This window comes from Sturnira hondurensis, unplaced genomic scaffold, assembly GCF_014824575.4.
Source record: "Sturnira hondurensis isolate 20B ecotype Veracruz unplaced genomic scaffold, ASM1482457v3 Scaffold0018525, whole genome shotgun sequence".
Taxonomy (NCBI): Eukaryota; Metazoa; Chordata; class Mammalia; order Chiroptera; family Phyllostomidae; genus Sturnira; species Sturnira hondurensis.
In genome coordinates this window covers 880,664-1,003,584 of record NW_028091156.1, presented here as the reverse complement: position 1 = coordinate 1,003,584, position 122,921 = coordinate 880,664, and the positions used below count along the sequence as shown (strand labels likewise).

General features: G+C 44.4%; 3 protein-coding genes across 3 annotated transcripts; 1 reads left to right on the top strand and 2 right to left on the bottom strand.

Annotated features, from left to right (window-relative positions):
• Nucleotides 1–3,341: 3,341 nt before the first annotated feature.
• Nucleotides 3,342–56,418, bottom strand: CATSPERE (catsper channel auxiliary subunit epsilon). The gene is made up of 22 exons (XM_037069555.1): nucleotides 56,157–56,418; nucleotides 53,964–54,012; nucleotides 53,342–53,415; nucleotides 52,937–53,006; nucleotides 51,231–51,301; nucleotides 49,826–49,850; nucleotides 48,719–48,796; nucleotides 43,647–43,753; nucleotides 40,623–41,115; nucleotides 36,325–36,802; nucleotides 32,343–32,785; nucleotides 30,487–30,545; nucleotides 28,353–28,428; nucleotides 24,553–24,605; nucleotides 22,310–22,357; nucleotides 21,881–21,914; nucleotides 21,731–21,810; nucleotides 17,178–17,277; nucleotides 12,498–12,584; nucleotides 9,559–9,716; nucleotides 4,860–4,913; nucleotides 3,342–3,727 (listed from the first exon to the last, which is right to left on the bottom strand). Exons 1-22 carry the CDS (start codon nucleotides 56,219–56,221, stop codon nucleotides 3,574–3,576), a joined length of 2,856 nt encoding a protein of 951 aa, XP_036925450.1. The 5' UTR covers nucleotides 56,222–56,418; the 3' UTR covers nucleotides 3,342–3,573.
• A 1,941-nt stretch (nucleotides 56,419–58,359) lies between these two features.
• On the top strand, nucleotides 58,360–99,028 carry ADSS2 (adenylosuccinate synthase 2). The gene is made up of 13 exons (XM_037069554.1): nucleotides 58,360–58,634; nucleotides 72,009–72,111; nucleotides 72,899–72,967; nucleotides 74,722–74,772; nucleotides 84,592–84,658; nucleotides 84,901–85,008; nucleotides 86,054–86,135; nucleotides 88,020–88,146; nucleotides 89,975–90,129; nucleotides 91,286–91,410; nucleotides 92,864–92,961; nucleotides 96,446–96,595; nucleotides 97,922–99,028. The coding sequence occupies exons 1-13, from the start codon at nucleotides 58,452–58,454 to the stop codon at nucleotides 97,972–97,974; spliced, it is 1,371 nt and encodes a 456-aa protein (XP_036925449.1). The 5' UTR covers nucleotides 58,360–58,451; the 3' UTR covers nucleotides 97,975–99,028.
• Nucleotides 99,029–101,290: 2,262 nt separating this feature from the next.
• SPMIP3 (sperm microtubule inner protein 3) lies at nucleotides 101,291–117,529 on the bottom strand. Its single transcript, XM_037069404.1, has 4 exons — nucleotides 117,466–117,529; nucleotides 111,699–111,794; nucleotides 108,100–108,272; nucleotides 101,291–101,481 (listed from the first exon to the last, which is right to left on the bottom strand). The coding sequence occupies exons 1-4, from the start codon at nucleotides 117,519–117,521 to the stop codon at nucleotides 101,309–101,311; spliced, it is 498 nt and encodes a 165-aa protein (XP_036925299.1). The 5' UTR covers nucleotides 117,522–117,529; the 3' UTR covers nucleotides 101,291–101,308.
• Between the last annotated feature and the right edge of the window lie 5,392 nt (nucleotides 117,530–122,921).

Below are 122,921 nucleotides of genomic sequence, written 5' to 3'. Positions count from 1 at the left end.
CCCTTGGCTTTGTAAAGGCTCTGATCTTCGACCCGTCTTCACTGGTGCTGCTATTACTTTCTGTGTGGCCTTGAGCCCGATGCAGCCAACGAAATGTGGCAAAGGACCATGATAATAACCTGTTTTCCAAATCTCTTCTCACTTTTCTTTTTGCAGGGGGCGGGGGCGAAGAAATAGAGGAAGGTGGGTTACTGGTGGTGTAACAGGCATCCAGTTAAACCTCAGTATGAAATTTCACATTTTAAGAAACTGCCCTGTTCAGATGGGAGAAGTACAGTACTCACAGATTAACATAACCCTAGCACACACAGTGGTGCTTTTGCATGCATTCAACAAATATTTGTGTGTCTGCTATGCACCAGGCAGTGTCGTAGGCCCTGGGGAACACGGTAATACACAGAAGGGAGGACAAAATATTGGCGCTATGTGCTTTGCAGAGGATAGAACAGGTTGAACTGATTGACAGTGATCTTAGAGCAGCTGCAGCATAAAGGTTTGTTGACAAGGCGAGGTTTAAGCCGAGGACTGAATGGCAAAAAGCCAGCCTTACAAGTATCAGGGGACAAGTATTCCATTGAAAAGAAACCTCAGAGCTAATTGATTCAGCTAATTAGGAAGCCACTCCACAAGTGTACACCAAAAGGTAGCTTAGATATTGGGGGTATTGGGGGACACAAAAATTAGAGATCTTTGGAATACTTTGGAATTAGAGGCTGCAAGATTTGCTACTGGGTTGTGTTGAGTTTGTTAGGGGGAGAGAACATTCAAGGATCACTTCCAGATTTGCAGCTTGGGAAATTGTGAGGATGGTGGTGCCATTTATAGGATGGGAAGATTAGGAAGAACAGGTTGGAAGGTGGGGAGTGAAGAGTTATGGTTTGGTCATGTTAAGTTGAAGACACCTTTTAGATGTTGACATCAAGTAGGCATTTGGATAAACTGCGAGCCATGGGATGGATTGGATTATCTGGGGAAAAGTGTAGATTAAACAAAAAAAAAAAAAGAGAGAGAGAGAGAGAAAATGAGACTGGAAAGGCAGGGGTTTGTGCTATCACTACCAGAACCAGTAAGTAGAGACAAGCAAGGATTGACTCTTTTGGGGCACTTTATTCTGATAGCCAGCCATCTGCAAAGGGAGCGTGTTAAACACCCTAAAAGCCTGTTTTATATCTCATCTCAAGCCGACCTTTTTTATAAGGAGAAGTGGTAGGTAAGGGGTTTCAAATTCAGGGAAAAGGATAATCAGATAAAAGTTGCAGACTGGCAATTTTCCTGGCAGCCTTTCATCAGCTGACTGGTGATTCGTGATCTGCGTCCCGATCTGCAGATGACGTTCCCTCCCTGAAGCACAATGGCTCAGAAACCATCCTGATCACTTACACCGAGGTCAAATTACTTGCGGGTCTTCTGGAGTCAGGGTAGATCTGGTCATAAATTCCAGATCCTGGAACAAGAGTTTTCTACCTGCTCTTTCTACCTCTCATTAATCACTAAGCCTATTAACTATAACTAAAGCTTAAAATGTCTAACTCTTGAGTTCCCCCATCAAAAGGGGCCAAAGATAAAGCTCTTGGACCCTTCGTTTAGAGGTCAAGTAGAGGAGGAAGAGGGACCATGTGGTAGATCATGGTAACACAGTAGCCACAGGGCTATCAGACTCAGCAACACGGTGGTTACTGGTAGCCTTGATACAAGCAGTCTCGGGGGAGGAGTGGAATCCAAAGAACACTGGAATGGTTTGGGGAGCGAATGTAAGGGGGAAAAAATGGAGACTATGACAGCGTAGGGCAACGAAGGGATAGGCCTGTGTGGTCAGTGGAGGACATTTTGAAGATGACAGTATTAAGGCGTATGTGTATGTAAAGAGGAAAAATTGGGGGCGGGGGAGAAATTGATGATGTAGGAGAGAGGGTGAGATTCCCAAGGTAAGAAGGGGAAGAGGTCCAGTGTACAAGTGGAGCGGTTGGCCGCTAGGAGGAGGGAGGCTTTGTCCATGGTGATAGCACATGAGGTAGAGGCAGGTGAATGGTGATGGCGTAACATATAAAGATAAATGAAAGCAGGTTAGAAATTTGGGGGTGGGGGGATGAGGGTGTTCTACTCTGATTTGCTTCGATTTTCTCAACGAAAGAGAGACAACACGGTCATCGGAAAGTCAGGGTAGAGGAGTGGAAGGGATGTGGAGAGAGAAGAAGGTGTGAGGTTGGGAAAACTCTGCTGAGTGACGGTGAGTGCTGTGTGTGTGATTGTTAATTGTCCTCAGACAGGTTGTGGGCAACGTGTTCAAGTTTATTTTAGGTGGACCCTGCTCTGTTTCCTGTCCCCGCGGTGGCCTTCCTTTCCACCTGACACAACTGAACAAATGACAGGTGTGGGGGAAGTCACCGTTCATTAACACCCCACCTAGTTCTAGCCACGCTGCTTGGCTCCAACCACTGGCTCACTCACCTCTCACTCTACAGTCTCCCTTTGCCCTTTCTGATCTCGGCTACCCTCTCAGCTAAAACTATCGGTGTCTGCTGACGAGTCTGATCCCCGCATCTCCAACTCCCTCTTCTCCTGACCACTAGGCCAGTGCAACCTGTAACCTATTGGACTTCTCTGCCAGATGGATTAGTGTCTTCTTGCTGCTGTAACAAATGACCCCACACTTAGTAGTTTCAAAACTATAAAAGACAAGTTATCACACAATTCTGGAAGTCAGAAGTCCAGAATGGGTCTAAGGGTCTCCTTAGGCTAAAAACCAAGGGCTGTGTTCCTTCTAGGTTCCTTCCAGAGGCTCTAGGCTAGAAACTCCTCCCTTTGCAGATTCTAGAGGCGGCTCTCATTCCTGGGCTCAGGGCCACCCGGCCCAGACCTCGGTTTCCAACATCTTATCTTCTCTGCTCTCCGCCTCCCTTTTAAGTGAAAGGACCCTTGTGATTACACTGGGCCCACCTGGATAATCCAGGGTGATGTCCTCTTAGGCTCCTTCACTAATCACATCTGCACAGCCTCTTTTTCCCCATGTAGGATACAATAAGGTAATATACCTACAGGTTCAGGGAATCGGACGTGGACATCTCTGAGGAGCTGATGTTGTGCCCACCACACAGCTGTCCCATGGCCACTTCAAGTTCATCAGGCACAGAATGGAATTCACTGTCTGATGATGCAATAAATTGTATCACTCATATAATTTAGGTATTCATCATTCATTCACTGGGCAAGTATTAAATGATGCTTTTATGTATCAGCCGCGTATCATTAGTACGTCATGGTAAAACAGACATGACTCCTGGCCTTGTGATGCTTACAGACCAGTGGGAGATAGGAAAAAAATGTATGTATTTATTCATTAATTTATCGTTTAAATGGAAGGAGGCAAGGGGGAGTTGAACATAACAGCAGGGCTTTTTTAGGGTGATCATCAGCAGACAGAAACCACACTAGTAAGGTTGACAAAGCAAATCTAATACAAAGAATTGTAACTTGGGTATAAAAGGCCTAAAAAGACAAAAAAGAGAACACATCACGTGAACATATCTACTCCTGCGCAGGTATATCCGTGGTGAACACCCTTCCATTGTTTCCCTAACTATTCTTTTGTTTTCTTTCCATTTTGTATTCTGGTTCATAAATAGAATGTTTATAAATTCTCATATAGTGGAAGTAGCTCAGGACCAGAATACTGAAGAACAGGAGCATCAGGAAAAAGAGGAAAGAAGCAACCAGGTAGCCGCTTGGACTGAAATTGAAAAAAACAAAGCGATTAGAGCCCTGGCTGGTGTAGCTCAGTGGATTGAGCGCGGACCTGTGAACCACACGATCACAGTTCGATTCCCAGTCGGGGCACATGCCTGCGTTGCTGGCCAGTTCCCAGCAGGGGACTCCCGAGAAGCAACCGTACATTGATACTTCTCTCCTTCTCTCCTTCCCTTCCCCTCTAAAGATAAATAAATAAAATCTTTTAAAAAAAGTGATTAGAAATTATTGTTCACTTTGGTTGTTACTTTATTTAGTCAAAGGCCTTCTGTATGGCTAGCTACTATTTCACTGGCAGAGAACAAAGATTAATAAGACATATTGTCTAACCTCAAAATGTTTACCTTTTTTAATGTCTGAGGCTGACCAGGCAGGAAAATAGACAGTGTGATCAATGCAACAAGCGAAGTTGCTGCAAAAAGGCTACACCAGTTTTCCAAGTTACTTAGAAACAACACGTGGCTTATCTCATTTGCAGATTAGTCACACCATTAACCTCCATTAGCACAACAAATTGAGGAGGCAGTAATATTTAAAGTAGGGCCATAAATAATGGTTTGTCTTACATGTTTGGTTAACATATTACCAAAAAAAAAAAAAAAAAAAAAAAAACAACCCCAGTCTCAGAACAGAGAAGCAAAGTCACTTGCGGTCCCAACTTTAAGATCAAGTTAAGACTTTAACAGCTCTCCGAAGGAACTGATATGCCGGGCAGGGAAATGATTTTACAGTCAGTCTCCTGGATGTCTTGGGGTCTGGGGCTCACCCAGGGTCAGTGCGGGCACAGCCACTGTCCCCTCCAGTCCCACTGCCACAGTCTACCGTCCGCCCCCTCGGGTGGAGTTGAAAGACATGTTTTGTGGAAAGACGGTAGCTGCTGGGGGGCGGGGAGGGGGGCAGCGAGAGAATGAAAGGGGACCCTGGCTGCAGCCACAGTGCTCAGGAATTCCCTCCCGCCGTGTCCTTGGTAAGACAGATACACACAAGTTTAGGACATCACATACAGGGCGGAGATACTAGGGTCCCGGGAAAAGGGGAGGGGCTTTTCCTTCTTAGCTGCTACCCGAGTCTCTTACAGCCTCCATCTTTAAAGGCCGATGAGACACAATTATTACCTGGGAATCACGCCATAGACCTCGATTGCAAATACAGCTGTGAGGTTACAGAAACTGCAAATTAGAAAAAAATAATATTAAAGATTACATTAAATGCCATATAGTGAGGCTGCCTCTGTATCCCTATGGTGATATCAAATCATATATAATCTTAGTCAAGGTGTCATTGACTAAGGGAGAGAATAAATCCATTTACACAACCGTGGTGAGGATTTTTCCGTATGTGTGACTTAAGCTGCTCGCTACAAAATTCCGAGCGCTGGGCACTGCAACCTCACTGCTCCTGGCAGCTTTACACCAGTTGGATAATGGTTCCCGAGACAACGGCAACAAGGATATTAATAATAATTAACCATAAGTATTGACAAAAATAATATGCAGGTAACATTTCTCACCATTAATATCACTGAAAATAATACTAATTGAACACCTGCTGTGTACCAGGCAGTGTACCAAGTGCCCTGTACAGATTAGCTTGGTGAATCCTCACAGCACTCTTTCTTTTAGATGAGGAAACGCAGATGTCCGCATGTAAACATGAGTGCTTCATTTTTCACTTCCTTCCATTTCCTTCACTGAAAGATTTCCTTTCAGTCGCTGCAGGGCTGGGACTGAAATTCAGGGTTTTCTGATCGAAGTGCGTGTGACGTTCACCTGATGTAGGCTGACTCCTTCAGGAGGCAGAGAATGTTAGAAAGTCTATATATGAAGCTACTGTTATTTCTTCAGCGACTAAGTATCTCTTACAACTGAGCCTGTTGCTTGGAATGAAGCGGGATATAGCTAAGTAAACATTAATGATACCATTCCACCGGCCTTCACGTGGAAGGAAGAGAGAAGAAGGAACTTTGTTTTTTTTTTTTTGAGTATTTGCAAAATACCTAGCTAAGTTGGGGATTTTTACTCAAGAACTTAGTTTCATCCTCTGAGTACTATAAGATAGGTGTTATTGACTTGTTTTTTTAAAAAAAAAAAAGCTCCAAGAGACAAAGCAATTTGCTTAAGACTGCATAGCTACTCTTGGCAAAATTAAGATTAAAAGCAAAGGAGACTTTCTGACGAAGCCAATGCCCTCAAGGTCCATCCATACCATGGAATTGGAAAGATTTTTCTTCTTTCTCAGGACTGGTACATATGTGTATATATTTACATCTTATTTGTAGGTTTACTGCTGGACACTCGGGCTGCTTCCATGTCCCGGCTGCATGGGGGTGCAGGTACCTTTCCGAGAGGCGTTTTGTGGGGGTCTTCTGTTAATGCTGACCCTGGACACTATGACATTTCCTGGGAAGCCCACCTTGTGGGTGTCTGTCATGCTTATGAGAGGACAAGGCCATTTTTTAAGGAGTATTTTTTTTTAAATTCGTTCTTTGGAGGCTTGAGCTGAGTTCGGCAGCGTTCATTAAGCCGCCCCCAGCCCCTGTCATGTACTGCTCCAGCGTTCAGTGCCGACCACGTCCATTTCGGCTTTTTTCTGAGTCGCTTTAATAGTGTTCATCGTCCAAATTCTTCCTCTCTCTCTTCTCGGAGGTGTTTTGCTGCTGATGAAGACTGAGCCCTGCAGTTTTTTATGACTCTCACCACTGGCGTGAGGCTCCGTCAAACCCATAGAGCTGTTGACGGGCTTGGCTGGCGTCAGGTTTTCCCTGCGAAGGAAGCTGTGTTTAATTCGTGTGCTGTTCTTTATCAGTTGTCCTCATCACGTGGAGTAATTCCTGGCACTCGGGGAAGTCCTTACGGTTCACACTGCCACTGGGTGTCGCCGTGTTGGACCAGTATTTTTATTTAGTCTTCCTGCTAGGAATTTTCTTTCCTCCTGACTTAGTGGTGTCGGCATGACTTGGTGTGATCATTTATTGGACTTTGCAGAGTGAAATAGAAATTTTATTCTACCTTATCATTATTCCTTTAAACAAATTCTCTGTGGAATTGTTCTTTCCTGCCCCTGGATAAAATACTGGGCAGAATATATCCAGGTAATAAAGAAGCTAGTCCAAATACTTACACAGCTTCAGTCTCTCAAAACATTAAGAAACTTTCCTTCCCCACACTTGGGCCTGAATCGTGTTTGAGAGGTAGCGTTGATGAAAAGGGCATCATTATTCATTATCTTTTCCTCACTCAGCTTTTCCACTTGCTAGCTGCTGTTCCAGAATCTTCCAGAGTCGGGCACATGTACGAGAAGAAGATCAAAATTTTATGTAGCTCAGCCCTGGCTGGTGTAGCTCGGTGGATTGAGCACTGGCCTGCGAACTAAAGGGTTACTGGTTCGGTTCTTGTTTAGGGCACAGGCCGGGATTGTGCACCGGGTCCCCAGTGGGGGGTGTGCGAGAGGCGACCACACATTGATGTATCTCTCCTTCTCTTTCTCCTTCCCTTCCCCTCTCTCAAAAATAAATAAATAAAATCTTAAAGTTTTTTTTTTTTTTGGGGCCAAGACTTCCTGTATCGGATGCCCAAACATTAGCTTTTTCTCTGAAAGGAGGAGAGCATTCCAACATCCAGCACACAGAATGGGTTCTTCATACACTCCCACTTAAAAAGGAAATTTCCTTTTTATCTATTTATCTGTCTATATATCTATATATCCATATATGTATCTATGTATTTATATATCTGTCTATATATCTATCCATCTATCCATCCATCTCTGGGAGGGAGGGGCAGAGAGAGAAAGAGAGAGAGAGAGGGAGAGAAACATTGATTTGTTATTCCACTTATTTATGCATTCATTGGTTGTTGCCTGTATGTGCACTGACTGAAGATCCAACCCACAACCTTGGCCTATCACAACCTTGGCATTCTAACCAACTGCGCTACCCAGCCAGGGCCCATCCGCTCCCATCTTGCAGCTGGGAAGTTTCACCTGATATCCCAGGACTTAGGTAGTACTTTCTCTGTCCGGCCGTTGACCAACCACCCACAGCCCCTGTCTTCCCATGGTCTTCCCCGCACATTTTTCCTCTTTGGAGTCACCTTACCCCTGAGGCGAGCAGGGGTGGTCCCCTTCATGATGAACAAGTTCTGTTTCCTTTCATGGGGTCCATGTATGAACCCAAAGTCCACACATGCCCCCCCACGGGTGAAAGCCTCATTTCCATCCAGTAGCTCACTCTCCAGCCTTCCGCACGCCAGTGCGCCTGCGGGCAGCTTCTTGCCTTCACGCGACGCGGATGCGCATTAGGAACAGCCTGTTCCTACAGCCCCCGCCCCGGGAGGCCCGTGTGAGTTTCCCCGCATGGTTCTCGGACGCTCTTTTGTTCTCTCTCTATGTGAGTCAGTCGGCTGACGTGTGTTCATGGAATCCCTGTAGAGGAGACGAGGAGACCCCCGTGTGTATTTCCCACTCTTTATAATAAGCTATTCCCCCCAACGCAAGGCCCAAGTTAGAATTTTTAACTGTCTGTAGGACATCTTCACTCACATATTGCATTGTCCCCTCAAATGCGAAGTCAGGACTCTTACCTTAATCCTTCCTCCCTCCCCAGAGAAAAACCACCCCATTAGCTCTTTTGGTCAAAGAATAGACCATGATTTTTAAACCGCCTAGTCTAGAAAACTGGAAGCCATATCCATTCCTTCTTTTCCTTCATTTGTCACATTCGATCAATATAATCCCTCATATGTCTGGACATATGTTTATGAGACCATTTCCTGTCTATTCTTACTGCCACTGGGCTTTTTTTTAGCTCTTGCCATTCAACTTTAGTCTTGCCATGCATCTGTGTACAGTTGACTTACACAGATACCATTCTTCGTACTCTTCCCAGGTTAGTGTGGCAGGAACGACACGGTCATCACAACACTTGCCATGTAAAGAGGCTACAGGAGGCCAAGGACATGGCTTGAACTTGACTTGAACGTTGTGCCTTAGATGACTCTGCCTCCTTTGCTCCCCACCTTCCTTACCCAAGGCTCGGCCCACCTTCCTTCACAACTCCATGAGCCACAGGCACTTCACGACTAGTGTGATTTCTGTCATCGGAAGGGTGTACTCTAATCCTCTGGCAATGCCAGTTCCACCAGCGTCCTTGATTCTCCAGGACACTGGAGACTAAGGAAGTTTCTTCCGATGCCCCAGACAGCACTGACCTTTCCCATCCGTATTCTGCCCACCAATAATACGAGTGATTATCCCGGAGGAAGCTCCCAGTGTTTGCTCTGAGCTGACCTCCCTCGGTTTCCGTGTGCATCCCCACTGCTCCCTCCCCAACCTGTTCATTGATAGGCACCTCGAAGGCTGAGATTGTGCTCATGCTATATTTGCATCTATCACAGCCGAGGACCCTAGTCATTGTGAATTGATTCATTGATGGTTAGCATGAAATTTGACCTCCCACCCTATCGCATGTTTAATGGGATTGCTACAACAATGAAAAGGCAACTACGTGAACAATCACAGACATTGAATCGCTGGGTGACATCACATGAAATTAACACAGACGACAGCGGGAGGGAAGGACCGGGGGAGGTAGAAGAGTTATTGGGGGGATTAATGGTGATGGAAGGGGACCTGACTCGGGGTAGTGAACATCCAGTACAGTGTACGGATGACACATTATAGAATTGCACACCTGAAACCGCTATAATTTCATCAACCAGTGTCACCCCAATACATTCAATGAAAAATTAAGTTCAAATAAAAACTGAATTTTGAGGAAGTATGCTAAAACTATTCTAATAAAACACTTATATTTACCTATAGTTTGGATCCAGGACCTTCACTTGAAACACGTACATCCCAGTGTGGTACATGGGCCACACTAAGTGGTTATAGTTAGACTTGTTGATAATCTCATATGGCTGATTCAAGTCTCCTGGTCTTCCGATAGCATAAGAAAAGCAGTGCCTATAGTTCTAAACAGGAAAGGAAGACAAAAGCCCACTTAATCAAGCTATCTAGTCTCTGAGAAAGCAAATCTTCCCTAGCCTCATGAATCACACTGCACTTCTGGCCAAGGACCTCCCCAAATAGTGTGTCAGCCACGCCCAGACACTTGAATTCAGTCCTGAGTTGGGTGTGTAGAGCCAACCATTTGGCACCCGCGTTCTCCCTCTCCTGAACGTGGAAGAGCCTGTGAAAATGTCACTCTTCCTTCCGAGTGTTTCAGTGTTTCTCCTGGGGATTTACAGTCCCTAGAGTCACCTCTCAGCTCTTTTATGCAGGTCGTTCATACCTGAGGCATCGACAACAGGCTGCGATCAGTGCAGCCCCAAGAACTGGAATGCTGCCTCATTCCAGGCTACGCTTCGGGGAGAGAGCGCCTCCGACTGCCTGGTTTAGTTAACACACAGTTCGGTTACTGTTCAGCTAGCACACCCTTGGGTCAGGGTAGCTTCACTCCCCAGGACATAACTGGTCTTTGCAGGTACCTGCCTTCCATTGTCTTCAGGCTCCAGACCGAATTCTCCCTTTTAATGGAGAGCTTTGTGTCTTCACACAGCAGAATGGAACGTTTAGGGCCTGCTGTGGGCGCTCCTGATCTTTCTGCGTTGCATGCCGCTATTTCAGTGGTTCTTAAATGTGGTCCCCAGAGTGGTGGTATCGGCATCACGTGAGCACTTGTTAGAAATGCAAATTTGGCCCCCCCCCCCATCTGTCGAATCAGAAGCGCTGCAGGTCTGTTTTAGCGTGTGCTCCAGGTGATTCTGCTGCACGCTGAAACATGAGACCCACTGCACGGTATCCTGCTAACTGAGGCAAGTTTCATGACTGATAATTGTCAGGCGGCCCATTGTTGTGAGGGGTGTGTTATTTTGGCAAAGTCCTAGAACATCTGGGCGGCCTTTGTGTGATTTTGGCCAACAGAGCAGCACCTTGGTCCTGGACCCCAGACCCTCCAACAAAAAGTCAGGAGGGTAAGTTTCATTTTCGACTGATTCTATTCCTAGTGTAACTCCTTGTGATTTCTTAATAGTGGAATTAATACTCATTTAACCTAGACCTAATTAATCAATTAGTTCCACAAACATTTATTGAGCCCTTTCCCTGGGTTAGACCTTGGGGACAGAGCATCGAACAAAACACACCAACGCCCTCGTCTTACGGAGCTTGCATTCTAGTTGGGGAGCCAGGTAACACGTCGGATAAATAAGCGGACACGTAATGTGTCAGTGAGTTATAAATGCTAATGACACTGAAGAAGCTAGGGAAGGGAGACAGGGACTGTCATGGGGTGAGGGCCACCTTTTTCTAGAGAGTTCCGGGGAAGTCTTCACTGACCAGTTGATGTTTGATAAAGACCTGACGGAGGCTGGCTTTCCTCCGGCTTCTCGGATTCTTCCTTTTTCACCCGCTTTGTCCCTCCTCATCTCCCCAACCTCTAAATAGTGGAATGACCCAAGGTTTAGCGTTCCTCTGTTTATATCAGGGGTTCCTAAGCTCATAGTGTGTGTGTGTGTGTACAAATTCTTTTTTTATCTGTGTCCTTTCGTCAATACGGTCAAGCCTGTGGATTACCAAGGATACCTTCTTAGGACAATGTTTAACAGGATATAACACCGGATTTAGTAATTACCATATTTTTTTTGGTGACATAGGAAGCGAGTTCATTAGGTAAGAATTAGGATGGGTGTAGGGGTGTTGGAAACACTGGGGGAGAGGAGGAAGAGCACGCCAGCTGTTTATGAGAGGGGGGAGGGATTGGACAAGAGAGCCGCAGTTCTGTTCAGTGAGCAGTGAGCAGTGTCATGGGCCCTTTTCAATCACGGAGTCAAAATGAAACAAGTCAGCATGAGTGTGTTTTCCTCCGGTCACGGTCAGCGGCTGAGGTGGACAGCGGACTCTAACCAGGGTTAGGAACTAGTCACACGACCATGAAGAAGGAAGAGGGGGCCGAGGATCGGAGGGTGCATGTTAATGGGGTGGAATAATTGTTGCCTGTGGAATTTAAGCCAGCTGAAGAGGGAAAAGGTAGCCTGGGAGTGGGGTGAGGGTGGTGGGGTCCACAGACTGCAGGCTACGCTGGGGCTGAAGGGCTGCTCACAGGGCTGTGAGACGAAAGCTCCTGGAGCTACGTGGCTGGGAGGATGGGCAGTGGGGGGGAGGGAGTGGAGGGTTCGGTTGGAACACAGAGGGCGACGCGCAGCAGTTGCGCACGTCTCTGGCTTCATCTGCATGGATTCTGGTGCAGAGGCAGAGTGATTGTGGGGTGAACGTTTTACAGGCTGAGGTAGCTTATATGTCCCTTTTTATTCGTGAGATACAATCTGATTCTCCAAATAACATGCATCAATCTCAATTTAATAAATTCAATGGCAAAACACTGAAAGCAGTATAGGATTGATAATTGGCGTTAAGGAATGATCTTTTCGTTGAGACAAAAATGGAAACCTCAGGCACCCTTTAGAAAGATTCGCTCTTGGTGTTTTAACATGTGTGTCGGGCATTTAATAATCTGTAAACACAGATTTCCAGCAGATCAAATGATGCGAACCTGTCAGTGAGAGGTCCAACGGAAGATCGAACAGAAACAAAGATGAAGCATTTTTGACATCACCGTATAATCCAACAGAAAAACCAGATTTGATTCACAAAAACAAACTGAAGCCCAAAGTGTTTCCTTCAGGCTTGATGAACACTGCAATGGCAAATTACTTATTCGAAATAAGCAATTTGCAAGGGGACGTTTTGCTTACCTCAGGTCCCCAGACTTTGTCTAATGGGAGGTCCCGGTTAAGCTCTATCATCGACTTCCACGTCTGGGCTTCATGTAAACAACCAGTCTGTCCAAAGATAAAGGTGGTGTATCAGTTTATTCGCAAGTACTGCGTATACTCCAGTGCCAGTGAACATCATGTATTGAAAAACATTTCGTTATTTAAACATTTGCTGACATACAGAGAAACCTTGACTGGTACACTGACCTTGTACAGAGAGAGCTTCCTAAACCCTTTGATTACTGTGGACTGTGTCACGCGAACAGTGCTGTTACCTGTGGATAGGACAGCTTTATTTCTTCCTTCCCAACCTGTATACTTTTCACGTGTTTGCATTGCCTATCGTTTGCCTCAACACAAAGATCAGGAACAGTGTTGGCCGGAAGCCGTGGGAACTAACCCTCTTATTTCGTATTCCTGATTTCAGAGTTTCCAGTTTTCTCCTTACATGCATGTTTCTATAGCTTTTATTTCATACCTGCATTGCATTAGGTTAAGGAAGTTACCATCTATTTATAATTTTCTAAGATTTATTTTAAAAATAAATATATGCATGACACTTTTTTAACCAAAGGATGTTTTATCAACTATTATAATAGTCGTATATTTTTCCTCTTTGCTGTTAATATGGTGGATTACTTTGATTTTCAAATGCTATGCCAACTCTTTGTGAAATAAACAAAAACTTTGTCTGGATATATGATTTTTAAAATATATTGATGTGTTTTATTTGCTACTGTTTGTTTCCGTGCTTTGTGTCAATGGTCATGAGCGAAATTGTCTCAAAATTCTATTTTAAGTTCTTCCTCGAGTCACCAAATGAATTGGAATGTGCTCCCCTTACTCTGATAATCTGGATGAGTTTTTATGGGCTGAAGGAAAAAACGTTTACAGACTTCAGTCTATTTTTTTTCTCGCAATACAAGAAACTGTTAAATTATGTTTTTAAAGGCATTTGTTCATTTTATCCTTCTGTCCAATGTCAAATTGGGTGAGATAATAATCTCTATTATTTAAGTTATAAAATGATAATATTCAAATGCTTTTTTTTTCATTTGTGAACTGGAGTAATTTTATAAAGAGGTGCTTCCTCTCACCTACTATTCGGTTACACACGGTACAGTTTGTTTGAGGAAGATAGGATAAACATTTGCCTGTTTTCAAAATAAGAAATTGGTTTCCTGCCCTGGCTGGTGTGGCTCAGTGGATTGAGCTCGGGCCTGCGAACCAAAAGGTTGCGGTTCAATTCCCAGTCGGGGCACCTGCCTGGGTGACAGGCCAGTTCCCAGCAGGGGACTCATGAGAGGCAACCATACATTGATACTTCTCTCCTTCCTTTCCCCTCTAAAGATAAATTTAAAAAAAAGAAAGAAATTGGTTTCCTGTCATTCACCAAAGGTAAACTTAAACGAAATCATTACGAGAGCAGAGATTTAACATAGTTAATGAGTTTAACACATTGCAGTGACTATTCTAATGTAGCTCAACCTGTCCCGTCTTTGGCCCATAGGAAGGTCTTCGTGTTGACTGCTGATTACCGTTGACATGACCTGCCAGCCTTTGATGCCTCCTTGCTATTGGGCATGTCAAACTCCTCCAAGTTCATCCCGTACACTTCCTCCTTCAGGCTTGGAATCAGCCATTTATCTAAGAATTCCCAGTAACTTTTAGTGGGAAGTGCTATTTCAACACGACCATCTGGGTACTGAGGATACTTAACTGCTACTGCTAAGTTATGTTTCCAGGGAACTTAATAGGCAGAGCAGGAAAAATTTATCTATTTCTTTCTCTGTCGGGCTATATACACATTATATTCATATATTGTATATCCAGACCAATATCTGTTATAATACCTCATGAGTTTATATTGAGTTCTATACAAATTCAGGATTTTTGTCTAACTTCTTCTATCTTACATATTTATCTCCTTGCTTTTACAAAACAAAAACAAAACACTTGGCAGAGAATGGTGGTGTTGGAATGTCCCATCATTACTCACTGGCTTTATCTCACCTTACACAACCTCACAGCTTCAGAGTAATACAGATACTACCATTACTATCATGAGATAGTAATCGAAAAAGTTAGCTTTTTTCCTTCACATGTGCTATTCGCATTCATCTACTGTTTTTAGAATTTTCTCTTTTTTAGGATTCTAGTTCTTAGATCTTAGCCTCACATCTCCATTATGGTTTTTTCTCTCTTTTATTTATTTATATATATAGAAAGAGGAGAAGGGAAGGAGAAAGAGAGGGAGAGAAACAACAATCCATTGCCTGCTACACACCCCCCACTGGGGACCTGGCCTGCAACCCAGGCATGTGCTCTGACTGGGAATCGAACCAGCGACCTTTTGGTTCACAGGCCAGCACCCAGTCCACTGAGCCGCACCAGCCAGCGCCTTTTCTCTATTTTAAATCAGTTCCCCTCTCTATGCATAATTCTGTGTATTTCTTTTCTACCTCTCTTCCAGTTGACTAATTCTTTTTTTCAGCTATCACTCCCCCTAGCTGAGTGCCTGATTCTAGTTATTCAAATTTTATTTTATTTTTTCTCGAAATGATCAGCAGCTCAGATACAGGCACGGATAAGGCAGGAAGACTGGTGTCTAGAGTTGTGGACAGGAACCACACTGGGGGAAGTGACAGAGATATTGGCAAAACCAAAACTGACCGGAGAGCTGACCTATGTCAAGGCAGAGAGGAAAATAAAAGAAGGCAAGTGGAAGGAGCGGGGAGGGGGAAGGCAGAGGCTTCAGTGAATGGATATTAAACGGCATGAGAAAAAAGCAGGCGGAGGGGCAGCGGGAGTGACAACGAGGGAACTGAAGAATTGGGGGCTGAGACCAGACTGGGCTGTTCGAATCTGAATGTGCTTTTCCCAGGGCCGGTTGGATTAGCTGAGCTCGTCTGTGTTTGCTGTGACAGTGAACCCCAGGCCTCCAAGGTTTACCCGTCAACAGCTAATTCTCGATCACACAGAATTCAGTGCAGATCTCCCTGGGCGGCTGTTCTTACGGACGACTCTCCTCAAAAACCTGAATGAGGAGCTCGGGGTCTTGCTGTCTGGTGGCTCTTTGAAGTCCCTCTCCTGGCCCTGGCCCCCACCACTCTCTATTCTGTCTTTCGTTGTTGCTGTCACATACTGACATGTGGAGGAAGACAGGAAGCGGGGGGACCACATGGAGGTTCATGCGGTCGCCCCCCCTAAAGCGCTTCTTCCTGAAAACGGCACATAGGACTGCTGCTCCAGCTCCAGGGTCAGAACCAGTCACGTGGCCCCAGCGAGATACAGCTGGGGCCAGAAAACGCAGTCCCCGTGCCGAGACTGTCCCCAGCAATGACCCTCCAGGACGGCTGGCAGAAGGCTGGAGACAGCTGCAGTCGTTCACAGGGCAGGAGGAGAAATCATTCAGTTCTGAGCCTATGACAGTGGCAGGTAGGGACGGGTTAAACGGTAGCTGGGTGACAAATGGCAGTTTACTGAGGGTAATGAGATAATGATCTGGCAATAACAGTGTGGGTTAGAGAGAACCTCAATTCCACAGCTCAGCCTCGAGGGAGAGAAGAATAGAATTTGGTACAAAAACAGGGAAAATGACATTCTCTGAGGAACGCTTATTGAGGAGGGACGAAGAGCACTGAGCCCCAGGACACACTGGGAAGGTCTGAGAAGGCGGAGAGTAATGGGAGAGTGGGCCCAGGTGTGGAGCGATGCAGACGTGTAGGGATCAGACTGCGGGAGTGGGCCGGGCGGACTTACACACCGAGTGTCCAACGAGTGTAAGAGGAGAGTGTGGTGGGAGGGATTGGTCTGGTGGCACAACTGGAGGACAGTTAGTTCCTGCATTTCTCCGGAGGGGACAGCAGGTAGGGCTCGGGCCACTCAGCTGCTTTCTGGTCGGGTTGCCCTTGGAGAACTAAGGTCTCTGGTGGATGAGAAAGTTACTCTGGAAGGAACAGGTTACCTCGGTTTTGTCTGAGCAGGAGCTCTCTGGGGAATCTCAGGAATCAGCCCTGGTAACTTCCAGAGAAGCTCCATCCTGAAGACCCCTCAAGGGCCAAAAGCCCCAGGTCGGGGTGGCTGGGAAAGGAGTTGGCGGGGGTCGGGTGCGGTGGGGGGGTGGGGCAGGCCTTTGTGCTGCGGCCTGCAGTGTCGCAGGGCAGAATAAGGGGGATTCGCTTGTAGGCCAAGCTTGACCAGTCACGGAAGACGGAGGGAGACCGGGAGAGAGGGGGGCCTGGAAAGGCAAGGTCAGCAGGTCACATGATGTGAAGAAGTCACGTGAAGCGGAGCCCGGAGAGTGTCTGTCTGAATCAACACAGGTGTGACCGACTCCTGAAGGCCAGAGGCAGGCGGGGCAACCGTAAAAATCCAGCATCCAACACAGTGTGGAGAGAAAAACATGTGTCTACAATCCCATCAGGCTACACTAAATAGTCTCTTACTCTTCTCCAACCCCTTTAAGTCTGTCTTATAGGATGATGACTTCTTTTTTCATAAGTTAATTTCCGTAGTCATAGGGTCTAGAGGTAGCCTATATTTTTTCCTACCCACAGTGCACTGGTTTTATTGCCCTTAGATAATTTACGTATCCACCTAAAATGGAAAGCCCCGTGGAACTGCATGCCGAGTTCTGTTTCATCGTGGGTGCCGTACCGTCTTCATCGTGGTGTTGAAGCTGTAGTCGTTCCTGCCGTGAATTTCCCACACGATGAAGTTGACTTTGACATCCTCCACAAAGCCCTCGTCGCTGTGTCTGAAAGATACACACAAAAAGGCAAACACAAAAAAGAATGGCCTCAGCCTCCTATAAATATCGTGTTTCTTTTCTGGCCCCTTTAAATCCATTCCACATGACAATAGCTTCTTTTTCATAAATTGAGTGGTCACAGGCTGTACGGGCAACGTGTTTTATTCTCTACCCACAGTGGACTGGTTTTATTTTCCAGGAGAATAGAGGGATCGACCCCAGCTTTCAAGTCAGATGGGCTTAGGGTTAAATCCTGTCTTTATCACTCAGTGGCTTTGTGGCCCTGGGGAAGTTATTAAACCCTTTACACCTTGGTATCCCTATTTGTAAAATTGGCACAGTACCCGCTGTCCAGGTTCCTGTCAGCTCTCAGAATAAACCTAGTACTAACGAAGCAGGCGTGTGTTTTAAATAGTTGGAGCCCTAGCTTCTCTTCGCTCTGATGTGAACCATATATTGATCATGGTTCAATCATGGTTCAACAGGAGGGTGGCCAAGGCCCCACTGCCACGGCTGGTCACCAGGGGAGAGACGGGAATGAGTGATGAATGGAGGGAGGTCAAAGCAAGGATCTGGCGTCGTTTAGCCAACAGAGATCCAGTGGGGGCCTAGTCACGGCAGAGCATTAAACCGCAGAGAGACTATGACGACAACGGAGAGGCTGCTGGTCTCCCTGGAGGAGGTGATGGGCGATGTGGCTGCATCTCAGAGGATCAGCGGCCCCTGGGAGAACTGAGGTGGGCGGAGAAGCAGAAGTCCTCAGAAGCCCCTGGGGCAATGGCCACACACGGCCCGTGACCACGTGAGGACTGGTGGCAGCAGCGAACGCCAGCACACGGCCCAGCATGGACAGGATGCCCACTCCCCTGACCCAGGCCCTGGACCCCCAAGCCCCACTGGGTATAGAGTAGTTACCGCAAACCCAGTGAGTTTAAGAGAGACATGTTACTTCACATTAAGATGATTTATTTCCTGCGATCACAAGACAGAAGCCTACAGTTCAGGTAGTGACATGGGCATGCATTTGCTAACCAGGACTTGTGGTTTGTGAATGGTTACCTGTCTCTCTTCTCCATCAGTTATTGCCCTTTTTCTCTAAAAATGGAATTGTCCACCGTACCCCTTGGGTGGAAATATCACCTAGGAACCTTGGTCGCAGGCAGCTTGCCTCAGCATCTGGTGTGTTTGCTGCTGGGTCTATTCCTAACAACCCACAGATCCTTGACGGCGCCTCCTTATTCTCTGCCCAGAGAATCACTGCTGGGCCTTGCAGCTACTCTCTGGCTCCCCAGGCCAGCGACAAATTGCCACTCTCTGCTCCTGATTACGAAAAAACAGTTACCATCCCATTCTCACAAATGGGGCAGAAAAAATGACAAGTGTCAGAAAGTGGTCTGGGAGAAGCTATTTCACTTCCATCCTAATTAGGTTTCGGAAATCACAAAGAGAGGAAGTCAGGCGTGAGGAACTAGGGCCTGGAGTAGCGGATGCTGACTGCTTTCTTGGCGGGGGTGGGGGTGGGGGGGGTGGAGGGGGGGGGCGGCGCTCCGGACCCTGCCCACGGGGTGATGCACCAGGGTGTGGGAGCCCACATTATTTTGTAGTTGGAGAGATCTGGGTCAGGCTTTTTAGCAAAGTTCTCACTCTAGGAACTTCAGAAGGTCCAGCATGTTTGACTGCATCTTCTACGAGCCATCAGAATTTTGAATGACTAAGACTAGTGGCAAAACCCTATGTTTGCTTTAAATAAAAAAGATCTTCAACTTGGAGCTGCCCTCATTGGACACTTACCAAAAGCAATAAGCTGCAGTGCCATCTAGTGGCAATAAGGATAAATTGCATGACCCCTACTTTGTGGGTTTATAACGATCTTTGATAACATTTTATTTATTTCATTGAGATGATGGGATCACAATACTTTCCAGGATGAGCATGGCTTATTTTCACTAGGTTCACTGATGTAAGATATAATGTTAATTGCACCTGAGGAATTTAGAAACGCCACTAGTTGGCAACTAACTTCCCTACAAATTGCAACTTCACTACTGCAGTTCCACTTTGGGGAAGGAGGGACCTCCCTGGCGATCCCTGGGGCACTTGGTTTCAATCCTGTGTGACCTCCAGGACACCCCATTGTTTGTGGTGCTCTAACCCCTGGGGTCTTGCTGAGGGGCTGACCCTCCCAGGGTTCATTAATCTGTAGAGACAGCAAATCATCGGCCTTTCGTATGCAAACCAACCAGTCCAGAGGCCCCAGCCCGGCCACCTCCTTGGGCTCCCCTACTCTGGGCTCTCCAACTGCCCTAACTGCGCAAGGCCAGGCACCAGACAAGTAGGGACAACACCCAGGCCCAGCGCCTGCTCACGTTTTCCAGAAGAGCCAATCCTCAGCCTGCTTTACCCTGCCTTCTCCCTTCCTTCCCACAGGAAACGCAGTCAGAGCTCTTGCTCCCCTTTTCCCCTTCCTCCCTCTGCTTCCTGGCTGACCCCGTGCTTCCCCATGGAAGCCTTAGACATGGCCTGTGCGTTTGCATGATGAGCCAGCAGAGAGGGTAAAGGTGATGGTGCAGGAGGAAGAGGGGACGCTCTCCGGGGCGATGCTCTTAACTAGGGAAGGCGTGGGGACACAGTTCACACGTGGAGGGACAGATCTGAGATTCGCAGGCCGTTCAGCTACGGTGATAGGAAGACAGTTATTGATACAGGTGCTTGGAGACAGTGGAGGTGCTGGTAGAAGCGGGTGGCAGAGCTCCTCTGACCGATGTCACCTGAAGGACGACATGGGGCCCGGCGGCTCTACTGAAGGGGCAGAGAGGAAGCCTTCCACCGGCCCCTCCCCCTGCCTCTTCTCTGACCCTTCTCCTCTCTCTCCGTGCCCCTTCAACTTTTGGCTGAAAATGCTCAGGGAATTCACCGCCTTCCTCCCTTCTTCCCTCCCTGGCCTTCAGCTCAGTGTTCATTACCCTTGCAGGCTCAGTGACTCAGCTCATAGGCATGGTGTCTGGCAGCGTCTCCCAGAGCCCCTCTTCCTTCTGGAGCTGGGTATTGAAACTTCTGAGTTGCAACACCAACCACCCACACCGTTGCCTGCGATCACCACCCTGGGCTTATCATCAGCTCCTGTGTTTATCTATTTCATCAGACTCTGGAGCCCTGGAGCTTAGAAATCCTGTCGTATTTGTCTTCGAATTCCCAGTGCCTAGCATGGTAATTAGTGCACAGTAGCTGTTTAATAATGATGGATGGGAGTGGAGAGCGCACTTCCGTGGGAGAGGACGTTAAGATGTTTTCCCCGTGGGGGATGAGGCACTATATAAAACAGAGATAACTAGGCCTCAGTGAGAGGGAGGAGTGCTGGTGGCGGGGGGGGGGGGCAGGAAAAGCAGTGGCATGATTAGATGTATGGGAAATCAAAGCTAGACAAGATAGCCCACCAGCCTGCCTGCTCACAGAACCCCCGACCGACCGACTGAGGGGTTGGAGGAGGAGGGTGTTCAGAAGGGGGAAAGAGCGTGGGGTCTTAGAACTGTGAAGTGGGGGCAAGAGTGTGCTGGCAGAGGCCTGTGGGTTCCTCACAGGGGAAGCTCTGAGGGCAAAAGTGAACCGGAGCTCCTGGTTCATTATCGCCCCCCCACCCTGGGGGCTTGGGAGCCCAGGGGGTCCCGAATGCTGAATGCCCAGGCTGGAGTTTTGATGTTTTACACTTAGGAACTTTGCTTCCAGTAATTTATCCTAATCGCATACCTAGACTGGTGTCCAAACATGTCCATCAATGGATATTCACTACGATTTTATTTATACTAGCAAAAAAATTAGAAATATAGGTCATTTATCTTTGCATATTTTAAAATTTGTAGCAAGCTGTGTCACTTCTGTAATTATAAATCAAAAGCGAGGTTAGAGAAGCTAACAGATGAATACAAAATTACTGGGAAAAGCCTTCCCAAGAGCATTTTTATTCACATGTTTATTACGAAATGCCGTTCGTAAGAATTAAAAGTTAGAGGTAATAGTTTTGAAATCTCCCCAGTCCCTTATCAGTGCACATGGTTTTCTCCTTGCAAGCTTTCGGTTATTATTGGCCCATGGAAAGAAAAGTCACATGTCTCCTGAGGACTTAGTTCCTATCAAAGTACCTTCAGTTTGGTAAGGGTACTGGTAGGAGCTTGGGGAGAGATGGAGAGAGGGTGAAACAAGGGTTAGGGGGACTCTGCCTGCACCCCCGAAAAGGGCCTCAGCCGTCTGACCCATGTAGGTGTCAGCTGCCAGACTGTTACCTCCCTCAACATGCCGGGACCACGGGCTGTCCCCTTCAGTTAACCTGCACTGAGAACCCGGTGTCCCACGTATTGGGAGTTCAAAACTATTTATTATTAAGTGCATGATTAATGAGCCTTCTTTTCTTCTTTTATTTTGAAACTTTCAAAGTAAGTTCAAGTTTTAGTGAGACTATACTTACAATTCAATCAAAGGGTGGAATTTTTCTCTAAAATCGAGTCTCAGTGGGCAGCCATATTTTTGCCAACTATATTGTACTCTCTAGAAAAGAAAAAAATGCTTTGGTTATTTTTGTATTAGGCCAATTGATAAAATTATATATTTTCCTTACCAAGTTGTTAGGCGGGTGATTTCTCAGATAGGATCTGTAAAAAAGACATTTTTCATTACTTATCTTTCCTCTTTTCAAACTTAAACATTAACACCATTACTGTGGGTAGGGAGGTATCACAGAAGTCAAATAGATAACCATAATTACAAAATATTCCCCAAATGTGTGGAAATTAAACAGCATACTTCTAAGTACCACATGAGTAAAAAAATAAATCTTAAAAGAGATTTTAAAATATTCCCAACTAAATGAAAATGAAAACCCAACTTTTCAAAATGTTACGTGCAGCAAAAGCAGTGCCTAGAGGTAAATTTATAGCAAGGAATGCATACATTATAAAAGCCTGATTCTAATAGGAATAAATACTGACTCTAAATTATTGGTACTACATTAATAAAAACTCAGTGCTTATGTTAAAATATTTCTTACTTTTCGATAATGTAATAGAAATCATGCGGAGTGCATCTTTTATTAAATCTACAAGAGTAAAACACAATGAAGTTGTAATACCATCATTTCTTACATACTTGCACAAGCATTTAATCATTTAACTCAGTAATTCTCAAACTTCATAGTATCACAGGATCACCACCTACTGAATTATATATAATCTCTGGGGTTAGTGGGCTGCCCTAACATTTCTATTTTTAAAAATCAGTTTTGCAAATGTTTCTGAAGACATCAGAATTTGAGATCTACTATTTACTCCTTATATTTGATACATGAGAAAAACTGATAGAAGAATCTATCAAAATGAAGACAAACTTCCATGGATGTTTTATTCCTCATACATCTTTTTCTAAACACAGATTTCTAATTTTTACTAGAGACTCAGTTGCACAGGGAAGGAGCTACTTAAAGGATTCGCATAATTTCCAGCTCGGGTTCATGCAGACATGGGCTATCAGTGTATGTAACAATAGCATCTTTAGTAAGTTAAATTACTCATTGGACCATTTTTTGTTGGTTGCAATTTGTAAGGCACCTTAATCACCTCTGTGTTTAGGTAGATATTGGAAGTTTGGACCATCTCCCACCCCAAACTCAAATTAGATGCCAAGAGATACTCTCCTTCATTGACAAGTCTCCCATCAGAACAGGGAATAAGAAGCATAAACGGTAGGTACAAAATAGACAAGGGGGGGTCAAGAATAGTATAGGAAATGGAGAAGCTGAAGAACTTCTATGTGTGTCCGATGGACATGAACTAAGGGGGGAGAATGCCGGAGGGAGTTGGGGTGTAGGGCAAAGGGGGATAATAGGGAGAAAAAAATGGGACAACTGCAATAGCATAATTGATAAAATAGACTTTAACAAATTCCATGTATAATGTGCACAAAAACTGGGTATGCGCTATACATGGCAAAATCCGTTAATGGATCAGTAACGACAGTATCACATTCCTTCCATTAAGAAAAAGCACTAGGCCTGGCTGGTGTAGCTCAGTGGATTGAGCGCGGGCCTGCGAACCACATGATTGCGGTTCGATTCCCAGTCAGGCCACATGCCTGGGTTGCAGGCCAGTTCCCAGCAGGGGACTCACGAGAAGCAACCATACATTGATATTTCTCTCCTTCTCTCCTTTCCTTCCTCTCTAAAGACAAATAGCTAAAATCTTTTAAAAAGAAAAAGCACTAGAATACCTTGGACTTTATGTGTCTTCTTTGGTAACTATGAAACCATGGGCCCCAACAACCACAACCCAAATCCCAGATATTAGGGCTGTTTTTTGGGTTCCAGAGCAATGCGTCATTGACTGAGAGGCCCCGCTCTTACTCCTGAGACTGTGTTTTGGAAACAGGCTCTCCAGGTGATTGTGCTGAGTCACCCAGCTCTCCAGACCCTCCCGGAAGGGGAGTTGGAAGTCCTTGATTTGGGCTGCTGGGCATCTCACTGAAACAGGAAATCTGCATCCTGGGAATTGACTTGGGGAAGTTACTGCCTAGTGCAGCCATTCTCAAATGCTACTGCCCCTACTAATCTTCTGGGAATTTCTTAAAAATAGAGATTCTGACTTAGCCAAAGTGGAGTTCTATTAAATTCCCAGGGGATGCCTGGTCCAGAGGCCACCCTCTAATGAGCAAGGGTGTATGTAGACTGTTCGAGAAAGAGGAGGCTATGGGTTGTGCACTTCAATTAGCCTTTGTGTTTCCTGGAAAATGCAAATTCCTTGCTGAATGAGATGAGAATGCTTAAGTATCAATCCAGCAGCTGATTATTACAATTCAATTTTCAAAAGATTATTAGAATGACAGATAAGCGGACCTTTGTTTTGGATGAGAGCAAATCATTTCATACATAGACTCACCCCCACTTCTAGCCACAGGAAAGGAATCACCACACGTGGCTATCTGCATTGTACATTTAACCCCGGTTAAACAGACTTCTGTATGTTGACCTTGATTTTCCCATGTAGTAGAAAGAGAGCTGTGGCAAGTGCACCACTGCGAACCAGAAAGAAGGGAATTCTTTTTCCCTTTTAGGAATGATCAAATGGAACACTTGACAAAAAGTCCGAACAGACTTGGTGTGGACAAATTGTCAATTCAATTTTGGATTTCATTATGACCATGTCGGTCATTAGGCCAAAGTTATCACTAATAATTACCACCTCGTCCACCACTGGTTTTGAAACAAAAGGAGTAAGACAGGCCAAGTGCAAATATACTTGCCCTTTCACAGCGATGTATTTACTAGCATCACAGCCAACAGCTATTTGGAACACCTAGAACGAAGCGATTCAGGTGGTGAGGTCAGTGGTTCTGGGGGACAGGGTCTAAAATATTTCTGTAGCTAAAAGCAATCGCATTTTATAGATCAACATTAATAACCTTTTAAATGTGCTGCTTTCTCACTTCTTTGATCACTTGTTTCCTCTTTCTTTGCTTCATTTCTTCCTTATTGCTCACGAGGCCCAAAGGTTGGCTCTCTGCTTTCTTATGTCAGCATCTCCGGGAACTGACCCAACATCACCTTCCACCCGCACCTCTCCTCCAGTTTCCCCTGCACCTCTGGTGTGCGCCCTGACCCAGCTGGCAAGCTCTTAAAGATTTATTTAGAGAGAGGGGGAGCAAGAATGAGAAGGAAACATCGATGTGTGAGAGACAGAGTGATGGGTTGCCTCTCACATGTCCCCTCCTGGGGGCCTGGCAGGCAACCTGGACACATGCCCTGACTGGGAATTGAGCCAGTGACCTTTCGGTTCACAGGGCTGGCACTCAATCCACTGAGCCACACCAGCCAGGGCTTAACTTGACTTCTTTTTAACCAGAGTCCTGGTGCTTCCTTGACTGCGATGACTCCTATGTATTTCTACCTGGCTCCAGGACACCTGACTCACTGCTGTCTACCCTGACCCCACCCCCACTCCCCAGACTTGCTAGGCTGACCTAGACACTTACATTCTGTCTTAAACACGTCCTCTCTGTTGCATATTTCCACAAGGCAAATCTGAAAACCGCCTAATACTTCCCACCCCGAAGAGGAACTTGGGGATTACGAGGGTGGGGACAGAGAAGATGCCCCGCCTAGCTTGATGGGCACACTGCTAAACCCAGACCTTTGGGTGCCACCCGAAAGGCCTGAACGACGGCAGGACCTCAAGGATTTTGTTTTCTGAACCACCTGGCCTCACCTACAGGACCTAATTTGTTCTCTCAACACCTGTCCCCGCAGTCCTTGCTGTCCATCATCATTAAGTCTTTGTTCTCCTCTCAAAGGCCCTCAGGAGCACGGGCCTGTGGTTTACCGTGACTAACGTAACACAGGACTAATGTGTCCACGTGGCGTGCGTGGCTGACTGAAGCCCTCTAGTCTTTCATAGTCGGGACCCGCCATCACCCGATGGTCTTACATGTGCCACCCCGCTTCTTCTGAGGCCCAGTTTACACATCCGTGACTCAGCAGTGACCTGCAGGTGGGTCTTGAGTGGAAGTGTGGGTACAGAGTGCGGAAAGCACGAGTAAGCACTGCCGTAGCCTGACACGTGTTCCCCAGGACTGGACACCTAGTCAGAGGAGTTCTGACAAGCCAAGTGAGAACAGGGAGTGCGTCGGTCTCACTATTATTCTCTTAGGGGCAGAGACGGGCCGGACGGCTCCTGCTGTAGCTGAATCAGACAGCACACTTCCTAGAGCCGGGCAGAGGGCTGAACCGAGGCAGGCATTCCAAAGGCCCTCCACCCAGAAACGTGGGTAGAGGATGCGTTAGACGGAGTGCAGTCCTCTCTCCCTGGGAAAGCTCATCCTGGGAGCGGGCCTGCTTTACACAGATGGCCTCGCTGCATTCCGACCTTGGTGCATGGTCAAAGGCAGATGCAGCCCTGTGGGAGCTGCTGTTTCTGCTCGCTGCCCTGCTGCCGGATCTGAAGACTAAGTGATAAGACAGCAGGCTTCTGTTCAAGTGGCTCGGTCCACGGTCTGTTCGGTCCAGCAGATTCAGCCAGGGCCTAACTCAGTCCACCTGGCGAAGTCAGTGGGCCATGCTTCCGCGTACACACAGAGCTGGGCCCTGGGTCCCTGTAATACTTAACTGCGAGGCTGATGACTCGCTCACTGGCCAGTGTAGCAGCACCAAGGACGGTCCTGTGGTTGAAGGTGTCCCTTGCAGTTGCTCGTGGGTTTTGGTTTTCTTGGCTAGCTGGAGGACCTACCGCTACCAGGCCATGTTTTCTGCTGCATAAAGGACTACTGCATATTTCTTCCTTCTGGTTCAGTGAGTGGGGCACGGAGGGTGGCTTGGTTTGAACTGTTCCTGTCTCAGGGTGTGCCAAGGAGGAAAGCAGCATTAGAACATTCCCCTGTCATGGGCACTTTTCTAGGCACTTCACACAAATGATCTTATTTAATACACTGAGCACAGCAGGTGATTACTCTGAGACAGAGGTTTCATCTCCCTTGTCACAGATGAGACCGCTGAGCCCAAACCAGGAACAGGTAGGACTTAGATCTGAGCTCAGGTGAGATGCGCCTGTTTGTAATGTCTAGGCTGGGCAGGATGGGGTGAATAGGGATCCCTAAGGCACCTACTGAGTAGATGAGGAGGGGGATGGAGGAAACCAAGGTGCTTTGGGAAGGTGTCTTGTATGGACTGGGGCGGGGCTGTCCGGCAGAGACCGAGGCTGGGGCAAGAACTGGAGAGGTCACTGTTCTGTTTCCTCCACAGGTTGAGCTGGGTAGGTAGCACGGCGGGCCGGTGGGAATGGTTGGTGTGCCCCTGCAGGCGAGTTCCCGAGGAAGCAGTGTACGTCTGCAGTGCTCCGGGACGGGCCTGTGTCCCTCTGTCCAGGGCTGCCTCTGAGCTCACGGACCCTCTCCCTGGTGGGAACCATGTCCTTGTGCTGGGGTCTTGCGGGGCAGGGATGATGTCTCATGGAGCTTTGCATCCTTCATGTAGGTATTCCTCGTTCTTGCACGCCAGGGACATAGTGGGTGCTCCACATACATTTATTGACTATTAGGCTGAGAAGGAATGAAGAGAGGAGGCGTCCCTCCATGCGGGGCAGACCCGAGTCGGCGGTGGTGGGAAGGACGTGTGTAACTGTAGGACACTCGCGGCACCTGTGGCGAAGGCCCATTGCCGTGCTTTCCCATCTGCCGCTCCCTGGAGTTCACGGCCATCTTCCTGCTCCACCTTCCCTACAGGCGTTTCGCGCATCGCCTGTGCACTCTTTCATCGGGGCTGCTTGGTAGCTGTGCCCCACGTTCATCCGCGCTGGCTCACGTTTGCCCGCGGGGAAGGTGCTGCCTTTTCGCCTTTGTAACTCCCTACCGAGCACCCAGACTGAAGCCCAGAAACACAGGAGGCGAGCGACACATTCTTTTGAGTAAAGAAGTGGTTACATTTTTGAAGAAACCAATGCAGGAAGGCAGCCTTCTCTGACAAACGATATCCCACATTCATTGTTCCCACTAATTTCTGTTTTCCTTCACACGGCTTTATTTATTTGAAAAAAATGAATGACTTCACATTTTTTGTATATGTTTATACATCTCCCGCTCCTAGATGGTAAACTGATAGAAGGCAGAAATCTGATTTTTTTTTTTTGTTTCCAAAGTAAACTGATGCTATCTCAACAGCAAAACATTCCAAAACATTGTTAAGTATTGGGGGTGGTGGTGGTATCATATGCAGGTTATATGTCTTATTTTGTTTACTTGCTCTGCATTATTTTTTAAATGTATTTTTCAATTACAGTTGCCATCCGGTACTATATTAGTTTCAGGGGTACAACAAAGTGATTAGACATTTGTATACCTTGTGAAGTGCTCCCCCAAGTAAGTCTATTCCCCCTCTGACACCATGCATAGTTACTACAATATTATTGCCTCTATTCCTTACATTATACTTTATATCCCCAGAACTGTAACTAGAAATTTGTACCTATGCCTTATTGAAGGAGGTTGCTGTCCTTTACATCCCCGCAGCTATTTTTATAACCGGAAATGTGTGTTTATGCGTTAGATACACTCACCTTTGGGGATATTGGGCACGTTTTTGAATATTCGCTAGGCCTAGCCTGAACCAGCATAAGACCCGTGTTCCGGTTTCTAGGAGAAATGACACGTACAGGCGATTAGACTCACGAGGGAGGTAGAAATAACCCCACCTTTCTGCAGAGCAGCTGAAGAGTCCCAGGCACCCCATGCGACCCAACCTCTCCCGAGGCATGCTGGAGACCCGGAAGGGGTGCTGGTGACTGTGCCCGGGTTCTGCTAAAGCAGCTGTGCCTGTGGTCAGACCCGAAGGTCACTGTCATCTCACTGTGTCCCACATTTGGCCAATGTAGGATTGGTACAGTGGGAAATCGAAATAAGCATCCACCTACACGTCAAACCCCTGTGTCACGGATGCCCGCAGAGCCTGGAGGGCGGAGGTGGCTGCCGCCGACCTCCCGTCCTGCTTCCTGATGGTATCATTACAAGGCCAGAGCCCTGCGGCCGTCTCCTCTCTGGCTTCTACACATTTGCCCTCCTGTGGATTAGCACCTTCGGAACAATAAAGAGGAAGCTATAAAATAGTTTTCTGAACCCTAATCTGCTGCTACTATTGTCCAATTGGCATGAAAAGGGAGAGCAGCTATAACGCCCTTCTAGCCTATGAAGATCACGTAAGTCATTTTGTGCGCAGGCAAAACAACTCAAAAATCACAGGAGAGATTTAGAGAGCTTTATTCACAACCCTTCCTTCTGCTAAGGAAAAAACTGGGGAGAAACAAATACAAACAGGCTAACCACAAACAAATGGCCCTTTTCTTCCAATATTTATTACATTTTAATATTTATTCAGTTCTTTATTGAATATTTATATTTATTATAATGTATAATAAGTAAACCAGGGTACAAATAGCTCATTTTCATGTTTTTAAATCACTGGGCCACATTTCATTAATTCTAAGATACATATTTTTTTCTCACTTAACACCTCTGGAATTAGGAAGCATCTTATAACTATGCCAATTGTGGCTTTTTTCAGTCTGATAGCATATTTGGTTTGGTACACTCAGAACATAGCACAGATCTGTAAAGAACATGAAAGGAAAGAGTTCGCCTTCAATTCTGCACACAGTTTCCCCAATAGCACCTTTTTTTTCTACCGTGGCTGATTTCAAAGCTTTTGGTATTTCTTCTAAAGCATCACATGGGTTGGACAACTTGATGTGTATTCTGCAGTGACAGAATTCTGAGTGAACACCCACCAAACCAGAACACACAGACATTCTAAACCAAGACATGGGAAGAATGAGAAACACCAGTGGGTGGAGGGGAGAGGGGGCCCTCATGTGGCCAACATAGCATTTCCTCCCTACCCTTCCCGGCCACGTTCTCCCACTTCATGGTTCCATTTTCTCCATAGCACTTAGCATTATTCGGCATCATCTCATTTATTTATTCGATCACTTGCCGGATTCCTCCTGCCACTAGGGATCTGCCCCAGGACAGCAGCGCTTTCCCCCTTCTGGTGCATCGGGTGTTCTGAACACCTACTATGTGCTTAGTGTGGAATGGGCACGCCACTCACTCAGAGTAGCAGCAGACTGAAGAAAAATGAACTTTGCCTTCAAAAACAGTGCTATTTTTCCAGGAACTATGTTGAGCCAGACCATGATAACCAGATAAATGCCTTAGGACCCAATTCCAGGTTGGTTGCCTTCCGCCGGACGCTACCTTATTCCAAGAGTCAAAGAGGGTGTTTTTGACCTGATTCCACTCATAGTTAAAGACTTTCAGGGATAGTAGAGTTCTAGTTTTTGCTTCAGGATAGTATGTAAGTAAATGGCTTTGGGAATAAATGGTAAAATGTGCTGGAAATTTATTGAATCAAGAAATAGACCCCCCCCTTTCTTTTTGGCATCTTCAATTGGACAAGCAAGAACCTTCAGCTAGGTCATGCTTCCATTCAATCACATGGGCTACGTTTTTATACCCAATCCTAATTTCTACATTTTTATACCCAATCCTAATTTCACATCTATCCAGACACTTTAAGGAATTCCAAATCTAGACATTTAAAAGGATACGAGGCCATTTAAATACAAGGATAGTCACAGATCAAAAACCCGAATAGCATGTTTTGCATGAGTAGGTTCTTTTAAAAGTCATACTTACTGCAACGTGAAGTAATCATTTACCGCCTCATAATTTACATGCTGAGAAAATGTTATGGCCTGAGAAAGAAAATAAAAAGGTTTATGCAAAACAGGAAAGTTGGGAATGGCGTAAATTGATACTTTCAAGGCAGATTTAAATCTTTTTTATGTAAGAGAAAGAATATATTTAACATTTTTAAAATTTATTTTCCATTTCAGAAACTCCAATTATGTACACATTAGATTTGCTTTGTTACATTTTCCTTTTAATTTTATGTGAGAGTTCTTTTATTTCTATTGCTTTCCTCTCCCTTCTCATTTGACTTTTGTCATTACAATATTCTTATTTTTACTTTTCATTTATCATCTGAGCACAGCAGATTTTTCACTTCTGTTTTCTAATAACCTTGGCTTTGGACCTTTTTGTTTCTTTTTTGAGGGTTTTAAATGATTACCGATATCATACACTCTGCAAGGAGCTCCAGTAAGTGGACTTGTTTCAAAGGAAAGTCTGCAGTCCTCTGTTAAAAATGGACTAATGAATGTGTATATATATTTAAGTTAAAGTAAAATGTTTTGCATGTGTCAGTTTCATTTTTTTTTAATGATTTTTCGCTTTAGCCGACTTTGGTATTAACTGAACTCTTTCCCTCCATCCTGTTGTAGAAGCTTGAGGAAGCTGGGAATAGAAGAGGGAGTGGGGAATGGAATACACAATACTTGGGAAGATAGTGAAGTGGTATGTAAGATGCTTATGCAATCATATTCATTGGAAAAGTAGTGTACAAAACAGTGTATCTAGGATATCCCCACCCACTGTGATAGAATGTTGGCAAAGATGGCTGCAATAATTCCTCTCGCTCATGTATGCATATCCTTTACAGTATGTACATTTTAAAAGATTTTACTTATTTTTAGAAAGAGGGGAAGAGAAAGAGAAAGATAGGGAGAGAGATATAGATGTAAGATGGAAACATTGGTTACTGCCTCTTGTATTCACCCCAACTCAACCGAACTTGCATCCCGGGCATGTGCCCTGACTGGGAATCAAACTTGAGACCTTTTGCTCTGTGGGAAGATGCCCAACAGACTGAGCCAAGCCAATCAGAGCTACAATATACTTTTGCTGTTCTATTGACAGACAGAGTCTATTTCCGCATCCTATTAATCAGGGCTGACTTTGTGAATTCCCTTGATGAACAGAATGAGGCCAAACCTAGGCTTCAAGAGGCTTTGTACCTGCCACTTGCACCATCCTGGAACACTGCCCTGTGTCTGCCGTGCACAGAAGCCAGACGAGTGTGGAGGACAGAAGCCACATGGGGCAGAGACAAGTGCTCAGCTGGAGCCCCTTGCGGTAACAAGCCAGTGCCTATGCCAACCACTTGACGTGTGAATGAGGCCGTCTTAGACCGCCCTATCCCAGACAAGCCACCAGACAGCCAGAGTTCCGTGAATGAACCCAGACGAAACCAGCTGAAGTGCCCAGAAACTCATGACCTACACTGCTCATGCATAGAATTGGTTGTTCGCAGTCGTTAGATTTTGGGGTAGTGTTACGCTACAACAGATAGTAGAAAGAACTCTACAGAAAAATCAGGTGCTAAAAAAGTAAACAAAAGGAAGCAAACAATACAACTGATGATACTTCTGCAGGAATGTATTTTAAGTAGGCAAGAGGCCTTAGATATTGAAAGTGAAAATCGTAGCTCACGAATGAATGATTTATTATATTATTGTATTATTTATTAAAAACATGTATATTTCTCAATATTTTCCAAGCTAAACCTAGAAGGGAGATCCATTTAAAAACTATTAACATTATACTTTTACATTTATTACAGTTAAATAAAGAAAATTTAAAAAATCACTTACCATGGTTTTTGTGCAGTATCCTGAGACAATTTCATAGTGAACCTGTTTTTTGATTCTTAATATTTTGGGGCCATATGATTCTATAATAATATACAGACCAATATTTTCTGGGTAGACTATTTGAGCCCAAACTGTCAGGTTCTGTCCCTTGTCCAAAATGTAAAAAACATAAAGAATATTAGTACTAAATGCCACAAAAGGGCATTTTTCTTTCATCTTTAAAGCTACACTCTGTGCTTCTAGATTTATGGGAAATTCATGTGGGGATATTGTGCCATTTTCAGAAACATACACGAGATATCCTTGAGCAGATGAATTCATGAAAATGAGTGATTTTGTTGTGTTATTTATCCATAGGTGTAGCTTTACTGCATCTTTAACATTAATCTTGAAAAAAAACATGATATTATTTTCCATTTTTACCACAATATTTCCATAGTAATCTGGAAAAAAAAGAGAAAAGTTTGAGTTATTCTAAGTAGCCAGAAATCCATGCCATTTGTGCCCTGGCTGGCATAGCTCAGTGGATTGAATGCGGGCTGTGAACCAAAGTGTCGCTGGTTCGATTCCCAGTCAGGACACATGCTTGGGTTGCAGGCCAAGTCCCCACTTGGGGGCACACGAGAGGCAACCACACATTGAGGTTTCTCTCCCTCCCTTCCTCTCTCTCTAAATATAAATAAAAATAAAATCTTAAAAAAAAAGAAATTCATGTCATTTGCTATAAGTGGACTTTTAACCAAAACAATTTCTTTCCCATTGACTATCTGTGTACCCTGAGAAAACGAGCAGGTGTAGGCACACACCTGCACCTGGATGCGGACTGGGCAACTTCTCTCCCACTTCACAGTGAAGCACAGCTACCCCCGGCCACCTCTCTCCTTGCCTTCATTATATCACTTACGTGTCGTATCTTTTACAGAGAAGAAAGGAGCCAGAGTTAGCGCATTAAATAAAAGTGAGGATGGGCACGACAGGAGTGGCATTATTAGGGAGCACTGTGTCATGGAGGAAAATGTGTCGCCGCCCCCCTCACCCCCCACTGCCAATGCCTACGTTCAAGTCCTAAGCCCTATTGTGACTGTGTTTGGAGATAGTCTTTAAAGAGGTAATTCAGATTAAATGAAGTCATACAGGTGGGGCCCTGAACCAACTGGACTGGCGTCCTCACAAGAGGAGGAAAAGGCACCAGATCTCTCTCTCCCTGTGCCCTCCCCCTCTCTCTTTCTTGGCTTGCACACAGAGGAGGGGCCATGTGAGGACACAAGAAGCCGGCTGCCGTCTCCGAGCTAGGAAGAGAGTCCTCATCAAAAGCCAACCTTGGTGACACCTTGATCTTGGACTTCCAGCCTCCAGAACCATGAGAAAATACCCTGCTGTTGTTTAAGCCCCCTAGTCTGTGGGGTTTTGTTACGGCAGGTCCTAGCAGAAGAATACAACTGCGATGAAGGAATGGACGTAAGCCTGGTACCCCTTCAGGTTGGCTCTGTAATAAGAGTAAATACTCTTCCCTTAACAGAGTATTATGTTTACGTCATAGAGGTTCACAGACAGTAAGTCTCTCAAGCCCTTTGGTTCTAGAGCCGCATCTGTAAAGTGAATAGTTAGTTGCTTTCCTGGCTTTCTTTTCAGATACAGCGTTCTCTGGGGACCACTTCTTGGGGTATCTTTTCTGTAATTTTCATAAAGGAATACTTAGGCAGGTCTGGCTGAAAAGAGGAAGGTGGGTTCAGAGTTGGGGAGTTTAGAGGCTGTTCTGCATCTGACATTTGGAGTCTGAATAAATAAGTGACCTTCTCACAAATTACCATCAATTATACTCTAATTAAACTCCTAACTCAGAAATGTCACTTTTTTTAGGATCGGAATAGTTGACTACCAGTGCCCACATACACTTCATGATGAAATGACACTCCCACATTGTTGTAACATTGTCAGCAGGGATTCAACAAGGTGACAACATCCCTGAAATCGTCACACTGACAGGCGGGGCTAATATGAAGCCAGAGTAACGTTCAGAGTGTTCCGGCAAAGCTGCCAGGGTCACGTGTCCTTAACGCTGAGCCAGCAACACAGGGATCAGACACCAGTGCTTTCACGGTCCTGCCACCGCGTGCGGGGCGAGGTGAGGGTCTGGGGTTGGGGCTAGTATGCTGCCTCCGTGATTGGGGCGACAACAGCGACCAGGTAACTTTCCTCAAATAACGTAGATTTCCTTGCACAGTTAATTCTGTTTTGTTTGCTTTGGGCAATGAATCCATCCGGCCTTACCAAATTGTTGGCCTGCTGTGCTTTGTGTGTGTTGCTAGAAATTTCACAAGGTGGAAGGGGAGGAAGACATGGGTGATGACATGAAATATATCTCTGTTGAATGACAAAAGTCATTGCAGGACATACGGTACGATGATATATAAATGTAGAACCTCACTCAAATGTATTGTTCGTGGATTTTATATAACAGTCGTGGGGATGTAAAATATGGCATAAGACAGTCCATGAAATTGTAAGAAGTATGTATGGCACCGGGGCTCACTGGGATGATAACTTTGTCAGATACAAATGTCTATCACCGTGTTGTATCCCTCAAACTACTATAACCTTGTGTGCCATGTACAATGGGTAAAACTCATTTGCACTGTGCTGTACTTACACAGGCATGCAATAGTATCATGTCTACAAACTTACATACTTTAACTCACACACACTTTATTGCTAAAAAATGTTTCCCATCATCTGAACCTTCATCAATCTGTGGCTTTTGCTGGTGGAGGGTTTTACTTTCAATGTTTCAAAAGCAAAATATTGTGAGGCTTAAAAAGAGAGGGGCATTAAGACATGGTACCCTCGTACTAGTCCTTGAAGGTTTATCGCCTGCCAAGTACCATCCTAGACATTTTGTATACAGTCCCTTTTCTACTTATAATGGCAGTCTCATATTCTAGATCAGAAAACTGAGGCTTGGAAAACTTAAATGACTTGTTTATGGATTTAAATTAAACTCTGTTTAACTCTACAATACCTGTTATTTTTTTTAAAGGTTAAAATTTTTTTAGAAAATATTTTATTTACTTAGAGAGAGTGGAAGGGAGAAACACCAATGTGTGGTTGCCTCTCATGTGCTGGCCCCCACCCCCCGCCCCAAGGGACCTGTCCTGCAACTCAGGCATGAGCCCTGACTGGGAATTGAACCAGCCACCCTTTCGTTCACAGGCCAGTGCTCAGTCCACTGAGCCACATCAACCAGGGCTGTGATACCTATTATAGGTTGAACTGTGTCCCCTTCCCACCCCCACCCCCAAAAAAAGAAATGTTGAAATTCTAACTCTTGATACTACTTCAGAATGTGACCCTTTTTTTTGGAAATAGGATCATCAGAAAAGTGATTTGTTAAGATAAGGTCATATTGGAGTAGTGTGGGCCCTGTTGCCATTATAACAAGATGGCATTATAACACAGGGAGAATGCTATGTGATGACGAAGGCAGAGTTTGGAACCAGGGGGCTGAAGCCAAGGCATGCCAAGGTTTGCCAGAAGCACCAGAAGCTAGGAAGAGGAAGGAAAGATTCCTCTTCCGGTTTCAGAGGGAGCATGGCCCTGCCCACACCCTGAATGCAGACTTCTAGCCTCCGGAACTGGGAAGCAACACATTTCCCTTGCATTCAACCACCTGGTTAGGTACTTCATCATGGGAGTCCTAGGAAACCAAAACAACACATCACCTCCTACACTAAAACGTGTGAGCTGCTGAGTTAGTATCTAATGATGGACCAAAATGAACCTGTGAGAAAGAGAACTCCAGTTTGCCATTTTTCTATGTGAGATCATAGTTAATGTTGGTAGAACCCATTTTTAGGTGGTACAAAGTACACCTTTGCCTATCAAAAGCATCATATATTAGTGCATTTAAAATTGCCACCTCTCCATCAAGAAAGGTGTCTGTTATGAAGTCTAGGATACTTCTTGCGAAATGAGAATGCCTCACCTATAAAAACATCATGAATAATACTGCCATCTGATAATTGTGATAGATTTCCAGATGTTGAAGATGTTTGTACAACTCCAGTATTAGTGAAATTGTTGTAACAATAGTAGATCCTGTGTTTGTCCCACAGTATTAATTCTGGTAATGCTGAATACAGAAAATACAGCGTTAGAAAACTGTCAGCCATGACATTCAATGCAAAGTCTCGGAGGACCCACTGTTCTGAATCTTCATTGTATGTCACGAGATGAATCTTTTTGGTGACATTACATGTTGTGCAGTAATTCAGTAACAAGCCAAGTTCCAAAGGGTGTCCTGTGTAGCCCGCATTGTGTATAGTCAAAGTACCAGCTGGGGGGATGTTTGTAATTTTCCCCAGTTTTTCAGTAGTCATTATTTTGACGAATTGAAGTGAAAAATATCCAAGGTAAATTTCATTTTTCGTCCAGACTACCATGATACTTCTTCTTTTACTGGCCTGTGACAAGATTGAAAATAATGCGAAAATCTTCCATTTTAGGCATAGTCTTAACAAAGTAAAGTAAAGCATAGTCACTAGTAAGGTTTCATTTTTAGTATGTTTCTGAAAAATACTTCAAGCATAGAAATATGTCATTGTACATCACCATAAAAATAAATTATGCCAGTAACTTTATTCTTTTATGCATTGTTTTATCAATAGGAAGAATTAATCTTAATTCTCCTTTACATATTCAAAGAGCATCAATCTTCTCTTATGTATTTATGTACTCTGGCCAGGAGTGCCCCTTTGACCTTGATATTCACTAAGGTCAAGCTATAAGGACACCTCAAACATTAAATTATTCTCAGAATTCCAGCTTCACTAGATATCAGATAAAGAAAAAAGAGAATTTAAAAGTTTAAGCAAATCAATACTACCCTTTTCAGGATATTGTCTGTTAGAGAAAATGGCCATTCAGAGATGGCTGTGTTTGAAATTCAGTGGGCCTAACTTCATCTAGAGGACCAAGTTCCCCCTTCTCTCGCTGTTTCTAATTCTTAGACATTTTTATTCAAAATTTAACTTTTATGCCTCTGACCACCAAAAGAAGTCTTTGGGGCACACCTTGTTTCTCTTACTTTAATTAATGTACAACTATTTAGTGTATAATCAAAGAAGATGTAGGCAGATACCAAACTGGTAACCAAGGAAAGAGACTGTTTGGTGTAAAAAGTATTTTTACCAAATGAAGGTTCAACGTCAAGTCTAGAGCTTAGGTGGCTGGAGTGGAGTGTGAAACAATCCTCAAAGAGGAAAGGGGTCCTCAATCCTAAATGATGAGCCCTTCACAGCAAAGACTCAAAGTCATTCTCAGTTTTGGCCAAGGGATGGGAAGGAGAATGTGCCGCAAATGTGATAGAGGGGATTCCAAGGAGCCCCAGAGGTCGAATGGGTTTTCACTCACCCGCAGACTCTTTCCCATAGTTCTTTCCTTAGTGCTTGGGCGTAGTAAACCAAGGATCTTGGGGCAAGGATCTTGGAGCTGGGAGACCCCCTGAGGCACTCGGGGCTTCTTGCAGCTGTAGTGTGTGCACCTCTGAAGACAGGGAGGGGCAGGCAGCAAGGAGTAAAGCGGAGAGAGATCCATCTGCATTCTGGGTCCTCAGGTGTCCCAGGCTGGGAGTGGGATGAGAGAGCTGAGAGAAACTTCCCTCTGAGACGTGCTTGGCCTTTCCCCAAAGTGTGAAGCAGTCTTCCTTCCAAGACTGGGGATGGGGAAGCAGGAGAGAAAGAGAGGTCTGCCAAGGCACAAAAATCCAAGGGCAGAGGAGTGAGAAAAGAGAGTTCCTCCGCGATAAAAAGGCTGACTGCTAGGCTGCAAGGCAGAGGCAGTGCCCTCACAGTTTGGACTGCTTGCCACTCAGCTGCGAGGTAGGAGGAGGTCTGTGGAATCTTGTCAGGGCTGAGACCTCAAACATGGTGAAAGGGAAAATAACTATGACAGAAACGCTGGAGGATCCAGAGAGGAAGACAGGCAACATGAGTGCAGAGATGGGGGGTCAGCTGAGACATGTACATGGTGGGAATGAAGAAAATGGAAATGTGAGAAATAAACAAATATATTGGGAATAAAGATATTAGATAGACATTATTAGATACACATTATTAGATAGACATTATTAGATACATTTAAGAATGAATTGGGAACAGCAGGAGAAAGGAGCAGCGAACTTGAAGACAGTTAACAGCATGTATACAAACCGAAGGGCAGAGGGAAAAGCAAAGTGAAGAAAACACCAACAGGTGGTCTGAGATCTGTGGGATAATACTAAATGGCGTCACCTGTGATTTGGGAACCCTAGAAGGAGAGGAACAAAGAACGGCGCAAAAGAAATATTTGAAGAGATAATGTCCAAGAATATCCTCAAATTAATGAAAGACATGATCCCAGAAATCCAAGCAGCTCTGTTGAGCCTTAACAGGATAAATACAGGCTGAGGCAAAAGTAGGTTTACCATTGTGAGAATGAGAAATACAGAATTTATTCTTGTGCTATTATTCATTAATTAGTGTGTTTTCCATACGAACAACTGTAAACCTACGTTTGCCCCACCCTGTATAAAGGAAACCACACCTAGTCACATAATAAAAGTGCTGAAAACCAAAGATAAAGAGCAAGTTCTAATAAAAGCAGCTATGGGTAAAAAGAAAAGATACATTTTATATATATATATATGAGAATCATAATGTGAATAATGGCTGCCTTCCTACCCCGAAATGATGGAGGCCAGCAAATAATGGAATGATGTCTTTGTAAATTGCTGACAACAAAAACAACAACAGCAAACCACCTGCCATTGTGTAATTCTCTATTCAGTGGATGCCCTTCAGACACGAGGGCAAAATAAAAACATAAATAAAGGCACTTTTATACAGACGGATGCGGAGAGAACTTGCCACACAAGAAAACTCAAAGACATGCTCCAGGCTGAAGAGAAACGCAACCAGGAGGAACTCTAGGGGTGCTGACGGACACGGAGCACAACCTGGAAGTTACATGTGAAAGGCTGATTTTGCTATTGGTCTGCACTTGTATCTCTTTATGAAACTGGACTTTAAAAGCAGAAATATTACCACATTTTCGGGATTGATAGCTTCCTGAGCAGTCAAATGGGGGACAGGAGTGCAAAGGGTCGGCTATATGTGCAACTGCGCCGTGATGAGGTCTGCACGCTGTTGGGAAGTATACCTAGTATTTGGAGTTGGACTCTGGTCAATCGAAGAGGTTGACTGTAAAGTCAAGTGCAATCATAACAACAGTTTTGAGTCAAAAAATTCATACAGGAGGCAACATGCAAACACTGCAAAGTACACATTTTACCCAGAAGAAGATAAGAAAGGAGAAACAAAGGAAATAAGAATAATCAGGATTAGTGGAAAACGAACACCAAGTTGGTGGACTTCAACTCAGCCATAGCGGTCAGTCCATGAAACCCATGTGGACCAATCGCTACAACTTGAAGGCAGAGATTGTCACGCTGGGGAAAAAGCAAGACCCTAGTTTGAAGTTCGGTTGTAAGTGTACACACATTTAGAATTTTTATGTCTTCTTGATGCACTGACACTTTTATCATTATATAATGTCTTTCTATATCCCTGACTGTTTTCCTAGTTTGTCTGACATGAATAAAGTCACTCCTGGTTTCTTTTAATAAGTGCTTATGTGGTATCTTCTTCTCCAATATATTACTTTGAATCCAACTACATCCTATATTTAAAGTAGGCTTCTTATAGGAAAACATACAATTTTGTCTTTTTCAGAATGTCCAATTTGACAATCTTTGCTTTTTATGTCTCTGGATTACTTCTACAGGTCTCTCTACCTTTCCTCTTAGAATTTTCCTTACTTCCATATAAGTCCAGCTACGTGCTTAAAAGAAGGTTTAAAATTGTTATGCAGCGTTTTAGATGTTTTGTAATGCTATAGCTTAAGGATATTTTATTTACTATATTGTCAGAAATTAAAGAGTTCATTCATTTCTGAGAGCAGATGGCATTTTTATTTGGGGGAAAAACATTTCTGACTTTTTGCCCGAGTCAGGGTAAAACAAAACAGCCCTAATATGATTGAATGATTCTGCATAATAATATACATGATTCATTTTATTCTATGTTGTCAGAGGTGCTTGGGCCAGGCTCTTTACAATCATAAATGAAATAATTCTGCAAAATTACTGCATAGAATAGTCTCTAATATATCACTGAATTCAAAGGCATGGTAAATATACCTCAATGTGTAAGTGTACTATATACATATATGTACTATTTTACTGACCTTCATTAAATATTTGGTCCAACACCATTTTCTTGTCGCAATGCCAACAATTCCACTTTCAGGAAGGTTTTCTTTGCTTCCCAGTCTTCTGAATGCAGAAGCAGTTTTTACATAGATGACACCATTTATTAAAAAAAAAATTCTATTGTAGGAAATGGCCACAGCAGACACACCGCGTCTCTCGCTGTCAGTGAGGCTGCTTGGCGGCACTCTGATTCTGGTCCACGTGCGAAACGAATCGTTGGTTTGAAAGGTCTCGGTGTCGGCTACCACCACCACAGATGAAGGAACGCAAGCTTCCCAGGTCGACATTAATGGTCTCCCGCGTGGTACAGTGATGGGTAAAAAGCCAGGGAACTCAGGTATGGTCAGGAAAGAAAAACTCAGCTGGAAAAAATAATTTGCAACAAAGCAATCTTGAAAAGACACCTGGTTTCCCTTAATCTCTTTTAGTGTGTCATCCTTCTCCATGGGTAGATAGACGCTCCAGGCCCTAAGAAGAGGAAAATGGAAAATATGAGGATAAAACGGTCTCTTTCTTGTCTCTCAACCGTCTTGCGACAATGCTGGTATTTATCACCTTTTAACCATTTTTGTGTTTTCGTTAACATAAATCTGGGTAAAATAAGTCAAATAGTATTAAAATGCTACCCTTTTCTCCTCATTCTTCACCCTTGTCTCCAAAGGAAAACAACCTTGACTCATACATAATGCTCTTCTGCAATGTGTCTTCATAGTCTCCATAAATATTCTTATACTGCTCTTACTATAGAAGTTTTATACGTTATCTGTTGGCCTCTTATATGACAGATGAAGATGGTTCTCAGAGGATATACCCACCATTACAACTTCTTTTTCCTCAAACTAATGTCATGATGTTTACCTAAGTGTATAGTGTTTGTATTGTTATTGTATAGATAACAATATAATGTATAGATCATATACATTACATTGCTATATACATTCTATATAGCAATCTATAATGTATAGATTGCTTCCTACTGAGCCAGTGACTGTGCTGTGATTGTAACCTTTTATAAATATACTTATTTCCAATATTTTCCCTAGAGTTAATAATTATGTACTTTAAAACTTGGTTTAGTTTTCTAACTTTTCCAATAGATAGCTGACATGGTACTATATGATGTTTTCCATGCGGTCAATGCGGAGCAATCTTGCATTTGATTCCTGAGACTGCCTTCATTACTCTCCGGGTCCAGGCCACCATGGACCGGATCCAGTCCGTTGATCTTTCTTGTTTCGCTAAAGCACATTCTTCAGCAAGTACCTCTTTGCCAATGGGCTTGTGAATATAAGTTTTTTGAGGTCCTGAAATCCAAAAATATCTTTTACACACTTCCTTGAGAATTTGGCTCAGTAGCAACTTCAGAACTTTGACAGCATGCTCTGCAGCTTCTTTGTATTTAGGTTTCCTAATGAGAGTGACACATTGATTCTCATCATTGAAATGGGTCGCCTTCCCATAAGCTTTTAGGATCTCCTCTTTACCCTTCGCATATGAAACTTGGATGGGGCTGGGTCTTATCTTTTGTAGTGGGCATGCATGGCGGAATCTGTGAAAACAAGCACTCTGGCATACATCTTAGAAGCTAGGGAAAGTTCAATGGGGCCTTTCTCCACAGGCCCGTCCAGGGGACCACAGGCGGTGGGAACACTTCCTAACTTACTCTATGAGGCCAGTATTATCCTAATACCAACATTAGATAAACGTGTTACAGGTACGGCTACAGACCTTTTGAATCCAACAACATTTACAAATAATTACGTATCGCGGCCAAATGGGACTTTCCCCAGTTACGCACATACGGTTCAACATTTAAAAATCAACTAATGTAACCCTTCACATCAACAGGTCAAGGAAGAAAATGCATCTAATCATATCAATAAATGCCTAAAAAGCACTCGACAAAATCCAACACTCATTCATGAAAAAAACTCTCAGCAAACTAGCAACAGAGGGGAACTTCAACTTGATAATGAAGCATCTATACAAAAAAAAAAAAAANACTTACTCTATGAGGCCAGTATTATCCTAATACCAACATTAGATAAACGTGTTACAGGTACGGCTACAGACCTTTTGAATCCAACAACATTTACAAATAATTACGTATCGTGGCCAAATGGGACTTTCCCCAGTTACGCACATACGGTTCAACATTTAAAAATCAACTAATGTAACCCTTCACATCAACAGGTTAAGGAAGAAAATGCATCTAATCATATCAATAAATGCCTAAAAAGCACTTGACAAAATCCAACACTCATTCATGAAAAAAACTCTCAGCAAACTAGCAACAGAGGGGAACTTCAACTTGATAATGAAGCATCTATACAAAAAAAAAAAAAAAAACATAATGAGGAGAAACTAAATCCTTTCCTCCTCAGAACAAGGAACAAGGCAAAACGCCTTTTCTTACCACTCCTATTCAACATCACATTGGAAACACACATTGTATGTTTTAGTACACATAGGTTCAATAAGCATGTTGACCTGTGCCTGGGTGTTCAATAGGTTAAGGCTGTCTGAACCCCATGATAACTTACCAGCATGATGGTAAAAGACTTTACTTCTCAGGTGGGATTTGGGATGTGTGGTTTGTGTGTGTATGTGCCTGTGCCCCAAGACGTGGTGACCACTGTGACATCAGCCCAGCACTGTGTCTCATTTTTATGAACCAGCAAGAAACATTTCAACATATTGCCCGGATTTGCCACCATGCTGAAGGAGGCTCTTGGGTTGAGGTACAGCTATTAATGGAAGTTGTGAAACTAGAACCCAGGACTCTGACTAGCATTTTCTGAGCTGGTAACTAGTTCTCACTCTCACAAGTAAACTTTTGTGTTTTTTTTGTATCATAAAAGAATTTACGTGGAAATTACACATGAGGTATTCCATGAAATTCCACGAGGGCTTTAAAATCTCTCTCGCTTTAAGTCTCTGAGGTTTTTTTACTGAATTTTAAAGATAAATTTTATATTTGAAAATTAAAAATTAAATACCCATTCTCCAATTTTTCATGTGGAAAATAAACTTTTCTCTTCAGAAACGTATAGACAACGGGCTCTTGTCCCAAAGTGGTCAACTGCTTGCTAAGCATAATGGAATTCTGTAAAAAATCAAAAACAAATTACTTTTTTTTTCCTAGACAAATTTATTTGGAAATTACATTGTTATATTAAATTTATTATTTTAGCTAAGACATTGTTTACATTTATAATTTACCACATTTTCCATATTTGGGTTTGGTTTTTTCCTACCACGTGGCTTCCTCCCCATTAGAATTTTATGAATTATAATTAAGTCATAATACAGTTCCCAATATGTTGAAAATACTATGCACAATCAGAATCCCAGATGAACGGATTTTATACTCTTAAATAAAATACCCTTAGTTATAATATGAAATACATAATGGAGCTTCTAAAACTAATCTGTCAGAATTATTTCTATATGAACATGCCTTCGAAGCAACATAACTCTTTCAAGGCAGGTTTCAAATTGTTACTGAACCCAACCAGTGGTGGGGGAGGGGAGGGTCCTACCGCTAACAGCCTACCAGGCAAATCTCCAAAGACAGAGTTCCGGGGAAAAGAAAGGAATCTTTTACTTAATGGCAAATTTCTGCCTAAAATATCTGGGTAACAAAAGTAAGGGGAAAGGAAAGGTCAGAGCATGACATCAAAAATAGCTACTTAAATATTTGTTATTACAAGCCCTGGCTGGTGTAGCTCAGTGGATTGAGCGTGGGCCTGCGAACCACATGATCGCAGTTCGATTCCCAGTCAGGGCACATGCCTGGGTTGCAGACCAATTCCCAGCAGGGGACTCACGAGAAGCAACCATACATTGATATTTCTCTCCTTCTCTCCTTCCTTTCCCCTCTAAAGATACATAAATAAAATCTTTAAAAAAATTTGTCATTACATCTACTGCATAGGTTCAAGAACTGAAAATAACATAAGAGCAAAAACCTGTTCACACTGCTGACTGTTATCCCCAAGGTCTTTGGAAATAACGGCAAGTTTCTGCCTCCGATGCCCATACCCTCTAAGACACTTAAAGGAAAATCACCCTGTCACCCTCGGCCAGCTCAGTTCAAGGTTGCGCCAGGAATCTCTTTTCCCACCCAAAGGATCATAAAAGTAGGTCGCTTAGCTGGTCTCCAGTCACTGTGTAGGTCCAGGCATCTTTCGGTGTCTGTGACCCCAGGTATCTGCTCACAGGTCTGCACCAGCCACCCTTGGCAAGCCCCACCCCAGGGGAAAAGCAAACTAACTTTTGCTGTCTGGTGGGCTCTGTTTTCAAAAGTCCTCTCCCAGAAGCGCATGACGGCCAGAACCTAGTGGGAGTGTCCAGCCTTGCAGCCAATGAGGGTCCGGCTGTGTTTGCCTTTGCCCCTCTTCCCTCCACTCCCCACTTCCCGCCACATTTAGCAAGGTGGCCAGGTCTCCAGTCAGCTCAGGCTCCTCCCCCATTTCCAGGTAGGTTGTGTCCCGCCCCCCCTTGCAAAATGATACCTGGAGGCTTTAACAAAAGTTCTCTTAGTGTATAGACAGATATGACATGCTCCCTCTTTTTCGCATGAGATTTAAGGAGAAGTTGAATTGACTGGAATCATCCCAAATAAGGCTTTTTTAGAATAGAGGCAATAGTTTTATTATGGGTATTGTGGGAATCCCTAGAATTAAAAAGTCAGATAATGAGGGTCAGTCTAGAATTCTGTAGCTCCCCTCTGCCCTAATCTTCTATTAATGCTCCCATTTAATTTCCTAGAACTAGGTCAACCACCTACAGAGGAGCCTTTGAGATGCCACGGTCGGTGAGGTCGGTGAGCATCGGCAAGGGTGTGTGGCTGGGCCTGGGTGTGTCAACAGCAAGGGTGTGTGGCTGGGCCTAGGTGTGTCCAACAGCAAGGGTGTGTGGCTGGGCCTGGGTGTGTCCAACAGCAAGGCTGTGTGGCTAGGCCCAATGTGTCCAACAGCAAGGATGTGGGGCTGGGCCCAATGTGTCCAACAGCAAGGCTGTGTGGCTAGGCCCAATGTGTCCAACAGCAAGGATGTGGGGCTGGGCCCAATGTGTCCAACAGCAAGGCTGTGTGGCTGGGCCTGGGAGTGTCCAACAGCAAGGCCGTGTGGCTGGGCCTGGGAGTGTCCAACAGCAAGGCTGTGTGGCTGGGCCTGGGTGTGTCCAACAGGAGAACTTAATCTGTTTTGGAGAGCAGGCGTGGTGGTCAGAAAAGGCCTCCCTGAGGGATACACATTTAATGATTTTGAAAGGGAAATAGGAGTTTGTCTGGTAAATAATGAATAATATGTAGCTTTATTTTGTTTCTGAAAATCTTACCCACTATTCAGAGTTTTAAAAACAACTATCTTTCATATAACTATAAAGGAAAAGGGTAAATGAAATACTCTTAATGGNGCCCAATGTGTCCAACAGCAAGGCTGTGTGGCTGGGCCCAATGTGTCCAACAGCAAGGCTGTGTGGCTGGGCCTGGGAGTGTCCAACAGCAAGGGTGTGTGGCTGGGCCTGGGAGTATCCAACAGCAAGGCTGTGTGGCTGGGCCTGGGTGTGTCCAACAGCAAGGGTGTAGCTGGGCCTGGGTGTGTCAACAGCAAGGGTGTGGGGCTGGGCCCAATGTGTCCAACAGGAGAATTTAACCTGTTTTGGAGAGCAGGCATGGTGGTCAGCAAAGGCCTCCCTGAGGGATACACATTTAATGATTTTGAAAGGGAAATAGGAGTTTGTCTGGTAAATAATTAATAATATGTAGCTTTATTTTGTTTCTGAAAATCTTACCCACTATTCAGAGTTTTAAAAACAACTATCTTTCATATAACTATAAAGGAAAAGGGTAAATGAAATACTCTTAATGGCTTGGATAAGATGGAAATAAAACATAATAAGCAAGATGTTCAACAAGATGATAGAAAAAAGGACAAGCCAAGAAAATGTTAAGAAAATCTTTAACTCTCATATAGCAGATATCAACAAACTTAAAACTTTGTTTTTTTCATGAAAAGGGTGATTTATAGCATTAAAGAGAATTTTATAAATATAGGAAAAATTACCACATAGAAGTTATCAAAAATAAAAACACTTTAGTATATTTTCTTAGGATTTACCAAAAGTAGGGTACTATTATATATATTCAAGTTGTGTAAACAGAAGTCTATATAAATGATAGTGTTGCATTTACCAACCGCGAGAACAAATGTCGGAGACTTTTGGGGTTCCAAAGATGTTACTTTATTGGCCAAGTTTAACCTGTGCAGGGGCGAACTCTCCAAAGTGTCCGGAGACACGGTGCCCGCAAGGGCTGCAAATGAGAGTCTCGCCCAACGCTTACAGGCTTAGGGTTTTAAGGAGGCGCGCAAGCAAGCTGGATACAGAAGCAGATGTGGCGGTTAGCGGTTGGCTCAGGGGCACAATAGGGTCACTGATTATTGGTGAGTTAACTCGTGCACTGGCTCGTGCTCCTTTACTTGACTGGTCAGTTGAGCTCGTGCACAGGGGCAAAATTTCCCTCCCTAGTAACTGTCCAGATGGCTATCTGCCCGACTCACCTTGTTGCTCTTACACCACATCCTGGAACACACCCTGCTCTTCGGATGTGTCCTGGAGCCTCTTTGCGTTACTTAGTAAAACACCTTTTACTTCCTTACAGCTATGTTCTGGCTAGTTCCCCTTTGCCCTCAACAATAACACAATATTCCATCCAGCAAATTATCATCATTGACTTAATCCCCTACTGGACATGTAGGTAGTTTTATTTTTTCACTATTTTTAATATTATAGCCACAGACACCATCAGATATACAGTCTTTTCCACAGTTAGGACTATTTTTCTTTTGATTAGATTCTTGGAAGTGTGATTACTAGGTCAAAAGTTATGAATATTTTTAAAATTCTTTTTTAAAAAATATTTTATTTATTTATCTTTAGAGGGGAAGGGGAGAAAGAGAGAAATATCAATGTATGGTTGCCTCTCGTGAGTCCCCTGCTGAGAACTGCAACCCAGGCATGTGCCCTGACTGGGAATCGAACCGCGATCGTGTGGTTCGCAGGCCCGCGCTCAATCCACTGAGCTACACAAGCCAGGATGAATATTTTTTTAAATTCTTGATACATAATACCAAAGGATTTCTAAAGGACTATGACAATGAACATTATCACTAGTGACCAATGGGAGCCATGGACTCCACTGACCAATGAGTCCATGCTGTTTCTAATAGAGCGCCATGGAAAGATTTTAAGGAAATGACATGGTCATGAATAAACACGAACGTTAAAAAGAGCAAAAGAGCAAATTATTAGGTATGCATGGGTCAAATAATGTTAAAATGTGCATATTTTCATTTGAGAAGATTAGAAACGAAGTAGCAGCAATGCTCTAAGTATTCAATCACCATTCGTTTATTTTATTCTCTCTAAAGTTGATTGCGAAATCAAACAATTGATTAGTTGTCATTCTGATTTATCACTCTACCGCTTGTGAATTTGATTACCATACATCATAATAACACTATGGAAAATCAGACAGATCTTGGATTGTTAACACACATTAATGAGAAACTAAAACTGCTCATTTTATATTTCTCTTCAATACAGTGTATTGCAGTTGAAGACAGAAAATTCTTGAAAGAGGTGAATTTGCAACAAATAAGAAAAGGCTTGTTTATTCGCCACGTTGCACCTTTAGGAAATTCATTAGTCTGTAAGCAACAGAAGGACCCATAAGGGGCCGGACACAGTTTTGAAAGGTGACTTCGAAACAGATGCTTGAGGAACAGCTATAAAGCACTTTGTAAAGGTCAGCATCCTCATAAATGATGCAATTGGTAGAAAATGCAACAAGTGCTCAGAAAACAATTCTAAAGAAAAATTTACAACTGCAGCGATCAAGCACAAATTCAAAATCACTTGAATGACTACACTCAACTTACTGGATAAATAAAAATGCATTTAGTTAGTTCTGGGTACCTTAAAATAAAATAGTCACAATATTCACAGCCCTTACAAAAGAAGTGTAGCCTACAATTTCAGGGATGATAATAATGTTTCCACTTACTGGTGACGGCGATTCTGCTTTCCATACGAGCTCACTGGGGTCGGCATTTTCTGGGTCGTATACCCATATAATGACATTCTACAAAATAAAATGTTTGCATTGCTTTCAATTTGGGACACATTTCATGTTTAGTTGCGGCCCAACATAACTACAAAACTGCACTTACAAAATTTGGATGATCCCATTTAAAAAACAAAACAACGTGTTGTTTTTAACAAGTGAAACAACCCGAAGACATATGGAGGAAGAGCTGATAATATTCCTCTGCACGCCCGAGGGAACTGCTAGCCTTTCACAAGGATGCTCGTACACCTTTCTCTGCATTCACAAGTGGACGCAGCACCCGGCCCACTCACACGCTCACACACATTTAACAAAAAGGAAACCACACTACACAGGTTATTTGTAACTTGCTTTTATCACTGGATACACCAGGGCCATTTCATTAGCTGTAGATAGAATTCTTTTCTTTGTTATTTGTTTTTTCTTGAATAGACAATTTATTCACACAATTAAAACAAATGATATAAAAAATACAGTGAAAACTGTCCCCCGCCCGCACTGTACGTCGACACTCATTTCCGTAAGTTCACGACACCCCACAAATAACTACTCTTAGTAAGTTCTTGTTCCTAGCTCTATCAAATTAATGTGCATAACCAATAAAGATATTTTTTCTCCACAGAGAGGAGGTTGGGAAAGGGTAGACCTCGTGGACCTCCTGAAAAGGTGGTGGACCCCTGAGGGTCCTCACACCTTGAGCACTGTGGGTCTAAGCAACTTTTGTTGAAAAATTAGTTTGAAGAATTTGTCTTCCATAAATATGGAATATAATCTGGAAATATTATAGTAGTCATAAAAGAAGAATATACATGCCCTGGCTGGTGTAGCTCAGTGGTTTGAGCATAGGCCTGCGAACCAGAGGATTGCAGTTCGATTCCGAGTCAGGGCACATGCCTGGGTTGCAGGCCAGTTCCCAGCAGGGGACACATGAGAGGCAACCGTACATTGATATTTCTCTCCTTCTCCTCTTCCCTTCCCCTCTAAAGATAAATAAATAAAATCTTTAAAAAAATGAAGGATATACAAAGTTAAAAAATATTTTACCTGAATTAAAACCTCAGGGAAATTTCTGTTGAGAAAAAGGAATCATTTTAATAAATGATATATTTTAATACGTGATATATTAAGTAAATGTATATTTAATAAATGTATACATTTATTTAAATGATATACATTTTAATAAATGTATATTTTAATAAACAGTATGCTAAATATTAGTTTGAATATTCTACTTTCAATATACCTATCTCTAAATCTTGGAATCTTCTCTTTATGTTCCGTTATAGATGCATCATTACATGCAAAATGTACAAAAAAGCTACATGTGTCTATAATTAAACATAATCAGGATTCTCAAGTGTCATCACAGAAGGCTGAGAGGCCTGAATCTGCATGCTTCCTTAACAACAGTGCAAGTTCACAGAGCAAAGACGTATGAGTAGTCTTTAAAAATCTGACTCTATCTTTCCAGGTCCACAGCAATGGAAAAGCTGGACAGAGCCACACGGTGGTTCCCTGAAGAGACTGATAAAATAAATAGGGAAGAACCCCTTGGAAGAAGAACAAGGCAACAGAAGGGAGACAGATAAAAATGTTAGAAATGTCAAGACACAAAACTATAGCTACGTCAGAGATGGAACAAGAATAAGAGGACATTACAGGCAACTTGACGACACTGAACTTTTTACTAACATTGCTAACTGAAGATGGAAAATTCCCAGAGAAAATCCTACTGATGAAAATGGATTGTACGAGAATGAGAATTCCAAACTCGCACAATAACCATTAAGTCAATTAATAGTTAGGAAATCATTCTGCTCCTAACCCCACCAGATACTAAAAGATATTCTGATTCACTGATTTTTTTTTTATCTAATTGAATGATTTGATAATGCAGTTAGTTATTCTTCCTTGTACCAGTTTCCCTTTCTTAGTTGTATTCATTCACTCTCATGTTACAGTGGGTTTGAAGAGCTACCTAGAACAGAGAGGTTTTCTGGAATATAACGTAGCTAATCGAAATAAATGAGCCTCGTTTGGAAAAGCAGAGTCAAATCCCAATGCTGTCTTTTAGTGGCTGTGTATTTTTGTCCAAAGTTATTTAATCTATCCAAGTTTACATTTCCACATTTATAGAGATAGTAACACTCCACATTTGTGTGGTTATCATGACAAACTGAGAGATAATTTACATAGAGCAGAAGCAGTATATGATCCAATAAGGGTTGCTATTGTTGTTTTTCGTGTTTGTTCTACAGTATAAGTTGGGCAGTATAGTCGAGGACATCTTGATTGGTGATTGAAAGTGTATATGGAAACTATAATGTAGATAACCTATTTGTCAATTTTTTGTCAATTAGAACTTAGACCTAAATATTCTTTAAAAGCTTTAATAACCTTTAGAGTTATTGAATTTAATAAACTTTATAGTCAATATTGCATTACTTACATAACTCTATAGTACCACAGAAAGCAAGTATTAGATTTGTCCACAAATAAATAGCGTTCTTCTTCTAAATCCTAAAAGAAAATGCAAAATAAACTATGATATATGAAGTTAACTTTAAATCAAATACAAATTTAGATACAGGCATCAAAGTCACGGAGGAACTCAGTTAATTATCTAGGATTAGAAGAAGTATAATGAATAAATTTCAGAATACAACTAATAAATATTCATATAATACTAGTTCAATTCTTCAGTTACTCCCTGTGATTAAGAATTTACTCTCATGGATGACAAATGTAGATGACTTATTGTTTCTATTATATTTGACTTTGTGAAATAATGAGAAATATATATGCTTTGCCCTGGTTCCCGAGTCTTTGACCATGACTCCTGACACAGCTGCTAAAACTCCTATAGTTTGCTGAGTGGTCAGAGTGTTTGATACAGAGCTCCTGCCATTTTCCTCACTGAAACACAGTTCATTTCATTTTCTGGTTTAGTGGTTTTCAACCAGGGGTGACTTTCCTCCCCAGGGGTCACTTGGCAATGCCTGAAGGTGTTTTTGCGTTCAGAAGCCATATGTCCTTCCTGAAAGGCTGTAAGATCTGATGACACCGTACGTAAATGACAAAGGTAGTCCTGTACGTGCATGAATTTGTGTGCACGTATTTTCTTAGATAACACAGTTTATAATGTGGGCTTCCAACATGCAACAAAAGGGAAGGAAACCCTTTGTTTCCTCCGAAATTGTGCTCACGACGCTTAAAAAGCCAAATCAGACAGGTTTCAGTCTATAGGGGTTAACACATGAATGAATACTCATCTGGCCTCTGCCACATCACTCTCCCTACTGTTTCCTGAAAATAAAGGTTGTTAATGAAAAGGAAGTCACTAGCCCCGAAGTACAGGCAGGATCGGCCACCCGGGGCTTCTGTGACAGCTGCTTTGTGTGGTGACCTCTGCTGTGGGGTGTGGGGCTGGTGCTTTGTTACTTAGTTAATCCAAGTGTGGCTGTTTTAAAATGCTTTACTGTTTTGGTAAACTAGGGAGGACTCCTCGTCACTTTCATTTATTAACATTCGCAGCTGCTTTCTAAAAGAAAGCATGGTAGGAGTCAAAATAGAAACCTTCTGGAAATGGCTCCGAGCCCTGGGTGCAGTTACAGGAGATTGGTATGTGAGACCCTCTCAAGTGGGAGCCTGCTATCATTGCAACGGGGACTGGGACTTCAACACACTAATGAAAAGACTAAGCTAAAATGCATCGTTCAATAACTTCTAATTTGTAGAGATGCACCTAAAAATGAATGACATTGACAGTAATTTTAAAACACTTCTTATTGTCCTGGCTGGTGTGGCTCAGTGGATTGAGCACCGGCCTGCGAAACAAAGACCAAAGGGTCTCTGGTTCGATTCCCAGTCAGGGCACATGCCTGGGTTGCAGGCTTGGTCCCCAGTTGGGGGAGCTTGAGAGGCAACCACGCATTGATGTTTCTCTCCTCTTTCTCCCTCTCTTTCCCCTCTATCTAAAAATAATAATTTTCTTTTAAAAAGAAAATAAATAAATAAAAATACTTATTATTTACAGTTACAACTTACACTATTTAAAACAGATTGAAAGCACCAGAAAAGGGCAAAATAAAATGTAACATGAATGATCATTCAAGTTTAGTAAGTCTTCATAAGTTCTCATTAAAATCAACTTACTGGGCCTTTAACGATCGGTTTTATAATCTGAATCCCTGGAGAAGGACAACGCAATTCTGTCTTGGGTGAGCTGGCATTTAAAGAGAGCAAGAAAGGAGGTACAGGTCAGGATGCATATGAGGCTGATGAAAATTTTCCTGCTACTCTTTAAGCCTAAAAACTTCAATTGTGTGCTAATGAAAAAAAAATAGCAATATTTGATTTCTATCCTATTTTCAAAGTGATTTTGTTTTTCTTTTCACATCTATGCAATCGGAATACATTTACACTCAACCAAAGCCTGGAGTCTGAATGTCCATACTATGTGAATGCTTGGTTACATATAAATACACACATGTAAACCCACTGACATGCTGAGTGCTTGGTTGCATGTAAACATGCTGACATTCAGGACAAAAATGTTACCTTTTATTTTTCACAGAACAGGTTTCTGGCACACTCCACTCAGAAAACAATGTTCCTTCATACTCTAACTGAATCTAAAAAATAAGATAAAACAGTTCAAACAAAAAATTTGCTCCAGAATTTTCATCTCATTTTTCAGAGGTAGGGTTCAGTTCTCTGGGTCCTTATTATTTAAAGAAAGACTAATTAAAATTTGGTATCTTTGAAATTATACAAAGTAATATGACAAAGGAAAAGTAACTTTTCTGAAACACTTGTAGCCTCCCCACCAAGTTATAAGATTTTTATTTTATTTAAAAAATAACATATTAAGTATCTAGGAGGTGACTGGTACTCTAGTAGGTCCTGAGGATTAAAAAAAAGATAAATGAGACAGTCATCTTGTCTGTATCATGACAAATTTTTTAAATATTAAATAATAAAGCAACACTACTTATTTTTGCTACTTACATATTTAAGGACTATTCTTGCAGAGGGGATCTCTATTAGAAAGATAAATGAAATGTAGGATATCAAATAAAGATAAAAGAATGACACTGTGCTATACAACTGAGTATAATTAACTCTGCTCTAAGGTAAAAAAAAATACTTAAACACAGCTTTAAAAAAATTAAACACTCACAGTGCTTCTGGTACTGAAAATGCGGTAGTCTGGACTATTCGTGTAGTATCTGTGGAGGAAAAGGTCAAGTGTGAACAGGAGCCCTAATTTCCCCTCCAGAGAAGAGGGGCTCTGTGTTTGGTCAGAGTGTGCCCCGCCTGCCAAGGGCTTTATGTTTCTGCCCAAGGATCTTCTTGCAAAGCACAGTCAGGGCTGAACCAGAGGATTATCTGTCAACTCTGCCCACCACTCAAGGGGCATCGGGGTTGGCTCAGTATCTGAAGACACTGGAACGGGAAGACCCCCACCGGAATGGTGGGGTTACCTCTCAACAACCCTACTGATTTGAAAATGCATTTCATACACCTGACCTACCAAAGATCATTGCTCAGCCCAGCCGACCTTAAGTGTGCTCAGCACACTGACAGTAGCTGATGGTTAGGGAAAATCATCTAACACAAAGCCTATTTTATAGTAAAGTGTTGAACATCTCATGTAGTTTATCATGCATATCGCTTTCACACCGCCATGAAGTCAAAAAATCATAAGTGGAAACATCGTCTGTTGGGAACTGCATGTAAATACTTTTACATCTTGATTTTGTTTTAGGATGAAAACTGTTAAAGAATATTGGCTGCACTGCCTTTCCTTATAAACAGAATTAAAATAAAATGAATAAAGGTTAAAAATCCATAAAGCAGTATTGCTTGTTTGAAACCCTGAAGTAAAGAGCAAATCTCTGCGAGTCCTTGTTCATGATCAATTTCCTCTTTTATTCAGGGCACTTTAATTTCCCACTGTGTGATCTATCTAAATAAGCATTGTCCACTCTAAATATAATGCAACCCACATTGCAAAAGCAAGAAGAAACCAGTGAAATAGACTTTAATAATATATTTTATTGGCGTATGCTTTCCCCTACAACGGCAAAGTTGCGGAATTAAAACAGATTGTATAGCCTGAAATGCCGAAGTAATCTCTGGTGTACACATAGTTTCTAAACTCCTTGAGTTCACAGGCTGTCCTTAATAATATTAGCCACCAGAATTTATTTGCCCCAGTGTTTGCTACGCATGTGTTGAGAGGGCATTGGATTCCGGCCTCACAACCACTCCATGAGAGAGGTTTTCTCATCATCTTTTTAAAAAAGATTTTATTTATTCATTTTTAGACAAAAGGGGAGAAAAGGAGAAAGAGAGAGGAACATCAATGTGTGGTTGCCTCTCAGGCACCCCCGACCAGGGACCTGGCTTGCAACCCTGGCATGTGCACTGACTGGGAACTGAACCTGCAACCCTTTGGTTCGCAGGCCCACGCTCAATCCACTGAGCTGCACCAGCCAGGTCATCTTCTTATAGAGAAGAAAACGAAGGTTTACAAAGTTCTATTAGAATGCCACATTTTTTGCTTTTTCGCTACTTCTCTCACCTTTCCAGTGGCGTCTCACACGTCTCACGTGTGCCTAGTGAGGTGCCCTGGGTCCCTTTCCTCTGAAGCCTCTTGTGGTTGGATTTATTGTTGGTTTTCTTACATTTTTATACTGGAGGGCAATAATTACTGTTATAGCAAAACCTCCATTAAATAGAATATTCGCAGAGTGTGGTTTTCCTGGTTCACCATCCGTATTTTAACCTGCGTCGAAAATCATTCTAAAATGTTTTGATCCGCTTTCCAGTCCAGAAGTTACCTGATACTGAACAAAAGTTTCTCAGACCTTTACGTTTTCATTCCTCCAATCAACTCATTTTGTACGGGAATCACACCTCCTTACATCGTATAACGCACTTTCTCATAAATCATGTAACCACCATCGACCTAGCTATCCCAACGAGGAGGGCTCCTCCTCCCCGGTCCAATGTCTGTTGGCAATTTGGGGTTCTCATTTGTCCTGCTCCTCTCCGGCAAGAAACCGGAGTGTAGTAGGAGGTACTGGCTTTAAGGACTCACGGGAGCTCTGCTGTCAGAGGACTGCGTTGCGAAGTGACCGGGACTCTGCATCAGCCAAGCTCTGCCAGCGCCCCCTCCTTTTCCGCCCTCATTCATTGAAAACTTTCAGAGGTGGGCGGCGGGGACCTGGGGCTTGGGTTCAGGGAACTGCGAGCAGAGAGGGTGGTCTGCATGGGCGGTGTTCCCAGGACACTGAGGCGCTGGGTGGGACCCCGCCCGGTGGGACCCCGCCCATTGCTCCCTGTCCACGACTGGCGGCGTCTCTACCTCCATAGCGCCGAGCCGCAGCAGCTCAGCCAGGATAACAGCACCGCCACTCTCTGCGCTGCCATGGCGGCGCCAAGACCCTTCACTCAACGGCCCAGGCCTCGCCGGTGCCGGCCTCGCGTTCTCTCGAGGGGGCGCCTGGGGACCTCACGGCAGGAGGTGCTGCGGAGCTCAGTAGGGCCAGTTCACCAGATTCCAGCAAGTGCGCATGCGCCTGCCTGTTAACACCTGGGAGACTAGAAGTTCGGTGTTGCAGTGGAAAATGAAAATTACATTTCAAGTAAGGCAGAAACATGCTTTTATTGAAGTAAACTAGCAAAACCACGTTGGATAATACTAGTTGACTTAATGAAGATAAAACGTTTCAGTTAGTTTATCTTCTAGCCCAAATCTTCCTTGTGACTGTGTATAACCACTGCAAAGCAAATAACTTGTGTACCATTTACAGGGCTCGGGAGCTCCATAAACGACTTCTAAGTTGAACAGAAATTACAGTGACAGGTGCTTATTGAACACTTTCTGTATGCCCAACACTATCTCGTGCACTTGGGTGCGAAGAAGTAGCACAGCACTCTGGTTTACAAAGGGGTTTGTGATCTCGTGGTAAAGCCAAAATAAACACCAAAGTTATCAGTATTATCATGTATGTGTTTACTTGTCGGTAGACCAAATAATCTGAACCCTGAAGGACTGCAATTGTATCTTTATTCCTCCTTTTGTCATCAGTGCCCAGCACAACCTCAGTTTATAGTAGGTACTCAGTGTTTACTGACTTAATGAATCATTGAATAAAAATAATCAAGTGCTCTTGGGGACCAATGGAGAACACTGGTATTTATGTGATTTGGAAGACACTACATTTTATTTATTTTTTAAAAGATACTTATTTAGTTTCAGAGAGGGGGGAGGGAAGGAGAAAGAGAGGGAGAAAAACATCAATATGTGGTAGCCTCCGTGCTCCCCCTACTGGGGACCTGGCCTGCAACCCAGGAATGTGCCCCGACCGGGAATCGAACCTGTAACCTTTTGGTTTGCAGACTGGTGCTCAATCCATTGAGCCACAACAGCCAGGGCTACATTTTATTTTTTTTAAGTATGTATTTATTATTTTCTTTGTTGTTGTTGTTGGTATTTGGGATACACTATATTTAATGCTATTCTACACCCACTTTCCCCACCCCCCCGAAACAACTTTATATCAGAATTATATGTCGTAGTTCATTTGTGTTGCAGTTGGAAGATTAGGTCAGCAGTAGATATATTCCAGAATCTGGCTGCACCTGAAGCGCTAACAGGAATGGAATATACATTCAGAAGAAGGCTGAGCTGTTGACTCAGAATGCCTAGATAGCAATTCAACCCTTATTAGAACAAGTTAGCTTTTAAATCCTGTAAAGTAAGGATAAGATAGTATTACGTACTTCACGTGCTTGTGGAAATTAAAAGAGCTAAGTGCATCAGAGTCTGACGTCAGTAATAATACCCTCCTCCCCGAGCCTCTCTGTTAGTAAAGTGTAAAATAGGAAGGGCTAAGACTTACTTGATATCCAGACTTTCAGATCTTACATCCTCTACCTTATCGCTTTACTTTTGAGTTGACCCTTTTCCATCCCGGTCTGCATTTCTGTTCTTACTTCTACTCCTTTTCTTTCCAATTCGAAAGCTGTGTGTTCCGATTCCACCCCACTTGTATTATGAAATTCTACCCTTATATTTTGTACACATTCTTATCCCTTTATAAAAACAAATCATTAAAGAATAATTTACAAATGAACGCTTTCAGAGACTGAAACTTGCGTGTAGTAGACGCTATGGCCGCAGAATAGGTCGCTTAAGCCCAGAGCGTTGCATGCCGGGAGTTGTAGTCCGACACTCCGGCGCTCACCTCCGCGCCTCTCCAGTTTGAAAAGGGGAGAAGGCGGGTAGGCAGAGCTATGAGGCGGCAGCGCGCTCAAAGCCCCGCCTCTGGCCCTTCTGCTCTCCGGGTTCGTTCTGGAGTAGCGCGCCAGGCGGTGGGAGGCACGTGGCCTCGGTCCCGGGTGGCGGTTGCCACAGCCAGGGCCTCGCCCTCCGGGTGGTGCAGCGGCCGCAGGCCTGAGCGGGGCGGTCTTGGTTTCCCCGCCCCCCGAGAGGGGCGGGGCCTGGCCGGAGGGCGGTGGCCCGGAGGGGCGGGCCCGGGGGCGGGGCCGGCGCCGGCTCCTTCCTCTGCATGTGGCGGGCGGCTGCGGAGCAGTTCCGTTCGCGCACTCCTCGCAGTCCGCGTCTCCTCCGGGTTCTCCTCGCGTCACTGGAGCCATGGCGTTGGCCGAGACCAACCCGGCGGCATCCTCCCTGCCCAACGGCGACTGCGGCCGGCCCAGGGCGCGGCCCGGAGGAAACCGGGTGACCGTGGTGCTCGGGGCGCAGTGGGGCGACGAAGGCAAGGGGAAGGTGGTGGATCTGCTGGCTCAGGACGCCGACATCGTGTGCCGCTGCCAGGTGAGGCCACCCGGCACCGACGGGAAGCCGGGCCCAGACCCTGGATCCTCGGTCCAAAACAGTGTCACCTTGAGCTTCCCTCCGCCTGCTGGGGGCCGCGGCGACGGGGAGAAATGGCGGGAGGTCCGGGACCCCCGACCCGGGGTCTGGGCGTGCGCGGGTGGGGTGGCCCTGGAAAAAGATGCGGTTGACCCGGAGCCTCCGAGGGATGCGCGGTGCCGGGAGGAGCAGTATTCGGTCCGCGGGCCACGGCTCAACCCCAGCTCTGGGGCCCGCGCGGGGATGGATGCGGTCGGAGTTGGAGGGGCGACCGCCCGAGGCCTGCTCCTGGCTGCGGGCGGAGACCAAGCGGGCGGCATCCACTCCCCATCCCTCGCCCGGGGAGATCGAGCGGGAGCGGATGCTTCCCAGGCGCCCTGCCATCCAGGTTCGCAGTCTCCCCCACCTGCAGGCCCAAGGTAGCCGATCTTTAATATTCCTCACGCCCAGTTTGTAGACTCGAAAACCCAGCCCTGGGCTTTGGGCTGTCTAATGGCCCCGTTGTTTTACTCCGTACCCTGTATGTGAACATTGAGGCGAGATTATTTTTACTTGTGGGTCCCAGAGGACGGAATCCCGGTTTTCTTTCTTTTTTACACCTGCGAGGCAAGGAAATACTGCATGGATGTCAGATCTGCTATTTAGAAATATTTGCATTGCTACACTCACACGGAAAGTGAACTTTCGGGAAATAGAATGGCAATGTACTTCCTACCGAGAGACACGTGGTTTCAGCGTAAGCTTTCTTCCTATTTGTCCTTGGCTATGGTGCAGCCTAGAGGCCCGGCTTTTGTAAAGGCTCTTAGGTAACTATTACCAATTTCAGAACGAGAAGTAGTTGAGCAATAAGCAGTGATTGTACGGTAGCATTTGAAGTTAGCCGGTGTCTGTTTAGTTTGCAAACCACTTCTTCAGGAGCAAACAGGACACAGTAGGAGGATGCTGTGCCGTGTATGTTCTAACAAGTTAGGAGAGACCCGCTTGGTGGGAAGCTTTCTACCTAAAATTGAATAAATACCATTTGAGCGTACTGAAACAAGGGAGTAAAAAGCTGAATACAAGTATTCTGACTTACCACCTTGTTGTTTATTTTTTGCATCCAGAAACCCACCCTCCCGGTTCCTCAGCTAAGATAGCAGTTGCCCAAAATGGCTCTTGCTATTACTACCAGCACCGCTGCCTCCACTGCAGTCTTCTGTCCCTCCGCCCCTCCAGCAGCTCGTCTCCCTTCCTTAATAGCCCTCCTGAGAAGGCGTTGGAACCGTGGCCCCCGCTGCCTCCGAGCAGCCCCAGCAGCCCAGTCTTTGCCTTCCTTTTGTCTTCAGACTAGATCTGGCTGTGCTGCCGGGGAAGAAGTCTGCGGACTCCTAACTCTCGCTGGGTGGAAGGGGAGAACCAGGGGGCCTGTCTCCTGCCCACTCACTCCTGACCCTCTTCCTTATCTGGAAATAAAAGAACTCAGGTTGAGCTGCATTATAGCTTGTAAGAAGGTTTTGGGAATGGTATCATTATAGCATTTATTACAGTCCCTTTGAAAAATAGTGGAATTAGTTGGTAGATTGGAGATATTGCTATGCTGCTGTGAAAGCAATCTTGAAGGAGGTCATGGACCAATCTACTCTGATGCCCTTGGGAAGTCGACAGAAGTCATTGAGAAGGAGCCAACTTTGGCTTGACAATGTTAGCTGAAGATAGAGGAGGAACATACAAATAGCCTCGTTCGGCAGGCTTTCCTCCCCTGTAAACTTTGGACTGAATACTTTCCTCCTATGATTCTAAAATCTTTATCTTCCTTCAGTGCCTTTAAAGAACTCCTATTTTGAGCTTAAATTGCCCTGTTTGATGATTCAGGTTTTGTGTATCACTGAAAATATATACTGTGTTAGAACTGAATATTTTTTGTCATAGTCATTCCATGGACTCAAATTTTACACGGATTTTTTCTCTAGAAGTGGAACGTACAGTATGTTTCAACACAGTGGGAAGGTGCCCACATGGAGCATGTAGCCAGGGGGACAGCCACTGTGGAAATAGTTATGGCCAGGGTGGGGACGGAGAAGGCTGCTGGGGACAGGTTTTTTGAATGGTTAAAGTAAGAGAATAGGAAGGCCTCTCTTTCTGGTGGCACAAAAGTGGTTTTGTCGGGAAGCCTATTACTGCTTTCCTCCCTAAGTCCTCTCAGAGTAAACTGTCATACTTTATTTCCTTCCTTTTGTTGAGTAGAAATTACAGAGGTTGGTAACTGATTGCTGTTTATACCAGATCTTAAGCAAGGGCTTGTTTATTGTTCTTGGAGAAAGCAAGCCTCGTAGTCTTGGTTACAATACAGACGTGAAGTTGCCTGTGATCAGAAATGGGAGAACAGTATTCCCTTTCTTTGCATTCCGCCCCCAACCCCCAGGGTTTTAAAGTTAGTATAAAGAGAAAACATTAACTAAATTTAATTATAAAAGGAAAGTGTATCCTGTCACTTGGCATATATAAGAGCTTGCCATGAAAGTAAACTCAATGGAAAAAAATGTTAATTTGTAGCTAGAGGCTAGTATCTGCAGAAGGTGCTGAAACCAGCTATTAAAAGGTGATAAAGAATTGTAAAAGACACCAGCAGCAAACAGACTTTCTCCTTGAACTAATTGGAAATAGTAAAACAGAGAGTTATTTAATCCCTTGACGTTACACAGCTAAAATGATTATTTCCCAAATCACTACCATTATTTGGGAGATGGTTAGAGAGTTCACATTTAAGGTAAACCACCATTCTTCCAGGTTTATAATAATTGCTAATTCTGTGTCTGCTGACTACTAGCAGGATTGCTTTTTACACACGTAGTTTATAGCATTTCCCAACTACATTACGGTATGCTAGTTTTTTCAATACTTGGATAAAACTTGCTTTCTTGGATTACTGTGCTTTCCCTACTAGTAATGTGTTTTCTCGAGAAGAGGGTTGTTTCTTTTCTGTTTTCTTCCATAGCACCCAGTACTATGTGAGGCAGAGAAGAAGTAAATACTCAACGTTTATTGGGTGATTGCATCCCCCCAGGAGATTTCTTTGAAATCACAAGTTTAGCTCTGTCTTGTAACTTACTTTAACACCTCCTGGACCATTTCATTGACCGTTAGAATGAGTTGAAGGTGGGATCCCCCACATTTCTTGGATTAAGGTAGTATCTGAACTATTTTCTTTACATTGTACCATTTTGTTCAAAGGCTTTAACAGTTATATTAAAGTCTTATGTCTTGCATCTATGAGGAAATAGATAACTGATCATTTGTTTTTAGTCTGTTTCCTCAGTATAGATCAGTTGAGTACCATGCAATTACGGTGAAAAGTTTTTCTCTGCTGAGCACAGACAATATAGGTGCTAAAGTCTGGTCAATGTAGATGTCCCAAGGTGTCCACTATTTAAGCCTATTGTAATGTACCATCATGTGTACTTCGAAGGCATAAAGTTTTAAATTATATGGGCTCATCTCAATGGTATCTGAGCAATGTTATTTGTTTTTTAGATGTTGGTGGGAATGGGTGGGTTACTTGGATAGTTTCAAGTATCTGTAGGAAAAACTGTTGTCAGAACAAATCTAGGATGCACTGGTAAACTTAATAGCTTACTTAATGTAACTGGATACAAATGTAGCTGCATTACCTTTCGGGGACTGTGTCAGATTTTGACACCAAATATTAGTGTGGGTGAGCGCCGTACTAGTAAGTGAAGATTGGTGATTGTTAGAATGCTTTTACCAGTGAAGGCAATTGAAAAGAACAGTAAGTAAATAGCCCGTGGCTACTCGGGCTCCAAGATGGGCTGCTTCCTTACACTGAATGAACTTTTAGTCATATTTAATTCAGTGTAATATAATTCCTGCTTAAAAAACAGGAGCTCTCATGACATTTTTAATAGCAGGGTTTTTGTCTGTATCAAACGTTTTATATGTGAGAAAAAACTTTTTTTGACTTGACATCTGCCATTCAATTTCAGTGCATTTTAAAGAAAACATTCATAAATGTAATGATTAGGTGAGCTTGTATGAAGCATTTACAAAGAGTTGCTTGGCGCCCTTGGTTTATGCATTTTTTTGCTTGCATGGCTGATCCTCCCACCCGTGACCCTGGTCATCTCTGATCCTTGTTCAGTGGGTGTTTATTGATAAAAAGTTTGGGGCCTAGAGCCTGAACCTTCTTAATTAGGAACGTACGATCCTCCAAGGCAGTGGCCCTTCTGCTTCCGCTGTGAATTGTTTCATAATGGTAATTTAAGGTATAAAATACAGGCACCTGAGATTTTTATCACTTTTGTGACACTCGTCTGTGTATGAAACTGTAAGGGGAAGAGGGCTACCTTAAGCTTTTAGAAGATAACTGAGCAGTGCACTCCACGGTCTCTGCTAAAAAGAAATTCAGATACCCTGTGTATGTGTTCCTATCTGGTGTGTCTGGTTACTGTCCAATAGTTTAATTTGATCAACTTACTGGTAGTAACTTAATCTGCTCTGCTTTAAAATAATAAGCTAATTGCAATGATCAGAATGTTTTTCACAAAAGAGAAGCCATCCTCGATCATAATTACTTTATTGCCATGGATCGGCAAGTGTTTTAGTTTTGGCAACAGTGAAATGTTTGGTCTAGAAAGACAGACTCAGTCTTACAGTTTCCACCAAGAAAGCAGCACAGGTAATGAGCACTGACTCAGAAGGCTGTTAGGTTCCTAAGAAGCTGGAAGAGTCTAGACAAGAAGTAGGAACCTTTTTCGTTGGTGCTGGCATAGTTCACAGACATTAGGTGTGAGGCGTTGCTGCTCTTGGCCACAATCCACAGATTAGAGGAAAAATGTCTTTTTCCTGTGGCACATACTGAATATATTTTTATTGCCCCATTGGAATATGTAAGTATATATATATATTTCAGTTTCATTTTGTATTGGTTTGGGGGTACAGTTTCGTAGTCAGACAACTGGACACTTTAGAGAGTGCCCCGCTGATGTTTCTCGTACCCCAGCTGGCACAGACATAGTTAGTGCAGTATTATTGACTGTATTTCGTACAGTTTCCTTACTTCCCTGTGACTGCTTTGTAAGTATCAATTTGTGCTTCTTAATCTCTTCCCTCAGTCCCTCGGCCCCCCAGTCCCTGCCCGGCAACTCCCTGTTTGCTCCCTGTGCCTATGAGTCTGTCTTTTTGTTTGTTCAGGTATGTTGTTTAGATTCCACATCTAAGTGAAATCATACGGTGTTTGTTTTTCTCTGACTGACTTATTTCATTGAGCATAATACCTTCTAGGTCCATCCATTCTGTCACAAATGGTGAGATTTCATTCTTTTTCGTGGCCGAGTAATATTCCATTTACGTATATACCACTGCTTTTTTATTTACTTGTTTGTTGATGGATGCTTGGGCTGCTTTCATAGCTTGGCTATTGTAAGTAATGCTGCAGTGAACACAGGGCTGCATAAATTATATTTTATTGATTATGCTATTACAGTTCTCCTGGTTTTTCCTCCCTTGCCCCCGTACCCCCAGCACCCCCCACTCCCTCAGGCAATCGCCCACCATTGTTCCTGGCCGTGGGTTAAGCGTATAGGTTCTTTGGCTGCTCTGTTTCCTGCACTGTGTACTGTACATCCCCGTGGCTATTCTGTAATTTCCTATTTGTATTTCTAAATCCTCTCACCTGTTCACCCATTTCCTCATAACCCCCTCCCATCTGGCAGCCGTCAAAATGCTCTCCGTATCCATGATTCTGTCTCTGTTCTTGTTTGCTTAGTTTGTTTTTTATATTCAGTTGTTGGTGTGTATTTTTTGCCATTTTGTTGTTCATGGTTTTGATCTTCTTTTTCTTAAATAAGTTCCCTTTCACATTTCATATAATAACAGTTTGGTGGTGATGAACTCCTTTAGTTTTTTTCTTGTCTGGGAAGCTCTTTATCTGTCCTTCGATTCTAAATGACAACTTTGCTGGGCAGGGCAACCTTGGCTGTAGGTCCCTGGTTTTTATCACTTTGAATACTCCTGGCCAGTCCCTTCTAGCCTGCAGAGTTTCTTTTGAGAAAGCAGCTGGCAGTCTTATGGGAGGTAGTTAGTTAGTTACCCCTGTAGGTAACTAACTTCTTTTCCCTTTCTGCTTTCAAGAGCCTCTCTTTATCTTTAACCTTTGGCATTTTAATTCTGATGTGTCTTGGTGTGGACCTCTTTGCATCCATCTTGTTTGGGACTCTCTGTGCTTCCTGGACTTGCATGTCTGTTTCCTTCACCAAATTAGGGAGGTTTTCTTTCATTGTTTTTTTTAAAAATAGATTTCCAATTTCTTGCCCTTTCTTTTCCTTCTGATACTCCTGTGATATGAATATTGGACCTCTTGAAGTTGTCCCAGAAGCTGCTTACACTATCCTCATTTTTTAAATTTCTTTTTTCTTGTTATTCTGATTGTTTTTTGCTTCCTTATGTTCCAAATCATTGATTTGATTCTCAGCTTCATCCACTCTAACTCCACTGTTGTTTCCCTGCGAATTGTTCTTTATTTCACTTAGGGTATCCTTTGTTTCTGACTGGATCTTTTTTATCTGTTGAGGTCTTCACTAAGTTCCTTGAACATCCTTATAACCACTGTTTTTGAACTCTGCATCTGTTAAATTGCTTATCTCCATTTTGTTTAGCTCTTTTTCTGGAGTTTTGATCTGTTCTTTCATTTGGGCCGTGTTTCTTTGTCTTGTTTTGGCAGCTTCCCTGCGTGTGATTCTATGTATTAGGCAGAGCCGCTTTGACTCCGTGTCTTGGCAGTGTGGCCTAATGTAGTAGGTGTCGTGTGGGGTCCAGTGGCACAGCCTCCCTATCATACAAGCTGGGTGCTCAGGGCACACCCTTCGTGTGGGCTGAGTACACCCTCCTTGTGTAGCTGAGCCCTGGTTGCTGTTGGAAGATCAGTGGGAGGGATTCACCCAGGCCAGTCAGCTGCAAGGCCTGGCTGTGACCACTGACCACCACCCTTCACCCTCCATGGAGGATCAGCTGTGCAGGGGCAGGGTGGTGGTGCTGTGACGTGGTCTGTAGCTGTCCACTGGTGCACTGGCCCTGGGGTTTCCTGGATGGTGGAGGCCAAGGTCAGCCCCCACCTGTGTTTTGCCCAGGACCACCCTGCCTGAACTATAAAGCAATATTTATACTTACATTGCTTTATATAAGAGATGGCTGCTACTAGTGCTGGGCCTGGGGCTCACTGAGGCCAGCTGTTGCTTGTTTGATAAGATTTAGGAAGTTCCACAGCATGACCCAAGACTGGCTATTTATATGAAAAAGCAGCTTGGTGGCCAGTAACTTGGGTGGGACTCAGTCTCTGGGGACCTCCAAGGCCAGTCAAACAGTGTTAGCTAAGTTGATGGAGTCTCCAGTATGGCACCAACTTGCTGGCTCAGTCTGGATGGATGTGGTTTCTTTAATACCGTAATTGTCAGACTTCCATTCACCTCAGTTTCTGATGGTTCTTAGTGATGGTTCTGTATTTTAGTGTTAATTTTATGTGGTGTGTGAAGAGGTGAGCCTTGTCTGCCTACAGCGCCATCTTGACCAGAAGTCCTCCGTACCATTTTTTACCTTGGTTGTGTCAATGTGCATTTCTACCGACAGAGCACAAGGGTTCCCTTTTTTTACATCCTCACCAGCACTTGTTGTTTGTGGATTTAATGATAGCCCTTCTGACAGGTGTGAGGCAATGTCTCATTGTGGTTTTAATTTGCATATCTCTGACAGTTACTGACATTAGCATCTTTTCATGTCTATTGGCCTTCTGGATCTTCTCTTTGGAGGGGTATCTTTTTAGGTCTTCTGCACATTTTTTAATTGGTTGGCTGTTTTTTGGTGTTGAGCAGTATGAGATCTTTATAAATTTTGTATGATAACCCCTTATCAGATGTATCATTGGAGAATGTGCTCTCCCATTTAGTAGGTTGTCTCTTCATTTTGTTGATGGTTTTCCTTTGCTGCACAAAAACTTTTTGGTGTGATGTAATTCTATTTGCTTATTTTTTTCTTTCATTTCCCTTGCCCTAGGAGATATATCAGAAAAATGTTGCTAAGAGAAATGTCAGAGATTTTATTGCCTGTGTTGTCTTCTAGGAGTTTTATGATTTTGGGTCTTACATTGAAGTCTGTAATCCATTTCGAGTTTATTCTTGTATGTGGTGTAAGAGGGTAGTAGTCTGATTTAATTCTTTTTTGCAAGTATCTGTCTGATTTTCCTAGCACCATTTATTGATGAGTGAACCACATTGTATGTCCTTGCCTCCATTGTCAAGTATTAATCGACCGTGTAGTTGTGGGATTATTTCCGGGCCCTCTAATCGGTTCCATTGATCCATATGCCTGTTTTTATGTCAGTGCCGAGCTAAAACTGACCTCTTGGCTGATGTTCATTTTGAGCTGCATCATTACAGTCCTGTGTTCATCTGTTCAGAGCAAAAAGGAAAAGAGACGGCGGCATGTAGACTGTTTCAGAGGCCTGACTATTTTAGAGGTTTGGGAAATGCCCCTGGGCCGTGCCATGAAATTTTTAGCCCTGGACGGTGGGCCGCCACTGTTGCTGGAAAAGACACCTTTGTTTCAGGGTTATAACTCTGTCCCAGCAGGAACTCACTTCGTCAGGGGAGTGGTTTGGGGAAGAGAAAGAGATAATAATAGCAAATTCAGTTAAGGATTAGGAGTCAGTGTTGCAGACTAATGTTATTTTATTGCCCTCCAAACTTTTTCTTTCTAATTGCCTCTGGACCTTTGGAGCTTCTTAGTTAGAGATTTACACACAGCAACATTTCCTTGTCCAAACTTTTATTCCATACTTGGGCTTGACAGCCTCTGGTTCTTTGGAGCCACGGAAAAAAATTTTCAAAAATACTTGTTTTCTGACTTTTAGAAGCTTACAATCAAATGAGGAAGCAAAAGCATATGTGGAAAAACTGAGAACAGTACAAAATAACTAAATATTAGGATATCACCTTGGTATCCCGCAGTACCACGTGTTAGAGTTTTGTTCCTGACACCATAAATACTCAAATGTGAAGTTAATCATTTTTGTATTTATTTATCATCAGTGTAGGGTGTGAATTTAGAGAGCCAGCTGTATACACACAGTGAGTTTGTTTTGTCAGTCGTTGGGATTCTTTGTTGGCCAGCAATAGAAAGAGTGGGTCTTAAGCAAAACGGGCATCTGTTTGAAGGAGGAGCGGGCTGGTCAAGCCTCCTCTGAGCGCCCCAGACAAAGGCAGCCCTGGGGTGTCAGCAGCTGGAATTGGTGGCCTTTCTCTTTAGGACGTTCCCTTAGGTGACAGGGATCTCAGACTCCTGAGTGTACCTTCTTCTCTATTCAAATTGGTTTCCCCGTGGGATCAAATTACTGTGGCCCCAAGGGGTGATTACTAGGACTTGCCAATAAGAGAGTGGACGTGGAGAAGAGGGACTGAGTCAAATTGCTATTCTTCGGCCCTTTATTTGTATAACAATGAACATACTCTGTTTTTTAAAAGTTACATAATGTATAACATACAGCTTTGTTAAGTAAAAGTATTTGTTAAATGCTGCATGAGTGACTGGTATCATAGTGTTTTGGGAATTTAACAAAGCAGCAGGAGATAGCTACATGGAACTATGAATAGGAATATATGGTTAAACACTACATCTGGGGAGATAACTTATCAATTTTGGCTTGGGGAAGTTTTGGAGTAAGAAAGGAATAGTGCATCTCTGTTAAAAATAGAACAAAAATACTTATCTTCCATCATCTGTATAGTACATCTAGCCTCCCAGTGCTGACTCATCATGTTTCATCATTAAACATGATTCAGTAAGTATGTCCTTGCTACGTATTACATATGCCCCTGCACACCACATGCAGTGGCCATGAGGAGAGGTTCCACCGCAGATGTGGAGCCCGCAGCCGGTTCAGAGCGTCTGCCCTTGCAGTTGTTCGGTGGGAGTGGGGAGCAGCGCTCATGGGAATGTCTCGGATTTGCCCTCCGCTAATACATGTGGCTCTCCCTGGACCAGTGTCATCTGTGTCCTCAGCTCCCAGGGTGGATTTTGTATATTCCCCACAACTTATAAATATTTTAGGTTAGCATCCAAATAGGCACTTCAGATTTGAAGCTTTATTGTTACATTTTGTGAAATACGACACTATACTACAACTTATTTTCCATATAGATTACCTTGTCAAGAAACTCCTTATGGCTAACTAGATCGTGCTCAGTTTGCCCAAAGAGTCTTCTGCACCGCATGTTTCATGATTGGGGCTGTCAAACCCTACCTTCCTCATAGGGCACTTGTGACCAAACTCACTGATAAGCACTAACACTTGTGACCAAACACACTGATAAGCACTAACGTTTCCCCCCTTGGCTCCTCGGTAGGATAATCCAGGGTTATTCTGGGTATACCTAACCATATTTTCATATTCTATTGAACAGAATTTAAATGAGAATTTTACAGCCCTGGCTGGTGTAGCTCAGTGGATTGAGCGTGGCTTCGAACCAAAGGGTCCCTGGTTCGATTCCCAGTCAGGGCACGTGCCTGGGTTGCAGGCCAGGTCTCTAGTAGGGGACCATGTGAGAGGCAACCACAAATCGATGTTTCTCTCCCTCTCTTTCTCCCACCCTTCCCCTCAGTCTAAAAATAAATAAATAAAATCCTTAAAAAGAAATGGGATTTCAAGCCCTTTGAAGCTCAACTTACCCAGCCTCTAAACCACCACCTCTAAACTTAAAGTATTAAAACAGTTTGTCCCCCCTGAAGTTATCTAGGGGGACACCAGTCACCACCTCGTGCCTCAGACAGACGTTTCAGCCATTCATCTCTCCATCAAGGTCATTGCCATCGTTTCTGCCCGTCTCTGTCAAATATTCTCTGAGAGAGGAGTAGGCTTTGGTTGGACAACAGGAGAAATGTTGTGCACCCCTGAGGTCACAGCTGTTTCAGCAGAGGACAGTGTGAGTGTGTCATGATGATGCTTCCATGTGACTAAGGGGCTTTACGGTCCACTCCAGGAGTTACAGAGTGGTTTGTTTTTTGTGTTAAGCTAATGATGGATTTTTTTTTAAGCTAGTTTTGTTTAAATAATAATGCTTTATTGGTTGTTTGTCTCCGACTTAGTAATACTTTATAACAATTTAATAAGCATTTTTAAATTTAGTGACTTATCATAATTTAGCATTAACTAATTGTCGTAGCAAATTACTGTTTTCCTAGGATCTACAAAAAATTTTTAAAGACTTAAGATAAACATGTTCTTTTGGTATGTAATACATGTTCTAGGATTCTTCAATCAGATTGGCAATAAGCTAGCGTGATTATGCTGGTAATAATGTAACAGGAAGTGTATTGTAACACATTGTTCAAAATGACAAAAGATTGGAAACAACCTGAATACTTCTCTTATGAGCCCAATTTAGTAAATGATGTGTCCATAGAAAAAGTAATACAGTGCAGCTCAGCTGTTAAGTGAATGAGATGGTTCTGTTTATACAAGGCTATGGGGTGAGCTCTAAGATTGTTAAGTAAAAAAAGCAAGCTGCCCAGGTGTATAGAGTTTGCTCATATTTGTATACATGGAAGGAAACAGTGTATCAGTATGTGTCTGTGTGTGCACAGTTATCTCTGGAAGGACACAAACCTGCGGTATCCGGTTGCCTGTAGCAGGGAACTGGGGCAGGTCGGCGGTGAATGTGAGAAAAACTTCACTTTCTACTGTATATCCTCTCTGCCTTTGTTTCCTATGCAGATGTTTCCTAGTAAGATAAGTAGTAAAAAATATTCCCTCTTGCCCTGGATGGTATCACGTGAGGGAGGTGTCGCTTAACGCTGCTGCTTCTGTCTTCTTGTGTCCTTCCTGTGTCCCAGCTGTCGTTTTGTGGACTACAGGTCACCACTGCCTGGTCGGGGGGTTTTGAAACATACCTGACATATGGTAGCCTTCAAACTGGGAGTTCTTTGCTTTGTACAGTGCCAAACAGTGTAAATAAGCTTTTGTGATTCCACTATTGGCAATGATTTGGTAAAGTGTAAATAACATTCATTTTAACAAATACTGCCTTGCGCTCAAGTTAAACTAGTCATTCAGGAGACACCGTTTTGATGGGTATTTTTTAAATGTCCCATGAAGGTGTTGGTAAACATTTTGTTGCAAATATATTCCTAGTATGTGGTTTACTTTATTTTTTGTTTATATTGTATAGAAGATTAAACCTATAATTAATTGATTTGTGATTTCTCCCGTTCTTTTTAAATTAGAAATATTATCTGGTCACTTAATACTGTCTTGGTACCTAATCTTTAGCATTCAAATTTTGCTTTTACTGACTGTTTAGGCAGGAGCTTCATGGAGTGGAAGTCTCACCATGGGTGGATGGGATGATTCTCAGCCGGGATGATTTCGAGTGGCGTGGGAATGTAGCTCAGCCCCCACTCGGAAAGGCCAGTGGGGAGCAAGTCGGCACACAGGAGCCACACCCACGGAAGGTTTCCCCATGGGGAACTAGGCCTGCATTGTACCTAGGCTGCTATGAGACTCACTTTTGCTAAAACTCCCTCACCCTGAATTGAGGCAGCAAGGGCTTACTGTAACTTCCTAAAGTCTGTGCTAAACCTCCCAAGTATGGAGTGTAACCAGTTCAACAACTTTCCCCCTTAATCTGCAATATCCTTCTCTTTGAAGTAATTAGCAGCATTCTTTCCTTTGTTATTGGTCAAAGGTAATCCCTTGCAGCTAACCGGAGCATAGTGAATGAGACCATCCTCCATGTAATGTGCCCAGAAAAGTAATAAAAGCCTGTCCAGGCAGGGGCTGGGGCCCTCTCTCTCACTCAGAGAGTGGCCATGCCATCCCCTTTTCTCCACGGGAGTTCTGCAATCTGGACTGTAGAAATTATAGAAATATTTATATCAAGCTTAGGGTAACTGGCTAGATTACTCTTTCCTATTTTAGTGATTTTTGGGGGGGGTTCAGAATGTTGTGGATAATTAATTAGATAACTATATGTTTTATTTACACAGTGCCAAAAACCGAGTAGCAAACTAATTGTCCCCTGTGCTTTCTCATTATTTATGTCTTTGTGGAGGGGCTGTGTCTTCTCCCATTTTTAGGTCCCCGGGGGAGTATTCACGCAAGTGTTGCCTGGCGAGGAAAGGGGCGGGTAGAGCCAAATGATGGCAAAGCCTCCGCAGAATAAATGTTCGCGGCAGGTGCTTGGGTGCCCTAAGTTGTGTTGACGTTTTAGCAGGACATCATTCATTCGCTTTGGAAGGTGATGTATCACTTGTCAAATTGATTGTTACATTCCATTTCCCCATCTTATGTTTCAGGGAGGAAATAATGCTGGCCACACAGTTGTTGTAGATTCTGTGGAGTATGATTTTCATCTTTTACCCAGTGGAATAATTAATCCCAATGTTACTGCATTCATCGGTAAGTATAGAAGGAACCACTTGGGAATTTCTCCCTCTAGTTGAGAAGAGTGTTCGTTTTTCATTATCAAACGGATTTCATCTCTCATGAACCAAACGATGAGTCTTGACCTTAGAACCTTCTGGAATATACGTGACTTTGGCTATTTTATGACTCTTAGATCTTTGAACAGTAATACTTGTTGGAATGATCGCTTCACATTTATCTGTGGTCATTGGCACTCTTAATTCTATAAAGAACAATTGTATTAGGTCACCAAGTCCGTTTTTCCAACATGATGCTGCACAGTAAGAAAAGCACGTTGATGTTTCATAAATTGATACTGAATCCTTATAACATGATGCAATCTGATATATTCTAGTTATTTACTTCTAAAAATGCTAATCACAACCCAGTAAATTGATTTTATTCCCACTAATAAGGTGTAATTCCCAATTTGAAAGACTTTGGTCTAGAGTCTGCTGTGATCTGGTTTAACTTGCTCAAAACTACACAACAGTTTCACTTTGTTTCAAAGAAATTTTAAATTATATTCAGTGTGAGTGTAGTGTGTTTATATTCTGTGTATTGTGTTCTGTTGTGTGTTCACATTATACTACGTTTAACACTTGGAACCCTTTCTGAGGTAATGATCAATCAGGATATCCCATAAATAAAAATCCTTCACTCTTCTGCTCTAGATAAAGGGTTATCGCAGGTAGATGTCTACATTTTCATATCATTGTGAACGTCTCTATTACATGTACAGATGTTTAAGGCTGGCATTCATTCGTTTGTTTTCCATTAGGAAATGGTGTGGTCATTCATCTGCCCGGATTATTTGAAGAAGCAGAAAAAAATGTTAAAAAAGGAAAAGGTATGAAAGAATGAGTCTGCTTTGTCTGGTAACCAGTTACTATTTTATTATCTTTTGGTCGCGTTTTACTCAGATCTCATGTCAGCATGCCAGCCACTTAACATTTCTGCCTTATACGTTAGACTTGTGGGTTGTTGTAGGACAAGTTCTTAAATGTCTGTGGTTGGATGTTATCAATTATAGTCAGTATTTAAACAAAAGACAAACAGCGTGGTCATTGTTTAAGTCTTGGTTATTTTACACATGGGTCATCGCTAAACTGTAATGGGTTAAAATTACTTACACGGCTCTAGGCTGTTGATGAGTTAGTTCATCCGGTCATTTGTACTCAAGTTAGCGAGCCCTCTGCCCGAACCAGAACCAGTCAGGGCGCACTCAGAAGCCTGTCCTGCATGCTGTCCTCTTGGCTGTCCTCTTGGCTGTCCTCTTGGCTCCCGAGGACCTGGAGCCCGTTCAGCCTCGCCAGCCCAGGGGTGGAAGAAGCCTGTTTAGGTCCCTCCCTCCGAGTAAGAGACACGCTTCTGTCAGTGCTTCGTATCAGTCCTTCCAGCTCCTTAAAACAAATCTTGATTTCCTGCCTTTCCTAATCTCATCTGGATTTTTGGAGGTCTGTTACATTCATTTTGGCTGCCTTTCTGGGATCTGGGGGATTTAGCAAAATGCAGATAATATACAATTGAAGGAAATCGTTCATGTAGTTTCCCCTGCATTTAAAATACTCAACGCTATTACATTATTCAAGTTTCTTGTTCAGGTTCAAAGGTAGCAACGTGCCCTCCGGTGTTTCCGACTGCCCCACGTAATGTGTAACTTCGCAGAGCCCTGCCTTGCTGCCTGCTCCCTGCTCCCTAACCCAGGCCCTGGTGTCGGCCTTCCACATTGGCCAGCGGCAGGCTCCCAGCTGCTCTCTGCTTTCCTTCATCCCCTCTCAAAACTTTGCCCTGGGTTCTTGTTCTTTCTGCCCGTTGAGTCATGCCAAATCCACTTACTTGACTGAGTCTCTTTGTAATGTTTTCTTTATAATGTTCCCCTAAGCTAACCTCAGAGTGCATACTTACGTGTCAAAACAGCTCTGGACGGGGCGCTTACTATTCCGGTCGATCTTTTGGCGCATCACCAAGGAGGTCCTCTTCTCTACTCTGAGGAATAATTTTAAAGTAAATCTTTGGACACTATAAAAATTACCAACTAATTTTTAATATCTCATATTAGTTTTGAAAATGTTTGGAGCTTGGTGGCTTATCCTTAGAAGGAACGCAGATAGCCCATGAGGGTGTACTGTCCCTAAAAAATATGTTTCTTTAGCTTCGTTTATCTACTCATTCAGCAGTTTTTTTGAACGTTTACTGGATGACTGGCCCAAGCAGAGAAACCTCCTGGCCCCTGTCCTCAGGCATTCCCAGTTCAATGGGGAGATGTATACATACATATTCTACCTGCTCTTCCCTGAACTCCCAACAAATTCGTTGTTTTCTTACCACTTGCCTTCTGGGTTTCTAGAAGTATCCCCCGTAGGTATAGTTGGGAGATTTTTAGAGCCCAACATTGAGAAAGAATGCGTGAGTGCGTATGTATGTGTAATGAATGGCAGGTGAGAAAATACGTGTTAAACTTGTTTCCTACGAAGAAGAAAAGCTACGAAAGTGATACTTCGGTGAAAAACACTTTTAAACATTGTATTTCCAAAGAAATTAAGATGAAGGAATTTTTATGCCAAATGTTCAGTTAAATGTATTTCCCCCCTTCTTCTCTAGGTCTGGAAGGCTGGGAAAAAAGGCTTATCATTTCTGACAGGGCTCATATTGGTAAGCGGACATAATGCGTTTATGTATAACTGTCTTTTTACCAGCAACTTATCACCAGAAAGCCTTCTGTTACCAGTTTTGTCTTAATGTTAGTGAAAACAGTGTAGGGTGCTTATAGTAATTGGATTCCAAATGCATAAAATATGTTTGTTTCTTTAGATAAGGTGATAGAGGCTGGGTTAACATCAACCTGTTTCTGAAGGGAGAATTAGCCAGTGCAGTGAACGGGCACTCTTTCGTGAGGGTCTCATCCTCTAAAGCAGAAGCCATCTCCAAAGGCAGTGTTTTCCTCACGCACACACTCACGTGTGAGAGTAGGTCTACCATCTGGCAGATCTTGAGGGTGACTCTGTGCCTCAGATGTAACAATTCTGCTCTTAAAACGATTCAGACGACTAGCCTTTTCCATGATTTAGAGCAAACTGGATTCTAAAATTAATTCGGCCACCACCAATAAATTTGAGGTTTGATTCCCTGTTACTGTGCTATTGCCGAAGTGGTAGAATTGTTTATTCACAGTGACGTGATTAAGAGACAGTAACCAGGATGGAGCAAGAACTATGAACCGTGTAAGAAGCTTCTCTGTGAGCGATCGGACTCTTAAATTCTACCTAAATAAGTATTTCTCCCAAGGCCGTAGTTGCTCTGGCTTTAACCCTGACCTTCATTTAACAGGCAGCCCCGTCAAAGTTTTTGTATCAGCCAAGTAAGCAAATTGAAACCCTTTTGGAAGGAAGTGAGAAAGTTGTGAATCTGTCATTTAATTGGCTATTTTAAGCTTCTGATTTAAAAAAAGTATATACTCTCAGTCTGTTGCCTACATAAAATACATTTTTAGTCTTTAACTTATGTTAGTAATTTCATTTTAAATTTTTATACATGGTCATTATGGAAAGCAATCCAGTGTTATTAATATTTTTTCATACTGATAATCTCTTAGGTATATAATGACAGATGTATTTTTGTTCATTACTTTCATAATATTTTTATCTGCTTACCTTCACTATTTATTAGCCTTACATGTATTCTTTTACCATGAATATTCTGTTCCCATCTTTAACTCCCGCCCCCACCATGGTGTTTACATACAGTCTTCGGTATTCATGTCTGTTCTGTGGATACAGGAAGGTGCTGTTTAGATGATGAAGGCCAGTGCGCACCTTCAGCACTTTGTCATGGTCCCCTGCCATCTGCTGTGTGAAATTCAGCATCTTAATCTGAGCGCCACAATTCAGGATCGCGAGATAGGATAGTACCTAGTGTGCACCCTTTGAGCAGCTAACGGCCTTAACGCGCATGCTCAGACAGCTCCGCGCTGTGTGGCTGTGTGAACACACCGTGATGTCAGGCTGCTGGAAAGGAACAGTGTTGAGAGTGACTTGGGTCCCTGTCTGGGACCCACCTTTCTTCTTCATTTCAAACATTTTGGGTCTGTCACATGGCAGTTGGCGTCTTCGGGTATAGCACCGTGGTTAAGCAAGCTCCTCAACTACTTTAGGCTGCGAAAACCAAAGAAAGTCCTACTGCAAGGGACCAAAGGACCAGTCTAGTCGGACAGTAATGTGGTCTAAATCATAGCAAATGTGGATTAGTTTTATAATGATTTTATCAATGAAATGATTTTATACATCATTAAAATAATGATTAACAAAGATTTTAATAATGATTTTTATTTAATAATGATTTTAAATAAAGTCATTTAATAATAACTAAATAATGATTTAATATGATTAAATCATATTAAATGATGCATGAGAGGCAACCATACATTGATATTTCTCTCCCTCTCTCATTTCCCTCTAAAGAAAAATAAATAAAAAATATTAAAAAATAATACAATAATATATAATAACACAAGGATAAACTGTTTTGCATACTCACAACTGTAAACCTACTTTTGCCCAATCTATATGTTTGCTTTATTTATTTATTTTTTAATCTTTTTTTTTTTTTAAAGATTGTATTTATTTATTTATTTATCTTTAGAGGGGAAGGAGAGAGGGAGAGAAACATCAATGTATGGTTGCCTTTTGTGCATCCCCTGCTGGTAGTTAGCCTGCAAGGAACCCGCCTGCAACCCAGGCATGTGCCCTGACTGGGAATCGAACCGCGATCCTCTGGTTCACAGGCCTGCGCTCAATCCACTGAGCTACGCCAGCCAGGGCTTTTGTTTGCTTTAAAATGTGTTATTAAAGTACCTGTAACAAACATGTATTTTTAGTACAGTCAATTCTAAAATGAAGAAGAGAAATAAATAGAGTCATTTAAGGAAAAAACAGACTGGAAGCTTGCTGAAAATCGTTGCTATGAAAACACTTAAAATTTTCAGAGATTCTCTTCCCATAGGGCTGAAAAGACAGTTCTGTAAGGTCCATTGTAATTATGGCATTAGAACCCTCACTTCAGAACTAAGTACAAGACCTAACTGGTATGTAGATGCCAAAAATATGAATCTATTTCTTTCCAAGAATCTTTACAATTTCCCATAAAATCATGCACTTCAGTATGACGCACAGTATGATGGGTATGCAGTATGGATTACACAGGAATGGAGCCATGGGCTTCTGAATTGGGGGACCTGGGCCCAGGTGGGAGTTGTGTGACCTCTGGTAAGTTGTCTTTAGGTGTCAGTTCCGCATTAGTAAAACAGGCACTTCACACACGGCTGTGCCTACAGAGAAAGAATTTTATCTGTTTTATTTCTGTAAATAAAACAGAGGTGCCCAGCACCTCACTCAGGTGTTCTACCCGACTGGGCCAAGGTTTACTGTGTGCTCATGCTGAAGGATTTTGGTCTGTTGTTGTCCTTAGCTTTAGTGCCATGTTCGTTAGTTTTAGTGACTTCATTTTTCTGAGAGGGAATGTGTAGGATCAGTATTATTTCTTCTTCAAATGTTGCATGGAATCTTTGTGGGGATGTTCACAGATATTCAGGTTTTTCTGTTTCTTCTTGTGTTAGTTTCGGTAATTTATGTTTTTCAAGGATTATATTCATTTTATTCAACGTCTCAGATTATTGGCATACTGATTGTAATATCTGTGTTATTGAAATTATCCTTTCAATTTCTGTTCAGTTTGCAGCGATGGCCTTTCTTTTGTACATGGCATTAGTAATTTGTATCTTGTTTTCTCCTGATCAGTCTAACTAGAGCTTTATCTGTTTTATTGATTTTCGTGTTTTTTCTTTCCCTAAAGACTAAGCATTTGATTTTGTTGATTTTTCTCTATTTGTTTTCCTTTGTATTGATTTTAGCTCCTTATTGTTTCATTTTTTTACTGTCTTTGGTTTTAATTCACTCTTTTCCTAACCTCTCTAATGCCACTTTAGCCGCATTCTACAGATGCTGACATTTTATAGGCTTATTTCCATTCAGTTGAAGTTACTTCATAATTTTTTTTGAGTGATTAAAAAATTGTATTTGGCTGGCCCATGAGTTACTGAGACATGATGTTTACATTGTCTGGAAAATTTACCCAATTTTTTCTATTATTTGTTTCTAATTTAATTTTCTTGTGGACAGAGAATATACTTTGTATTATGTCTGTTTAAATTCATTGGCATTTGTTTTATGGTGCAGCATATGGTCTATTTTGGTTCATGTTCTACTAATATATTACAATAATATATTCTAATGTACTTAGAATATATGTTCTGTTATGTGGAGGAAAGTGTTCTTTATATGCCAATTACATCAAATTGGATTATAGTGTTCAAATCTTCTATATCCCGATTTCCTGTCTGCTTGCTCTGTTACTGAGAGGTGTGTTGAAACCAACAATAATTGTGGACTTGTCTTTTCCTCTTTTGAACTTTGCCCGTTTTTGCTGTCTGTGCTTTGAAGCTCAGTTAGATGTGTTTCTGTTAAGTTATGCATGTGATGAATTAACTCTCATCAGTTGTAACTCTCCTTACCTATGTAACATTCCTTCTTCTGAAGTCTGCTTTGCTATTACTTAGGCACTAGAGCTAAGGTTAGTATTTTCCAGGTGTATCTTTTTACATCCTCTGATCATCTTTAACCTGTCCTTGTCCATATTTCTGCCACATTTCTTGTAGACAAAGTTTAGTTGGAGCTTGCTTTTTCTTTATTGTGATGCTGTGCCTTTTAACTGCAGTATTTCGGCCCTTTACTTTTAGTATAGTTATCGCTGTGGCTGAGTGTCCATCTGTTCTGTTTGCTATTTGCTCCATCTCTTCTTTGTCTTTTTTCTTATTTTCCTGTTTTTTTTTTTACATTTAATATTTTACTTTATATTTTTACAATTCCTTTTTATTTTTCTTTTTTAAGGATTTTATTTATTATTTTTTTTTTAGAGAGAAGGAAACAGTGGGGGTGAGACATCAGTGTGTAGTTGCCTCTAATGTGCCCCCTACTGGGGACCTGGCCCGAAACCCAGGCATGTGCCCTGACTGGGAATCGAACTGGAGACCCTCTGGTTTTCAGGCCAGCACTCAATCCAGTGAGCCATACCAGCCAGGACTTATTTTTCAATTATAATTTACATTCCATTAGGTTATTAGCTTTACCTCTTAGTTTGTGAATTTTGGTGGTAGTTCTAGGGTTTATAATATTTGAAATCGTCATGGTCTATCTTAAAATAATAGAGGCATACCTTGGAGGTGTTACAGGTTGGGTTCCAGAGCACTGTAGTAAAGCTAGTATTACAATAAAGTGAGTCGTAATCTTTTTGCTGGTGGAGGGTCTTGCCTTCAGTTTGCAAAATGCACCTTCTGTGAAGCGCAGTGGAGCAGAGCACAGTAAAACATGGGGCCGTCAGACATTCAGCCTCAGGTCCTCGCAACCAAATGCTGCCATTTCGCTCGCTGATCCATCCTTTGTGCCGTTATTGCCACGCATTCCATGTCTCTACGGGTACAAACTCCATAATGCATTGGGAAAAGTTTTACATCACATGGTCAGTTTTCTTTTTAAAAAATTGAAAAATGAGCAAGTTGTTGGTCAGCTCTTTACATTAGCGTACATAAGCTTGTATGCGTGGGACTATCTAATACATTGTAATTGTGTCCTGTCCCATGGACTCTTGTGACAACATTGGTGATACATGAGATCCTCATTGAGGGAAAGAGAGCTGAGAAATGGCTGCGTTCTGACAGTGTTTTCTTAAACACGTGCAACCCAGGGTTGCTGAGTGTCTGTCCTTCGATGCAACAAGTGTCTACTGAGTGCCTGCTCTGTGCCAGCTGTGGTCCTGGGCACTGGTGTTTCAAGGGTAGGAAAGGAAAAGAAAAACCTCTTAGTGAAGCTATGGCATAGTAGGAAAGGCACTAACAAGGGAGATAAAGAGGCAGTAAGTGTGTCCTTGCCTGCAGAGATAAGTTCTGAGCAGAGACGAGGCAGGCTGCGTCAGGCAGTTTGGAAGAGGCTGGTGGGGCCTGTAGTTGTAGATAAAGTGGCGAGGAGGTGTCCCACTAGAAGATGACATTGAGTTCACAGATCTGAAGGAGGTGAGAGGTAACTAAGCTCTAGAGAGATGCTGCACAACTGTGAGGCTGTAGAAAACAATTCTGTCTTGTGACGGCACAATCTGTTAAGAAGGTGGATCTCATGATACGTGAACACAACTTTTAAAAAAGGCCTGTGGGGGTCTGAGAAGCAAGTGAAGTGGGTTGCGTGTCCGGAGGCCCACACTGCACAGCACGCAGAACAGCACGGGCAGTGTGAGTAAAACTTAGCCAGAGTAATAAAAAATAAGTCATAAGATGGGGTTGATAAGACTTAACTATTGAAAGGGAACAATTACCTTTAGTTTAAAGAATGAGACCAAATCCCCACGGTGGGGTTTTTACTGTCTAGGCTGCAGAAAGTGGAAGTATGTTCAGAGCAACTTCAAAGACTGTTCTCTCAGAAACGGCGACGGTGGGGATGTTGGGGCCCCGCGCCACAGCGAAGCTCTGTGAAAGTAATGGTTCTGATTATGCTTACAGCTTCCTGGGGCCTGGGAAACCCAGGGAGACATTAGCTCTGTGGCGCGGTACTAAATTACTTTCTGAAAAATATGGTTCGTCTGCTTTCACTCAACCACTTATTTGCGGTTAGCCAGCTGCCTTTGTAGCTTCTTTGAACGTAGAAAATAAAACAAATATTGAAATACAAATGCTCTTTTATTCCAAAGTGATGGCTTACTCTAAGGTCTCAATCTTGTCGTAAGTCATTTGCAAAGTTCAAGTTTGATGAAACAGCTCTTAAGAACCATTCTGGTCCCTAAAAAGTAGATCGGAAAGGCTGTTGGCCGTGTGCCAAACAGGAACATGGTTGTGAACTAACCCTTATGATATATGATAGCTCTTTATTGGTCAGGCTCTAGAATCCATGTATTGGAGGTGAGGAAACATTTTAACATGCCACGTAGTACAGCAAGGCGCACGAAAAGATGCACGTATTTGACGGCTCTAATCAACCTCCATCCACCTTATTACAGAGTCCTTCCTAGGGCCGCGAAAAGCTGCTCTTTTAAATGAGGGTGTGAGAAACGTATACAACTGAAGTCAATGAGATATTGGTGAAAGAAATGAAAGAAAACACAAATAGACGGAAAGTCATTCTGCACTTATCAATCGGAAGAGTTAAAATTACAATGCCCTGGCTAGTATAGGTCAGTGAATTGAGCGCGGGCCTGCGAACCACACGATCGTGGTTCGATTCCCAGTCAGGGCACATGCCTGGGTTGCAGGCCAGTTCCCAGCAGGGGACTCACGAGAGGCAACCATACATTGATATTTCTCTCCCTCTCTCCTTCCCTTCCCCTTTAAAGATAAATAAATAAAATCTTTTAAAAAATTACAATGTCTACACTATGAATGCAATCCCTACCAATGTTCCAGTGGCATTTTTTTACAGAAATAGAACAATCTTAAAATTTGTATGGAATCACAGACGACTTTGAATATCCAAAAGGAATCTTGAGATGGAGAACAAAGCTGGAGGCGTTATGGTCCCTGATTTCAATCTGAAACAAAACTCCAGTAATCAAAACAGTATGGTGTTCACCAGTAAGAATGAAATAGAGAGCTTTGAAATAAACCCACACGTACACAGTCAATTTATGACAAGGGAGCCGAGACTATATGTGGGGAAAGAATAGTCTGTTCAAAAAATTGATGTTGAGAAAACTGGACCACTGTCTTAATGCCAGGCACCAAAATTAACTCAGTGAGATTAAAGACTTGAACATAAGACATGAAACCATGAAACTCCTAGAAGAAAGCGTAGGCAGTGAGCTCCTTGACATCCATCTTGGAGCTAGAGTTAGTCAGGGTGGTTTTTGGGTCCAGTGTCCGAGAATTGTCCCTGTTTCGCAGTCTGTAACTACTAGTCTCCTGGTATTTCTAACCAGGTCGCTCCTGCACAGGTGCCACCACTGGTTCCGGGAGCTGTATAGCAGTTGTTGTGGTTAACGCTTACAAATTCCAGCTTGCTGGTTTGGGGGTGGGAACCATCAGTGAAAAGAAGCCATGGTTCAAGACACTAAGGATGGTTGGATTGCACACTTTATTTTTGGTTTGGTTTGGTTTTGTACATTAAGTAGAGTATAGTTGACATACAATATGATATTGTTTCAGTTGTACTCATAGTGATTCAACATCTGTATAACTTACGGAGTGATCACCATGGCAATGAGAGTAACCTTACATCACCCTACAGTTATTATGGACTGTATTCCCTGTGCTGTACATTACATCGCCATAACTTGTTTTCTTTTTTAATTTTATTTATTTATTTACTTATTTATTTGTTGTTCAAGTACAGTTTTCTGTCTTTTACTCCCATCCCACTCACCCCCTACAGTGGTCCCCACCGCGCACCCCCCTTAGTTGTTGTCCATGTGTCCTTTATACTTGTTCCTGTGATTCCTTCCCCTTTTCCCCTGAAATTCTGTCTCCTCTCCCCTCTGGTCCCTGTCAGCCTGTTCTATATTTCAGTGTCTTTGGTTATATTTTGCTTGCTTGTTTGTTTTGTTGTTTAGCTTCCTGTTAAAGGTGAGATCATGTGGTATTTGTCTTTTATCACCTGGCTTATTTCACTCAGCATAATGCTTTCCAATTCCATCCATGCTGTTGCAAAGGGTAGGAGATCCCTCTTTCTTTCTGCTGCATAGAATTCCGTTGTGTATATGTACCATAGTTTTTGGATCCATTCATGTACTGATGGGCACCTAGGTTGCTTCCAGCACTTGGCTATTGTAAATTGTGCTGCTATGAATATTGGGTTAACTTGTTTTATAACTGGAACTTTGTACCTCTTAATCTCCTTTACCTGTTCACCCACCCCTGTGGCCTCATCAGTTTGGTCTCTGTATATATAAACCCGTCTCTCTCTTCTTTTGCTTGCTTGCTTGTTTTGACCTTCAGATTCCACATATAACTGCCATTGTGTGGCATTTGTCTTTCTCTGACTTATTTCACTTAGAATAAATACCCTCCTGGTCCATTCATGTTGTCACAGATGGTAGGATTTATTGTTATTTTTTATGGCCAACTAACATTCCATTGTGTATATGTACCAGCTCGTCTTTAGCCACTCATCTGTTGATAGATACCTAGGTTGCTTCTGTGTCTTGGCTGTTGTAAATACTGCTGCACAGGGTGCATATATCATTTTAAATAAGTGTTTTCGGGGGTTTTTCCTGGATAAATGCCCAGAAATAGAATTTCTGGGTCATATGGCAGTTCTATTTTTAATTTTTGTAATGGCAGCACCAATTTTCATCCCCTCCCAGGGGGCAGAAGGGTTTCCTTTCTCCACACCCTGGCAGCCTCGTTAGTTGTCGTCTTTCTGATAATAGCTGTTAAGACAGGAGTAAAGTGATATCTCTTTGCAGTTTTGATCTGCATTTTTCTGATGATTATCGATGTTAAACATCTTTTCATTTCTGTTGGCCCATCTGTATGTCTTCTTTAGAGAAACATCTGTTCAGATCTTCTGCCCACTTTTTAATCAGATTGTTTGTTTTTCTGGTGTTGAGTTGTGTGAGTTCTTTGTGTATTTTGGATACTAATCCTTTATCAGAGATACCATTTTTTTTCAGCAGCAGAAAGCCCCGCTGGGTTTTTGAGGCAAAGGGTGACATGATTGATATTTGTGTCTTGGAAAGGTGGCTTTGGCTACAGTAGAAATTATGGATTAGAGGTGTCAGGAGTGCTAATAGGCACACACATCAGGAGTCTGCGGTGTCAGTGGAAGGCGATGGAAGCTGGGGACCAGTGAGAGAGGGGAAGAGAGATGTCCGAATAATCCCTAGGTTTCTGGAGTCCTGAACTTGAAGAAGCGCAGGTATCTTAGTCAACAGAGCTTTATAAAATTGTTGGGCAGGGTGTTCCAAAATTACCCTTAGTGACTCATTAAAAATATATATATATATTTATTGTTTCTAGAGAGAGAGGAAGGGGGGAGAGAGAGAGAGAGAAACATCAATTAGTTGCCTCGCACATGGCCCTAACTGGGGACTGAACCCATAACCTAGGCTTGTGCCCTGAGCAGGAATCAAACCCACAACCTTTCCTGGTACAGGACAACACTCCAGTCTGAGCCACACTGGCAGGGCATAATGACTCCTTTTTGAAATAGTATAGGTTGCAGTAACAGGGAATGAACCATTGGGCACATTTTTATGTCTATACCAGTTGGTATTGTAACCTTCACTCCCACCATTACTGTCGCTTCTAAAAAGGTGTCCGATTTGTCATAGGAAGTTAGACTGGAGGGATTTAAATCTTCAGTCATCTAAAATACAAGATTCTGTCTTTCCTGTATTATATTTGTCTGAATGAATACTGTGATGTTGTTCGTTTCCCCACAGTATTTGATTTCCACCAGGCGGCTGACGGTGTCCAGGAGCAGCAGAGACAAGAGCAAGCGGGAAAGAAGTACGTTTTTTCCTTTGTTTTTTGTTGCTGGTGCTGTCGAAGCGTAGCTAGACTCTAATGCTTAACGTCCAGGCCAGGGGTTGAAGAACAATGAGTATTAAACTACCTAGTTTAGGTCTCAGAGAAAGTCCATAGGGTTAGGAAAAGAAGCTTATAGGAAATAGCGTCAACAGAAAATCAGTCTGACTACAAGAATGGCATCTTTCCTGTCTAATTTAAAGCTTTTTTGATTTGTTTTTAAGCTTGGGTACCACGAAAAAGGGCATCGGGCCCGTTTACTCTTCCAAAGCTGCTCGGAGCGGACTCAGGATGTGCGACCTTGTTTCTGATTTCGATGGCTTCTCGGAGAGGTAACTGGCTTGCGTTTCACAACGGAGTTGTAGGATGTTTCAGACTCAGACTGTGGCCTGGGAAAATCAGTATTCTAGTTGAATAGTGGCAGTCGGCATTTTTGTTTTATGTGGCATATTAAAGTTACTTTTCTTTTATTTTAATGGAGGCTTAGTTTCAGGTTAACTTTATGAAAAGTAAAATGATGGCGTTAGAGCAGTGCCCCCAGGGAGGCAAAACCAAAGTGTGTTTGAGGACGGGAGTGGTTTGTTTGCTCAGAAGCAGAAATGTTTCCGTGGAGGGGGTGGCATGGCTTTGGTGGGGCCAGTGCAGTCACCACACCTGGAGTCTTGACCCCCAGATTTGCAGGTCCTACATTGCAGACTTTTGATCTCTCAGGTGCTAGGGAACTACTGTGTACCGAGCTCACCTTGAAAAACAGAAATAACGCATCGACACTAAGCCTTTGTAGAAAAATCTCCCAGGGGAACCTAATAATCACCACAGAGCTGTAGGGTGACTCAGTGATTGCGTTTAATGACAGGTGGCATCAGAGGTACCAGGCATTCTCTCTGTTTTTGGTCAGTGATTTGTTGCATCCGTTTTGGGGCAACAGCTGGTCCATGCCACCAGAGCCCCTCTGCTGGGAATATTAGCGACTGGTGGCTGTTATCAGCCTCTGTCTCTTTTAAAAACATCATGTAGACCCTCCCTTTTGTTTTATACTCAGTATAATATAATCAATTTGCATGTAAGTCTTGTGGTTACAAATTGCAGTTAATTCCGCCCCCCCCTCCCCCTGCCAGACACAAACTTAATGTATTGTTGATATTCTTAAACTGGAGCAAAAAATACTTTGAATATCACATTTATTCATATGACTAATCTCCTTTATTCGACTTTAGTTTTCAGAATGTAAGTTCAGTTTGGGAGTTAATTTCTTAGAGCGCTTACTTATCTACAAAACCCATTTGAAGCAAATGACGTTATTCAGAATATTTGAAAGACAGCTGGTGTTTTGACTTACCCATATTCCTGAGGTCTTGATTTTTCTGCATTTTTCAGGTTCAAAGTTCTGGCAAAGCAGTACAAGTCCATATACCCCACTTTGGAGATAGACATCGAGGGCGAATTACAAAAGCTCAAGGTAATGCTTTCTGGCCTTTTTCATGTCCTTATAAAAACTTGTTTGCCAGCCTGGCATCTGGATCTGTTATTCACTCAGGCTTTGGGTCAGGAACTGGAACTATAAGAATGAAGAATACGGTGATTCAGAAGTTCTACACGAAATAGTATATAGTAAGTGCCACCAGATAGGACAGATGAGAACTGGTAGAGCAGAGTGTTTGCCCTTTTTAAACCTAAAAGGATGCGGCGTGTTTGAGTGACTTCACGTGGCGTGGCTTAAACGGAACACTGAGTGGGGCGCAGGGCGTAGGAGTCAAGGACCTGGAAACAAAGTCAGACGAGTAGGGACCAAATCATAGGCCTTGTCTTGGTCTTATGTGTCTGCAGCCAGGGACTTGAGAGAAGTTTTGATCCTGGAGATGATGAAAAAACTATTGAATAATTTTGAGCTGTTTTTGTGTATAAAAATCACTCAGCAATGTGGAAGATAATCAACAGACAGACGAGCGAGAGAGAACCCTGAAAGCTACCAGCCCGGTTAGGAGGGAGAGCTCACTGGGTTCATCTCTTAGGAGACGAATAAGGTGATTGGTCAGAGATTGGGCCCAAGTTGGCACCTCTTAGGATCAGCATCTTTCTCTCTTAGAAATAAGTATAAATATCAGTGCCAGAACTGAATAGAGAAGTTTACAAACCTCATATGCCATTCTAAAACAGTTGCAGACCTTGGGTCTGTGTACTTTTAACTAAATGCCTCAAAGAAATGCCTTCCAAGGAGTGATCTAAATTGGATGTCAATGTATTGGTGGTTGCTTAGAATAGATTGCCGTTTTCTTTTCATTCTGTCCTGGCGGCAATTATTTTAACTTTATTATTAGCAACTTGGACATGCTTATGTACTTAAAGTGTGGATATGGCTTTTCAGTTCTGTTTTGTACATGTTCCATGTGAATATTAAGTAGATGAATAATAATGAACAGAACTGGGTAAGGAAATTCTTAGTGAGTAAGTCAGGTTTTTAAGGAACAAGGGATGTGATGGTGGGTTGGTCATTATAGGCATAAAAAAAAAAGAACTAAAACAGGAATAAGCCTGAGATTGGAGACTAGAGCCCTGTAAGAGAGGACCTTACTTTCATCAGTGGGTAGGACACACTTTGGTGAATTCACGAGTGGAACTTGGAATTTTCGTCCTGGTCTGGCTAAATATTTAAACATAATTGAAATTAGGTTTTATGGTACTTATACGATAGACATTGGGGCAACTCTTGTTAATACTACATTTTTAATTGAGTTCTAAAATTAAGAAGTATTATTAACTTAGATAGGTTTTGGGGAAAGTTTGTGATGCTCATGTGTAAACATTACCGGATATTGTCTGCCGGTAATACCGCTGAGACGTTCGACTGTCGTGGGAGGTAACGGGAGAAGAACCTCAGTGGTCAGTCATTGGTGCATTTGCCTGCTTGGCAGTGCCGCGTGTGGCCCTCACCGCATTTTGAGAACCACACTTTGAATGCAAGCTTTCAAACTCATGGTTACGTGGACCATAAATGTAGATTTTTGAATACTTCACCAAATATAGAATTGTAATGTAATGGATGCAATTCTTTTAATTTTCCTGAAAGCTGATAAAGCGCGAGCTCTTGGCCCTTTGGAAGGCCGCCACCTTTGAACCGACTGTGTCTCTCCTTTCCTTGAGCAGCTGTCTCTTCCCTGGTTCTGGAGAATCAGGCTGATTCTCCACGAGGTGGTCACAGCGTTGCAGTCGGGTGGGAGCCTCACCTACCCCTTTCTGCTTTGTGTTTCTCGGTTTCCGCCGTTGTCAAGGCAGGTGATTTTGACCGTACTGGGTATGTTGTAGTACTGGTGTGCATTGACATTAACCTTGTCTTTGCCCACAGGGTTACATGGAAAGGGTCAAACCCATGGTGAGAGATGGAGTCTACTTCCTGTACGAGGCCCTGCATGGACCGCCAAAGAAAATCTTAGTGGAGGGTGCGAATGCAGCGCTCTTAGACATTGACTTCGGTAAGTGGGGTGTGACTGACCCCTGAAGTGCGCGAGACATAAATAGTTGATGTTGGCACTGAGGGATTTTGAAACAAGGCTTTTAACTTGTGTACATTTTCAGGAGTGGTGGGAGATTGGCATCTTATACTCACCTTTCTTTTAAAGAAATATTGTGGAAAGCACGATGCATACATTGTTTTGTTGCTCATTAGAAAAGTCACATTGCTATTTGGGTCAGTGGGTTTGAAATACTGTAAACCGTGGTTTGTCTTGTTATTAAACATGTATATATTCTAGGATCTGTGGAAGCCTGTTTCATTAAGTCCTTGGGCAAGAAATTCTGAGTGGACTGGGAGCATTGTCTCCATCTTGAAAAAAAGTTAACGCTTAGTGTCTTCAAACTATTGCCCCATTATTTGTTGGCCTTTCCATCTAGAGCACCACCTCTGCCCCTTTACTTCACCCTGCCTGGCCCCCAGTGCTTGATCCATTAGCTAGTGACATAAGATTCCTCAAGGGAGGGACGACCCAAGACAGGCATGGTCATGAGGGGGCTCTCAGGGAAGGACTTGGGGAGCTATGGAGAAAGGGGTTGATGGACCCTCACCCCTTGGCTCTGACATAGCCTGAGTCCTCATTCTGCCTGCAGGAAGTCTCAAAGTCTCTTAGCTGCCTTACTTCCCCTTCCTGACTTAAGCCTGAAACCATACTGGAGGTGGGTGTGGCCCTGTGCTGGAAAGGGCGGGTTCCCTGGGGTGATCAGGCCTAAGAAAGAATGCATAAGATCCTGTGAAACCTGCTTGGCTAATACCCTCAATTTAAATGATAAGGGTCCAAGCATGAAATGAGTTTATTTCCCCAAAGTTTTATGGCCCTTCAGCTATTTTACTCTGACTCAAAATAGGCTCAGAGTTCTTCGAATGTTATCTATTTGACCACTACTGCCTGCCAATAATTCTTGAGCTTTCCATATATGCCCTATATTCCTATGCAAATTAAAGCCAATAAAAGCCTGTCAAGGCAAGGGTCAACCCAAGTGTTCTCTTGAGAGGCCAGGCTGTCCCTTTTCCTCCACTGGACTCGGTGGTCCGTGTGAATTTGCCTCCTTTCAGCCATAATGCCACAGGCACTGTGGGCCGGAGGCCACGTCAAGTGTGATTGTTTTCAGCTCTTATTGACATACCATTGGCCTTTAACTCCGAGTAAACCAATAAAACAAAGTGTATGTCTGGTAGTAAATATGTATTTTTGATATTGTAAGATGCCTTTCCAATTTGGAAAGAAAGCAAAGGATCTGGTGAATAATTTTAAGTATGAAGAGCATCTTGGGTGGTGGGTACACCCCTCTTAGCTCAACCTGGTCACTTCTGCAGTTGTTCCCTGAATGGACATCGAAAGGTAGGGAAGTGGTAAAGTGTGACAAAATTTTTAGCAGACCATTGTCACTGCAGGTTGCTGCTGTACCTTATTTGTATCAAGGAAGTAAAATCAACTTGTTTTAAACTAACAGGAGAGTGTTAAAATAGGTAGATTTTAAGTCTACCCAGGTGGAATGACCCCAGGGCGTTGGCATTAAATGACTTAGCAGTCCCATAGGTGAGTGCCTTCGATACAGAGCTGAGTCACGGTGTGCACCCAGGGGCCCCTCCCCATCAGCGCCGCAGGTGCAGCTTTGACCCCGTGTGTCTTCGCCTCGTTGCAAACAGAAAGCAGCCGGAGCAAAACACGTTAGAGTCGAAGCTGTCAGATACCTAGAATATATTCCAATGCAGGCTGCCCTTAGTCATCCTCTTTTGAAATAATACATTCCTCTGTGTGTTTATTTAATATTTGTTTCCGTTTGCAGGAACTTACCCTTTTGTGACCTCCTCGAACTGCACGGTGGGGGGCGTCTGCACGGGGCTGGGTATGCCCCCACAGAATGTCGGCGAAGTGTACGGAGTGGTGAAAGCCTACACGACCAGGGTTGGCATTGGTGCCTTTCCTACAGAGCAGGACAACGTAAGCCTCTGTCTCAGTAACTCCAGCTCAGACGTTCTAAGATAAAATTAGTGCTTTTTTTTCCCTTAATGAATTCTTATCTTCCATGTGCTCACTTAATTTGCAAGATCAATTAGAGCGACCCTTTAAATATTTGTGCACCCCTTTATCACCAGTGGCAGCAGAGTGGGAACAAGACACGGGATTGGAGGGTACTTAAAGGTCCTTGTCATGCATGGCCGAGGAGGCTGGATCTATACAGGGGACTGAGAGGGTGGAGGAAGTAGTTAAAAAAACAGCAACTTCCTCTAACCCAGAGCGTAGTAGGAGACCAGGGTGAGTGAGGAGGAAAGTGATCTCAGGACACAGTGTGATCATAGCCAACTTGTCTACGGTGACTGGGCCCAGGCGCTGTGTAGGTGCCACTGACCCGCAAGATCTGTGGGGCCTCGCCGCAGCTCAGGGAGCTGGGTGGTGCCACTGTCCCTGCTGTACCTGTGAGGCACGGAGAGCGGAGAACCTGCCCCGGGCCACCCGGGTGGGGCTGGGAACCCAGCATAGCAGAGCGAACTTTTAAAAACATGTCATTGTAGTAATGTCAAAATGTGAGGTAAGGAAACGATGGCTTTAACCAGAGAGGTGGAAATTATGGAAGAGAGAGCTGAGGTGGGAAAATTAGGTTGTAGGAAGTGGCTGACGCCTAGACTATTGAACGTTGTTTTCCACCTTAATTCTTTTCAGACGGGCGTTGCGAGACCAGGAAGTAGTTATCAGATGCAAGGTTGCACAATGGTTTTCAGGAAATTATCAAACTACATTTATTCTTTGAGCAGTTGGCTTAAGTTGTCTGCTTTAATGAATACTAACTATTTAGTTTTTAATATGCAGCATTTCTATTTTTTGTATCTTAATCTAAATTTTAGGAAGTGATCTATATGACATCATTAAAAATACTGGTTTTAAAGTATGGTAAGAAATGAAACCGAGAGTGGGTCTGTCCCAACAATGCCTCCCTCACATAAAATCCATCCTCTGTATGGAGTTCCGTCTTCAGCCTAGCTGTTTCCTGAAAGACGTGCACCTCGAAGGGACTCTGACTTGCTACACGATCGTAGGCGTGACCCCGCAGGTTGACAGCGCTGGCTGTGACTCTAAAGGTCCTGCTTTCTGTCCCCAGGAAACTGGAGAGCTGTTGCAAACGAGGGGCAGGGAGTTTGGGGTGACTACTGGCAGGAAAAGAAGGTGTGGCTGGTTGGACCTCGTTTCGCTTAAATACGCCCATATGATTAACGGATTTACTGCGTGAGTATTCTCAGAAACGTTTATTTCTGGAAATAAGAGGACGGTTCGTGACCACAGGTTACATTTTGTGAAATGCGAACTTGCCACAGTACACCAGTGGAAAAGTTTTTCTCTTTCTCTTTAACCTCTGAATGAAACTTTAGTTCAAGGTAGAAGTGGACCGAGATAGAGGAAAAAGGCCACAAGGAGAGGGGCCCCGGGTTTCCCTCCCAGACAGACATCCAAGGTTGGAAGGAAGGACTCCTGGTGCTCTCACATGTGTGTGAGTTCAGAGGGGAGTTAAGACAGTAGGTAGGTAACTAGATAGATGGTAGGTAGGTAGATAGTAGGTAGATGATAGATGGCAGGTAGGTAGGTAGATTATAGATGGTAGGTAGGTAGGTAGATAGTAGGTAGGTGGATGATAGATGATAGGTAGGTAGGTAGGTAGTAGGTAGGTAGGTAGGTAACTAGATAGATGGTAGGTAGATAGTAGGTAGGTAGATTATAGATGGTAGGTAGGTAGGTAGATGATAGAGCGAAGGTAGAGTCTATATACAGAGCAAGGGCCGTGTAACTGATTTATCCCTGGCCTGGATTGCTCTCTGACTTCTGGTGTGAATCTCAGATCTGTGCATTATGCTCTGTGACTTTGGGCAAGTTAATCTTTCTGTGCCTTTTTTTTAAAATCATCCTCTAGATACTGTTATTACCTACTTCATAGGGGAGTTCTGAAAATTAGGTGAGAAATGTGACAGCGTATAGCAGACTGCCTGACTCACTGAAAATGCTCAGTGAATTACACATACACTAAGCGTAAATGAATGTATCTGTGCCTGCATGTGTTAGGCTCAACCTCTGACAAATAGCAGAATGAAGGATAAGAAAAGAATATTCGGATGACAATCCCAAGCCAGTATTGTATCTAGTTCCCACAGATTTCCCCCTAAAGCTCTGTTTTCTAGTCATTTTACTGGGGGGTCTTGATGTGTCACGAAGAGGTCCTGGGTGTTTTCTTCACTCTCCTGTGACAACTTCTGACCAGAGGGAGGAGGTGACTGTAACTGGGGTGAAGAAATGAGGGTTGACGCAACATGTGCAAATGCGCAGCTCTCCGTGGTCACCCCCGTGGGACAGGGAGCCCCGCCGAGTCCCACGGCCCCAGCCATTCCTTCCTGTAGGCAGCCCTTCCCGGGCACATGCTGATCGCAGGAAAGTTAAGCAGCAGGGTGTGGATTGGTCACTGAAAATCTGTTACATTTTGGAAAAGAAACTTCCTGTAGAATCCAGTCATTTTTTCATGATGAGGAAGATTCATCAGTATGTTGTCCTATTGTGGCTTGCTAGCCAGTTCTCAGAACAGCTTTGGCACTTGTGGTTTGTATGAATTTTCTGTTCTCTCATCAAGTCGGATGGTAGGGCCTTTGAGAGTTTGCTGTTTTAATATTGTCTTTTCTTTTTTTTCCACAATTAGGTTGGCACTTACCAAATTGGATATTTTGGACATGTTCACAGAAATCAAAGTCGGAGTTGCTTACAAGTTAGACGGTGAAATTATACCTCATTTCCCAGGTATTTTTTTAGGATACGCATAAAAATATTATTAGTGAATATACTACAGCAATTTTATAAAGCTCCTGGGTGTAATTTATGATACGTAGCCACGTGGCTGTCATGCCCTTTGTGAACAGTGCAAGTACATCCACTTATTAGTGGCATGTGTTTCGTAGCTGCTCTGCACGTAGGTGCGGGGTGGCAGCATGAAACTGGAAACTGGAAGTGGAGAACCACAGTTCCGAAGAGCCCAGCTCCCTCGTCTTCCTCAGTCCGTGTAGGCGTCCCGCCCTCCTGGAGAGTGGGGTGGGGGAAGGAGCCCTGCTTGGCAGGGTAAGTGGGCTCCTAGTGTGTGAACCCCCCCTGCCCTCCGAGCCACGTAAATGATCTTCTCCACCCTCTGTTCTGGGTCTGCAGCGGGTGGAGGCAGGGAGACTTCCTGTTGAGGAAGTGTGTTTTTTCAGGCATATCTTTAGGGAAATGATGTCTTCAGTTACTCAGGGAGTTCTGTAAATGTTTCCAGCATCCAGAACTAGGGACTGTGAACTCATTCAGCCATCCCACAAGACTATGCTGAGTGAAGGAGAGTTGGTTGGTGTAAGGAACCTTGGTAGGCTGGTAGGTTTTGTGACTTGCTAATGATGACCAATCAGTGGAATTGAAGAGAGATAGCTCCAGGTTGCTTTCTATCGGCTGCTCTTTTCCCTGGTCTGTGTCAGTTTCAGAATGTCGTCCGATGACTGTGTCTGAATGTTGCAGACACTGAGGCTCTGCGACCTCAGGTGAACATCGGATCGGTTTTAGGGGTACTCCCATTACTGGCCGATCCTCTTGAACTGGGACACCTTGGTGTGTGCTTTGTTGTATAGTCACGCGAAGAGCCTAGGTGTTCGTTCTCCAGACCTCTCACCTCCTGCGAACCAGTCTCCAGATTCTGTCTTCTCTGTGGGTCTGGGTGCGGTTCTGGGTGTGGGCTCTGTGAGGGGCGTCTGCACGGTTTTCACTTTCAGCGCGTGCCTTCCTGGTGGCTGGGTGCACGTCTGGAGAGTTAATAGGGGCAAAGAGATCTCCAATCCGGCAGTGCTGGGCTGCGATGCCCTATGTCCCTTCCCTTCTACCAGCCCCTCTAGACGCTCTGCCCCCTCCACTGGGTGGCGGCTGCTGTCCGGCAGTCTCCGATGGTCCCATGCTTGCCTGTACAGTTGAAATAAATGTAGCCATGGGGCTTTGGCACGGACTTCTGGGGTGGAGGCGTGGGGTCCTCCTCTGTAGAGCTCCCTCCTGTCTGACATTTGGCCTTGATTCTAGCTGCTTCAGCTTCCCTGAACTGAGACACCTGCCTGCTCAGGCCGATGGGACCGCTTCTCTGCTGGCTGCAGTGTCATGCCAGTGTCTTGACGTCCAGGGGTCATGAAATTGTCCCTGGGTAGGGAGTTGAGTGCTTTCAAACTTGCTTGTGAATTTGCGGTTCTGTGCTGCCCATTGTCCATTGCCTGGAAGGAGCTGTCGCGCAGTTCGTTCACTCTCACCATTTATGCTGGGAGTGAGTCTGAAACCGCGTACTCCATCACGGCTGGAAACGGAAGCCCCTCCGAGTTCCTGGATTCCTTCTGTCACCCGCCTCGAGCAGTTCTGACACATCTCCTTGGTGTGGGTCATCACTGTCTCGAGGCTTCCAGGAATATTCCCAGTGTCCGTTCATAGCGTGTTTGTGTCGTGAGTCATGGAGGGCACCCCCGAGCAGCGCCCTCTCTTATTTGACCCCGTACTCCACCACCCACTGCATCTCACGATCTGCCCTCCGGCTCCAGTTCCTCACACACCTCAGCTCCGAGTGGTGACTGTCCACTCGTGGAATGCAGCCCCTCCCCTCTCTTAGCAGGCCCAGCGCTCCCTTGGCCAAGTTACGTTGTGACTCAGCCCTAGGTGGTGTTTGCTGGTCAGGAGGGAAGGGAAGGTAGGTCCTGAGAGGCACATGGACTGCCTTGCAAGGCAGAGGCCTCCTCCTCCTCACCCTCAAGTGAGGCGAAGCCCTGGCCTTCAGCAGGAAGAGCGAGGCGGGTCCGCAGGCCACCAGCAAATCCAAGAATGCGGGAATTTTCAGTACGGCAGCTCCGGTGTCCCATCCAGCGTCTCAGGGCCCCACGTTTCCCCAAACAGGGCTCTGGCCTCGACAGAGCAGATTTGCTAGATTTGAGGATTTTTCTGGAACTCTGCTGTCTGTTTAATTAACCCCGGGCCCGGGCCTCAGCTTCTTCTGCTGTCTGCTCTAGGAGATGAGATTCTCTTCGGAAGCTGCTACCCACAAGGTGCTGACTTTCACACTTGGTGTAAACTGAGTCGCTCCTCACCTTCCTCCGGTTCTTCAGCGGCCTTCACCTCGGGCTCTCTGATCCATTGTTCCCTGTCCTTCTCTCTCGGGGCTTCAGATATTGCCCGAGCTGCATTTGCCACCAGCATGGCGTCCCCGGGCCCCTCCCTGGGTAGTTTTAACAGCTGCACGGCTACAACATGCGAAGGCCCCCGTGCTCTGCCCACCGCCCCTGGTGTCCCCACTGCCCCGCCAGCTGTCTGAGGTTGCGTCCATGGGAAACAGACTCTGACAGATTTGCCTGCAGGTGGTTTGTTCTGAGTGCTCTGAGCAACAGCGTGAAAAGCAGGAATCAGGCAGAGGGAGAAGTTGAAGGCCAAGTAGTTACATAAAAAGCCTTCAGCTGGTCCCATGGGAGCTCTGGGGCTAGAGTGACCCTTCGGAGTTGTCCCAAATTTAGTAAGTGGCCTGGTCCTTGACACCTTCACAGAGACAAGCCACTGGGCGTGGGCTGCTCCAGGCAGGCAGCTCCCTCGGGTGGCAGGCACTCCTGGGGACATTGTAAACTGGGGTCGTCGGCAGGCTGTGCCTGCCCCCCCACCCCCCTTTCCCGCTAGGGGGGCACGTGTCCCCGTCCCGAAGGGGAGTCTGGATATGGTGGAGCCGCCTCCTTCTGGCTCTGGGCAAAGACACTGGTCTGGTTTTGGTGCATTTTCGGCTTCTGTGAGGGATCCGGAGAAAGTGGGTAGGTGAGGTGCTGGAGGAAGGTTCCACACAGTCACAGAAAGCCTAGGCTTCCCCGGTGAGAACGAGCGTGCCGGCCTCCTTCCTGGGGCTGCCGGCACCGCACGGGGCCAGGGTGCGGGAGTCTAGAAAGCTCCGAGAATCGAAAGTTGTAAGTTTGGCACCGAAACTCATTTGACAGCAAAACCTGACTTGACCTGGTGTTGAAGGTAATGATCTACCTGCTTACAGTGAATACTCGTGTGCTGCTGTGGAAATGTGTGTGGTTATAAAACTCTATCCCGAAGGCACAGGTTCAGCCTTCGAAGCTCTGAAAACTTCTAAATTCCAAAACGCATCTGGCTTCGAAGATTTCCATAAGAGCTTGTGAACCTGTGACGTTTCAGAAGTTGTTTGACGACAGAGTGTATACACTATAGCCAGATGTGCTTACTTTTGAACTTTCAGCAAACCAAGAAGTCTTAAATAAAGTGGAAGTTCAGTATAAGACTCTTCCAGGATGGAACACAGACATATCAAATGCAAGGACGTTTAAAGAACTACCCGTCAATGCACAAAATTACGTTCGATTTATTGAAGATGAGCTTCAAACTCCAGGTAAATAAAAACACTTCAGGAACAACTATCTTAACTTTTCTACTCTGGACTTAACTGTCTACCTTTGAAATAAGGCTAAAGATTATTAGTCATAGAGTGCTTATGATTTGCACAGATGCCCAGGAAGACATACAATAATTTTGCTGCTTAGAGTAAATAGAATCATCTTTCTTTAATCCTTCGTATGCCTGCAGACAGCAGATTACTTCTCACTGTTTCTGACCTCTCTGTTAGTCTGTTTTTCCCCCCGTGACACCGATTCTTGTTTCTTCCTCCCCCTTAACAACCAACCCTTTCGTATCTTCCTCGCCACCGAAGCTGGTTTGTTGTTTTTCGTCTGGGGTTCGACCTCCCTTGAGAGTTGGGGGAGTTTCAGGTGTTAGGAAATAATAGGTACAGAAAATAGGAAATCTGATTTGGAAAAGCATAAGAATAAAGAGTAAAACTTCTGTATGAAGAAACAAATGTCAGCTAGCCAGGGAATTAGGCATAACCAAGTTATGGCTGTAACTAGTCACGTGAAGTGTTTCTTTTAACCCTTTGCTTTTTCTGTTTGCACTGATAGAGATTTGAGAGACAGAAAGTGAGGTGGGTGGGTGGTATCCTCCATATAATCTCTAATGATTCCGAATTTGTAGTGTGTCTCATTTTTATTTGTGGTTCATCCCAAACCTGAATGTTGGTTTCCATGTTGCCATCTGCCCCTTCTAGCTTGATGTCAGATTCGGCGAACTCACTCCTCATAGTCAGTTGTTTTAGAAATAGAAACAACAGTGAACTTGACAGTGATGTCTGTGAACTACCATAGGATTTACCCATGAGGTGGGGATGATGAGAGATGTGATGTCCACGGGCTGGTACAGCAGGCAGTTCCCAAGGCTGTGCAAGTCGAAACAGTGCTCTGGTCCAGATGTGCCTGGTTTTGTGAGACGTAAAAGTTACAGCGAGACCAGTATCCTTCCTCCTAGCGCCATCCACTCATCAAAGGTGCTGGTCTTGTCTAGTTAGTTAGGAACCTGATCAGAGGTCCTTCAGGTCTCCGCTGGCTCGGCCAGGTTTTTCCCTACCCACCAGGAACTGAGGGGCTGTAGATCCCATGCCATTAAAGCAGGAACCAGTGAGCCAGACTACGCATGTGCTGGATGCCAGCTGCACACTCTGGTGGCTTGGGAATCGGCACAGGCTGCCCACAGACGAGAACTAAAGGCACACGCAGCTAGTTGGAGTTCGTTGCAGACAGTGAGGAAGGGGGGACCTGTTCATTTCAAAGGGCGAACAGTATAAACGAATTAATACTTTCTTCTCCTTTTTCTCCTCCCCTCCCAGTTAAGTGGATTGGTGTAGGGAAATCCAGAGAATCTATGATTCAGCTCTTCTAAGGATTTCCAGGGATGCAAGAAACACTCCTTGAAAGGGGGAAAGGACTTTCTTAAATATGTCATTCATCTTCTCCAAGTTTCAAGAAGGCGGACATTGCCGCAGCTGTAAGCCCTCCAGCTGTGTCCAGTTTTGTAAGGTGGGTGCTGGGGCGGAGACGGGCTGCGCGGGCTCCGGCGGCGGCCTCCTCGGCCGGCGGCATCGCCGACTCATCTGTCGCTCCTGCTGCTCTCGGTGCCATGTCTGTTGCTGTTTAGAAGTAGAGTTTATGTGGTTTGAAATCTAAAACAGAATTACTTTCAGTGTAGTTTTCCTTCATTATTGTCGATGTGTGTTCATAGGTGTTACCTCTATGAAATGGTAAGAACAATGAATGCGGTTTTGCACAAGTATTTTTACATTCTGATCAGTCGGCTCTGTTATTGTAATCTTTGCTGTCAGGAAAAATGATACGAGAGGAGTTCTGTAAACTTTTGTACTGCTAAAATTCTGTTTCAGTTGTGGACTGTTTATTTTCTGCTGAGACCATTGCGGATTTGAGCTTTGGCGGGGGGGTGGGGGGTATGTTCATGGATCCTTTAATTTGTACAGAATGCAAAACTTATTTCTCTCTATAAATTATTTAATACATTGAACATTTAGTTAAATGTTCAGAGAAAAAGGTGTTCCCTAAAACGATACTGCTAATGTTAAAGCATTGTCATTAAAAGATCTGTTGTGATATTTGGTGACTATTTTTCTTTAACTCTGAAATGTATAGCTTTCCTATTTTGTCTCACCGTTATTTCTAAATCCAGTGGATTGGTTTTTCAGCACTGTGCCTGCCAGTACACCTACAAAATCATCTCTAAGTGTCCAAATGACTCAAAATGGTCCGTCATGCTTTGATTTCTCTTTTTTGGGGAAAAAAAGGTGTTACTTTAACAATTAGGCTTAACATATTGTGTTGTAGATTACCCTTCAATGAACTATTTTAAGTGTTGAAATTAGGTGCCACTTAAATTTATTTTATTATACCATCAATAGCTGATTAAAAAGAACCCGATATTTCTAGTATACTTTGTGTAGTGTGTTCTTCTTTTGCTAAGAGACTAGTATTACCGATACAGAACAGAAAGAACTTTATCCCCACAGAACGTCGGGTGGGGTGGGAAGATCAAAACAAAATCTTGGAAAATATCCAAATACCTATTTTGATTGATATTTGGTTCCAGAAAACATTTAAAATTAGAGCAGCGTTGTTGGGTTCAAGCAGTAAAAAGGATAGGATCTTTACATAAAAATAATAATTTGTATTTAATATATAATAGTTTTTATTTGTTCCAATGGAAGTTGAATGGGCTTTTATTCTTTTTCCTCCTTCGTCTTCTTACTTAGACTTTGAAGTAGATTAGCCGTGCGGAGGTGGCAGCTGTGTGAGAGGTGAGCGTATTAAGACCACATTCCGATCTGGATAGAAGCATAACTCGACTGGCACAGTTTTAGCCCTGGTCCGGGCGCAGGCACGGAGAACCCATCCTTTGGGTCAGGCGAGCTCCAATTCTTCCCCCCCAAATGTGTAACTCTCCTATTGTGTGGTATTTACTCATTTTTTATCAGTTTGAGTGCTTCTCTCCCATTTCTCTTGATGAGGTGCTTGCTGATTAAATTGGTTGAGAGGGTGTTCTTCAGATATAGTTCAGTCTTTAACACAATAGGGATCTGCGTTAAAATAATGTATCTTTGTGGAACAAGTATACACAGGAGTCCCCCCTGTGCCCACAGGGATATGTTCTGGGACCCCTTGGGGGTGCCTGGAACCCCGGGGTGCACCAAACGCTCTACACGCCATGTTTTTTCCTAGACGTATAGAGCTGTGGTCAAGTTTAATTGATGTGTTAGGCACAGGAAGAGATCGACGATAACTACGAATAAAACAGAATGGTCACAGCAACACACCGTGATAAACATGTGACTGTGGGCCCTCTCACCAACTGTCTCACTGTGCAGCCCCCACCTCGCCCTTCTTGTGGCCACGTGAGGTGACACAGCCCATGTGATGGGATGAAGGGAAATGGGGGACGCCGGACCACAGCCTCATTGCCGGGATGGATGGGGTGGCGTGAGCTTTCATCACGCCACTCGGAACGACATGCAATTTAAAACTTACAAACTGTGTACTTGTGGAACTTTCCACTTAATATTTTCATGCCACAGTTGGCTGTGGGTAGCTGAAACTGTAGAACGCGAAACCGTGGGTGAGGGAGGCGGTTACTGTAGGCTGGAATTTGCTCAACGTATGTGGCTGTGACAAGTACACATCCTTCCGGGACGGTATCGTAGAGGAGATGGCACGGCCAACAGACCTGGATGAGCGATGTGATCTGCTGCGATGGAAAGAACAGGCTGTTAGGAGGACCTGACCCAAATTTGGGAAGGGTCAGAGAAGGCCTTTCATAGAAATGCACGGAAACAGAGGGAAAGGAGCCCTGGCCGGGTGGTTCAGTGGTTTTAGGGTGTTGCCCCCAATAGTCACAGGCTGCAGGTTCGATCCCCCGTCAGGGCGCACGCGAGAACCAAACAATGGCTGCATAAATAAGGGGAACAACAGATGAGTGTTTCTCTCTCACCAATAAATAAAAATTAAAAAACAATCAAACAATGAAATGGACCGAAAGGATGAGTAGTCAGAGGGACACTTGGAGAAACTGGGGAAGTTGCAGTAACCAGACAAAGTGAGTGAGGGGCTGGCGAGGCGGCTGTGTGGCAGGGAACGGGAGGCAGACTGAACCCAGCGACCAAGCCTGTCCCGGCCTAGAGGGCAGGGCTGTGAGCCCAAGTATATCACACGTGTCACGAGAGCACGGAGAAGCCGCTGGAACCAAAGACCTGCGCTCTCGCTTTTAAAGCTCTGGATTGCAGGGCCAGAGATTTCAATGGGGAGGGGGCCTGTTTAGTATAGGAACTGTTTGTTTTATTTTATTTATTTTTACACCAGTCTCCCGTCTCCCTACAGTCCTGCGCCATACCCCGGTTCCTGTACCCACAGTTACCTTCAGAGTCGCCCTCCGCGGTCACACCCCCAGGTTCTTTTTCCCCCTCTCAACAGCGATGCTGTTGTCCAGCAGACACAATCCTATCCTTACTGCTCCCACGTGTGACCATTGGACTGACTACCAGACCCGCAGCAAGACTGGAAGTGGGGCTGAGAATAGATAAAACAGTGCCTCCTACAGCTGGGTCTTAATTCCCTGCCCTAGGCTGACCAACTCAGTCTGTAAAGACTATGCAACATGTGTAAATAGTTTAGGGCAGTGGCTGTCTGGATACACGCTTAAATTAAAAACAGTTCTGCCATCATTGTTTTAGTCCAAAAGAGTCACCTAAGGACGCCAAAGGTGCCCCAACGCCACAGTGAGTTTGAGAATTTTCACTCCAATGCCATCCCTCTTCACGACAGTAGAACTCCGGCAGTGACTCCGCAAGCGGCTGTGGATTCTGCGAAGCCGTGGCTAGTTTCTGGTCCCAGTCTGGAATTTGAAACAAATTAATGATTTATTTTACGATTACTCCTAAATTCTAACTCACTGTCATTTCAACAAGAGTTGTGTATAATGAAAAAATGGGTGGCGTTTAAGACAAAGGAATATGTTTTAAAGTTAGGTAAAAAAGAACTTCGTCAAAGGGTTACTTATGTGGCTTGATCTCTGATTCATTTTTTAAAGAAATTTTATTTATCTGCAGAGGGGAAGGGAGGGAGAAAGAGAAATATCAATGTGTGGTTGCCTCTCATGCGTCCTCTGCTGGGAACTGGCCTGCAGCCCAGGCATGTGCCCCGACTGGCGATTGAACCAGCGACTGGTTGGCAGCCCACACTCAATCCACTGAGCTACACTAATCAGGGCTGATGCACTTTTATTGGATTAATGCAAAAATGTAAATAAAACAAATCACATAAATTCTAACCCCCACCATGCAAGAAAACTCCTTAAGCCTTCCATTATAAATGGGTCACGTTGTATTCTTTTTGTGTCAAACTGCAGTTGTTAACATCCCGAAATTCGTACCCACTGGAGTTCTCTCATATAAGCTCCTGTCTGTAATCACTAACGGTTCTGCTTATCAAAACTTAGGGTTCAAGGAGGTCTCGTGGGGAGCACTGCCATCCTTGCACCCACAAACCAAGGCCAGAATGTTTCAACGGCAGCGTCGCAGCTGAATTTTACACGCACAGCACTGTATTGGGTGTTTTGCTTACATTAACCCTAATGTTCTCCCTAACCCTCTGAGGCCCACTGTCATTACCACCATCTCAAAGAGACGAATTAATCCACCCAAATTGACAGGACTGGGAAGAAGAGGGGCCCACATCTCTGAGTCAGGAGGATCAAGCTGCCAGGTCCCTAATCCTCTCACAGTGCTGTTCTCCTCCCATACCACTTCAAACGCATTCACAGAAACAAACAGTTCTTGATATGAAGAATGGATAACATGCCATTAACCCAGGGAGGGCGACCAGAAATACCATCCCTGGAGGGTTTTCAAAATCTAACTCAATTGCATGATCCTGCATGTTGACAGTGGCCGCACAACTTCTCCAGGCTAGTTTTGAATTTAAATAGTGGCTCTGACCTTGAGGATTCTAAGGAAACATTTGAAGTAGTTTAGAAGTGTGAGGAATCCCACCCAGCAGCCTTCGTGGTCTTTGCTGTAGGAGTCATGATGCAGCTGAATTACACACACGTTGAACCAGGTGAATTCAACAATAGAGGTTCTCAGAACTGAAGACGAACTCGGGGGGCGGGAGGGGGCGGCGCAGGGTGTGGTCTGGGGACATGCCATTTAGTGAGTATTATACACGCCCACAGACGGTGGGTGCCATCAGGCCTGAAATGCATTCTACAGTTGGGGGTCGAAAGGAACATGATTTTTAAAATAAATTTCTTTACCTCTTGACAAAGTGAAATTAACCATTCATGGGGCTTTGTGGTGGTGACTTCTTTGAAAGTTGTTGAAAAATAACATGAATTAATTGAGAACCATGGAGTAAATTTAACCCACTTACTGAGGAATCCAGGTATTCTAAAGATTTTAGTGATTTATTAAAGATTTCAGTGATTTATTACCGTTTCATGTTATTACTTTGAACGTTAGGAGATTGTCAAGGATGACTTTGATTATATGTAATAATTACCTTAGGCATTGGTTTTAGAACTTTAAGTATAAATGCAATTCTGTTTTAGTATTTTAAAAAAATCTGTTTATTATGACATGCTCATTCTTGGTCAGGAATGATGGCAAACATTTTTGAAGGCTTAGTAATCCAAGCTTTAGTAATTCTGTATTATACAAATATCTCAATTCTGTGAGGCAGATAACTGTTTTTATTCTTTTTGCAAGTGAGAAAACCGAGCGTCCGAGAGTGTAAGGGTCACACTGCTATGCACGCCTATACTTTATTTTGGAAGAATGAGTTGTCTGGACTGTCTGACACCGGGGTTAGTAACACAAGGGTAGCTTCGTGTGAGGGGCATCTCGGGTGTGAGGTCCCGGAGAACCGTCTTCACATCCTCTGCTGTGTCTCCCACACAGTCAGGGCTTCATAAATGCTTCCCAATCCATCAATGAACCTCTAGGTGCCCAGAAGGAATTTTTCCTGAGCAAGAATTTCTAAAGCAATCTATATATATCTAAAAACTATGAGTAGGTTATTATAATGTATAGATTATCTACAGATAGTATCTACAGATATTGTCGATTATAATGATATATATTTAGGTTATATATGTGATATAGATGATAATCTATTTAATCTGCTTAATAATTCCCAAATAAGAACTGAACATAAAAAGCAAGTCATTGCTAGTATAGACGTGCTTTGCCCTTAAACCTGACCACAAAGACCGGTCAAAAACTTACACCTTCATACACTTGTATGAAAGGCCTTCCCCTAAAGACCCCGAGGAGTCAGCTTCTTGATTTAAGCCAGAGCTTCATTCAGCCCCTGCCCTTTTCTCCATCCATGCCCAGATTAGTAATGTATCTGTCCCCCCGCCGGTTGCTGAACTTGGCTGCACAGTGTAATTAATCTGGGGAGCTCTAAAAATTACTCATGCTTGCCCTATGCTGACCTCCCCAGGAGGTAGGAGACTCACCCCAGGAGACTCTCACTGAGTTGCTGTTGGGTGTGTCCCGGGCGTGTGGGTTTTTAAAAGTGATGTAGCAGAAGGCGAGGACCTTTAGCGTAACCACCGCCATTGCCTCCCGACTGCATTCGACCGGTCTCATTCCACTCCCCTGGGCCTGCGTTTCTTCTCCACAGTTAGAGTGATCTTTTCAAAATGCAGTTTTAATCCTGTCACGTCCACCCTCCTTAACACCTTTCAGTAGTTTTCCATGAACCTTGGCCTGGAGGCCACACCTGAAAATGGCCTGTACAGCCCTTGACCTTGCTAGCTCTGGCCACACCCTGCTTCGCCCTCTCTGATTCCTTGAGCCAGCACTCTCTTATTTATTTTTGAGTTCATCAAACCTGTCATGCTTTGATCACAGGGCCTTTGCACCTGCGGGCTCTCTGGGACCCTCTTTCCCGCCCCGCCCCCCTTGCCTGGGCGTCCTCAGGGAGACCCTTCAGACTGTCCCCCGATCCTGAAGCAACACATTGACTCCCCGGCAGAGCTTTGCTGGCGGGTGAGATTGTATTTCTGCCTGCCTCTCCCTGAAGTGCCCCGGATGGAGACATGTTGTGTCTATTTTTGCTTCACTTTGTGTTGCCAAACCCTTGCACGTGGACTGGCCTGTCAGCAGACTCATTATTTACAGAAGGACCCCAGATGAAGGAATAAAAATGCACTCGACATCAAATCGAGCTTCAAGGCCAGCTGCTGTCACCTCCCAAACTCGTCTGGGGTCCATGCATTCCTTTCCACCTCCCCTGTGGACAGATCAGCTGTGGGGTAGCTCCATGACCTCCGGACGAGAGAGCTTCCTCAGTGGTGCCGTGCCCTCCCTCCCCCGCCTCTCCAGACGGAGTCGGAACCAGCAGCCGGAGGTGTCTTGTTCAAGTGCAGATGGTGTGTCGCCTCTCTGCCTCCTGTTGACCTGAGAGTACAGCCCAGCATCTTGCCCTTGTACCCTCACTGACCACCCACCAGGCTACCCTGACCCCTTGCTGTCCTCACACAAGCCACACCCCTTTCCGCTGTCCAGCTTCTGCCCTTCACAGTTCCCTCTGCCTTTGCATACTTCGTTCTTTTCCGGGGCTCGGCTAAAATCTCCCGACTGCACTATTAGCAGTTACCTCTCTGTCCTGACCTGCGTGGCTCAGTCGGTTGGGTGTCAGCCCACAAAGTGAAAGGTCCCCACTTTGATTTCCCTCAGGGGCACCTGCCTGGGTTGCGGGCCGGGTCCCCGGTCTGTCTGGGTGTGTATGAGAGGGGCATGTGGGACAGATCAGTGTTTCTCCCTTCCTCTCTCTCTCTAAAAATTAATAAATAAAATGTTTTTTTAAAAGAAGTTTACCTCCCTAAGCCATGCTCACCACCTTGCTTATTCCCCATACAATCTCTAATTTTTAAAAACTATGTTCCCTTGGTTATGTTCCATATCTGCCTCCAGAAGGCCAGTTCTGGGACAGCAGGTGTCTCGTTGTCCCGGGTCCCTGTGCCTCCAGCTCTGCTCAGTGTCCAGCTGCTCACGGGGCTCTGGCAGTGACTGAATGGTCGCCAGTTTCCAAGGTGGACCCCAAGGATTCTCACCCCTGCAGTTTGGGCCTGGTGTGGTCCCCTCTCACACTGCCTCAGGGCTGGCTGTGCGTGCCCCTTCCATTCCAGGCATGTCTGCTCCGCCGATCTGCCTTGTACTCCCACTTCCTCCTCCTACTTTGCCCAGTCCGGCCCCTGTCCTCATGGCTGGAGTCCACCTGGCCCCCCATCCTCCACACCTCACTATACTTGTTCCCATCCGGGACTCTAGGAGCAGCGTCCCCACCCTAGGTGTCCCCATTTCTTCTCCACCAGGCACATCGTGTCCATCAAGGCCCAGCTCCGTCCCCACTGGCGCCTGCTGCTCTCCCGGCTGTTGCCTTGTAGGCCCCAGTGATCTCAGCCTTGAACTTCACTCCCCTGCTTGGTAGCCGTTCTCTGATGAGCCTGTTGTTGCCACATCTTCCCAATTAGATCATGAGCTCCCTGGAGCCGGGGTTATAGCCTGGATTTCCTTCTTCCTCCTCCGATGGCACCTGGCTCCAGGCCAGGGACATGGTAGTTGGTAAATATTTAACTGTTTTGCTAACCATTCGCCTGGCTCTACAGGTTTGGAAAGATGTAGAAGTTGTCTTCTATAATAAACAAGGGGAAAACCTTTTCGTCTTTCTGACAAGATTTCCTCCTAGCAGAGGAACTGTAAGAATGGTCCAGTTTACTACCCCTTTGGGAACCACCGGCCCCACCTGGATTCTCCCATTCCGAGGAACGGAGTTCATACCCGGTCAAAGTTGAAAGGACTAACTGTCCAGCCCGGTCTGTGGGGAGGGAGCTCTCCACGGACCTGCCCACCTCTCCTTCCCACCTGCTTCTCAGCCCCTCGCAACTGCTCTCCCAGGCCTCACGCACCCTTCCTCCATCGCCTACACCCATACCCCACCCTGGCTTCCTAGAATGTCACCCTCCTGAGGCCTCCTGCAGGACCCCAACTGCTGCCTCCTTGCACTGCCAGCACCTCCTTCCCTCAGTGGCTGGCATGCAGCCCCCAGCCCCTCCCTCCCTGCCCAAGCTCCAAGCTTCTTCATCTCCCAGAACCCAGCTTTGCCCTTTTATCCCAAACTGCCTGGCATTCCCTGCCCCCAATGCAGCTTCATCTGTTGCCACCCCCATTCCTAGCTCAGCTCCCCCCGACATCTGCCTGGTCCTGTTCAGTTCTCCCTCTCCCTAATTGCGGTTGTTCGCTGTCCCTTTGGGACCCGAGTCCCCGCTCCGTGCAGCCATTCACCAGGGCTGAGCTCTCTTCTCAGGGGAAGAAGAAGGAAGAGAAGCCCCTGCCCAACCTCCCCTTCCTTCTGGGAGTTTTCTTATTTTTTTCAGGTGAATATAAAGTGACTCACTTTAAAGAAGTCTACTAACGAAATAGTAGTGCACATGACACTCAACTGTGACCGAGGCCGTTCCGTGTCAAGGCCCAGTGCAGAGCTTGGCCTGTGTCTCAGTTCTGGGTCTGACATGTCCTAGGTCTGCATCTGGCTCCTCCTGCCTATTGCAGGCTAATTCGGGGCTAGTTCATTAACAGTCTGCCACCCGGGGTCCCCCGCCAGGAATTGGGGTAAGTACACACCTCAGAGAGCCGTGATGAGGGCCAAATACGTACCTGCCTCAGGGTGAGAGCCCCAGAAATGGCAGGGTTTGTTCATTCATTTAGAGAGGCTGTCAATGAACGGATTCAGTCTACTCAATACAGTCCAGAGCCCTGTGACTACAGAAACACAGGACATGTTTCACTTGGTGCCTGTGTGTCCCCAGGGGCCCTATCCGTGGGGGAGGCTGGCCCCGTAGCCACCTCGCACGTTCTGCCGCATGGAGAACGAACTACTTCATAGGGACTTCAGAATTTTTTAAGGATGTCGCCAAATGTCAGATAACGGTCAGAAAGCCGTTTACAATAGGAGAATGAGGAAATCAAATTTCCTCCACCACATGTGCGGAGGGAGCAGACCGGAGCCTGCCTCCCCTCAAAGACATGTACGCATTTTTGTTCTTGAAGTCTGCACAGGCGGCCAGGACAGGAGGGAGTAGCCCTTGGGATTTAGCCCTCTAAATCGGGGGCGTCAGACTCATTTTCACCGGGGGCCACATCAGCCTCGTGGCTGCCTTCAAAGGGCTGAAGGTAATTTCAGCTCCTTGCGAGTTAAAGAGTAGTTACATAGATACAGTCCTAAATTTTCTGGGCCCTTTGAACGCAACCAGGAAGCCGATGTGGCCCTCGGTGACAGTGGTTTGATGTCCCTGCTCTACATTCTTCCTGCACCTGGACACATGCGTACCCCTCCCCCAAACTTGACCGTTCCCAGACACGCCGAGACGGCCATCCCGGGACAGTGCCTTCTCTGTGACCCAGGCAAAGTTGATCTCGTAGAGTAAGAGCGTGACCTGACTTACCAATGTTGTAAAACGGCAGACAGTAGTCTCTTTGGTACGTGGTTTCTTTATACCATGGTTCTGCAGGCTCTGCATGTCTTCGAAAACAAATGTATCTAATGAGGGTCTGTTGGTCTAATTGAGGCTGGCATTGACCTTCTCTCTCCGGTGGGATTGCCAAGTCTGTGAAAGGTCTAAGTGAAAATAGAAACAGCTTGCTAAACACTCAGCTGAAAAAAAGCATTCCATTTTCTCGTCAGCTGAAATCCACTCCCCAGAAGCAGCCCGGAGGCGACCAAGATAGTGTTGGCAAGACCCCCGGCTGCAAGGCCACCCTTACTGGTTGTCAGTTGATGGCTCGGGGATTGCAGTCTCCGCTCCTCCTGTGCAGGCCCCTCCTCTCCCAGCCACAGGTCACAGAAGACAACCTCCTTCAACCTCCTTCCCCTGGGTCTGCTTCCTGTAGCCCCGGTCTCCCCGATGCCCTTTCCTACTGAGATTTTTTCTATGGCGTTTGGCTCCTCAAGGAGCCAACACTTCCTTTTGGCCAGACTGACTGCTGTCGGGCATATGGGTGTTTGATGAACGTGGAATCCCTTAGAACCTTCCCGCACTTCCTGTGAGGGGAAAAGGAAAGAAGAACGAAGATGTGACGTGAGACAGCCCCACGCACTGTGGGGGGGGGCACGCCCTCCGTGCAGCTTGTCTGGGGACGCTCGGTGACGGCGTTAGCACCTTTGGAACGTGCGTGTGTTTTGTCCCGGCAACGCCAGAAATTAGGGGTGCCAACAAAGACCTCTCTAACAAGGCTCCTCAAATATTTCCATGGCAATAAAAAGAGTGAAAACAACCTTCGTGTGAAAAAACACCCACCCAAATTATTTAGAAAATGATACCTATACAGGAACAGTGTGCCAACGTTAAAAGTGATGCCATAGAAATATATACTACATCTTTATTCATTCATCTGTCAGTGGATATATGTATGTGTGTGTTACATGCAATACACATACACATATGTACACACATACACATATATGTGAAATACTATTCAGTCATAAAAAGGAGAAAATTCTGCCATTTGTGACAACGTGGATGGACTTTAAGGGTATTATGCTGAGTGAAATAGAGACGAAGACAAATACTGTGTGATTGCCCTTATATGTGGAATGGAACAAAGTCGAACTCATAAGAACAGAGAACAAAATGGTAATCTCCCGAGGTGGGCCCGAGGGTAAAGAAGCTGCTAAGAGAGAAGGTATTAAAGCTTCTCATGACCAGAAAGAAAATTTGTAACTCTACGAGGTGATGGTACATATATCAAACCATTGTCTTAAACCTTAAACTTACACGATGTGATATGTCAACTGTATCTCAATAAAAGTGGAAATAAGGGGGTTTCAAAATCCTATCCCTTCCTACTTTGTGTAGGCCTGGAAGGTTCTGCACGATTATCTATCTCCAGGTAATGACATTATGAGTATTTTTCGATGTTTTGATGATACATGTTTTCTAAATATTTTAATAAATGTGTATTTTTAAACTATGAAACCCAGGAGGTGACCTAATATTGAATAGGTGTAAACATATTCAATATCAGGCGAGCTTTAAGAACATTAAAATCTGATCATTCGGTAGTAAGATGTAGTCTTAGTTGACTGTACCCCTGTGACCGATCACACTGAAAGGAGGTGACTGATACTGCTTAGTCACACCACACTGTGTTCACACACTTGGGTACACACTCAGTGGTAATGAGCCTTTTTAAAAGAGGGTGTGTTAGCAGAAACGGAGTAGCTCGACTAAAGTACAGAAAGAGCAAGGGCATAATGTAACGACAGGTGTGCCGTTCAGGACAGGGGACAGGTGCGCTGGGTGGCACAGGGGATTCTGTGGCGAGGAGACTCAGGGAAGCACCAGGAATTCCCACCCACCCCTTCTACTCTGTCTCATTTCATGTTTGATAGGTACTTGTCCCGTCGGGGGGTCCATGACAATGGTGGGCAGCAACACACCTTTCCCCACAAAGGCGTGTCTCCCACCGTCAGTCCCAACAGGAGCTGCCTGATGGACATGCCCCGAGGGCCCTGGGAGTTGGGTTCTGTGTGAGGACCAGTCTGACACTTCTGAGCCAGATCCTGCTGATGGCCACTGAACCTAATCCTGCTGGGCTGCCTTGGCCCTGGGTGTTTCCGTGGAACCCGAATATTCTCCATCAGCGTCCTTCTGAAAGCAAGACTTTCCCTGAAAATACTATTTGGTAGAGGAACGTGTCCGGAGAGGGTAAGCCAGGAGGGGTCCCGTCACGTTACACTGTGCCTATAAGAACTGAAGTTAGGATTGGTCCAAAGAGCTGCATTATATTCTGCTTCCTGAATTTTAAAAGAAATTTATTTTTGCCTTTGCTTTTCCTTGTTATTCTTAAACTAGAAGCTTAATGAAGCCATCAACGGCCACGTGTACTCAGTTTTCCCTTACGGCTCATCTCCGGCAGCGCAAGTCTGGCCAGAGGCAAGTAGGAGACTGAGGTTTCCTGTGCCCGGGAAACCTCAGCCCGTCCTGCGTGGGAGGGCTGGCGTCTGGGTGCAAGGCGATGGAGTTGGGGGAGTTGCCAGAGTCCACAGGACACACGTGGACAGTGCCCTGTGGAGCTGGGCTGGCAGTGGGGCCTGCCCCTCCTTTCCCGTCTGCCCTCTGGCAGAGGACGTAACCCTAATGAGAGCTTAATGTACGTAGTGTTTGAGTTGGAACAGAGGGCTTTGAACTGGGGATCAGAAAATGTGGGCAGATTCCTGCACTGCATCTTACTCATCTAGTTGGATTAGAATGGCCTTCAGGGCTACTCCCAGTCTGATCCTCTATTCAGTTTAGCCTCTACGCTGCTTTACAGATGCCATGGTCCCTTGGCTTCGCATGGAGGATAATCAGGAGCTGACTCTATCGAAGGCGATGAAGAGAAAAAGAGAAATTTGTGAAATACATGAAAGGACCTCAAAATAATAGCAACCGTATTTTGAGTGCCCACTGGAATTATATAGCAATTATTTTGTTTATAACAGATAAGAACCCTAAGACTCAGAGAAGAAATGAAAATTGCCCAAGATCAAACATTTCATCAGTTACTCAAATTGCTGCTTTTAACTACGGTGGTTCTCAGTCTCTGCAAACCAGAAAACAACATCAAAGTACCTTTGTTGTTAAAATTATATCCATCGAGGCAGAAACCACTGGGCCAAGTTTGTGATTTTCCTGAGAAGGAAACTAAGACTCAGGAAGGTCAACTATCTGACTAAGTTGAAACTCTAAACTCATGGTGTTTAAATTTCTTAGATAATTTAACAAAATTATACAGTTATTGCTGATTATAATAATAATATATGTTCACTAGAGAAAATCTGGAAAATAAACAAAAAAAATACAAATACTAATAATCTCACCACTCACAAATAACTGTTGTTAATGATTTGGTGTATTACCTTCTAGACTTTTTGTATCCATTAAATAATAATAATTACTGTTGCTCTCATTTTTATCATTAGAAAACGTGACTCCATCTTAAAAAATGTATCATTCTAACTTAGTGTAATTTTTGAAAATTAAGATTTAGAAAAGTGTCTCACCTGGGAGATGCCGTTACGCTGTAGTCCAAATGGGCCCTTGCCAGCTGCCCAGGGAGGTAGCCCCGCAGGTCCTTCCCTTGACGAGCGATGGACGTGCTGGCGGAGGAGGAGGGAGGGGCAAGGAAAAGCAGTGATCGCAATCAGCTCCGCACAGAGGAACACCGGCAGTGGTGTCGTGAAAAGAGAGATTCAGTCTTTGTCCCCGGTTCCTCGCACAGCGCTCGCTCCTTGGACTTTCTTTTCTCGCTGTTAATTAATGCTTCTTTGTTTCACGGTGTACTTTCATTTATTTATTTCAATTACAGTTGACATTAAATACGATATTACATTGAGGTGTATAGCACCGTGATTAGACATTTATCTAATTTATGAAATGATCTCCCCGGTAAGTCGGGGGCCCACGTGGCACCACACAGCGGTTACCATATTACTGACTATATTCCCTATGCTGTATACCCTTGGGCTTTCCTGAGAAGAGGGTCTTTTGTATCCATTTTTCAGCAATCATAAGGAAATATTTGACAGGACAGATACTAGGTTCAAAAGCAGGACAAAGAAACTAGATGGTATTTAAAACCGGTGGGGCAAATGTTGATAATCTTTGAAAAGTGGGAATTGAAAAAAGGGTGTTTCTTATACTATTTTTTCCTACTTTGGGTATTTTTACAAACTTTCACAAGTTTTTTTTTTAAACAAACTGATACTATATAGGGTCTAACAATGAAGAAACACTGGGGTGGTCTTGTAAGCCTGGGAGGGCTGGGTTGGGAGGAAGGTCTGAAGCACAAACAGGGACGAATGAGGTGGAAAACGGCGGGAAGTACAGGGCCTGTAGGTGACGCACCATAGGGAGGGAGACGAGGCTGGAGGTAGTGGTACCCAGACCTCATGTTTTGAAACACGTCTCATTTTAGGATGCATTTACTTTTCCTTTTAGATCATCGCTGAGCATTNAACCGGTGGGGCAAACGTTGATAATCGTTGAAAAGTGGGAATTGAAAAAAAGGGTGTTTCTTATACTATTTTTTTCTACTTTGGGTATTTTTACAAACTTTCGCAAATTTTTTTTTAAAACAAACTGATATTATATAGGGTCTAACAATGAAGAAACACTGGGGTGGTCTTGTAAGCCTGGGAGGGCTGGGTTGGGAGGAAGGTCTGAAGCACAAACAGGGACGAATGAGGTGGAAAACGGCGGGAAGTGCTTCCAGGGCCTGGAGGTGACGCACCATAGGGAGGGAGACGAGGCTGGAGGTAGTGGTACCCAGACCTCATGTTTTGAAACACATCTCATTTTAGGATGCATTTACTTTTCCTTTTAGATCATCGCTGAGCATTCTACGGACATTTTAAAATTACGCGTCGTTCGATTCTGTTATTTACAGATTTTATTTCTAAGAGCGGTCGGGACATTAACAAAAGACTTATTATATATTAAAAAAAAAGGAGTGTTGCATCTGAAAGGTTGAGAACCACCGATGCAGGGGATAGGGAATCTTAGGAAGGTGTTTTTAAAGATTAATGAAATAATACAATTTTTATTTTAGACTTTGGCTGGTGGTGGGAGACATGTGAGGACAACCTGACTCAACGTGGGAAGACTGGTTTAGGAGGCGGTTAGAGCGATGTCGGTGGGACAGCTCTGAGCTCAGCGTTGGACACATGGGGGCAGAGGACGGCACTGAGAGGGGACACGCCGGGAGAGAGGATTGAGGGGGAGGACGGAGGAGCTGCCCACGGCAAGTGGCAGGCTTCGGGCGTAGGAAGAACGCTGCCCCCCGCAGAAGAGGGGGCACAGGAAGGTGACCACTGCGGTGTTTTGGGACCTTCCACCGATTCGGAGCCCCCGGGAGGTGCCATGAGACTTCACGGAGGAGAGTCAGTGGCAAGTAGAGGATAGTTTTGGATGAAGTAGCTGGCCGATACGTGCCGGGTGATAAACGGAAACTTAAACAAACCACGCCTCCAGTCCACACTTTCTGTATTGAATGCATGTGACCTACTCTGCGGTCCCCGCTAAGTTCTAACTGACTCAGAAGCCGTTCTTGTCCCCGACATGCTCACTAGGAGTTGAAATCGTGATCTGAATAAAGGTCTGTGGGTGGAGAAGAGGGTCAGGTGTGTAGGGTTTGGGCTGGTAAACAGGTCGGGGAAGGGGTGCCAGGCGAGGGCAATTTCAGACTCGCGCAGAGCGAGGACCAGAGTGGAGCGCGTGGAGGCCGGTGGGGTCCTGGCTGTCTACAGTGTGACAGGCAAGCGCTGTGAGCAGGGCGGGTCTGTCTGTGTCCGCACACAGGACTTCAGGGAGCTCGGATTTTCAGAGCAACCACAGGCTGTCTGGGCCTGTCCGGTGGTTGGGATAACAGGACTGAGCCCTGGATAGCGCACAACAGCGGGGGAGCTGAGTCACAAGAAGAGAGAGGAACTGGCCCAGTCCTAGGGAACAAGTGACATTCCTGAATGCGCTTGAGCGGGACACCTAGCTTTCTTAGGCACCCTTCCAGTTTCTGAAGCACTGCCTTGGAAACGGTTACCCCAGGGCCATGTCACAGCTCATTAGACCCCAACAGGAGTTTCTGGAACAATGCTGGCTTCTCACAGTTGCTAGGCAGCCTGGGGGGAGGGGCGGGCTGTGTTTGGGCTCTGTGCTCTTCAGTAGGGTGCACACAGCAAACGCCACGGGAATACAGGTGGTAACCTGAGCACAGGTCCTCGGGAGCGGTCTGCCCAAGCTGTTCTGAGTGTGGGAGAGCCTTCCACCAGCGCCAGGCAACACGCCCACCATCGGTCTCTTGGGAGAGTCTCTTGGCGGGTTTTGGCCCAGGAGCAGAGAGTGGGGTGTGTTTCAGCAGGAGGGCGGGGCTGAGTGGAGAAGCAGGTTTGGGGGATGAAGAATCGCACCCTTCACCTCTAACCCCTTGGGTAACTTTCCAGCCTCTCTGAGGTGGCTTTNCAAACGCCACAGGAATACAGGTGGTAACCTGAGCACAGGTCCTTGGGAGTGGTCTGCGCAAGCTGTTCTGAGCGTGGGAGAGCCTTCCACCAGCGCCAGGCAACACGCCCACCATCGGTCTCTTGGGAGAGTCTCTTGGCGGGTTTTGGCCCAGGAGCAGAGAGTGGGGTGTGTTTCAGCAGGAGGGCGGGGCTGAGTGGAGAAGCAGGTTTGGGGGATGAAGAATCGCACCCTTCACCTCTAACCCCTTGGGTAACTTTCCAGCCTCTCTGAGGTGGCTTTCACCTCAAACAGGAGAAAGCTTCCGAAGGAGAGGCTTTTGGGAGAGATTGCCTTCTAAGGGTCAGTGCCGAGTCAGGCATGTCAGTCAGTGCCCGGCCTCTCCCAAGGCGGGGCAGGTGTGGGCCAAACAGTGAAGGACTGGAAAAGCACGTGTGGGCAATCCACACCTGGCCTGGGAGCCCTGCCTGGGACTGGGCTCCCATGGAAGGACTGGCTTGGCCTTCAGGATTCTTGAATCGGGGACGAGGGGTGATAGAAGAGGTTCCAGGGGGTGATAAATACGATGGAAAGAGACATGTCTTTGGGTGGTGAACACACAATACAATCTACCGATGGTGGATTACAGAATGGCACACCTGAAGCCTATGTAATTTCATTAACCTATGTCACCCCAACAAATTCAATGAACAAGACGGGAGAAGATTCTTGAATCAGCTGTAGAAAATCCTTTCCTTGGATGGGAGCAGGAGTCCCATCTAAGGAACCTGTCTCTGACTTCACCATGTGTTGCTTACCCGTCCTGGACGCCTTGGCTCTGGGAGGCGAAGTGTTCTATTCAGACAAGGGCACACCCGTCCCCTGGGAGGGTGAGTGTAACCTGAGCAGGGTCTGGGCTCAAATCCTACCTCTGCCGATTGCTTACTTGCTGTGGGATGTTGGGTTGTCGCTTAACCACTCCCTGCCTCTGTTGTCCCTCCTCATCTGTACCTCACAGGTTTGGGGAAGATTAAATACGTTAATGTGCCCTTAGCACCCTGCTTGCCACGGAATAAGAGCTGCGTGAGTGTTAACTATTATTCCAGGGGGTGAGACCAACAGCAAGCAAAATAAGTTGTGAGAAGGGCCACGGCGTCCTGTTTCCGGAGAGGCTGTGAGATGGAGAATAAATGAAGTGGAGAGGTGGGGCAGGCAAAGACCTTCTCCCGCTGGAGGGAGTCAGGAAGGGCTGTCTGAGTAGCTGACAGCGAGCTCAGCCCTGCTGGGCGACGCGGGGCTGGTTAGGACAAGGCAGGCCCAGGAGGGGGCAGGGCAGCGACCCAGGGAGAGGGAACGTGTCCAAAAGCCCTGAGCTACGAAAGCGTGTGGCCTATTGAAAGAACAGAAGGAAGACAATGGGGTTTTGTAGACTGGCGGGGTCAGCCCATGGAAGGCTTTGTAGGTCCTAGCAACGAGTTTGGATTTTATGCAAAAGACCATGACTGCAGGGTTTTATGCTGGGGGCAGGGGTGGCTTTGGCCTGATCTGTATTTCACGAAGCTCACGCCAGAGAACGGATTGCAGGAGCACAGGCGCGGTGGCTGGTGTAGGTCAGCAAGGTGGTCTGGACCAAGTGGTAGCAGAGGAGACGGTGGAAATCATTCCCATGGGAGACCTGTGCTGGAGGCAGGATTGAGGAACCTGCTGATGGATTGGACCCACTACTGTGGCCAAGGCAGAAAGTAGACAAAACCCCACTCCAGGGTGAGCACTGAAGGCGGGGGGCACCCGGCCTGTCTCAGAGTGTGTGCCTCCTCCTGGGGCCTTGATGCAAGAACACAGAGACCTGAATCCAGCCCAGCTTTGGGACTTCAGTGCCTGTCACACATGTCCCACCGAAATTCCCAGGCTCCCCACCAGCTGGCTCCGGCCTGGCCAGGGACCGACTTGGTTCCACTGGGCTCCAGGCAGCCACCACAAAGGGAAGTTTGTTTCCATTTTCCCTAGGAGATGAGACCACAGTTAAATACGCCCAACTGCGGACAAAACAGACCCCAAACACAGGTAGCACAAATGCGTGTGGGAAACAGAATCAGGAGGGGCTGGAGCCCGTCTGCTGCCTCCTCTCGTGGTCTTGGGGAGGGAAAGGGGACTCTTAAGAATATCTAGGAACCAAGCGTCCTTCCCTTACCCCTCTCCCTTCTTCAGTGATTTCTGGAAGCAGAAGAACTTATCTGTGTTGACAAAATGTTGTTCAAGGTAATACTAGAATAAAAATGACACTTGCTCAAACCCACGAAGGGACTGCAGGAGGCTGGCCCCAAAGTCGCTTGCTGTGAGCCCCTGTTTCGTAGCTGGTGAATCTCTGCAGACCCCAGAGCCGGCGATGGGGTTAGGATTCCCAGATTGTTAAACAGTCTCTCCCAGCGAGATGAACTTAGGCCAATACAACACGCCGAGGACTTGTTACTCCTAGGCCATGGATGAACTTGGAGAGAGAGTGGACCTCATCCCTGGTTTCTGTCTGCACAGTTACCTCCCATATGGCAGAAGCATAGGAGCCCTTTGCACGATGATGAGCAGGAAAAAGGGCCCCTCATTCTTTTTGCTAAAGTCTTTCCCAAGCAAAACCAACGTCCTTCAATCTTTTGGGAATTTGGAGCTGTTTCTTTGCTTGCATTCTGTCTCGAGTGTGGGATTTTTCATTTTAACTATTAAACCCAGAGAAACGTCATTAGAACCCTCTGGCAGACGCTGCCTCCCAATCACAGAGCAGCAGGGTGAGCAATTCTAATTCCCCAGGCGCCTGTCTGCGTCTGGAAGAATGTTTGTTACCTGGGTGGGATCCCTGGGCGGCGGTCAAGAAATTTTCGTAGCTGGATGGCAGACATGATGAATGAGATTCTGGGGGGAAAAAAGGTGAAGGTTCATATGGCACGTTTATGCACATTCCCAGGTATGAGCTATCTAGTACTGCAAAGACCTTGAAAGTGCAGGATTATCTATCCATAGCTTTTGCTAGACTATTTGGCGAAAGAAATAGACAGTGAAGGGGCAAAAAGAAATTGCAAGCATAAGCCAATGCATACAGATATGCTGTTCTTTATATTTTTTAAAGATTTTATTTATTTATGTTTAGAGGGGAAGGGAAGGAGAGAGGGAGAGAAATATCAATGTATGGTTGCCTCTTGTGAGTCCCCTACTGGGAACTGGCCTGCAACCCAGGCATGTGCCCTGACTGGGAATCGAATCGCGATCGTGTGGTTCGCAGGCCTGCACTCAATCCACTGAGCTATGCCAGCCAGGGCTCAGATATGTTGTTCTTTAAAAATAAAAAATACTGTGCCTATTGGGCACTTAGCCTTTGTTCTCATGCTTGTTAGGGTGCCTTCCTGTGCACTAGCTTTCAGGCTGAGTACTACAGTTCCCAGACTCCCTTGCAGCTAGAGTTCCGATATGAATTAGATTCCTCTGATCAGATATATGTAAGTGGGATGTGAAAGGTGGAAATGAGATTGAGGCCATTTCTTTGACTTTTTTCTACTGGCAAGCTAGGGTGTGAAGGTATGGCATGTGTTTTTGTGCAGTGAAACTCCATTGCCTAATCTACAGCTTTGGGGGCATCAAGAAATAATTGCACTGAAAGCAGCAACTGCACCCTGTGTTTGTGAGTGTGGAGAGATGGCTGCGGTGGCAGTGGTGGTGGCTTTGGCAGTAGGTTCTTGAACTCAGTTGTTCTGGAAGCAGCTTCCTGATTAGGGCACACGTAGCTACTTCCATGATGGGTCAGTTTGTGGAGATGTTCTAGAACGTTCTTGGAGACCTTCCCCAGAGCCTGCCCCTCCAGTCCTCCCAATGATTTTATGAGTATCTCATTATCTCCATTAAGCCCCTTCTGTTTTCTATAGTGACCCTGAACTTAAATATATATTTTTTCTGGTACAAATTTTCATATTGCGTGTGATTATCTACTGGAGAAGAAGACTTGCCACAGAAAACCACTACCTGTGAATATTTGACTGAAAGAGCCAACAACAGGGAGGAAAACTGAGTGCCTGGGGGACAAAAGAGGGAGAAAACCCTACTTTTCACTTACTTACAGTTTATAGTTTCTATGCTGCTTACAAGTGTTGTGGTATGTGTATTTATTATATGTACACAGTTATGCACAGCTTAGCGACGAGGACATGTTCTGAGAAATGTATGGCGAGGTGATTTTGTTGTGCGAATGTCATAGAGTGAACTTACACAGACCTGGGTGGCACAGCTGCATCCTGCAACGTGGGAACCAGACTTTTCCGCAACAGGTAGTGCGGTGGGTTTGTTCATACCGGCGTCACCACTAACATGGGAGGGGCCACAATGTGTTGCGCCACAATGTTACGGTGGCTGCAGTGTCACGAGGTGGTAGGAATTTTTTTAAAATGCATTTCTTTTTTTAAAAATATTTTATTTATTTATCTTTAGAGGGGAAGGAAAGGCGAGAAGGAGAGAAATACCAGTGTATGGTTGCCTCTCGTGAGTCCCCTGCTGCGAACTGGCCTGCAACCCAGGCACGTGCCCTGACTGGGAATCGAACTGCGATCGTGTGGTTCGCAGGCCCACGCTCAATCCACTGAGCTACACCAGCCAGGGCATGAGGTGGTAGGAATTTTTTAGCTCTGTTATAATCTTGTGGGACCACTGTTGTGTCTACAAACCATCACTGACCGAAACGCCACTATGTGGTGCATGACTGGATGAAGACAGCTGAGCCTCTGATCTACATGCATGTAGCAAACAGGAAGACACCACACTGAGACCCCTGTGACCTGTGGTTGCATGCTTGTGTCCCCTCTGAAACTCATACGTTGAAACCCGAACCCCAGTGTGATGAACCTATTAGGAGGTGGGGCCTTTGAGAGATGATTTCTTTGAGAGGCAGTTAGGTCCTGAGGATGGAGCCCTAGTGAAAGGGATTGGTGCCCTTATGAAGGAGACCCAACGGAGATCCCTGGCCCTATTTCCACCATGTGAGGACACAACAAGGAGTTAGTAGCCTGCAACCCAGAGGATGGTCCTTGCCAGAACCCCGCCACCCTGGCACTGTGAGCTTGAATGCCCATCTTCCAGAACAAGGAGAAATAAATGTCTGTGGTTTATAAACCACCAATCTGTGATGGCTTGTTATGACTGCCCGAATAGACTATGGCCCCTGCTCTGTGTGCTGACGACCACAGTACCTGTCTGGAGGATTCAGTGAGGCAATAATATACATGTGAGTGTTTGAATCTAAAGAGCACCTTTGAGAAGAGAAACAGGAGTTCTATGTGTGAGTCTGAATTATGCATTAGGCGACATGTATTAATGCAAATTGACCTCTCAGAAACCTTGCAGACTATTACCGCTCTTTTGCCAACAGGAAGTACTGAGAAGTAAAGTAACTTGAACAAAGTCACTGGAGAACCAGGACTGAGACCATTTGCTCCAGAAACATTTATCTTAACTGCTGTTGTTCTATCGAAAGTATGGAAAGAACTACAGAGCACCCGGGCCATCAGCCAAAGCAAAACTGGGGTGACCCTAAAGCAGCAGCAAGCAGGGGAAAGAGAGGACTGGACTGAAGTGTGGGATGCGTCCCTCTCTCCCTTTTATAGTCAAAACTGGACTCACTGCTTACAGGCCCCTTAGCTGCTTTATTTCACCGCTAAGTTTTCTAAGCAACTGAAAACATGTCAAACAAGATTGCATTAAAACAGAATCATTTGGCAATCCCACAGAACCTGTTCGTTATATAATGTGTTTTTGCCCTTAGCACTGGTGGGATTATAAAACAAAAAGGAAGGGAGAAAGAACCAAAGAGAAAACCTGAGTCAACATGATGCAGCTTAGTAGCTGACAGGCCAGAGAGAAGAATGCGAGATAGTCAGGACACGTGTGCCCCTGACAGCGACAACAGCAAGTGTGACTTCGATGGCGGAGCGGCGGCTCAGAGCCGAGACACTCTGAGTCAGCACCTCGGCCCTGGCTCACCATGCGTGAGCCGAGCCACAGAAACGTTTTCGGAGGAAATCGTGGCAGGCCACACAGTGTAAGCGGAGCTCCCAGAAGAATCAGGAGACTGGGAGTGGTCCCAGACCCGCTCTTGGGCATCTTCACAGAATCCCTCTGCTGCGCAGATGAGGAGTACCGAGTCTCGTTTTCGGGGATTGCTACCACTTCGTGAACACTTAAGGAAACCTTGTTTGCAGCAAGATATGTCTGGGCATTTTATTTAAGTCGGTCTGAGAAAACAGATTTATAAGCGTCACCAAGAGCCAGCTTTTACTAACCTAAGTCACCCCAGTATATTTGATTTATTTATTTATTTATTACATGATAATGATCAACCCTGGATAAACTTTTAAAAAAGATTTTATTTATTTATCTTAGAGGGGAATGGAAGGAGAGAGAGCAATATCAATGTACGGTTGCCTCTTGTGCGTCCCCTGCTGAGAACTGCAACCCAGGCATGTGCCCTGACTGGGAATCGAACCGCGATCGTGTGGTTCGCAGGCCTGCGCTCAGTCCACTGAGCTACATCAGCCAGGACCTCCAGTATATTTGATTTTAAAAGAAAAAAATAGATTCACACACCAGTTCTGAATGCGAGAACTGTGAACGCATGTTAGACCAGTCATCATCTCTACCCACAGCCAACCCGCACAACCTGCACAACCTCTGTTCTCTGGGCCATGAGCCACAAAACTTTCACCTCCTCGGAAATGTGCAATTTGTTTTAGCTGCCTTGGTAAAAAATTCTTCCTCAGGTGTGTCCCAAGTAAACGTGAGCAAATGGGAGTTTTCTCTGTGTCCTTATCTTATCTGTCATTCAATGTGGAGTTAGACCGGGAAATCTTAAATACTTTCCATTTTTAAAAAAGTGGAAAATGTAATAGATTAGAGTAAATAAAAAACATGTTGGGAGATCTGGGCATCTTCGTGAGTCTTGTTTAGGAACACTGCAGCCACTGTCATTAAGGAACGCTGGCTCATAAACCACGGTGGCTAGACTCCCCGGGCACAGAAATTAAAATTTAATAACAGTGCTTTATGATGCTGACTCAGAAGGTGAACTAAGGTAAATGAGTAACAGATGTTCGCAGCGAAGTCCCTCAGAGTCAGTATTCAACATACTGACTTCAGAGACAGATACGTAAGATGTATTTTGTCAACTTTCTCAGCAGCTTTTGTGGTATTACGGAATACACTATGGATCAAACCAGAATTCTAGAACATGCGATAGCGTAGTCGAGAACCTGTTAAAATCTGCCCATTTGGGGGAAAATGTCTCTGTGAACCATGAACGAACTTTCTCAGCCTGAATGAAGAACACTGAAAAGACCGACTGCTGATATTGCGCCTCACGGGGGAAGATTGATTTCTGCCTAAAATGAGGAACAAAGCAAGGATTAACTCTCACGTCAACAAAGGGCTGATGTCCCATCTAATGCAATTACATGCACGGATGGAAAGAAAAGGCAGGCAAATCGGAAAGGAAGAAAATTGTCCCTATTTGCAAAATGACGTAACTATCTATGTAGAAAGCCTTAAGGAATCGACCATCAGACTCCTAAAACTAGTAACTGTTTTTCATAAAATCACAGTATACAAAGTCAACAGATGAAACAAGTGATTACATGTCTATACTTTAATAAAAAAATTGGAAAGAAAATTTAAAACACAGCTGTTTACAACAGCTAACAAAGAGCAATCTTATACATAAATCTCACAAGACAGGTACAGCTCTGTAGGCTGAAAATGACAAAACGTTGATGAGAGAAACCAAAGGGCCCCGAGGCACAGCACACTGCGGGCTGAAAGGCCCAGCCCAGTAAACGGGACGAGTTGATCATTTTCCTGAATCATTTATTCAGGAAACCTTTCCAGCTTGACTTTTTGTAGATATAGACTCGCTTATTCTAAAGTTGATTAAAATGGTACACTCAAAACCTACATACTCTTATTGACTAACGTCAATTCCATACATTTACTTAAAAATAAAATAAAGCCAAAGGTGTGTGGACATGCAAGGACACCAAAATAGCTAAAAGAGTTTTGAATAAGGGTGGCCACACCCGGGCGGAGAAGAGATGGGAAAGAACCAGCTAACTTTGTGTTAACCCCGTGTTACCCACCGGACACGCTCCGTGTGTTATTGCATTTAACGCTCACAAGAGTCCCGAGAGTTCTTCATTATTTTCCTGAATCTGTAGAAGACATTGAATGACATATTTAAGGTCACACAGACAGTAAACAACAACAAAAAAAGC

Coding starts and splice junctions, on each gene's coding strand:
- ADSS2 (XM_037069554.1), top strand. CDS start 58,452: ATGGCGTTGGCCGAGACCAACCCGGCGGCATCCTCCCTGCCCAACGGC. Junction 85,009..86,053: donor TTCGATGGCTTCTCGGAGAG/GTAACTGGCTTG, acceptor TGCATTTTTCAG/GTTCAAAGTTCTGGCAAAGC. Junction 86,136..88,019: donor GCGAATTACAAAAGCTCAAG/GTAATGCTTTCT, acceptor CTTTGCCCACAG/GGTTACATGGAAAGGGTCAA.
- SPMIP3 (XM_037069404.1), bottom strand. CDS start 117,521: ATGTCTGCCATCCAGCTACGAAAATTTCTTGACCGCCGCCCAGGGATC. Junction 111,795..117,465: donor CGCCCAGGGATCCCACCCAG/GTAACAAACATT, acceptor CTCCTCCGCCAG/CACGTCCATCGCTCGTCAAG. Junction 101,482..108,099: donor TCTGCCGTTTTACAACATTG/GTAAGTCAGGTC, acceptor TTCAAATTCCAG/ACTGGGACCAGAAACTAGCC.
- CATSPERE (XM_037069555.1), bottom strand. CDS start 56,221: ATGGCAGCGCAGAGAGTGGCGGTGCTGTTATCCTGGCTGAGCTGCTGC. Junction 32,786..36,324: donor TATTCATGATGTTTTTATAG/GTGAGGCATTCT, acceptor TTTTTTTTCCAG/ATTACTATGGAAATATTGTG. Junction 9,717..12,497: donor ACAAAGTCTGGGGACCTGAG/GTAAGCAAAACG, acceptor TTTCCTGTTTAG/AACTATAGGCACTGCTTTTC.